The sequence below is a fragment of the Epinephelus fuscoguttatus genome, linkage group LG20 (assembly GCF_011397635.1).
Source record: "Epinephelus fuscoguttatus linkage group LG20, E.fuscoguttatus.final_Chr_v1".
NCBI classification, from domain to species: domain Eukaryota; kingdom Metazoa; phylum Chordata; class Actinopteri; order Perciformes; family Serranidae; genus Epinephelus; species Epinephelus fuscoguttatus.
The window spans coordinates 3773406-3904736 of NC_064771.1; the positions used below are offsets into that span (position 1 = coordinate 3773406).

Genomic DNA, 131331 nt, shown 5'->3' on the forward strand with positions numbered 1-131331 from the left:
AGAGCAAATGAGCAAATTGGTTTCCAGGACAACACTGCTGACCTCTGGCACTTGCTGTCCATGTTTGAGGCACTGAGGTCACCTGACAACGCACAAGTTCACACTTAAAGAAAACAGCGTGTTGCTGGATGGACCAATACACACAGCTGAGAATAAAAAACTTGACAACAAATTAAAGTTAATCAAAACTGGTTTGTATAAGAAATGTGAGAATTCAAATTTGTTTAAACGCTGTAATGTCAGTGTGTGTGCTACGTTACCGCTTTGTGAGTGTGTGCATGTGTGTGTATGAGTGCTGGAGTGGATGTAGATGAGTTTTCTCAGTGCTGTGGGGGAATGGGCTGCGGTTGGCTGGCCTGACTGCAGACCGCTCTGTGGAAAAGAATGACTTTTTAAATTACCCATACATCACTGTCACCACAGCACAGACTAGGGTGACAGTGCTGCGATCACAGGCGCGCAAAAAACACACACACACACACACACACACACACACACAGTCTCCCCCTTCTCGCTCAACAAACTCAATCCATGTTTGCAGACATGCAAACAAACCGCTTTGCAATACAAATCTGAACACTTTTGTGTGTATGTGCAGAAAACCAAAATATGGAAACACGGACACTCTAATACTGAAGCAAATTCTGTGAAAATACAGAACTGATGGATTTCTTAACTAAATACATATAAACACATGCACATCTAAGCCATAAGAATGGAACTGTAGAACCATCAGCAGCTGGGGAGTCTTTCTCCACACCCATCCATTTTCCTTTCTGTTTAGCATTCTCCTCCTCCTCCTCCTCCTCCTCCTCCTCCTTCTCCTCCTCCTCCTCCTCCTCCACTACCTCCTCATCCTCTAACGAGCTGGGTCTTAATTGTAGGTAATTAAACTGCTCATGGCTTACAAAGCAGGAGAAGTGTTAGCATCATATGTGTGTGCAGTAAAACACTGAGACATTACAGTGCTAAAGGCTAGTAGGGGTCACAGACGGTCAGTGCATGGATGGATGTCACTTCGTTATCTCTCTGGTTCTTCCTCTCAACTCAACTTATAATCAGAACCTCGAGAGACGCCGAATGAAACGCCCGTCCTGTGGACATGCAAATACATACAGCCACATGAGCTGCACATGTTGCTATCTGAGCAGATTCTCTAAGTGTTTGAGTGATTGCTACAGTTGATATGCAGCAGAGGGTGAGGACTGGGGAAGCAACGTACCATTGCTACACAGGCACTGGCTGTGATGCTGGAGGGCTGGTTGATACCTTACAAATATTGTTTCTCTAAACACACACTATTAACTGTTCCATAAGATCAATCCTCCAATTCTGATTTACACATGTGGATAGTCCCCTGTGAATTTATCTGATAATACATTTTACTGCAGGTTTGACACCTGCTTGGTCCCACTGCCAGTTTTCTTCTACATCAGAGTCTGATATGACTCCATTTTTAATTTCTGAATCTGTTGGTAAGAAGCTCCTGCTTAAGCAAAACATTAGCAATGCTGCATGCCCTGGCTTAAAGGGGAACTCTGCCTATTTTCAAAATTCATACATGTTATTCCTATACTCAAAGACAAAAAAAAAAGAGTGCTAAACTTAAAAGGTGGAGTCTACTTTTCTGTAGAAAAAACTGTTGATAATTTAACTTAAAACCCAAACAAACACACATTCTCCTTTAGAAGCTCCACCCCAAAAAATCATAGATGCCAACGCAAAAACAGTACCAACAAGGCAAACCAGCTGACCAAAAGAGCAATATGGCTGAATCCACAGCATCTGCTGCCTGAGGCAACCAGGTCTCAGTCATTAATACTGGTGCTTGGGCAGTTACTTTCTGCATCAGACACCAACAAAAAAGCCATTCTTTCACATCAGCATGATACGCCGTTATTCTGTAACAGCACCTCTGGGGGAAACACAGCCAGACAACAGCGCGGGTTGGAGGGGGATGGATGGTTCCAGTAACTTCTTACTTTCACCCAGGAGGCTGGTGTTCGCTTCTAGTGTGGTTGTAAAGCCAACCCCTGTTCTTTTGTCCTAAACCCAACCACGAGCATGTGTTGCCTGAACTCAACCACATATGTTTATTGTTGAAGGAAAAAAAAAGTTAAACCGTGGTGATGTACTGTGGTAATGTGTTTATTTTGAAAGAGACTGTATGCAAATTGTACATTTCCCCTGTAAACAGAGGTGTATTTTGAAAACAGGCAATGCATTTAACTGGCTGAAGTTGACATGGAACCCAGAACATCATCGCAATGTGGAAAGTCCATGACCAATTGTCTATATGTGATGAGGTGGGAGTGAGAATGTGTTGCCTGAGGGTAAGTTAGTCTCAATAGGTTACATTAAACACACGAAAGGTCTGCAGCATTAGTTTCTATTTGTGGTGGTAGTGGAGGGCTTTCAGTTAGCCTTCAATTAGCCTTCAGTTAGCCGCTGGAGCAATTTGAAATCAGCCAAAACTAACCCCAGTTCCGGGGGTCTGACTGGAGCGCCTCAACTCCCCAATGGATGGATCAGCTTGTTCATGTCTCTGGTTAGACCAAGCGCTGCCACTGGCCATCAGCCCACTGAGACCCCCAGCACAGGAGAGTTGCCGTCTGCTCTTGTCCCAGCAAGGTAACAAATAAAGCAATGTATGTGAAACGCTGTACAACATTGCATTGTTTAAAATGTTTTTACAAAACTGCAGTGACCGAAGAGAGGACGGTACGTTTGTTGCTCAGCTAACAAGGAAGGTCTGCATCAATCCAGATAACTCCACTGTGCTAACAAACTTGTATTTTTAGGATTCCGTGGCTACATACAGCATATAGAGAAAAAAGCAACACAGCAAGCTAGTTAGGATGTAGGTTGACGCTAGCGATTGTTCTGTCACTACAGTTGCTGCTATGAAGTTAACAAGCAGAGAGGACAAGACTGTATCCCTGAGCCAGGACACAAGCTTCAGACAGTGATACTCACAGTCACAGCTGACCAACAGGTATTAGTCCCATGAAACAGCAAGACTAATTTTACCCACCACAAAAAAGAAGAAGAAGCTTGTTAAAAAAGCTTGCTTGACCAATGTTGCTAGATAGACAGTGAATTGGAGAAGATACGACAGATGACAGTGAAAGCACCCAGAGGAATGCTCTGAGCATATAGGTACATTTTCTGTTTTGCTAAGAACACAACAATAGAATAAAGATCAATTGGGTATGAAAGGAAAAGATTATGTGGGTCACAAGTTTGAGACTTCCTTCTCTGGTTTCTAGCTTTGAGAACAGACCAGACCAGACCAGACCAGAACAGAACAGAAGCTCATGTTCACAAATACTGACTTCACTTTTTTAGGTCATGGAAGTAACATTGGAATTTTTCATTTAGGTGGTGTTCCCCTGTAACCTCAGCTGACACCCTAAAATGGTATGTAGATAGGCTTGCTTTTATTTTAACTCAGATCTTTAACCAATCTCATTTAGAGCAAAGGGTTTCAGCTAGGGCTGTCAAAATAGCACATCAATCTTGATTAATTAATCACAGAAAAAATAAGGCCTTAAAAAAATGAACTCTGATTAATCACATTCCGTGGTCCCCTTTGACTCCATTGGCTCTAGCTTCCCGGTGCAGCGCAGGGTGGCGCAGAGTGGCGAACCCCGCGCAGAGCTAGTTTCGAGCAGCGCAACCCGAGGCGCGCTCAGTTTGGTAGTTTGGCAGACCGAGGTGCGCTGAGATGGGTGTGGCGGCGCAGCGGAGGGAGGTGTCGACAGATCCAGCGTGGCTCAGTGACAGTTTCGTGCCAAAAGGCTTCGCCGAAGGTGCGCTAAAAGCTCGCCAGCTGAAACCACGTCTACTGTCAGTGCAGGGGGAGCGCAGCCAGTGTAAGCCGAAGTTTGGCTGACCGGCGGACAGTGCGCACACGTCACCAAAACCTCACAGGCAGGTTTCCAGAATACCAGGCACATTAACGATGCAATAAATAAATACCCCAATAAATAAATACCCCCTTTGATCTGACATCTGATGTCAGATCAAAGGGGAGTGGCACTGTTTGGCACACGTAATGGAAACCCAACCTGATTTGATTAACACGGCTGCAAACCACAAAAAGCCACAGCATCAGATAGGGAGTATATATTCAGCATCTGTCATCTTAGAAAAGTTAAAAGAAAAGAAACAGAGTGAGACTGCGAGAGAGAAAGAGAGAGCGTGCGCACGAGAGAACCGCAACATTGATTTACAGTTGTGGTGACCTCCTCCCAGGCTACCTTTACATCATCAGCCCGTGGAGGTCTGCTCGCAGTTCTGTATATTCGGACACTGCGAGCTTGGACCTCCCGGACCAAAACATCAGTTTCCTCCTGGGAGAAGTTTGGCTGCCTGACGCTGCTGCTCTCTTCTGCCATGGCGAATTGAGAAAACTCTCATTACGCCTTCGCGGGGCGCATTTAAGGGCGAGGAGAGGGGCTCATTTGATTGGTGTGATGTGTGTAAAACCCACTCCACGCCTTCTCCCCTCCCTCTTTCCGACTTGCGCAGGTAGGAGGGACGGAGGTGGGAAAGAAGAGTAGCTGTGCCAGGCGCACGGTGTGCCAAACTTGCAAAATCCGCCTGGCCACACCCAGTTGGCGAAGCGCAGGAGCGCTGTGCCTCCGCCTCGCCCGGTCTAGACTAAAGCCCAATGTGTTATTGAAGGCCACAGTGCTTTTGTCAGATGATGGAGACAGACGAGACAACACTGCTTGGCCCAATGAATGGAACATCTACGCAAAGCATATAGCAGTGAACTTGGAGGTCCAAGTTACCACATCCTCTGATGCTAGCACTAGCAGCCAGCCTCATCAAGCCACACTCAACCAGGCATTCAGACTCAAACTGAGTAAGTCTACCTGATTAATGGACTGCAGACCAGTTTCAGTGGTAGAGAACAGGGGACGACAATTATGTCCAAAATCCAGCAGCTTTACTACAACACATCTGCCAAAATTAATTTGAATTGAATTTTTTAAAAATACTTTAACATGTAACATCTTGTAGAAAATCTACCGCATACTGTCCAACTTGGAAAAATAATGACTTTAATGATGAAGGAGATAGATGTGCAAAGTGTTCTCTTGTTCTGAAATTCTTTCACAGCAAAAATTGATGTATGCGATTAATTTAGATCAATTAATCACAGAGCATGTAATTAATTACATTCAGTTTTTTAATCGCTTGACAGCCCTAGTTGTCAAGCAATTATATATACCGAAGGTCTTTGAGATTGAGTTTCAAATATCTTTATTGTGAAACATGTAATTGTAGCCCAGGCTATAAAGTGACATTATTTTGTTGAAACTATTCCTTTAAAATAATTCCTTTTATTTGTGAAAGAAACAATTCAATGAAAAAAGTCATTAAAAATTCTAAAAGCAGTTCATTTTATTCTGGAATAAATAGATGATTCATAAATAGTTCATTTTATTTTTGAAATATCATTGAAATTAATTTATATGCACCAACAACTGTTAAAACCTGAGTTAAAAGTGGTTAAAATGGAGAAAAGGAGAAATAGAGAGAAAAAAGGAAAAAAAGAGAGTTGCTGCAGAGGGCTACGTAGAACGACCCAATCAGTGAACCCCTCTGGGTTCAGGTGATCAACCCTGTAGGGTCACGTCCGGTCTTCTCTTCCGATTCTGCGGTCATGTTTACCTCTGCTGCCTCATATGCTACCTGATCCAAACCGCGAGTAAACCTGTTGCCATCCACGGGGTAAGACATGAAAATAATGTTTCCAAACTGAGTTGTAGTAATTCCTGATGAAGTTAAGCACTGGTTGACCGGTATATTGTTAACATTTAAACTTTGTAGAGCTCCGTGAGACCGGATGATTTCCGACCTGGCGAGGGTAAATGCTGAAACTGTGCTCCTAGCTTGATCACTCGGTGAGTGAAAATACCCTTTAACCTGTTCGGTTAACTTGGAATGCATTTTATATTCATGTGTAACCTGTGTGGTTGTGTGTAAAGCAGTTAAAAGTCACGTTAATCTGCGCAGATAGCCATGAAAAAAGGTGCTAATGGTGCTATAACCACCATAGACTGTGTGTGTGATGCTAATGGCCCATTGACTTGTGTATAGCCATTTAGCTCATTTGGTGTCATATGCAAATGATCGTTTATGGTGTTTTATAGCTGTTTGCTTCAGAATATTTTTCTAAACTGTCGTTCACTACATGTGTTGAAAAAATAAGATGATGGTGAGACTATTGATGTGTGTGTGCTTATGGTAAATGCAGAGGTGAATGTTTGGTGCAGTTTCTCATTGTTACCGGTGCAAGGAGAGACATATAAGCACAGTAGGCCTTAATGCCTCTAAGTTACCATGAGTTTCTCTGAATTTAATGCAGTTTTCTACAAAAATTAAAGGGTACTATGCAATATTTTCTTTGTTTGTTTTTGAAAAATGATATTTTCCTTGTTGTTAATGTAACAAAGACTGGTTAAGGTCTTTAAACAGTTATTAATGTAGTTACAGTACTTGAATTTAATTATTAAATGCACTTTAAATGTATTTATGGTTACACAACTGTAAGTTAATATTTGAACTGAAGATTTTGTTGTACAACTGAACCTTTGAGAGCTTGATTTAACCCAATTAATGTGAAGCATTATTATTGATCGGTGATAATCAACATGCTATTTGGATTTCCTTTGACCTCCTTGTAGGTCAGGTTTTTTTTTCCTGTGACATCATTAGATGACGTCCCAGCCACATCCCACCGTCCAGTGGAGAGCTTCAGCTGGTTTCGTGTGAAGTTTCCAGAGATCCAGAGATTGTTTCCAGATCCCAGATCCATAGATTCCCAGCGTGAGCTGGGTGGCGAGCCGCATCGAAACTACTGATACTGAACTCTGAGAGTGGAGAAGAATTCCTTCATTCCCCCTTTCTCACAGACCGTGTGGTAGGACAGAACAAACATACACTGATCCACTAATACACTTGACACGGATCCGAAGAAACAAGGGCCCCAACGGTAACTTTGGGACACAAAGGGTTTTTCTTTTTGCCGGCTTTATTATTTTAGTTTGTTATTTTTCATTGAATGTCTTGCAACAACTGTTGTATTTTCATTGTGTTATTGGTTAATAATAACAAGTGGCCACAAAAAGCTTAAACCATTGCCTGTGTCTTTTGATTGCTCAACCACCAGGGTTCTCACTAGCTGATAGTCTTCTGTTACTGGTCCATCTCTTAGCATTTACTATTACTTACCTGTACTCATGTTATAACATCGTAATAAGGGTTACATAATACAGACGTCCTTGGAGTGAATAGCCTGCCTCATTTCGGATATTAAACACACAAACACGCAGTACAAGGGAGTAAAAAAGGTTAAACAAGACAAGAAAATAAGCCAACAATGAAAATAATAATAATTCCCAAAAATAAATAAATTAATTAATTAGATTCAGTGTGTTTACAAAGTAGGACTGTTGGGGAGGGTGTAAATCTAAACAAACCAATCACGTCTTGGCTTTTGACAACGGATAATCCCTCTCCTCGCATCACTGACGCTGACAGCTGAGGCGGGCTACCCCAAAGTAGACCCTTGTTTTTCGAATTCGCTGGTCATGTTGCCTTTTTGATTCCCTTTTGCGATTTCTTGGCCACAAGGATTCCATTTCCCGTGATGCTGCATATGCATGATCCTGCATTATGCTCAAAGAGTGGAACTTTGTTATGCTGCAGTGGTGCAGGCTTTCACATTTGCCAGGGTAGTAGCGAAGCGCCTCTTGCTCCTCTCCTTCGTCTTCTCAGTCACGCAGCGCTGGCCTGGCTCTCAACAAAAACGCAGAAGGCCGGGCTGTATGTCCCTTGCTGGCGGATGTATTTCTAAGATGGCGAAACGTTATGGGCCCCCCCAAACGACTCAAGAGTACCCAGCTGCAGAAAAGTTGGCAGACAAGGGCGCCGCCATATATTTAATCCATACTGGAAGTCCATACCGGAAGTTAATCTTCTTCGTGTCTACGATACTGGAAGTCCATACCGGAAGTTGCATACATACCAGAAGTCCATACCGGAAGTCTTTTTTGTTTGTTTGTTTTTTTCCCCAGAAGAAGGTTTTTAAGTCTGTCTTTTTTATATTATTTATTTTAGCAGTACATTTATAAACATATATATATATACAGTACAGGCCAAAAGTTTGGACACACCTTCTCATTCAATGTGTTTTCTTTATTTTCATGACTATTTACATTGTAGATTCTCACTGAAGGCATCAAAACTATGAATGAACACATGTGGAGTTATGTACTTAACAAAAAAGGTGAAATAACTGAAAACATGTTTTATATTCTAGTTTCTTCAAAATAGCCACCCTTTGCTCTGATTACTGCTTTGCACACTCTTGGCATTCTCTCCATGAGCTTCAAGAGGTAGTCACCTGAAATGGTTTTCCAACAGTCTTGAAGGAGTTCCCAGAGGTGTTTAGCACTTGTTGGCCCCTTTGCCTTCACTCTGCGGTCCAGCTCACCCCAAACCATCTCTATTGGGTTCAGGTCCGGTGACTGTGGAGGCCAGGTCATCTGCCGCAGCACTCCATCACTCTCCTTCTTGGTCAAATAGCCCTTACACAGCCTGGAGGTGTGTTTGGGGTCATTGTCCTGTTGAAAAATAAATGATCGTCCAACTAAACGCAAACCGGATGGGATGGCATGTTGCTGCAGGATGCTGTGGTAGCCATGCTGGTTCAGTGTGCCTTCAATTTTGAATAAATCCCCAACAGTGTCACCAGCAAAACACCCCCACACCATCACACCTCCTCCTCCATGCTTCACAGTGGGAACCAGGCATGTGGAATCCATCCGTTCACCTTTTCTGCGTCTCACAAAGACACGGCGGTTGGAACCAAAGATCTCAAATTTGGACTCATCAGACCAAAGCACAGATTTCCACTGGTCTGATGTCCATTCCTTGTGTTTCTTGGCCCAAACAAATCTCTTCTGCTTGTTGCCTCTCCTTAGCAGTGGTTTCCTAGCAGCTATTTGACCATGAAGGCCTGATTCGCGCAGTCTCCTCTTAACAGTTGTTCTAGAGATGGGTCTGCTGCTAGAACTCTGTGTGGCATTCACCTGGTCTCTGATCTGAGCTGCTGTTAACTTGCGATTTCTGAGGCTGGTGACTCGGATGAACTTATCCTCAGAAGCAGAGTGACTCTTGGTCTTCCTTTCCTGGGTCGGTCCTCATGTGTGCCAGTTTCGTTGTAGCGCTTGATGGTTTTTGCGACTCCACTTGGGGACACATTTAAAGTTTTTGCAATTTTCCGGACTGACTGACCTTCATTTCTTAAAGTAATGATGGCCACTCTTTTTGTTAGCTGATTGGTTCTTGCCATAATATGAATTTTAACAGTTGTCCAATAGGGCTGTCGGCTGTGTATTAACCTGACTTCTGCACAACACAACTGATGGTCCCAACCCCATTGATAAAGCAAGAAATTCCACTAATTAACCCTGATAAGGCACACCTGTGAAGTGGAAACCATTTCAGGTGACTACCTCTTGAAGCTCATGGAGAGAATGCCAAGAGTGTGCAAAGCAGTAATCAGAGCAAAGGGTGGCTATTTTGAAGAAACTAGAATATAAAACATGTTTTCAGTTATTTCACCTTTTTTTGTTAAGTACATAACTCCACATGTGTTCATTCATAGTTTTGATGCCTTCAGTGAGAATCTACATTGTAAATAGTCATGAAAATAAAGAAAGCGCATTGAATGAGAAGGTGTGTCCAAACTTTTGGCCTGTACTGTACATATATATATATATATTATAAAATAAATATTATTATTATTATTATTATTATTAATAATAATAATAATAATAATAATAATAATAATAATAATAATCATAATACAATTATTTCAACAATTATTTTAAATACAATCATGTTTTGTTTGGAATAACATTGACCTCAACAAGTTAAACCTACAAAAATTGCAGAAAATCAGCAAACATGAATTTTAGTTGGATTAATTTTTAATGTGTTTTTAAAATACACTTCAGTTTCCACAGGAAATGTACAGTTTGCATACAGTCTATTTCAGAAACAACGTACTACATCAGTACAATAATGCAAATTGGCAATTTTTTTTTCAACATCACCTTCAACATCAATCGCACGTGGTTATGTTTAGTCAACACACAACACTCCCCAGAACAAGGTTTTTAAGTCTGTCTTTTTTATATTATTTATTTTAGCAAAATAATAATAATATTAATTATAATAATAATAATAATAATAATAATACAATTATTTCAACAATTATTTTAAATACAATCATGTTTTGTTTGGAATAACATTGACCTCAACAAGTTAAACCTACAAAAATTGCAGAAAATCAGAAAACTTTTTAGTTGGATTAATTTTTAACAAAGAGTAAATAAGGTGAGCACTTTCATTCATTGGGCTACAGTTGCAACATGCAGATTACTATCAGGTCATCTTAGAGAACATAACACACGTTAAAATATAATGAAGATGACGGCGCGTATAAACGCAGCGGCTTGGTACTCTGTGCTAGTGCTAGCTACTAGCTAGTACTGTTAGTGCTAAGTGCCGAACAGAATTTCATTGTACAATGTACAATGACAATAAAGTTGTCTTCATTCATCTTCTTCTAACCGCTTCATCCTCTTGAGGGTCGCCGGGGGGCTGGAGCCTATCCCAGCTGACATCGGGCGAGAGGCAGGGTACACCCTGGACAGGTCGCCAGACTATTGCAGGGCTGACACATAGAGACAAACAACCATTCACGCTCACATTCACACCAATGGACAATTTAGAGTAACCAATTAACCTAGTCCCCAATCTGCATGTCTTTGGACTGTGGGAGGAAGCCGGAGTGCCTGGAGAGAACCCACGCTGACACGGGGAGAACATGCAAACTCCGCACAGAAGGGCTCCCACGCCCGGGATATAAAGTTGTCTAATTCTAATAATTAAAAGACTCGCTCCCTTACCGCTCTTACTCTTAGTCATGCGTGTATTGTTTGCATTCTTCTCTTCGTCTTCTCCGTTGTCTTCTTCCTCTTCTTCTTAATAATACACACACAGACCAACTTCCGGTATGGACTTCCGGTATGGATTGGATATATGGTGGCGCCCATGTCCGCCATCATGTCTGCAGCTGGGTCCCTCTCAAACGACTTACCCGCACGATGTACAAACAAATTCGAAATTCTCCTTTTACGAGGATAAGTCATATTATTGGTTTAGGTAATAATACACCAATGATGACATATTTAAGAATGCAGACATCAATTGTTGCTAATAAACAAATGAAAATGTTACACAATATCCCTTTAAATGGATAGTGCATCCAAAAATGAAAATTCAGCCATTATCTACTCACCCATATGCTGAGGGGTGTTAAATGTTAGGAACTCCCTTTATTTTGCATCCAAACATATACAGAGATAACCAGATCAGTCACTTGCCATGACTCATCATGTATTTATTTCTATCAATACTTGGTCAGTATTCTGGGATTCCTCTCCATCTGAGTCTCAGTCAGTCCCTGTAGACAGGACCTCACACATTTCATGCATATGGATAGGATTGTTTCCTGTCACATGAACGCCACCTGTGATCTCTTCTCATAGATTAAACATCAGCCTTGAACTGAGGCAGGGGAAAAGTGGAATGTTCCCTCTGTCAAGCTGCATAACAGACAGCCTTGGAGGAAGTGTAATGTAACTACAGGTATACATTTTTACTGACTGATGAAGAACACCTCAGGTGTTTGCATCTTAGACATGTACTGAGATGGGGTGCAGTACTTCAAACTGAGAGTTGAGCTAATATCAGCTTTTATGAAAAATCTGGTGATATTCTATATTTTTCTTGTTGCCAACAAATCCCATAAAACTCAAAAGAACAAGTTTTGGTCACATGTTAATTAATGCTTAATAAGCACCAATTAACAGTTAATGAGCACTTATAAACAGAATAAGGTGTTAATTACCATTAATAAGACTATATAAGTGTTAATTATATATATTGCATCTAGGAGCATTATAAGCACTTAATAGAAACTTGATAACAGTTTATAAAGCTATCCTAAATATTAATAAGATGTCTGTTTACATTAATTATGATTTATAAGGGTTAATTATACAATAATAACCACATTTATTACTGGTTTATAAGACACTATAAGACCCTATCAGATTAAATTAATAAGGTGTTATTAACCGGATCTAAAGTGGGAACAGTGTCGTATAAAGGTTGATAAACTATTAATATGCTCTCAGGGCTCGAAACTAATGGTGTCCTGACATCCCGGGGACTATAAAAATTGCTACTTTGACACAAAGATGATGTGTCTGGGACAATCCCAGGACAGCAAAAAAAAAAAAAAAAAATTTTAAACCAATATCGAAATGGGTGTTATTTACAGCGTCATTACATATGGGTATCTGAATGTCGCTTTTGTCGCTTGAATAATTTCAATAAAAACTTATGAACAGCAAAAATACAGTGGCTTTTGCTGCACGTGATCTGGCTTCACACATGCGCGCATTCACACACACACGGAACCCCTTCTTGGGTCCACCCTCTCCCTCTCTCCGCTGTTGCCTGCAGTAATTTCTGTATCGATCCAGCCCATAATGCATCTAATTGGCTATCTGAAGTGTCACTTCTTCAGAACGAAGCATGTCTATAGAGTGCCAAAGTCACGCCCCTTCCGGTGAAGCTCATGGGACCTTAGATCGGAAAAATGTGAACGGCAGTGAATGAGGAGAGAAATATTATCTTTTGGTCCCGTTTGAGTTGTGACATGAAATCCAAATATGTCATTAATGAATTTAAAACATAAATTTTAAGGTCAAGAAAGTTATACTTTGTGGTAAAACTGTTGAGATATAAGCTTTTGAAAAAAACGTAATTAAAAAAACTACACGGAGGTAGAGGAGGCGGTCGCGTATGTGACGTGATAGCTTTCGCTCACTTCCTGCAGCTTGGAGTGACTGCAACCTGGCACAAAACACACAGACATCTTCAATCATAAATCAATTAATCATTAAACAGTGGAATTTCAGCGGGGAGGCGAAGCTGCAGGAAGCGAGCGAAAGCTATGACGTCACATACGTGACCTCCTCCTGTGAACTCTTGAGTCTTTCTAATTATAAAGCTTATATCTCAACAGTTTTACCACAAAGTATGACTTTCTTGACCTTAAATTTATGTTTTAAATTCATTAACAACATACTTAGATTTCATGTCGCAACACAAACGGGAACAAAAGATAATATTGCTCTGCCCATTCACTGTCATTCATATTTTATCTGATCTAAGGTCCTATGAGCTCTACCGGAAGGGGTGTGACTTCGGCACTCTATTATGTTTTGAAATTCCTGTTATTTGCAAAGTCATCACATCTCTACATAATTTTGACGTTACTTTTAATCCTTTAAACAGAAAGTTAAAGGGAAATTTCGGTTTATTTCAACCCGTCTCCTATCGTCCTACATTTGGTTCAAGTGACTAGTGACATACAGATAATAGTTAGCATGTTAGCCGTTAGCTTAGATACAGCCGCAGCGTCAGACCTGTTAAAACGTAAGTGAACAGGCATACCTTCAAGTGCAAAGTTAGTCCACTAAAAAAGCTTTTTTTCCACAAAGACCGCCTCATATCATTAGGATAAATGTCAGAGAACATATAGAAAATGACATGTAAATGTGTTGTCTTACCTTACCAGTGTGCTGCTGCCATGTTTGTTTACCATCTAGCTCTGCTTTCCAAAGCGCAGCCGAAATATATCTCGCCAGCTATAAAGCACAGCTGGATACTAACATTAGTCCTGGTGGAGGTGTCTCGTCCTCGGTCACATTCAGACCTTGAAAATAAGGCTGCAACCGCTCCCATTCCTTGCAATAGAGGCATTCCTCTTCTGTGGTCACTGGGGCACAGCATTCCCAGGTACACCGCCAATCTCCAGAGCTATGCAGCCTTGTGGCAGCCATTCCTCCTCTCTCGTCCTCTAACGTTACCTGTTGCGCCCATAGGTTGCGCCTCTCTCTCTCCTCCGTTCAGCCAATCTGGTTCTGCCTTCCTGCTGTTGCTGCTTGTTCAGGCACGCTCTGAGATTGCTGCTTGTTCTCGCGATATTTCTGCCGCGCTTTGGAAAGCAGAGCTAAATTGTAAAGAAACATGGCAGCACACCGGTAAGGTAAGACAACACGTTTACATGTCGTTTTCTATATGCTCTCTGACATTTGTCCTAACGATATGAGGCGGTCTTTGTGGAAAAAAAGCTTGTTTAGTGGACTAACTTTGCACTTGAAGGGATGCCCGTTATGACATATGACAATGACATTAACTGTTATATGACACTGTTCCCACTTTAGATCCGGTAGCTGCAAAGGATCATTTTTTACTATTAATAAGTGCATAATTAAGCATTTATTAACCGTAATATGGCATTTATATTAACTTCCTATTAACTTCTTATCTCATTAATGTTAATAAACATCTTGTTTATATTGATAAATTGTCTATAAACTCGTAAGGATGTTCTAGTACCCAATAATATCTTATAAGCCAATAATAAATGTGTTGTATACTATTATTAACACTCATTAGGTCTTATCAATGTTAATAAACACCTTACTAATTTCATCTGATAGGGTCTTATAGTGTCTTATAAACCAGTAATAAATGTGGTTATTATTCTATAATTAACCCTTATTATATTAATTATAATTAATATAAATAAACATCTTAATATTTAGTATAGGTTGATAAACGTTACCAAAGTTTCTATCAAGCGCTTATCGTACTCCTTTAAGCAATAATAACTGTCAGTTATGCTGTAATAAACACTTATATAGTCTTATTAATGTTAATAAGCATCTTATACTGTCTTATAAGGGCTCATTAACTGTTAATATAGGCTTATTAAGCATTAATTAATACTTATTACAGTACCTTAATATAAAGTGATACCGACGTTTTGAGTGTATCCAAAACATCAACACAAAATCATGTATACATAAGAAAAAATAATACCAATGCAACAGAAGTAGGATAAATTAATTTTTAAAAGATGAAGGCTGGGTAAATGCTCCCATTGTTTAGAATGTTAGAAACAAAGTTGGGGCCCAAGCTGTGTCGTCCCACCCTAAAATGTTAGTGGGACTGTCCTGTGAGACAATGAGCCCTCATGAACTTAACAACCAACACAAAAGATTACATTATAGGTAACATATTTGATGGTAAACTATAATGCAATTCATTATTATCACATACATACATCTTCTGGATGTTTGAAGATATAAGTTCATAACATAGTTAGATTTTTATATGTGCATTTATTAAAAATATCTGAATGATTCATTTTTATATGGTGTTATATGTTGTGACCATATATGTTAACCATTTATATTTAATTTGTATATACAAGTTTCTGAAAACAACATATATACAAAAATTCTGTGAGCTTATGTATGTTTTTCTTATTAGTTTTTGACAGACACATCTGTTTATTTATCACATCTACACATTTCATGCAGCAGGGCAATTCAAAGTGCTTTACAGAGTAATAAAATATAAAACATATTAAAGGATACAGATTTGCAAAAAAAAAAGTCAAGAGAAAAATTATATAAAAGGTCAAATTAATTACTAAATTCTTGAAAAAGATGACTTTAAGTCGAGTTTAAAAATATGTTTGCAGTCATTACATTGTGGAGTAGACAATGTAAAAAAGGAATATTTTTAGCTTTGAGTTAAAAGTGGTCAGGTTTGTGCTGCATGAAAAGAAAATGATGCCTCACCATGTTTTGTTCTAACAGACATAGGTTACATATACAAATACAATATAAGCATATATTACATACGCACATTATTATTATTATCATTATTATTATTGAGTCCTCAAAGATGCTGTAGAAGTAGAATAAAAAAACAATGTTTCTACCAATATATTATTAATTTAATGTTTATCATACCTGTATATCGTGTGTGTGTGTGTGTGTGTGTGTGTGTGTGTGTGGGGAGGATGTTTTTCCCATGTGGTCTGACATTTCAAGTTACTAAAGCAAAGATTTTACAATACATGAAAGAAATCAATTTAATCAGTTTAGTGATTACCTGTTAGTAATCAGGTTGTATCAATAAGGCATATGCATTAATTAACTGTACAAGTATTAGTAGTATTAATACCAGCTAATAAAAACCCATATTGGTCTAGTCCAAAATGTTCTTTAGTGCTGGGTACAGGAACAGGATACACCTATTTATTTTGAGTACAAACATAAAGTGAGTATAATAACTACGAAATTCTCTTCACTGCGGCTGGCAGTTATACTGCACCTCATCACACGTGTGACTGTGGAGAGAGATAGCAGAAACCATCTCAGGTTTCAGTAAAGTACGTTTTTAATAAAATGCTCTGAAGACTGTGGGATTGTACCTTATCTGGGGGAGATTAAAAAACATATCTCAGTGATCCACAGTCTGCATTCTCTGCATTTGTTTATTGTCTTACATCCAGAAACAGCATTTAAATACAAACAGATACGTCCACACAAAGATTTGTGCCTACATCTGTATAAAGAGCCTTCGTATACACTGACACAGACACAACCTGCTTTGCATCAATCCTCATATTGACTTTTTTAACATCTGCAGTAAGTGAAGTGGTAAATATTGTCCTTGTCTTAGCATAAAAAAGAGAACCAGAGAGGACTCTGTGGTTGGAGGTTGAAAGGAATAAACTGACAAAGAGTAATACTGTGCTGATGGCCTGAACCTCAGCACTGATTCATAGAGTGGAGTCGCCACCTGCTGGTTTTTTGAAAGTATTGTTTGTCAGAGCTTGTGGCTGACCTTGGTTTGGCACTATGGTTTTTCACAAGTCTTAGGTGAGAGGTTGGGCTTATAATGGAATTTTGAAGTACAGATAAAATGGCTCATACAGTGATGTGGTAACAGGAAGGGTGAGCAGGGTGTCATTCAACTATGATTTTCATTCATCAGATCACTTTACAGTCCACCTAAGAAGTCTTGCAGGTAAATGCTCGGACCAATCCTATTTACTCTATATATGCTTCCTTTAGGTAACATCATTAGAAATCACTTTATAAATTTCCATTGTTATGCGGATGATACTCAGTTGTATTTATCGATGAAGCCAGAAGAAAGTAATCAATTAACTAAATTCCATAATTGCCTTAAGGACATAAAAACTTGGATGAGCACCAATTTCCTGATGTTAAATTCAGACAAAACTGAAGTTATTGTTCTTGGCCCCAAACAACTCAGAGACTCTTTATCTGATGACATAGTTTCTCTTGATGGCATTGCTCTGGCCTCTAGCATTACCGTAAGAAACCTCGGAGTAATATTTGATCAAGATTTGTCTTTTAATTCTCATTTAAAACAAACCTCACGGACTGCATTTTTTCATCTGCGTAATATTGCGAAAATTAGGCCTATCCTGACCCGAAAAGATGCAGAAAAATTGGTCCACGCTTTTGTTAGCTCTAGGCTGGATTACTGTAACTCTCTGTTATCAGGTAGCTCTAGTAAGTCCTTAAAAACTCTCCAGCTAATTCAGAATGCAGCAGCACGTGTACTAACAGGAACTAAGAAACGAGATCATATTTCTCCTGTTTTAGCTTCTCTGCACTGTAAAATCCAGAATTGAATTTAAAATCCTACTGTTAATTTATAAAGCTCTAAATGGTCAGGCTCCGTCATATCTTAGAGAGCTCATAGTGCCTTATTATCCCACCAGAACACTGCGCTCTGAGAACGCAGGCTTACTCGTGGTCCCTAAAGTCTCCAAAAGTAGATCAGGAGCCAGAGCCTTTAGCTATCAGGCTCCTCTCCTGTGGAATCATCTTCCTGTTACGGTCCGGGAGGCAGACACCATCTTCACATTTAAGACTAGACTTAAGACTTTCCTCTTTGATAAAGCTTATAGTTAGGGCTGTCTCAGGCTTGCCCTGTACCAGCCCCTAGTTAGGCTGACTTAGGCCTAGTGTGCCGGAGGACCCCCCTATAATACACCGGGCACCTTCTCTCCTTCTCTCTCTCTCTCTCTCTCTCTCGTATTCTATTACTGCATCTTGCTAACTCGGCCATTCTGGATGTCACTAACTCGGCTTCTTCTCCGAAGCCTTTGTGCTCCAGTGTCTCTCAGATTAACTCATATCGCAGCGGTGCCTGGACAGCGTGACGTGTGTGGTTGTGCTGCTGTCGTGGTCCTGCCAGATGCCTCCTGCTGCTGCTGCTGCCATCATTGGTCATTAGTCATACTTCTACTGTTATTATACACGACTATTGTCACACATGTATACTGCCAGATATTAATACATACTTTCAACATATTGTACCACAGTAGCCAGAACTATAACAATAATATTATTACTTTCAATAATGTTGTTGTAAGCTACTGTCATTACCTGCATCTCTCTCTCTCTCTCTCTCTCTCTCTCTCTCTCTCTCTCTCTCTCTGTCTCATTGTGTCATGTGGATTACTGTTAATTTGTTATGCTGATCTGTTCTGTACGACATCTATTGCACGTCTGTCCGTCCTGGAAGAGGGATCCCTCCTCAGTTGCTCTTCCTGAGGTTTCTACCGTTTTTTTCCCCCCGTTAAAGGGTTTTTTTTGGGGAGTTTTTCCTTATCCGCTGCGAGGGTCATAAGGACAGAGGGATGTCGTATGCTGTAAAGCTCTGTGAGGCAAATTGTGATTTGTGATATTGGGCTTTATAAATAAAACTGAACTGAACTGAACTGAAATAAGGACACACAAGATTAGCCATTGCTATTGAGATTCTGCAAATTTTAGGAAAAGGTGCCAGGCCATAGACGTAACAGACAGTAACAATAATAGCTTACAACAACATTAATATAAGTAATAATATTATAATAATAATTACACCTATTGTGGTACAATATGTTGTAAGTATATGTTAATATATGATAGTATATGTATGTGATAATAATAATCATATGTGTATATTAACAGTAGAAGTATGACTAATAATAACAGCAGCAGCAGGAGGCATCTGGCAGGACCACGGCAGCAGCGTAACCACAACACACGATCCAGGCACCGCTGCGATATGAGGTAACCTGCCAGACAGTGGAGCACAAAGGCTCTAGAGAAGAAGCCGAGTTAGTGACATGCAGTAGAGCTGAGTTAGCGAGATGCAGTAGGACATGTATCAATCAATCAATCAGTTTTATTTATAAAGCCCAATATCACAAATCACAATTTGCCTCACAGGGCTTGACAGCATACAACATCCCTCTGTCCTTTGTAGCCTGATCAAAAAGGAAAGTCTTAAGTCATAATTCTTGTCTTAAATGTGGAGATGGTGTCTGCCTCCCGGACCGTAACAGGAAGATAATTCCACAGGAGAGGAGCCTGATAGCTGAATTCTCTGGCTCCTGTTCTACTTTTGGAGACTTTAAGAACCACGAGTAACACTGCATTCTCAGAGCGCAGTGTTCTGGTGGGATAATATGGCACTATGAGCTCTCTAAGATATGACGGAGCCTGACCATTTAGAGCTTTGTAAGTTAGGAGAAGGATTTTAAATTCAATTCTGGATTTTACAGGGAGCCAGTGCAGAGAAGCTAAAACAGGAGAAATGTGATCTCGTTTCTTAGTTCCTGTTAGTACACGTGCCGCTGCATTCTGGATTAGTGAGGGTAGCTATTAATTCCAAACCCAAAAAACAAAACGTCTTGGAGGAAAATAAAGAATTTCATGGTGAGTGGACTGATTTATTTGCTTTCACCACTAACATTGCAAAATTTAATTACCAAGTAGTCATAAGTAGCCCACTGCAGAGTAGCAGTAAACATATTAATGAATACTCATTTAGACCTGTAAGAATATTTATCGGCTAATTTAGATTAATAGGCTGTGTAGCTATGAGACCCAAATATGTATTTTGGCTCCAGACAGATTTTTTTTTAAAAACTTTTGGCCAAAAATGGCTCTTTTGATAGTAAAGGTTGCTAACCCCTGGCCCTTGAGGAATAATTACAAAGCTGCAAGTTATCTCTTAAGGCTCATTTTGACCAAAAATGTCCAAGCCTGACTAAAAGTCAATCTAAATCTTACTTGAAATGGGTAACTTTATGGATGGATGCATGCGCTGTATTGTTCCATAGCCATAGTTCTAAAAGCAACATGAAAAACATTGTGTTATTTAGAAAACCACATACATCAATATGAGACCATTTCAAATTGTATTTACCAAAAGCCTTTGTTATATTGAGTTAGAGCTACAGGCTACAATGCGGCAAAAAACAGAGTTCAAATGACGTTTTTCAAAACAACTTTTTATGTCGGGGCTTCAGGACACTTGGATCACTATGGACGAGCAGTATGGAGATATTTTGTGGTTTCAATTATGTGTTTTTGGACGTTTGAATCTGGGGTGCTGTAAGCCTCCATTAGGTGGAGTTGTGTTGCTACCCCCTCTCCCCTTGGATCTCCGCAAGTGATGTGAGAACTCTAAAACTTCACCTGAGCCTCCATCAGCATATGGGTGAGTAGATAATGGCTGAATTTTTATTTTTGGGTGCACTATCCCTTTAAGAGTTAGTGATGACGGGCTTCAGGGTGTTGCCAACAGGTCGTCTCCGTGTCCAGCAGCTGTTGTGCCGTATGGAGTGCCAAAGTCACGCCCCTTCTGGTGAAGCTCATGGGACCTTAGATTGGAAAAAATATGAATGGCAGTGAATGAGGAGAGAAATATTATCTTTTGGTCCCGTTTGAGTTGTGACATGAAATCCAAATATGTCGTTAATGAATTTAAAACATACATTTTAAGGTCAAGAAAGTAATACTTTGTGGTAAAACTGATGAGATATAAGCTTTTTAATTAGAAAGACTCACGAGTACACAGGAGGAGGTTGCACCCCCAACACTGGTTATATCTAAAAGTTATTACCGGCTGTTGTAGAGCACTGCTGACTTCATCCTTACAATGTTTTATACCAATTGTACTCATAAACCATAAAAAGTAAATCACTGTATATCCTGAAAAAGGAAATATTTTTTTTGGTTACTATTATGACCTGGGATTACAGTTAAAGGATAACTTTTCCAACCTGGACCCCATTTGGTCAAAGAGACTGATGTAAATAACAATTTTTGAACTGGTCCAGTATTGAGTGAGTATTGAGGGCAGCGGCCAGCAGATGTAATGGAAACATATGGGGCAATTGAACACCATCACTATCCTTTAAAAGTAGTTATTTTGACCACAGAGCAGCTCAGATTGTTATTCTAAGTATATGAAGTGTCTCTTTACCATTCACTTGATATGGTCTGTTTTTTATTGCCGCCGTAAGCAGAAGTCTTGTTCTGAAATATCACGAGATGTCACAAGATGTCACTTGTGTCAGTCAGACAACAGGAGAAACATGAGTGAGATCTGGAGAGAGCATAATAACCAAAGTAGTTTACAGAAAACAGAATTTACTGTTTTTTAATAGATTTTCAATATCATGAATGATTATTTACCTGATTTTAAATGTCTTCAGGCCTTTGAATTCTATCGCTACCTGTATTTTGTGAGGGAGTATATGCATGAAAAGTGGACAAGGAGAGAGTGAAAGAAAAGGCAGCAGAGGTTTTTATTTTGTCATTTACATATTTGTTACATCTTGCTGATGCTATCCCTTTTGCTGTTGTAACACCAGAAATTTCCCTGCTGTCGTAACAAATGATTATGTTATTAGAAAAGACCATGTGTAGGGGCTCGTATAATAACTAACATTCCCGTTGTCATTCATAGCCAGTAGGTATCTCCTGCATGATGATTCATAGGAAGGACAAATGTAGGCATGAAATATAATAGAAATGTATTATAGATTGTATAATACAGAAGCATAAATACATTTTTCCAGCACACACACACATGCATAGGTAGTGTCAGCTTGTTGATGTCAATTATTGTTATATTATGAATGTCAACTGATGAAAATGGATAATGAATCTATATAATTTGTTATAATCAGTGCTGAATCAGTTGATATTTTGCACCTCCTAATCATGTATTGAATGATTGTTTTTGCCATTATCCTGCCATACTTTATGCAATGCAATGCAATGTAAACATAATAATTTTAGCTACTAGCATTAACCTACCTGCACTCGTCTGCATCAGGTAAATCCACCTATTGGAACAGTAGTGTTTTTTTTTTTTTTGGGGATTTCTTCTATTCTCAAAGATAGTAGTCATGCCAGTGGGTCACTGCAAACCTGTAGGTCTGCATGCGCAGTGTATGGACAGGGGTGTTAGGATCCATTTGTAGCATAAACTAGCCAAAACTTTACTGTGTCCGAATCCGACAAAGATGACAGCTGCTTAAAGTGTAGCTCCTCAATTTGTTGGCACAGGCTGGTAATGCACAGACATGAACCACTCTCTTTACAACATCAACATTTTTCCTCTGTGGACAGAAGGTCACGCTCAGCCTCCATCCGCTCTTCATCCGTATAGGCTACTCCAGTTCACATACAGACAGCAGTCAAATTCAAAAGCCTCATTCACATGATTGAAATCAGGTAAATAATCATCCATGACATTGAATATCTTTTAGATAACACTTAACCGTGTTTACTGTAGACTATTCTGATTATTATACTTTCTCCAGATCTTACACGTTTCTACTGTTGTTTTCTTCCAACAAGTGACATCTTGTGATATTTCAGAAAGAGACTTCTGCTTAATAAGGCAATAACAAACAGACCTGGTCAAGTGAAAGATAGAGAAATCTGAGCTGCTCGGTGGCAGAAATAAGCACTTTTAATGGCCATACAGTGGTGATGTCCAGTTGCCCCATGAACACCCTCAGTACTGACTCATCCTACAAAACTGTTGTTCACATCAGTCTCTTTGATCGATTTACATGGAGAAATAGTGTCCAGGTGGAAAATGCCAAAGTTATCCTTTAATGGGTTAAGTAGAGAACAGTATCTGATAGTGACGTCATACATAAGCACATTTTGCCATGTTTAAGAAGTTACTGAAACACAACTTTGTAAAACTGTTTTGAAAGAGGAACAGAACCTCAATTAAGAATTCCAATACATAATTTCAAAGGGTTAGGAATGTTCAGGTAATATTTGTGAATATGAACTACTCTCTGTTAAAGCCAGAAACCTCAGTTTACACAGTAATCTCTAACCTGCAATGTCAATCCATTGTACTCAGATTTGAAAAAAAAAATTCCTATGAAAAATTGAAAAGGCGTTTAACATCCATTTAAGTTGAATTCCAAGTTAGAAACTCAAGCAAGATCCATCTAGCCCAAGTTCACCAACATAAACACACCTAATATCACAGTAACATGGGGGCACATGCAGTGAACCGAGCAGAATGACTCATCAATTATTTTACGTAATGTAATTTTTTATGTAGTGCTTGTGTTGTGAAATGTGCTGTAATAATGTTGCTGCTGCCATTTCTGTCTCCCGTCCACACGAAATGAATGCACACAACAACTTTATGCTATTGGCTGTGGTGGTTCACACTAATACACTCAGCCCCCATTTGCACAATTTTGAGCTGCTGTATGACATTTTCATGGACAAAGACTTACTTACGGTGCTGTGGTTATTGATGAAGGTCCTTTCTGTACATGCTTGTGGGGCTCAAAGACTTGCCATACAAACAGCAGTGATGTCACTACGACCCTCAGACAGGCATAAATTAAATTAATTAATTAAAGGGAAAGATGGGTGGGGGGGTAAGGGGTAAGGGGTAAGGTGAGTCAGTGGTGTAGTGAGGATGAGGAGGGCTAGGAGTGGCATTGGGATGTGTGCTTTGTCAAAAGAGTCATCCAAGTGACTATGCCTCACTCTTTTTCTCTCCCGCGCATGGTAGACTGTGTGGACTAGCTTGGCTCTGCTAAACTAGTCAGTAAGTTTGACTTGCTTAAGGGTAACTGGCAGGTTCCTAGAGTCCTACAGCTATGGAGATTGCTGCTTTCATTACATCTAGTAGTTTGTACTCCTACACAGTTATGCCATTTGGGTTGTCTAATGCCCCACCCAGTTGTGATATACAGTGACTCTTGGGAATAACGTCTCCAGCGCATCCAGGCCCTCTTTAACCGTCTGGCCTGGGCTTGTCTGACCATTAATCTGGCAAAAGGTGAGTTTGCTTAGGCATCTGTCAGGTCTTTGTTGTGTTCTGCCCCTGCGCTAGCAGCTCAACAGATGGACAAGCCTTTCTTGCTGTATGTAGATGTCAGTAAGGGGGAAGCTGGTGCTGTACGCAGGCTTGTTATGCAGGCTAACAAAAATGTTGTCTACTGCCCGATGAGTTTCTTTTCTAAAAAGTTAAACTCACATCAGTTGAATTATTCAGACACTGAAAAAGAGGCACTGGCACATCTCTGGGCATTGCAACACTTTCAGGTTTATTTGGGGGGTGGAGTAAGACCTAGTGGTGTACATCGATCATAATCCCCTAACCTTTCTCCACTCACTCCAAAACCTAAATCAGCGGCTTATGCTTTGGTGTCTTTTTCTCCAACCATTTCATCTTGACATATGACGTGAAGGGAGTTAAATAAATAATTTTTTGACTAATATATCGATGTGTGGCCTCCCTTGTTACCAGCCTTGAGCCAGGTGGTAAAAGAGGGTTGTTGGTAGGCGACCAACAGCCAATTCTGGTTAATGTGGCCATTGTACTATCTTCTACTTATAGGGCGCAGGAAGAGGAATATAAAAGGCTGTATACTGGAGTAATAAACCTAAAAAACACAGAGTTGTATAAATGTAGATTTGATGTCTTTATGAGTTGATAAGATAAGATGATGCATCTTCTCTGGGTGTGGGTACAGATAAAGTCTGGGGTTATCAGCCTCTGCCTTAGTCAGATTTGCTTCAGATCAGGTCATGTTCGGTACTCAGGTGATAGAGAAGCAATCATATAGATTCCAAGGCTCAGAACAGTTTGTTGCAATACTGAGAGAAAACAGTTCATAGGAGAAAGGGGCAAGGAAACAGGCACTTTGAACCTGCACACATAGAAGTTTGTTGTCCAGTCTCAGTGTAATTCCTCTGTAATGCTGCTGCTCTGCCTTACTGTCCTCTGCCTCATTGGCAGCTCTTTCTGTGCTGTTGTCCCACCACACGACACTTCAGGATCTGGGTCCACCAGGAACAAGCTGCTCCTCATCTCCTTCGACGGTTTCCGCTGGGACTACGACCGAGATGTGGACACCCCTAACCTGGATAAGATGGCCCAGGACGGGGCAAAAGCAGAATACGTCACACCACCCTTCCTCACCATCACCAGCCCCACACACTTTACCTTGCTTACAGGTATTGTGAAGAATTTCCAGCTATTAACCTTGTTAATAGTATTTCATTTAAATCAACTTTTTCAACTGTTGTTTTTAATCAAAACAACAGAAAAGGTTATGAAAGGGTTATAGATACACAACATCAGTGGTACAAACATAAAAGTGGTCACTTAAATATGTTAAAACAGCTTGTTTCTCCATAGAAATTTACAAAGGAGGTAGTGTTGTAACTCACCTGTGAATCTCAAAGACAATTTATATTCATGTCATTGTGAAACTGCATGCATGTAGCCGCTGTTTGCAAATAATTAAATCAGACATGGAGAGAAGATGGAAATAAGATAGAGGTAAGTTAAAGAAGAACTCTTGGTTACATGCAGCTTGCACTTCATGAAGAGAAAATTAAAGTAAAACAGTTGTTACATGGAAGAGCATTTTTTAGAAACACACAAAGGATCACTTCCCACCAAAAACATGAGGCTAAATTAAAGAATGACCACTTTAAATCCAAGATTTTATGTTGTGGCAGACCATATTCTAGTATCAGGAATATTTTAATTCATAAGACTATTGATGAGAGATTTTTTCTTATTGACCAGCATTGTTTATTGGACCAATAATGAAGTATTCATTGATAAACATCCACTGTGTTCAATATTTTATTAGATATATCTGAACAAATGAAATGACATTTTGAAAATACTACTCCAAACTGAAGAACAATTGGAGGTCTGTATGACAGCAAATACAGAAACAACACGTTAAACGTAGATAATTGACTGGCCTCAGGCCTGTAAAAACACTGCATGTTTTCAGTAACCAACCACATTCACTCTTCTGAAAGTATATTAATAAGACTAGAGAGTCTAAAGCTACACTGGTAGCTCTGTGAGCCTGAGTTAGATTCTAATGCTAACATGCTTACAATACCAATGCCAGCATGCTGAGGTTTAGCAGGTAATGTTACAACGGTCACCATCTTAGCATGTTTATTCCTGTTCTCTTCTCAATATGTGGCTCAGAGGTAAAGTGGGTCGTCTACCATCTGGAAGATCAGGGGTTCGATCCCCAGCTCCTCCAGTCATGTAGAATTATTATTATTTTTTTTTTATTAAGTCTTTATTTAGGACAGGTAAAATCACGTTGAGACCAGATGTCTCATTTTCAAGTGCGACCTGTATCACATAAGCAGAGGTGGGAAAAAGTACTGAAAAATTTTACTCAAGTAAAAGTACCTTTACTTTGATGAAATTCTACTTAAGTACAAATAAAGCTACCCATCTAAAAATCTACTCAAGTAAAAGTAAAAAGTAGTTTGTTTAAAATGTACTTAAAGTAGAAGTTACTTTGTTACTTCCAACAACTTGATGGGGGTCACTCCTATGCAGTGCAAAAATGGTCCAGAGGTCATAAATCCAATCCAAAAACTAATTATTTTTCTATGATGAACCATAGAATTCAATTCAATTTAGGGCTGCACAATATCATTTTAGAACATCACCACTGCAATGTGTTCTTGTGCAATAGTCACATTGTGAGACTCGCAGTATAAGTTCATCCTATTAATATAATATTAGTCAAAGGCAATATGCCATACTTATTTTGCTGGTTAATACTTTAGGTTGTGAAGTTCTCAATTTCCATGACAGTTTGATTGTAAAATGTATATTTCACGCAAATACAGCCTTTCCAAAGCCCAAATGATGACTTCTTTCCAAATAGAGCTATTCAAGTTATTGCAATACACTGTATATTGCAATACATATCGCAGTACACAAAATCGTCGTCGCATTGTCAGTTTTGTCTAATATTGCACAGCCCTCATTCATTTTGACTCACCAGCACAACTGTTGGACTGATGATACACAGAGCAACTTTTTGAGCAATGTTTTTGGGCATTATTCTCAGGGATGCAAACAGCTGTATGGTCAAAAAAGAGAGAGCTTGTTGAAGCAAAATTCTGAATATTAAAATACACTAACTTGGAAGAATACTGTGTATTCCAAACCAGAACAAATCCATTGAGCAACAGAGTTTCCCCTATATGCAACTAGCAGCGGTGGTGCTCCGCTGCTGAAATATGACCTTTGCTGCTAATTTATTTGAAGGGTTTTTTTGCTCTTTAGAAATTACCATTTTATTATTTGGTGCTACGGACGCTTCATATCCAGGTCAATTAACACACTTGTGAGTGAAGCATGTAAGAGGAGAGGAGAGGGCTCTGTCTGATCTCTTCATAAACTAAAGTTGTATTATTTTGTGCAACAGACGCTTCATATAATAACATAACAATACACTATTTATAGCGTTATACGGTGAAACGTTTCACTTTATAACGTGATGACTTATATTGTTTACACGACGGCATGTCATTTCTGTCTACATGGTTGCACCTTTACAGTCCTCCTCTGCTCTCTGTATCGCGCATGGCGGGGTTCGGCCCTGATGCGCACACACACACACACACAGGTGAGCACACAAGAGCGCGGCTCGGGCCGCATTTTTCTGACCGACAAGTATAAACGGCACTCTGCACACAGGGTTTTTTTTTTTTCGTTTCGTTCATTTCTGCTGCGTCTGCTTGTGCTTCTGCCGAAGCACTCCCACCCTCCTCCATCTCTCTCTCTAGTAACTCGCCAGCACCGGCCGCTTGTTCTGGGTCATTTCCGAGATTCGCCCTTTTGGTTTCCATTTAGCCGAACACTTTTTTATTTTTTTACTTAGTAACGGATGTGATTTCAAATGTAGTAAAGTACAATACTTAAGTCAAAATTTACTGAAATAAAAGTAAAATTACGGATTTCAAAAACTACTGAAAAAATTACAAATTACACAAAAAAACTACTCAATTACAGTAATGTGAGTAAATGTAATTAGTTACTTTCCACCTCTACACAGCAGCAACATCCACATCAACTTACAGAGCAACATACAATACAATACAAACATTTACATTAGATATAAGGATATCAGGATAAAAGTGCTAAGAACAAGAAGAGGGTCAACTTGGATTACAGGAGCAAATCATAGATGCACTCTCAATATTCATCAACAACAGTTTAAAACTCATAAGAGGGATCAAATCAGACAGCTTCAGACTAAGCTGTAGAGCGTTCCAGGCGGAAGGGGCCACGTAGGAAAACGCCTTCTTGCCTTTCTCAGTACAGACTAAAGGGGTGGAGTAGGTAATAAAGTCCTGCATACGAAGGCTGTAGCTGGATTGTTTTCGAGATAAATAGATAGTTTTGTTTTGTTTTTTTGGGTTTTTTTTTTTAAAGATTATTTTTGTGGGCTTTTGCCTTTAATGAATAGGACAGTGTGGGAAATAGGGAGACAGAGAGAGAGAGAGAGAGAGAGTGGGGACTGACACTCAGCAAAAGGTCGCAGGCTGGACTCCAACCCGCGACCACTACAGCGAGGCGATGCCTCTGTACATGGGGCGCCGGCACTATCCACTATGCTACCAACGCCCCAAGATAAATACATATTTAAATAGGAGGGCAGTAACCCAAGGATGGATATGTAAATAAAAATATACCAGTGAAGGGTTTGGCACATGGAGAGAGATGACCAGTTGACTAATGAATACAGAGCACAGTGATGAGTGAGGGGTTTGCAACCTGTAACAAATTGCAGAGCGCCATGATAGGCAGCATCCAGGAGTTAGAGAGAGCTAGCAGGGGCATACATATACAGGACATCACCGTAATCTAAGAGAGGCAAGAATGTGGCAGTACCCAAGCATTTCCTTGCAGCAAATGAGAAGCAGGATATATTCCTGAAGAAAAAAACTTAGTTTCACTTTCAGTTTCTTTAAAAGATTATCCACAGGGACTTTAAAAGAAAGGCCATCATCAATATGGATGCCCAGATATTTGTAGTCGGACACAAGTTCAATTGGTGTATCCTGAAGAGAAACAATACTGGGAAGAGAAGCTGGCACCCGCTTGCTATTAGAGAAAAGCATGGCCTTAGTTTTATCTACATTTAATACTAATTTAAGATGGTGCAATTGAGACTGGAGGGCATCAAAAGCAGATTGCAAAGATTGAAAGGCATTAATTACAGAGGATGCACAGCAATATAAAATTGTGTCATCGGCATATAAATGAACAGATGCATTTGAAATAGACCCAATATCGTTAATATAAATTGTAAAAAGAGTTGGTCTTAAGACTGAGCCTTGCGGTACCCCATTTCAGACATCTAGCATGCTGGAAGAGAGGTCGCCAAAGTGCACAGACTGTTTACGGTTCGACAGGTACTTAGTAAACCAACCAACCGCATGAGAAGAAAACCCAATGTCAGACAGGCGCTGGTACAAGATACTGTGGTCAACGGTATCAAATGCTTTAGACAGGTCGACAAAAAGTGCAGCACAGTGGTTCTTTTTGTCTAGGTCCTCCATTATGTCATTAACCACTTTGACTGCAGCAGACACTGTGCTGTGCTGTTTCCTAAAACCAACCAAATATTGCGGGAACCCAGGAAATCCTTAATCTGGTCATTAATTAAGCATTCAAGGACCTTAGCTAAAAAAGAAAGCTTAGATATCTATAGTTATCAGGTTTTTGAGGTCACCACCTTTCAGGAGCAGGAGCACAGAAGCAGTTTTCCAGACCTCTGGGATTACATTATTTAACCCTATGGGCCCGAACGATGCATAGTGCATCCAAACTCGCACCTGTTTTTCTCTATGGATTTTCTCTGCGACCGTGCGTCATAGCGAGAAGCCACACATATCACGTGAAATAGCGAACTGTAGTTTTCCGACAAGACCAAGCACTTGTTGGTAGTCCAATGTTTTCACAGCGAAAAAAAATGATAAAGTTGCACTAAAATTATGAATAACAAAGCTTTCATACAGCTTTGCACACACATTACTCTTGGATGGATTACTTGCGAATGCAGGCTCGCACAGAAATGCCACACATATCACATGAAAGTGCAGGACCAGAGCTTTCCAGTGATACCACACACATCATTGTGCTGCCATGCCATCATGCTATAAATCCAGATCAATTGTCTACAAAATAAAAACCTGACGAATTTCTTTACAATCCATTATACAGGTCTTGTTTTCAGTCACTTCATATACTGAGGAATATCGTATCTTACCAAGTGTTAGACTTGCATGTGTTTCTTCCTGTCTATCCACATTTGTAGTCCAGCTTCCAGCTTTGACACTCCATCAAACTTTGTATGACAAGACCAGCGCAATTCACCTTTGTGCACCCAGACAACTGAGGCCTAATTATGCATGCGTGACAGGGCAGTAGTCACCACATACATTGAGGGGGAATACTGGCAATCATGTCAGCCTGGCACAAACCACATGTTTTGGACAACTGTGAAGTGACAGAATGTCCCAGCATCATGGTTCTTATATTGCCAGATTCCAGAGTGTCTCCCCTCTTCATATATAGTAGAATATGTCTACTTCCAACTTGCTATGGTGAGATACATGTAAAAATGTAAGAATTTAGTAACACAGATTTGTTTTTTTCATTGATATAAAAATGTAATGATGGATAACAAAATCTGGATAGCCCAGATTGTCCTGAAAAAAACAAGATATAGCATGTGTATGTAGACTTTATAATGACTGTGCTATGAGCTTAAAAGTAAAGGCAGTAAAAATACCCCAAAAAAGGCCTAGGGCCCATAGGGTTAATTTAATTTTATATTTATTATTATTTATTTTTTTTATCCCCAAGGGGAAATTCAAATTTTTTTGACTCTGTTGTCAATTACACACAGGTCCGAACACACACATGCATAAACAGGACCTATACATGCACTAAGTGGAGAGATGTCAGAGTGACAGGCGACAGGCGACAGGCAACAGGCAACAGGCGCTCCGGGCGGTTGGGGGGTTCAGTGCCTTGTTCAAGGGCACCTCAGGGGTGCCCAGGAGGTGAACTGGCACCTCTCCAGCTACAAGTCCACGCTCCATATTTTGGTCTGGACGGGGACTTGAACAGGCGACCCTCCGGTTCCCAACCCAAGTCCCTATGGGCTGAGCTCTTCGTCCTTGTCCTCAAGCACCTCCACTGCAGGCTGCACGCACGTCCTCCTAGCAGCTCTGAAGCTCTGCTTTGATCTCTGCCTTGTTTACATTTTAGAGAATGTAATTTATATTTTCCTCATTAATAATGTATTATTTCACCCACCCAAAAATCATCTGCAAATCTCTGTGTGTGTAAGAGTAGCAGACAAGCAGAGTGTGTACGCAACCAGGTCTCACCTCCAACTTGTCAAATACTGACACTTGATCAGTGGCCCATCAGCATCAGGCACCAATGCACAGAGGCACCCTTTAGCATTGATATGAGATGCACCATGAGCGGCAGCATTTTGATGCTCTGGGTAACTACTGTCATGTATAGAGTAAAAAAGTCCTCATAGGAAGAGTAAGAAGAGAGATGGATGGGTCAAACATACTGTAGACTTTAACCCAGGAGACTGCTGTTTGTGTACCATGTGAAACCAAAAGTCAGTTATTTTAATAACAATGTAGTGCGCTAGTATGTGTAGCATAATATGCTAGTGACATAATATGTCACATGTTGTAATGTTAGTAACAAACGTACTTATTGTAGGCCAGGCAATTATGATTTTTTCTAAACCTAACCGCTTACTTTTTTGCGAAAACCTAAGGAAATAATCCTAAAAACAACGTTTTTCTACCTATGTTCTAAGTTTATTTTGAAAAGGAACAATGCATGTAACAAATCTAAATCGATATGTCCCTAAATCGGATGTCCTTAAACGTTGTGAACCCATCTATGTGGGCACATCTTATGAACTGAATAATGGACCCTTTAAATAGCAGGAAAATACTGCTCCATTCTGAGTTTAGACCAGGTCTTTGTAGGGCAACAGCGGAATTGCTTCCTGCTGTCATTTTGTATCTCTTTGTGGTTGTTTTGCCCCTTTTGTAGTAATTTTGCATCTATTTGCAGTTTCTTGCATCTTTTTGTGTCTTTGTGGTAATTGTGAGTCACTTCCTGATCAGTTCCCTTTTAATTTGAGGGACATTTTGCAGGGCCAGGGGGCCCCTGACACTTTGGGTTCCTGGGCCTGTGCCCGGTTTTCCAGTTCAGTAATCCATTACTCTGTAAGAGCATATTTGGAAGGAGCCTGAGATCTAATATTTACATTGCGAACAACTGCTCACTGTTATTGTTGTGCACATGACAATAAACAACTTGTTAAAATGTGTGTATTAGTTCTAAACACAAAGTAAAGCTGAGGCTGATGGGAATTCATTAATTTTGTAGGTATTTACTCCAAAAAACAAAATACTGGACGTGAAACTGGAAGTGAAATTCTGACCCAAGACAATGCTTAATGAAAATTCTAACCCCTTTTACAATTCCCTCTGAGGGCAACATGAATGTCTGAGCCAAATGTCATTGTAACCCATCCAATAGCTGTCAGGACATTTAACTCTATTTACCCAGCTACCTGCTGGTGATGCTAGATTATATTTCGGATGTGTCCTATTTGCAAAGGATTCATCGTCTTGTAAACCTGAATGTCCATACAAATGTTTAAGACAGTCCATCCAGTGGATTTGTACTTCTCTGAATAATTGAAACACGTCTACTTCCTTGTGGTTCTAGAGGCAAGTGATTACCAAAGTCATAAAGATTCATCCTCTAAGGACCACAAAAGTGGAAAACAAAACAAAAAAAATGGTATTGATAATCCATCCAACTGTCGAGATTTTTCTGTCTGGATCAAGAAGGTGGCTTGATTTACTGACATTGCCACCCTGTAAGCCACTTCACAGTGGCTAAAAGTATTGTAGGTCTGAACATATGCACATTTACAAATTCAAATGTGTACAACAAAAAGAGTGTTTTGAAAGTTTAATAGCCTACCATAAATTAAATTATATTCTGAAACCCAATATTACGCAGTGCCATATAAACTGTAATCTAATCCTTTGTCCTTCAATGTGCAATCTGTTCTCTGCTAACAGACTTGTTCTTCTCTTTCATCTGTTTTTTCTCTTTTCATCAGGACGTTACATCGAGAATCACGGAGTAATCCACAACATGTGGTTCAACACTACCACTCAGGAGAAGAAGCAGTACTACATGACTCAGTTTGTTGATTCCTACTGGGACAATGGCAGCTTACCCATCTGGATAACAGCACAAAGACAGGTTCATTACATGTATCTACACTGGAAATTATTCCTAGAAGTTACAATATGAAACTAATATTTTACAATAAATTACATTATTTTCACCTCACAGGCTTGTATTGTGATATTTAACCAAATTCAGAATTTTATTGTGAAAATCATACAGGTAAATATAGTAATTTTACAGAAGCATATGTGGTCTGGTGCCACTTTACAGGCTACAGATTAGCCCTTTAAAATACCAGTGAAACAAATATAAATTGAGAGCATTTTAAAAATAGCAAAGAGTTGTTTAAAAGTGTTAAAGTAGTAATTCAAAAGACAGACAATGCCACCTAGGGATTTACAGAGCCCTAGGACTTGCCCTGATTGTTGTACAGTAAAAATTACACAGTAATTTACTGTGAAAGTAATGCAACTAGTAGCCAGTAATGTACAGTATATGTACACTCAAATATTTTACAGTGTATCTTTTTTTTATACATGATTTTCTATATTTCTAGTTGTTGTAACCATGTTTCTATGAAAAATTCTTTAAGGAACTGTTTTCAAGGAGCTCTTTTCTCTAAGTGTTTGTGTTTTATATCCTCTCAGGGTCTAAAAGCAGGGTCTCTGCATTTCCCTGGCACAGCAGCCACCTACAAAGGAGAGACTGTTAGAGTTAAGCAAGTGGAACCTCGTTTCTATGATCATTCTAATGAGACAGAATGGAGGCTGAACATCGACAAGGTGATTGGGGAGTGGTTCCACCAACAGGACCTGGACTTTGTCTCCTTGTACTTCGGGGAACCAGACAAGACTGGGCACAAATATGGGCCAGATTCCCCAGAACGCCGTGCAATGGTCCAGCAAGTGGACCGTACTGTGGGCTACATCCGGGACAAGATCCAAGACCATGGCCTTACTGACCAGCTCAACATTATCATCACTGCCGACCACGGGATGACTACAGTTCTACGGGATGGACTGGTTGAGGAGATCATCCTCTCTAAGATTCCTGGCTTCGACTTCAGGGATATCAAGTTTCATCTGGTAGATTATGGTCCCACTGGGATGCTGCTTCCTAAAGAGGGGAAGCTGGAGAAGGTCTACCAGGCTCTGAAAGGAAGCCATCCTCACCTTCATGTGTATAAAAAGGAGGAGATGCCAGCTAGACTGCACTACAGTAGCCACCCTCGACTTCTGCCCATCATCCTCTTTGCTGATCCTGGATATGTAATCAATGGGGTAAGAGAATGGGTACATCACTCTTGTACTACTCAGGCCTCTCGAGGCCAACTGCCAGTATTTCAGGAAATCCAGTGTAGCCAGTAGTTATCTGGGCAAAGACTTCATACAGTTATTGTTCGCAGTTCAATTAGCAACTTGAGATAACAACATAACAACTAATCTGTATAAACATATATCAGCATATGAATGTAGATGAATTTGAAAAGAGCCAATAAAAATAATGATTAGAAGATGGCTAATGGGTTCCAGATTGCATTTGCGTTCTGCCTCTTTTGCTCTCCATACGGACTGTTTACCTGCATGCAACCAAGGCCTGCTAAAATGTGATAGGTCAATACTACCCTGACAACAGAGGGAAACCAGAACACTTCCAATGCCAAAACTTTGTACCATTGCCTACAGATCATGCATACATACCATAAAACTTCAGTAAGTAGCCTGTGCTATTACTTGCTTAAATCACTGAAATCAACAAGGCTTAAAATAATACATAAATTATGAATCATTCATTTGATCTAGCTCCAACAGACAGTTCATCAGAGAGAGAGTGAGTTATGGCACTCGAGGATTACGGCACCTGGCACACGACACAACACCACTTTTTCTTGTTAATACTCACATCTTGGATTAATTTTTATGAAAAACCTTTTTGATTCTTTTGATCTGAGGGGACCTTTACAGACTAAAGGAATATGAATAATTTACAGGGTAGTGGAGGAATGGACACAAAGTTTGAGGTAGCCAACAACCTGGTTTTTAACATGCAAAGAACTTCTACAAAAAAATGACCTGCCTGGCAACCAGACCAGGCATCTAACTGAGACAGGTTTTTATTTGTCAAAATGTGTTGCCACACTGGGCTAGTAAAAAGGACTAGGCATTTAATCATGACGAGGCTTTTAATTGAAGTTTCACAGTATGTAGATATTTGTTTATAAAAGTTAGGGCATAATAACTGAAGCTGAGACCCATATTTTCTTCATCGGGGGAGTCTTGGTGGTGCATCACCACCAGGGTGAAAAAGCTTTGTAGGAGCTTCTTTGTAGGGCAAAAATAATGGTAGAATGTAATGATAAACTTGTAACTCATTTAAGGTTAATTGTTCATTTCAGACAGTAACACTGTCTGAAATATCCATCACACATAATTTGCATGTTTTCTCTCCATACATAGTTCTTCCCTGTGCAGTTCAACAAAGGAGAGCATGGCTTTGACAATCATGTGATGGACATGAAGCCATTCTTCAGGGTGGTGGGGCCCGATTTCCAGAAGAACCTGGTGTTCAGGCCCTTTGAGACAGTCAACGTGTACCCACTGATGTGCCATCTTCTAGGGATAAACCCAGAGATGAACGATGGACACTTGGATAATACCAAAGGCATGCTGGTCCCCAAGAAAAACACAGACGGAAACAACAATAGTAAGAATTATTGTACTGTACTGTGACATTTCAGATGTAATTTACACGAAATAACTGACAAAGATAATCCATCGGCCTGACAGGTGTGGCATATCAAGATGCTGATTAAACTGCATCATTACTACACAGGTGTGTCTTAGGATGGTCACAATAAAAGGACACTCTAAAATGTGCAGTTTGATCACACAATACAATGAAACAGATGTTGCAAATGCTGCAGGAATTTCCCCCAGTGCTGTTGCTTGTGAACCAAATGTTCATTTCACTACCACAAGCTGTCTCCACTGTTGTTTCTTGAGAATGAACTTGCCCTACAACTGCAAACCACATGTAACCACACCACAAGCCTGTACTATGAAACCAGTTAATCTTACCCAGGATATCTTTTGGTTGTCTCTCTCTCTCTCTTTCTGTCTCTCTCTGTCTCATTGTGTCATACAGATTACTGTTAATTTATTATGCTGATCTGTTCTGTACGACATCTATTGCACGTCTGTCCGTCCTGGAAGAGGGATCCCTCCTCAGTTGCTCTTCCTGAGGTTTCTACCGTTTTTTTCCCCGTTAAAGGGTTTTTTTGGGGAGTTTTTCCTTATCTGCTGTGAGGGTCATAAGGACAGAGGGATGTCATATGCTGTAAAGCCCTGTGAGGCAAATTGTGATTTGTGATATTGGGCTTTATAAATAAAATTGATTGATTGATTGATTGATTGACTGACTAACCTTAACATTGACCATCTGGATAACCAGTACTACAAAGCTGGTTATCAACTAGTTCAGTCAACTCTGGGTATTCCTGTCCAGCCCCAAGCATGTTCATGTGGAAGAGGCAGTTGTGTTAATACTGTACAAGCAACATCATCAGAACCATGAGTCACTGTCGGCCGAGTTGTAAATTGCATGTAGGTATCACTTCTTCTAAAGTAGCTGTAAATATTGTTTAAGAATCCCACAAACCAGAAAAGAGCAGCCCCGCACTCCTCTCCTCCTCTGCGCCCTTTACATAGTGTAGCCCGAAACTGCATGTCATTTTTTAATTATCAGAGACTCAACATGGGAGGCAAAAACTTTATTTGAAGTTGAGTTTTGGTTTAAAAAGACACATGTAAGTTGGAGGGCGGCACGGTGGTGTGGTGGCTATCACTGTCACCTCACAGCAAGAGGGTTCCCGGTTCGATCCCGGGTGTGGGAGCCCTTCTGTGTGGAGTTTGCACGTTCTCCTCGTGTCAGCGTGGGTTCTCTCTGGGCGCTCCAGCTTCCTCCCACAGTCCAAAGACATGCAGATTGGGGACTAGGTTAAGTGATAACTCTAAATTGTCCATAGGTGTGAACGTGAGCGTGAATGGTTGTTTGTCTCTATGTGTCAGCCCTGCGATAGTCTGGCGACCTGTCCAGGGTGTACTCTCGCCCAGTGTTAGCTGGGATAGGCTCCAGCCCCCCCTCAAGAGGATGAAGCGGTTAGAAGACGAATGGATGTAAGTTGGAAAAACTGAAAACTCCAGCCGCCTTCCCTCTTCCCTCTTCCCCGTGTGACACGGTTATGGGCGGTTTTCCAAGCCACTGTCGGCACAATGAATTTAAGTCCCACTGTCGGCAGCGTGGAAATAAGTCAAAGGGCTTTAGTTTCCCGGCGCAGCGCAGGGTGGCGAACCCCGCGCAGAGCTAGTTTCGAGCAGCGCAACCCGAGGCGCGCTCAGTTTGGTAGTTTGGCAGACCGAGGTGCGCTGAGATGGGTGTGGTGGCGCAGCAGGGGGAGGTGTCGACAGATCCAGCTTGGCGCAGTGACAGTTTCGTGCCAAAAGGCTTCGCCGAAGGTGCGCTAAAAGCTCGCCAGCTGAAACCAGGTCTACTGTCAGCGCAGGGGGAGCACAGCCGGTGTAAGCCGAAGTTTGGCTGACCGGCGGACAGTGCGCGCACGTCACCAAAACCTTACAGGCAGGTTTCCAGAATATCAGGCACAATAACGATGCAATAAATACCCACAAAACCACTATTCATCGCAACTATCTTCAATCAGCACATAAATGTATCTCTATACCGACTGTCCCGTCACATCTGATGTCAGATCAAAGGGGATTGGCACCGTTTGGCACGTTTGGCACGCGTAATGGAAACCCAACCTGTTTTGATTAAACAGCTGCAAACTAATGAGTTCACATCCCTCTCAGCCAACCACAAACAGTAACAGCATCAGATAGGGAGTATATATTCAGCATCTGTCATCTTAGAAAAGGCAAAAGAAAAGAAACAGAGTGAGACTGCGAGAGAGAAAGAGAGAGAGCGCGCGCACAAGAGAAACGCATCATTGATTTACAATTGTGGTGACCTCCTCCCAGGCTACCTTTCCATCATCAGCTCATGGAAGTCTGCTCGCAGTTCTGTATATTCGGACACTGCGAGCATGGACCTCCCGGACCAAAACATCAGTTTCCTCCTGGGAGAAGTTTGGCTGTCTGACGCTTGCTGCTCTCTTCAGCCATGACGAATTGAGTAAACTCTCATTATGCCTTCGCGCGGCGAGGAGAGGGGCTCATTTGATTGGTGTGATGTGTGTAAAACCCACTCCACGCCTTCTCTCCTCCCTCTTTCCAACTTGCGCAGGTAGGAGGGACTGAGGTGGGACAGACGAGTAGCTGCGCCAGCGCGCATGGTGTGCCAAACTTGCGAAATGGCCTGGCCACACCCAGTTGGCGAAGCGCAGGTGCGCTGCGCCCCCGCCTCGCCCGGTCTGCGAAACTAGGGCCCAACGTGTGGAGAAGAGGGACCCGGAAAAGCAGCGGACCTCCGAGGAAGCCTGCTCTGTTCTCCCCGCAGTTAGGGACCATTTGCCACGGTACTGCTGCTGGGCAGGGTTGAAATAAGTCCTGCAGAGTTTCAGAGGACCTGGAGAATGTTTTAGGATAGTAATAACATTATATACGATAATCATATTACAAAGTTAATATAAGATAATAACATTAAAGACAAAATTAAATTGCAATACTTTTTCAAAAGTTGATGATTTTACCTTTCTCTACATTTTGTATACAAATTCATTTCAATTTACAATGAACCCCCCCCCCAATAGTTTCCCAAAATCCTGTGGGAAACACTGAATACAGAGAGTGTTGTACCCACACTGCGTGTTTATTTTGAAAAGACTGTATGCAAAATGTACATTTCCTGTGAAAACAGAAGTGTACTTTGAAAATAGACAGAGTGTCGACAACCAACACACCCTAGGTAACTTGGACATCATAAGTCGACTCGGAAAGTCCATGACCAAATGTCAGTACTTGACGAGGTTGAAGTGAGAATGTGTTGGTTTAAATTGTTGGGTCTGTTTGTTTCGGAGAGGAGGAGAACTCTGCACATAATGTGACTGAGGGTAAAAACTTACTGAACCTCTGGATCAGAAATAAGGTGAGCACACATTAAGTTATTAGAGAAAAATTTGAGCACACATTACCAGGTGCTTGGCCAGGTGCTGGGTCTCACATGCCACACAGTGTAAGAGTAACACTGATTTGTGATGTAAAACTGCTTTATTTTATTTTTACTGACTTTAATCACCTGGGGCCTCATGTACAAAGACATGCATGGATTTCCTACTGAAACATGGCGTACGCTTAAATCCAGAAAACGATGTACGCACAAAAACATCCAGATGTATGAATTTGTGCATAGGCATGAATCCAAGTACATTTCCTTTGTACATCCCAATCAACATGGAATTGAGCACACATGTTGGAGTATCCGGCCCCTCCCTGTCCACGTCCCAATTTAAATATGCAAATCATATTTAAATGGCCCTGCACCTGAGATTCCCCACTGTGCACGATTAGAAAACTAAAACAAAAGAATGAAAAAGACATGAAAAAAGAAAAACTTCGCAGAATGCGAGTTGGAGAGGACAGGAGAGGAGGAGCTTACCCTGTTTGAATATTGAGTCGCCTGGGGTCAATTGAAAGCAGACAATTAATTATGTGAACTGGATTTACAGTTTATATTTGTTAATTTTATACATCACTTACATGGATCACTCACTATTGTAAATGAATGCAGAAGTGCACCAGGGGAAAGGTGAGGCTGATTAAGAAATGTCACACTTTACGCACAGGTTTATTGACATGAGTACTTTACGCACTGAGACGATCAGGGGCTTGTTCGAAAGCTCTGAAGCTGTAGTTTAAACTGCAAAAACCAGCAAGTCACTAACTTGTATCACTGACTGGTACTGATGCTGTGAATAAAGGATAATATTTGGGGGCGCACATGCTCAGTGCGTATCAGGGGGATTAATATTAGGGCAATTAAATGAATCAATTATTTACTCACCAAGAAGCCACCCATCACGCACAGTGCCAGCTTGTAGTCTGTTCCCAACCAAGCTGTTACTCAGAATGTAGGCTATGAATCATGTGTTGAAGCAGGCCACCTGGCCACAATGTTGGTTAATTGCATTTGCGCATCACATATGATCTGTGGATTGGTCGAATGAAAATGCTTCCTGTAGACAAAAACAAATTCATCCTGCGATGGCGCTTTGTGTGTGCAGTCGATAGCTCTGATTACATTAGGAAAACCGACTCTCGCTCATTGGCCTGTTCAGCTGCATATGAGAATTTGATATACCTGGCTGACATGCGGATAATTCCGTCCCACACAGCTGGCATGGCTCGGCTCAGGGTCGACTGGCACAGTCACGATCGGTCGGCCAGCTCCCTCTGGAATGCCCCTGTTGCTAGGAGGTCAGCACCTGTATGGATACAGGCAGCGCATGGCTCCTCGCCATATCGCGCACCAAGGCCAGCCGCAGCTCTGCGCACAGTTCCAGGAGGATTGCCCTCGGGAACCAATGCGGCAAATATTGCTAAAGCAGCCATTGTTATGAACTGTATTTCGGCACCACTTTGCGCATGCTTTTATATCCACTCATCTAATTGCAGACACATGGGTGTGTTAGTTGTTCATCAGTGTTGATTGTTCATGTGTCTCTGATATGCACATCGCTCTGAGGACTAATTGTTTTCACATTTATTTATTATAACAGTTTCCCAGCACCTCTAAGTGTCGCCAAAGGATGAACAGCTGAAGAAATGTGCGTACGCCAGCCATGAAGTTGGCGTGAGGCACCGCACATTTCCACGGTCATTTCACTCTTGATACATCTGAACTTTACCGTGGAAAAGGACGTACACCATGTTTTTGTGCATACTGCACCTTTTGTACATGAGGCCCCTGGTCAGTTTGTTTTGGAGAGACCTCTGCGGATAATTTGGCTCCCGGTAAAAAATTTTCCAACAGTGAACACTGAAGGAATCAGGAGAAGTTTCAGCTGGTTGCAATCTGCAGTCCTCACCACTAGTGGTACTAAAAACTCCTAAATCTTACACACTGGACCTATAATACTGAGCACTTTATGCAGGGGTGTGTTCAGTGCCTGGTTTTGGGGCTATAGACATTTTTACTGCCAAAATGTGAATATGAATTTTAAGCTCATACAGCCACTGAATCTTCTATGGCAAATGTAGCTATCCCTGCCCCCTGACTAACAAGTTGGCTCCTGAGCCACACACACACACACACACACACAAGTCAGGTTTAACTTTATTGTCATTTCCACATATAGAGTACGTGGTAACAAAATTACGCTTTCTCCCAACCCCAAGGGGCCACCATACAGGTACAAATATTTTTTAAAGCCTCTGGAAACCCAAATCCACAATAGCCTTCTAACTATGTAATTTAGGGTCTTATGTACATAATATTAAACATGTAAAACAATTAGAAATCTGTTTCCATCCAAATTCGAAATATCTGTCTTTTAAGTTTTTGTACATTCTTGAAATTGGGTTTGATTTGGCCATGGTTATCTCTGAGATTTATTACGCAGTAGATTCCAAACCAATCATAAATCATCAGTCAGTTGTCTCATCCCGCCCCACAGTGGCAGCGCAACAAAACCTTTCTGCTCCAGCTAAATCTGCCTCTTTGAGTCTGAGCCAATTCCTCTTTCTAGTCTGATGTTTAGAAAATACATATCATAAACTGGCTGAACCGCTCGGCTGTGACCCAGCGGAGGCTCTGCCTCCGGTAGGTTCCCAGCAGCACTCGAATCAAGTTGACCGGTTCCAGAGCCCGGACAATCCGAGCCTTTGCAGCTCGTGGAACTGCAGGAAGAGGCGGCTTGTGAACGGCCGGGGTTGCCCCCCGGGCCCGGTGCCCATGTCAGCTCGCGGACGTAATGTGCACCCTTCCTCACCCCTAACCCCAAGCAGTTAGCTTTGCTACGCATAAACATATCCCCAATCGTGGAGGTGATACTGCGGGAAACAACACAATCTTAGCCAGAGGGGAACATTATTCGAGGCGGGCAAATACTTCTACACAACGCCAGAGAGACGGCCGGCCGGCACCGGTCTCTCCCACTTTGACGGTCGGTGTGTGTGTCAGAGTAAAGACATATTTAATCTATTAAGACTGGATGTGTTTGAATGAAAAAGGCTATTATCAGAAAAACGGAGCAGATTTATGTTTTCAGTGAAAACGTATCTCAATGAAGAAAGGCAAAGCAATAGCCTCCCGTTGTCATTCATCTCAGCTAACAGCCGGGCTCAACCGGGCACGTCTGCAGCGCGAGTCCCGTAGCAGCTCACACCCCTGTTAATCAATTACAGCGACTCCACCGGCAACAAGAGCGGCGCGACAACTCTATTTTACGCGGCTTCTCTATTGTTTATCCGTGACACTGTGTCCGTGGCGGACATTTGAAAGCGAGTAGATGACAAACAGTACAGTAAACTTGTAGATAACTCAAATATATGTAATAACTTAGGTGGAAAATGCTTTAACATTTCATGCAGCCTACATGCAGCCTCTCGGCTCAGCAAACGGTAAACAACCCCGCTGGTTTCTCTACGTGTCGCTTCCGTACGCAGTCACTGAAGCCCAAATGAATACGCCGCGACGCTACGCTGTACGTTTGCAGCCGGTGGAGCCTGGCCGTAACATTGCATGTAAAAGTTATACTAACTATTCTACGAAGTAACATTAATATGAATCACAAAACATTTTGAAACTTACCATTCAGTGACCACCTGAAAGGAATCATTTTCAGCTTCTGCTTCATCCTCTGAATCATCAGAGGGCTCAAACATGTACGGCTGGATTAAATTTGTGGCAGCCATTGCTGAGCCAGGGAGCTGTCAATCAGAGCGTTGTCTGCCACGCCCACTCTGTCCTGGCAAGTGGTCTAAACTGCAAAATGATCTGTTTTTAAACCAGGTTTTCTAATAGTTATTAATGGTTATTTTCACTCAGACTTTTGTGGATGATTAATGAGACACTCAACTTTGATATAATATATGCATTTTTACTATTTCAAGCTGTGTTTCCAAAGGCTTTAAGAAAAGGTTGAAAAGATAAAAAATAAATGAATATCAAACATACAATTATAAAAATAGAAAGTTAAAAAGTTAAAGAATATATATATATATACATATATACATATATATGCATTTATACATACATGCATACATATAAACATATACAGATAAATAAAAGCGCACATGTAGATTGTAAGGACAGTTCCAACAGAGCCCTGGACTAAGAGACATCTGGTATTTAAAGTGCATATTGGGATGAATGACATGAATGGAGGTGACAGTGTCCAGTGTAAAATGTAGTAGTGCAGGGTTTCCATAGAATTGGATGAGGGGATGGGGGTGTACCTATATGATATGTGGACGCAGGGTGCTCAGGAGTCGAACAGCTTGGGGGAAGAAAGCTGTTGCAGAACCTTGCAGACCTTGTCTTGATGCTGCAAAGCCTTCTACCTGATGGAAGGGCAAACAGACCTTGGGAGGGGTGGAAGTCCTGCACAATGGAGGAGGCTCTGCGTGCGCAGCGTCTCTGTAAAATTTCCTGAATGAAGGAGAGGAGGATTCCAGTGGATCTCTCCACTGTTATCACTATGCTTTGCAGGGCCTTGTGAACTGCTGTTCTGCAGTTCCCATACCACACAGTGATGCAACCAGTCAGGATGCTCTCAACAGTGCCTCTGTAGAAGGTGGTTAAATTGGGTGGTGGCTCTCTAAAATCTCCGCAGGAAGACTTAATGGCTTTCTGCTCTGAGTAAACTCAGTCTGAGGCTCTTCTGCTAGCAGCACAATGTCTCTCCTTTAATGGTCAGTCTGTCATTCATTTTCATTTATTCTTCCTAACCACCAACAACCTGTTAGGGGTTGCTGGGGGGCTAGAGCCTATCCCAGCTGACACTGGGAGAGACATGGGTTAGGGTTAGGGTTACACATAGGGCTGACACATAGAGACAGACAACCATTCACACTAACATTTATACCTGCGGCCAATTTAGAATCACCAATCACCCTGCATGTTTTTGAACTGTTGGAGGAAGCACAACATGCAAACTCCCCACAGAAGTCCCCCCCCCAGAGGACCCAGAGGAAACATATAAATAGATAAACAGAAGAGGACCCAGAATTTACCCCTGGGGAACACCACCAGAGAGGGAGGATGGGGATGATAAATATTCTGCCATTACAACAGAGAGATAGAAGGGAAACAAGGCAAGAGCACTGGTTTCACATGATATCACACGCTGAGGGGCATGAGAAAGCTTCAGTATTTGAAGCCATGAGAAACACATGAAGCTCTAATTAATGTAAACTGATAAAGAACAGATGATGGTGATGTGATGGACTTTTGACTTGACCTGACATGGCTTTCTGTTATCACCATTCATAGACTGAGATAGCAGTTAGTGTCCATAAACTGTACAACACAAGATAACAACACTGCATAAAGTTGGATTAGATAACTTTATGACTAGATAAGATCCCAATCTGCACAATGATAGCAATTAGCTGACTGTGACCACCTCATACTGTATGATATTATCATTCAGGTGAAATATCGTGTCTTATCAGTACATAAAATTGTTTTTTTCTACATACAATATGGATGATCTTGCGCCATGAAACAAATCCATAAGTCCAACCTACCCATCATCCTTTTGGTTTGTGTCTGTTCCGTGAGTGTCTGGGTCTGGGTTTTTGTCTCTAACTATCTCTTCTCTAATATTTTTTTGTCTGTCTGCAGATCCAGAGATGAATACCCAGCTCAAAGTGGTTATCGGCTTATCAGCAGTGACTGGGTTTCTGGTACTGGTGTTCATAGTGACCACCTCCTATGCTTGGTGTAAGAGGAGCAGAGCAGAAATCAGGTAAAATGCTGTAATCAGTGGTGTAGTGGAGGGTATATGCAGGTATACCGGGTATACCCAATTCTTCTTCTGGCCATTTACAGTATACCCACCTATCAGTCAAAAAGCCATTGGAATATATAGGGGAGTATTTGTACTACTTCCTTGGTAACCTACCTAGCTACCTTGGACCACTAGGTGTAATCATTATGAACATTAATTATAATTGTTTCTTGCACTCTCCTGGCCAAGTCACCCTTATCTCTTTTTACTCTGCAAATTGACAGTGTATATTCTACATTTCAGTGTGATTTATACATATATGGGATATAGAATTGTCAATAGACCCTTTCACTGTTAGTAAACAGTGTAATGTTTTTTGGTGGCTGGGGCTTTACTGGAGGCAAAACAATTCTCCACAGACATTATCTAGTCATTATCAAGTCTCTCTGAGTAGGGTGTGTTCAGAACTATTCATTCTGAGTGCTGGTGTGCAGTAGCCTGAGTGTCAGACTGAAGCTCCCAGAACCTTCAGTCTGACATGGCTTCCATTGAAGGCGATTTACAAGGGGGAGGGAATTTGATTTTTTCCCTAACCAATCAGTAGAGATCAACGACTCACCCAGAATCTGACATCATTAGTATCCATGCCTCAGGGGTGCCGAAAACAAGCGAGCATTGCCCGTTTAAAATGTCTCCGTCGTCGTGCACGCCCAGCTGCATCGCCGTTAAATCCAGTTTAGCAGCTTCCTTAATTTGGTCCTACATTAACGCGAGTAGTGGCGCAATACCTCGATAGCATCGTTAATGTGGTCTGTAGGATCTGTAGCAGTCGCCATTGTTGCTATCCTCACCAGTTACCCACCGGCGTACAGCTTGACATCAGCGTGGCGCTGATTGGCTAATTGCTAGACCCCCGGCGTTCATTGGTCGGTCCATCGTTTGGACGAGATAAATTGCAAATTCATTGAAGTATGCCAGACCACCAGTAATGCAAGCCTACTCAGTTGAGTGGGCGGGGTCTATGGTCTGGAACCAGGCTAGGTGTGCACTTTTGCAGAAACTGGACCGTTTGTAAATTTGGGGTGCTGCTGGAATATATGTCTCGTCGCATTTAACCTTAGTTTTCTTGTTCTTGTTGACAGGCAGCGGCGGCTGGTGTGCAATAAAATTTAAGTTTGGAACTATGACTCCTCCTATTCTGGCTCCTAATAACAAAACAGGACAACATTTTGAGACTCCTGTGTAGCCTACAGCCCTGTGGTGGAGAGTTGTGTTTTGCCTCTGGCTAATAAAACTACATCATTTTGATGTTGACCCTAAAAGGGTATATAAATGAATAACTTTTGGTACAGATCAACACTTTTGTGCCTTCATCCTAACAAAAGGTGGGGACAATACACATAGCTGAACAGACATTCGCCCTTCTGTTACCTCTCTCACTGTGCATCTCTGTGCTCTTTTCTCTCTTTCCTCAGTTACAAACCTGAACAAGCTGCTGATGAAGACAGGACAGACATGAAGCAAAGCAGATTTTGAAAATTCAGATTTATGTTTGTGTTCTTTCCTCAGTCTTCTCCTATTTCAAGGCATAATTTTCCATTAAACATTAAATTATAGTATCAAAGGATACTGTGACTAATTATTACCAAGTCCATGGATGTAATGCCATGGTTTGTTTGTTGGCTGGAAGGATATCTGAATTAGGCATTGGCCATGAAACAAATAGTTGATTTGTGGTGTGGACCAAGGAATTTCAGGCATTCAACTATTTTCTCAGGAATGAATAAGTGTTGCGAATGTATTCCAAGACTGTCACTGTGTACTCTTTCATCAAGATCACAATACAGATGCAGATTAAAAATGTCCCAACATTTTTGAAGTGTTTAAAATTGTGCAGTTGTTGTTGGCTTTAATTCAGTTTGAATTCATCGTGATGACACCTTCCACTCATGAGGAACGTCATGAACACTATGGGCCCAAAGGCTGTAAAAGGATCACCTGGAGACTTAACATTCTAAAATCCTAACATTTTAGAACTGACAAAACTTCATGACTTAATTTTATACAATTGTACCTCAACATTATATAACCATAACATTCTAGAACCATAATATTCTAGAATCTGTGACATTTTAGAAACATTCCAGAACTCTAACATTCTAGAAGTCATAACATTGCAAGAGTGTGCCGTATGGAGTGGCTGCACCAGTGAGTTAGCAGCAGCTTTTTACTGCAACATTCTAGAACCCTAACACATTCAACAAGTCATAACTTAACATTCTACAGTTGTAAATAAACATTCTACAACTATATCAGTTCTAGAACCATAACTTCTAAAGCCCATAAAACTCTAGAACCCAAGAATCCATGACACTTTAGAGCCTGTAACACACCAGAACATTCAACTTAACATTCTAGAACCCTAAACTTCTACATTACAAAACATTTATAATGTAACATTCTACAATTGTACCTCACCATTCTACAACCTACAATTCTAGAACCTTAATATTCTAGAATCTGTGACATTTTAGAAACATTCCAGAACCCTAACATTCTAGAATGTATAACTATGTCTGAGTGTACCATAAGAAGCAGTGGCCCCTCCCTGCCCCCCAGCCTTTATACAGTCTATGCCCCCAGCCTGTAATAAGGTCGGCAGTCCTTATAGCACACCTATGATCACGCCTCAGCAAGACTTCATGAGCATCCCCTTGCCCCAGGGCTATACTAGGTCCAGCAATCAAAAGCTTCACTCTAACATTCTAACACTTATAATTATGCATGAGTGTGCCATATGGAGAAGCTGAGAATCTTGCCATTTCTCTCCTATCTTCAACTGTTAATTTCCAGGCCTTAATAGATGGTGACTTAACATTCATCCAATTATGTGTAATTTGTTTTAATGCAGCCATACGTATTATTGTATACAAATATTTATCTCCTCCACTCTCTATTTCTGCTGGAATGATTCCTAATATAATGTTGGATGGCTGTAACATATATTTATTACAGACTGGCATGTTGACGATGGGTTGCTAGCCTTGCACCTGCTAATGTGTGCTCACCTTTTTTTCTGAAGATCTAGCAGTTCAGAAGCTTTTTACCAGGAGCCAAATTATCCACAGAGGTCTCTTCCTCTCTTAAATAAATGGACCACATGATTTAAACCTGTAAAACAGTGAATTAAGCAATTTCACGTGAAAAAAAGATGATTTTCCAATGCTGCTTGTTGCAGATTGGCTCCTAATTACCGTTGCCAAAAAGAAAACCCCAAATCACAAATAGCCTTGTCTAGAGCCAGTGTTTGGATTGTCCACTCTGGGCTACTGTAGAAATATGGCAGTGAACATGGCAATCCCCATAAACAAAGGCCCACTCCCAATGCAGATATAAATATCTCATTGTACAGTAATGAAAACAGGATTCTTATTTTCAGGCACATTAAAAGGCTTATACACTGAAGAAAATATACTTTTCATATATATTCCATTTCTGCCAATATATCCCCCTAACTCCTACACACTGGACCTTTAAAGAAACAACTTCTTGGTTTGTGTTCAGTATCTTGTCATGTTATACCCCATCTTACCTGTGTGTTAAAGTGTTGACAGTTATCCTCTGCAATGTCTCTTGTTCACACGTGCGCTCTCCCTGTCATATTACTGTATTGCACTTGTAAAAAATATAGTGGGACTTAAGTTTATGGCCAGGTAGATAAGTGCTGACAATATCCCTCATTAAGTACAAAGACTGATTAGGGGTGTATCCACTAACATTGTGCTATACGGTCTCATATTTGCTTCAGGGTGATATCATTCATACTATTGCAGTAAGAAGAGAGGAACAATAAGGTCTTCTTTAAGACATTGATAGTTGTAGTGGCCAGGAATAAATTATAAAATTGAGACCAAGCTGGCCAACTGCAAAAAGTTTAAATAAAGTGTAGACCAGAAGAATTTCTGTTACAACAAGGTGTAAATCCTCAGGCATGCTGCGGCTCTGTCTTGTTGTCCTCGGCCTCAGTGCCTGCTCTCCTTGTACTGCAGCCCCGCCACAGGACCCTGAGCTGTGGTCAGTATTCACAGGGTCCACCAGAAACAAGCTGCTGCTCGTCTCCTTCGATGGCTTCCGCTGGGACTATGACAGAGATGTTGAAACCCCTCACCTGGATAAGATGGCCCAGGATGGAGTGAAGGCAGCCTATGTTACTCCACCTTTCCTCACCATTACCAGCCCTGCTCACTTCACACTGCTGACAGGTAAAAGCAACAGTTTTGTGCATTTTATTTTTAACAGCGACCAATCTGCCAAGCAACAAACAGCTCAAGAAATGTCGGTGTCTGCTCGTATTTATTTGACAACTGCAAAAGATGGTGTCTACTAAGGTTGTTTTCTGTTTTTTTTTTCACAGGCCATTATAAGTATGATCACCTTTTGGCCACAGCTGGCCTACTTGTAGCAATTACTATAATACACTTTTTAAAAAGTTTGATTGCATCTTTGTGTTCCAAAACTTTGCTTATGTACAGAAAAAAACCCACATATGAATTAAGAGTTTCTGTGATTGTTTCTGACTCCAAGGTCAGTGCCCCAGCTCCAGCTGCTCCCAATTGCTCTGTATTTCATGTTCAGTCTCCTATAAGTTGGTGTTTCAGGAAATTTTCTAAAATTTCTACTGAGGACAGAATTTCACTTAGTTGTAAGGTGCATTGAGAGATGAAGCCATTATGAGGTACTAAAGTTTGAGCAACACTTGTATGCATAATAATAATAATAATAATACATTTATACAGCACATCAAACATATGTTACAAAGTGCATCACAAGGCAATAAAAACAGTTAAATGAAGTAAGAGGATGTAAGTGAAGTAAGTGGATGTGTTTGAATGAAAAAAGCTATTATCAGAAAAACGGAGCAGATTTATGTTTTCAATGAAAACGTATCTCAATGAAGAAAGGCAAAGTGCTAGCCTCCCGTTGTCATTCATCTCAGCTAACAGCCGGGCTCAACCGGGCACGTCTGCAGCGCGAGTCCCGTAGCAGCTCACACCCCTGTTAATCAATTACAGCGGCTCCACCGGCAATGGGAGCGGCGCGACAACTCTATTTTACGCGGCTCTTCTATTGTTTATCTGCGACACTGTGTCCGTGGCGGACATTTGAAAGCGAGTAGATGACAAACAGTACAGTAAACTTGTAGATAACTCAAATATATGTAATAACTTAGGTGGAAAATGCTTTAACATTTCATGCAGCCTACATGCAGCCTCTCGGCTCAGCAAACGGTAAACAACCCTGCTGGTTTCTCTACGTGTCGCTTCTGTACGCAGTCACTGAAGCCCAAATGAATACGCCGCGACGCTACGCTGTACGTTTGCAGCCGGTGGAGCCTGGCCGTAACATTGCATGTAAAAGTTATGCTAACTATTCTACGAAGTAACATTAATATGAATCACAAAACATTTTGAAACTTACCATTCAGTGACCACCTGAAAGGAATCATTTTCAGCTTCTGCTTCGTCCTCTGAATCATCAGAGGGCTCAAACATATACAGCTGGATTAAATTTGTGGCGGCCATTGCTGAGCCAGAGAGCTGTCAATCAAAACGAGGGAGCTGTCAATCAGAGCGTTATCTGCCACGCCCACTCTGTCCTGGCAAGTGGTCTAAACAGCAAAATGATCTGTTTTTAAACCAGGTTTTCTAATAGTTATTAATGGTTATTTTCACTCAGACTTTTGTGGATAATTAATGAGACACTCGACTTTGATATAATATATGCATTTTTACTATTTCAAGCTGTGTTTCCAAAGGCTTTAATGCCCATTATAAGTCTTGCAGCAGTATTCTAAACCAGTTGGAGCCCTGAGAGTTGCTTCTGATGGCAGAAATATAAGGAGCTGCAATAGTGAAGTCTAGAAAATATAAAAGCTTTTATGATCTTCTCCATATCACAGATGGACATAAAATATTTTACTTTAGAGATGGTTCTTACTTGTAAAAAAACAAGCTTGACCTACTGTCTTGACCTGTTTTTCAAAGCTGAGGTATGAATTAAATATGATTCCTAAGTTGCTGGCAGAGTGTGTGAGACATAGGGAGCTCAGCTGGTGTTATAGCACTTCAGTCGCACAGTGTGGACTGACTAGTGAAACTTCTGTTTTGTTATTGACAAGCTGCAGAAGGTTTTGATGCATCCACTCTCTGATATCATTAAGGCAATTGTGGAGGGGAGTGAGGTGATTGAAGCTATTAGGAATGATGGGTATGTACAGTTTGGTGTCGTCGGCATAACAGTAATAAGACGCATTATGTTTATGCAGTATGTGACCCAATGGAAGCATGTAGAATGAAAAGAGAACCGGACCCAAAATAGAACTCTGGAACTCCACAGGCACCGTTGGGCAAGTTACTCAACAAACTATCTGTGAAATGGCCCAAAGCTGTTGACAAGAAAGAGTGGGAAACAGTCAACAGGGACCTAACACAAATCCTGGAGGAACAAGGGGGCACAACACAGGAAAAGCTTGAAAGGATGGGCGACATAATCTACAGCTATGGCGAAGAGCACTTTGGGGCGAATAAAGGGAGAGGTTAAAAGAAACTACCAGCACCAGTGAAGTCCAGGACCCAACAAGAGATCAAGAGGCTAATCAGAGAAAGGAGACAGCTTAGAAAGCAATGGAAAAAAGCCTCAGACACCGAGAAGGAAGGTCTCATACTCCTCCAAGCAGATATCAAGAGCCGGCTGTCAACTTTGCGAAGAGCAGAGAACTTGAGGAAACTTCGCAAGAAGAAGGAACACACAAGAACTTATTTCTACAAAGATCCTTTCAAGTTTGTCAAAGACCTCTTCACAAAGGAAAATAGCGGAACCCTGAAAACATCACAGCAGGATCTGGAGGACCTACTGAAAAAGGTCTACCATGACACGAAAAGGCATGAGCAGATAGTCATTCCACCTGACAGCCGCTAATTCAACCTGTTGTCAACCTGGACACTAGTCCTCCGAAATGGAAAGAAGTAGAGAACACAGTGAGGCGAGCAAGAGCAGCATTGGCCGCAGGGCCTAATGGAGTACCATACAAGCTCTACAAGAATGTGCCCGATGTACTATGCTTTCTTTGGAGGCTCATGAGAACAATGTGGCAGAAGCAACCAATACCCAAGGCTTGGCAAAGAGCTGGCAATGTGCTCACAACAAAAGAAAAGGAGGCATCAAACATCAGCCCATTCCAGCCAATCAGCCTCCTTAACGTTGAGGGGAAAATCTTTCTCTGTATAGTGGCACAGAGGCTGTCCACTTACCTGGAAAGAAACAAGTACATCGATACTTCTCTACAGAAATCTGGGATTCCAGGATTCTCTGGTTGCTTGAAGCACACTAGCATGATCTGGCACTAGATCCAAGCAGCCAAGAAGGACAAGAGAGACCTGCATGTGACCTTCCTTGACCTGGCCAATGCATTTGGCTCAGTTCCCCACGAACTTCTCTGGGAATCATTCAACCAGATCTTCTACCAATTGTTCTACCAGAGCTCATCACCACACTGGTCAAGACCTATTCCCAAGACCTGCAACTGTGCTTCACAACAGCGGACTTCACTACGGCATGGCAGCACATGGATGTAGGCATAATGGCAGGCTGCACAGTCTCACCCTCGGCTTTCACAATGGCCATGGAAGTCATCATCAGGGCCTCAAAATGGGTGGTGGGTGGTGAACGAACCAGGGATGGGCTCCGTCTTCCACCTATCAGGGCATACATGGACGACATGACAACCCTGACCACCACTGCAGCATGCACCAAGCGGCTGCTTGGAAAGTTGCAGAAGAACATCAATTGGGCCCAAATAAAAATCAAGCCAAGCAAATCTCAAAGCATCTCCATAGTCAAGGGGGTGCTGACAGGTGCAAAGTTCTGCATCGGTGAGGAGCCAATACCAACAGTGTCTGAGTAGCCTGTCAAAAGCTTGGGCAGTTGGTACAATGCAAGCCTCAAGGGCAGAGAACAAGTGCAACAGCTAAGGCAAGATATCGTCGATGGCCTGAAGAACATCGATAAGACTCTACTGCCTGGGAATCTGAAGCGCTGGTGCCTACAGTTTGGTCTCCTTCCCCGGACACTGTGGCCACTCACCATTTACGATGTCCCAATAACAACCTTGGAGAAAATGGAGTGAACCATCACGTCATATGCAAAGAAGTGGCTTGGCGTCCCACGAAGCCCGAATAACATCAGCATCTATGGCAAAGGAGTCCTGGAGCTACCTCTCACTGGTCTCACTGAAGAATGCAAGTGTTCAAAAGTAAGACTCCAGATGACACTGAAGGACTCCAGAGACCAGACCATCAGGACTGTTGCAGTGCTTAAATATCCTTCCACCGTGTCAGGAGCAAGGCAGCTGCGCAGAGCTCATGACTGGAAGATGCTGGCAGACATCGGCCAACAACTAGTCTTTCCACCAGAGATGGCCTCCACCAACCTTCGGCCAGACCTGGTACTCTGGTCCCCTTCACTGAAGACTGCTTACATCATCGAGCTCACAGTCCCATGGGAGAACTCTATTGAGGAGGCCTATGAGCACAAGAAGCTGCACTATGCAGCGCTAGCAGCAGAAGTGAAGCAGCGTGGCTGGAACACCAAAGTCTATCCAGTTGAAGTAGGATGCAGAGGATTTGTGGCATCGTCTACCATTAGACTGTGGGAAGGACTCAGATGCCATGGTCAGGCCTTGCGGAAGACCATGGAAAGAAGCAGCCAGTGGATTTGGCTGGGCAAGTACATCAGCATAAACCACCAGAGAACCCCCTGCCTGTCCACCGGTTAGACAGCTGAAGACTGGAACAACAGGGTGAATTTCAGGAACGGTTAGGCATGGGACACAAGCTGCGGGCTGATCACCCGGCAGCGGGCCTACCTTGTGGAGGGTGTATAGTGTTGAAAGTCGAAACACCCAGTGATGTAAGGCCACACTGCTGATGATGTGTCCCATGCCCAATTGTCCTGAAATGTCACCCTGGCCAAGACTAACCTGCCCCACAACTCAGAGCACCCCCACCTGTTGATTCTCTACCACTTTCAACGTCAAGGAAAATCTCGAGTAAGTGCTCACCACCTGTTGGCACAAAGGGTAGTATCTAACATCTCGTCCTATGTATTTTGATACTACTCTCAAAATGTAATGTATTACATATTACTAGTTGCCATCATTTAAAAGTAATAAATTACATTACAATATTACTCTGTGTAGAGTAATAAGTTAGTTATTACATTACTATTGCGTTACGTCCCCAAAATGAGTTCAGAAGAATGACAAGGCATTTTAAATTGGTTGAGGGTCATGTTGTTTCACATCAGGTAATGAAAGCACAGAAGCTCCAGTTTATTACAATTCATTTCAAATTCAGTGCTGCGCAGGTCTGACCCATTCATGCATTCACATACAGTGGTTTCCACTTTGTATTAAAAACCCCTGCTGATGTTATTATAGTGTGATGATATAGAACAATTAAATGGCCTTTTAAATAGCGAGGATCAGGCAGAGGATCAAAGTCTAATAATCATGAGATATGGATAAATATTTATGGGCCTATAATATAAAACACAATAAACAATTATTGAGGTTAGTACAACAAATGGAATGGCATGTGGGTAAATGTCTATGACAAGCGCAAATCAATACACCAGAGCTGGAGGACCCACTTGCCAATTCACGGTGTGCCAGTCAACTACAGCAGTGTGCTGGCGTTGCTCTGCAGTTATAGGGGATGTGAATGGAAACATCCAATATGTACTTACATCACCCAGATGTGCCAATCACTGCAGACACAGGAAAAAACAAACCAGAGGCTAGCTCCTTCTCCCCACTGCTTTCAAGCAGCCTCAGGACACAAAAGCAGAATGGGTTACAATGTAGATATATGAATGGAAACACACTGGGCATGATAACGCACACATCAAGCTAGCAAACAATGTTATTTCTTCATAATGGAGACGGACATGAAGTAATAACATTAAAAAATAGTAGCGGGGCTTTTACTCACCACAACTGCAGAGACTACCAGCTTGATTCATATAATGAATGGCATGACATACACAAGGAGCCTTCAGGGGATGTTTTTTTCTGGTGGTGCACTAGTGGAAGTGAAGCAGTGTGGATTAGTGTGGTTAAATGAAAAGTGAAAGCAATAAACAGTTTATTTTGGATGGTAACGTGTTACATGCAAATATAATAATATTACCCGAAATCCTGTTGGTAACACATTGGCCTCTAGTTTCGCAGACCGGGCGAGGCGGAGGCACCTGCGCTTCCGCCGCGCTTCGCATGCCAAACGTGCCAAACGGTGCCAATCCCCTTTGATCTGACATCAGATGTGACGGGACAGTCGGTATAGAGATACATTTATGTGCTGATTGCAGATAGTTGCATTGAATAGTGGTTTTGTGGCTATTTATTGCATTGTTAATGTGCCTGACATTCTGGAAACCTGCCTGTGAGGTTTTGGTGACATGTGCGCACTGTCCACCAGTCAGCCAAACTTCCACTTACACCGGCTGCGCTCCCCCTGCGCTGACAGTAGACCTGGTTTCAACTGGCGAGCTTTTAGCGCACCTTCGGCGAAGCCTTTTGGCATGAAACTGTCACTGCGCCAAGCTGGATTTGTCGACACCTCCCCCTGCTGCACCGCCACACCCATCTCAGCGCACCTCGGTCTGCCAAACTACCAAACTGAGCGCGCCTTGGGGAGCGCTGCTTGAAACTAGCTCTGCATTAGCAACTTGCAGGTGGAATTTTCTTTTGACTAAATTTATACTTAATATTTATGGAAAATGACCATTTGAAAAGTTAAAGCAAGATTTTGTTTTGTAAGACATAAAACTTGTCAAAAACTAAAAAACAAACAAACAAAAATAGCTGTTTTTAACCCCTCTGAGAATTACTCATAAAAAAAATTGTTTTGCAATGTCCTGCAGGTGGCTCCAAACGTTGTTTCCCTTGCACTGCAGAGAGTCTTTGGGTTTGGCACAAGAACCCCGGTGATGAGTGGCTGGCAGCCGCTGGTTCCGATGAATCTGGGGCGAAGAGGTCGGTCAGCAATTGCTGGTCTACTTCGTTATGATTACTCGCTTATAATAATGGTGAAAACAATACCGCTGGCCGTTCGATATTGTTGTCAAAGTTATTATTAACACGCAAAAATGTTGAACACTGCAGATAAAAGAAAATTGGATAAGCAAAATTTAAAAGTTTGAAATAACTTTGATAGTGAGCACAAAAGAGTTACGCAGGAACCAAACTTTGATATGTTATGCGCAATGGACACACACTCTTCCCATTATGGTCAAAATTGATTTTTAACATCCAATTAAAAATACAAATTAACATTAAATCAAAATAAAATTATTATGCCACGTATATAAGCGGAGTACCATATAAACTAGGCTACTTCAAATACACACACTCTAGACTAACCTATAGTCAGAGTTGGATAAGGGTTACTTTAAAAGTAATCAAATTACTTTACTGCGTTACTTTTTTGAAAAGTAACCAGTTACTTTACAAAGTTACTCCCTAAGAAAAGTAACTCAAGTACTTTTAAAGTTCTTTTGAGTATTCTACATTTCCTATTGGGCAATGAACCACAGGGCGCTTAGCCTACATTTTTTGTCTCCAAAATTAAAGTTATGGACCACTTGCCCTTCACTGAGATCCAATTCTCCCATCAGAGCCGTCACTTTGACCAGTAGAAACACAGAACAGTCTGCTGCCATAGACAACTGTAGGGCAACAACACCCCAGCATTTTTAATATTTCCTCTAGGGATGTTACCACACAGAGTAAAAGGGGGAAATGATGGTGTGAAACAGCAGAGGCACTTTGTCAACCCAGTGAGTACTGCCATTAGCATCAAGCTAGCAAACAATGTTATTTCTTCATAATGGAGACAGACATAAAGTAATAACATTAAAAAATAGTGGCAGGGCTTTTACTCACCACAGCTGCAGAGACTAACAGCTTAATTTGAAACAGACTACATTATAGATGGTCTGTTATTTATTAATCCCCCTGTATCTTTATATTTTCACTTTTTATCTGCTCCCGTTGTCTTCATAAAGTTAATGCATTGCACCGTCATTTCAAACTCAACACTTCCTGGATTTGTTTCACATTAAAAGCCACTTATAACTTCAGCTGAGAGAATCCCTTCATTTTCTAAATAGGCTTTTATTGTGAAACATTTGTAGGAACTTGGTTGTGGAGGATGTGATAGGTTTAACGTTATCTCCGTTATTAGAACCAAAAGACAGTCTTTACTGTTTCGGAGCTGAAGGACCAGTGTTCTAAAAGTAACGGAAGTAACTGATGGCTTGTTTGAAAATGTACTCAAGTATTTAATTACTCAAACAGCAAACTAACGCGTTAGGTTACTCGTTATTGCAAAAAAGTAATCAAAGTACTCTATACCCAACTCTGGTAGCAATATATAATGAAAAACAAAATAAAGAAGCACATATTCATGCAAACAAGTTGATTAATGAACCCCAATTATATCTTAATTCTAACTATGTGGACTTCCTTACGGGAACTCTTCTTAACTCCGCCACAAGATGTCAGTACGGCTCCATGTTAGATGAGGGGTTAACGGTTGAAATTGAAATTGAATTTTGCAACTAATCAATCTTTTGTTTTACAGGGTTAAAACAAAGTATCATTCAGATAGAAAACATGGATTATACACATGTACAAGTTTAGAACATAGGAAAGCAACCAACAAAAAGGAAACAAATGTATAATCTCACTTCTAACAAACATTTCAATTTTGTCACACAGAAATATTTGGTAAGAGAGGGGAGGGCGTGATCCCCGGGGTGACAGGAAGGGACAGGATGTGGTTGAAAAAAGAAGCTTTGTCTTAAGATCCTAGCAGGGCTGTTAATCAAGGCGTACCTCAAATGAACCCTTTACCCCCCCTTTTGGCACCTGGTTGTCTGGAGGACGCATCCCTCCTAATCGGAGTAAGCTCGGGGGCAGGGTAATAAACATCTGACCCTCGCTTGTGGCCTTCTCATTGTCTATTTACTTGTAGTCCAGAATCTGGAGAGTTTACGAAGGCTGTATGCTCCTACAGTTGTGACTTAATGAGTTGGTCTTTCTTGGTAGTTTTACATTACATTTCACCGTTTGTCATCATGGTGAATTATTGTGTTTGTGCGCGCCTCATGCCTGTCACGAAGTCCAGCTGCAGTGTTTCTAACAAGGAAAAAGACGAATGCTAGCTTTTGTACCTGGATGCGTTTTGTGCAGGTGAAGACTTCATTAGTTTATCTATAACATCACAGACAGCTGTGTTCAGCATTCATTTTCGACAGGAGGTCTATGTTCAATGCAATACGATGAAGTTCACAATGGGATGTTGAAGCCAGGATTGTATGAGGCTGATAGCTGCTGCGGTTCCTTCAATACACATGGCTGCCTCATCAGCTCCTTCAGCAGCAGTTTCCGGTGGTGCCACCAGCAGAATTAATGGTCCTGGATCCATCAGAGATTCTGCTCCAAAAAAATGTGATGTGATCACCTGTCCTGAAAAATACCTGTTTTGTTATTTGTTGGTCTGGAACAGTTAAATGGACTGCACTTGCACTGCACTGGAAAAAGATAATCTTGGTAATTTCTTGAATGCACTGATCAAAACAGAGGGAATGATTGAATGTAACACCAAGGTTCTGGGCTGTCAAACACTGAGAAATCACACAGTTCTTGAGAGTTACTTGGTTAAACTAATGTCTATGTCCAGCAAGGCCAATGACCAGCATTCCAGTTTTATCCGAATTTAAGATGAAGTTAAAAAGTTATATTTATTATACAAGGTTCTTCCTGGTTTTTCCCCTTTCCGCAGGACGTTATGTTGAGAATCATGGAGTAATCCACAACATCTGGTTCAACACTACCACTCAGGAGAAGAAGCAGTACTACATGACTCAGTTTGTTGATTCCTATTGGGACAATGGCAGCTTACCCATCTGGATAACAGCACAAAGACAGGTTCTTTATATCCATCTTTTTGTTTCCTGGTTGCCGACCTAGAATGTCTGTATTATCTATCTATATCATCCAATCCTTTGTGGGATCACGATTACAGGAGTACTTTTGTTTTTAATTAATGAATGATTGTCTTATCTCCTTTCAGGGTCTAAAAGCAGGCTCTCTGCATTTCCCTGGCACAGCAGCCACCTACAAAGAAGAGACTGTGAAGGTTAGGCAAGTGGAACCTCGTTTCTATGATCATTCTAATGAGACAGAATGGAGGCTGAACATTGATAAGGTCATTGGGGAGTGGTTCCACCAACAGGACCTAGACTTTGTGTCCTTGTATTTCGGAGAACCAGATTTGGCTGGTCATGAATTTGGACCAGATTCCCCAGAACGCTGTGCAATGGTTCAGCAAGTGGACCGTACTGTGGGCTACATCCGGGACAAGATCCAAGACCATGGCCTTACTGACCGGCTCAACATTATCATCACTGCCGACCACGGGATGACTAGAATTCTACGGGATGGACTAGTTGAGGAGATCATCCTCTCTAAGATTCCTGGCTTCAGCTTCAAAGATATCCAGTTCCAACTGTTGGATTATGGTCCTGCTGGCATGCTGCTTCCGAAAGAAGGGAAACTGGAGAAGGTCTACCAGGCTCTGAAAGGAAGCCACCCTCATCTTCATGTGTATAAAAAGGAGGAGCTGCCAACTAGACTGCACTACAGTAACCATCCTCGACTCCTGCCCATCATCCTCATTGCTGACCCTGGATACATTGTCAATGGGGTGAGAGAATCTTTGTATGTTAGAAAGTTGAAGTGTTTGATTTGCTTTGATTGGGGTATAAAAGTGCAACCACCACTGAGTACTCTTCAACTTCCAGCTTGCCAGCCCTTGTGCACAGTCCCATCTTGTTTAAATGTCATCTTCAAACACTACAAACATAAAAGACAAGTCATACACATTTAATATGGATGCCTTGTCCTTTACGACTGCATCTTATTCAAAAGGTACTGTATGATCATGGGGTGTCATTAATCTTCTAAGACACGCACCACTAGGGATGGGAATTGAGAACCGGTTCCTGTTAAGAACCGGTGCCAACTGGTTCAATTCACTGACATCATTAGCCTTTATGCTCAACGATTCCCTTATCCCTTATGGGCCAGGGAGAAGTAAAAGAAGACATCTACGTCAAGCTGGAATGACCGTCGTTAAACAGAGGGGGTGGCTTAGGACACTACTTATCCCCACTTACAATGCAGTCTTCAGACGACTTCAGACCTGTTCATCCCTGGTCCCACCTGACCCTAACAACTCACATGGTGGCCAGGTGGGTCAACGACTCACTGTGACCTTAACGACTCTGAAACTAAGAGCTCACGTGACCCCTACGACTTTGTACCAGTCATTTAGAACTGAAGAAGCTTCTTGGAAACGCAAGCAAGTCCAGTTGCCTACGCTATTAGTACTTAGGATTACCATGACCTGGATGACTGAGAATCTTCACTGAGATGATTCCCTCATTGATTCTTTGCATTACGCTGAATCTTTACATCGATGACGCATGTCATGCCTGTCAGTCAGCACGTTCAACAACACAGAAGATGTAATGGCGGAGAGACAGAAGCGGTCGAAGCAAGGCTTCACTTCACCAAAAAAGACTAACAGCGCGACGTGCAATTTATGCAGCACCGTAATTACATGCAAGGGCGGAAACACCACCAACTAGGCCTGAACGATTTATCTTTTAAGCATCACCGTCACGATGCCCACGTGTGCAATATTTACATCGCGGGGCTTGCGACATGTGGCTTGCCCTAATTAAATTAAGCATGCACTTTTAAATTGCCAAGTGATGCGCGTAAAAGATGTCTAATTTACTGGAATAAAGAATAAACGGTCTATTCAAGTGCTGGAATTTGTTATTTATGTGACAACGCCTGAACGCAACACAGGCTCCACTCCACTGACTGTGTGTACAGTGCCATGCTGCGGGTTCGGGCCGGGCATGGTTATAGATGTCTCAGACTCGGGAAAATGCGGTCCGAGCTGTGCTCTAGTGTGCTCACCTGTGTCTGTGTGTGTGATTGCGTACGTGTCTGTGTGTGTGTGTGTGTGTGTGTGTGTGCGCATCGGGGCCTAACTCTGCCGTGCACGATACAGAGAGCAGAGGAGGATTGTAAGGCAAGACCCTGTAGAGACAGAAATGACATGCCGTTGTGTAAACAATATAAGTCTTCACATTATAAGGTGAAACGTTTCGCCATATAACACGATAAATAGTATATTGTTATGTTATTATTAGGGATGTCCCGATCCAGCTTTTTCACTTCTGATCTGATACCGATATTACAGCCTTGAGTTTTGCCCGATACCGATACCAATCCGATCCAAGCACGTATTATACATATTCACTTATTTTGATGTCAGTCATGTTAGAAAAGGTTTGATCAAGCAATATTACTCTAACAAGAACAACTACTTAATCCGGTTAATTAGAATGATCCACAACAGTTGGTATGAGAAACTGACCCGTTTATTGTTAACAGGGTTAAATAAACAAACTTTAAACTTGAACATTAACATTAAATAAAAAATATAGCTGGTTTCCTTTGGCTGCTTTGGCCCGTTAATAAATAGAAAATAAATCAACACAAGAAATCTTTAAAATGTCTAACATTGAAATTAAAATAGCAGCAAGACTCCACTGCTGCTGCTGCCATCATTAGTCATTAGTCATACTTCTTCTGTTATTATACACATATGATTATTGTCACACATGTATCCTGCCAGGTATTAATACATACTTTCAACATATTGTACCGCAGTAACCAGAACTATAACTTTAATATTATTACTTTCATTAATGTTGTTGTAAGATACTGTCATTACCTGCATCTCTCTCTCTCTCTCTCTCTCTCTCTCTCTCTCTCTGTGTCATATGGATTACTGTTAATTTATCATGTTGATCTGTTCTGTACGACAAATATTGCACGTCTGTCCGTCCTGGAAGAGGGATCCCTCCTCAGTTGCTCTTCCTGAGGTTTCTACCGTTTTTTCCCCCCCGTTAAAGGGGTTTTTTGGGGGAGTTTTTCCTTATCCGCTGTGAGGGTCTTAAGGACAGAGGGATGTCGTATGCTGTAAAGCACTGTGAGGCAAATTGTGATTTGTGATATTGGTCTTTATAAATAAAATTGATTGATTGATTGATTGATTGTGCTTTGGCCCCCTAATAAATAAAAAATAGATTAACAAACCCTAATCCCCTAACCCCTAACCCTAACCACAAAACATTGTTGACATTTAACAAACAATGCAGCCTTTCCTTTTCAGTTATTTTAGTAGAGTCAGTGCCAGCCTGGTGCTGCTGTTTCCTGGGACCAACAGAGGGGACAAAAAACCACACACAATATTGTACAACTGTTTAAACAAGCAATAGTCCATCCATGGTTCCAATTTCACTAATTGTGCCCAAAACAATGCCATCAGTGCTCTTTACTTAAACAGTAAGAGTGTAAACCAAATAAAAATATCACTCTCAAAAAACCAGAGCAGAAAACAAATAGTCAGTTAACTAAATTGACCGCTATTCTTCCTACCCTTCCCTCCATGTGTGTCTGCATGCTGCCTGGTGGATTGATAGTAAGTGCTGGAGCAGATTACTGGAATGGACTGCTTGAATCGCGGAGCGCTGGGCTGGCTGGAAAACCTGGATCGAATTCCATGAAAAACTGGATCGGAGTTCTGGGATCGGCATTTTTCCATGCAGTCCGATCCGATGCTGATGCAAGTTTTTTGCTAATATCGGCGGCCGATATCGATCCGAATATCGGATCAGGACATCCCTAGTTATTATATGAAGCGTCCGTTGCGCAAAATAATATAACTTTAGTTTATGAAGAGATAAGACGGAGCCCTCTCCTCTCCTCTTACATGCTTTGCTCACAAGTGTGTGAATTGACCTGGATATGAAGCACCTGTAGCCCCAAATAATATAAAGGTAGTTTCTAAAGAGTGAAGACGGAAAAAAAAAAGAAAAAATAGTTGTATATAGGGGAAACACTGAAAGAGATGGTGGTTTCAAATGCCTATTTTCAGCATATTTTATGCTGTTGCATTCAAAGCAATATCAGTCTAATAATTCCAGAATGATTAATTCTAACCAAGTAGAGCTACTGAAGTCATCTGGTGGAAAATAATGCATCCTTAAAAAAATAAAAAAAAATAGAAATCGCAATATATATCTCTGGGGGCAATTTTTTTCCAATATCGTGCAGCCCTACCACCAACATGCTGAAGCGTTTGTCATTGAATGGCATTAAATGCAGCTGCAGCAAAGTCTCAGCAGACCAGTGCCAGTGACAGTACATATGTCCTGTCCCATGTTATTGATAGCACAACGCATTCAGTGACAGATTCTGTAACGTTATTTGACGTACATGAAAACAAATGCTGTAAAAATATTCTTTCATTTGTTCCATTTTAGATGATAGCAGTCAACCAATTTCATATTTGTTTACTTACACAAGCACTTGACTCTTGTTTAGAATAGAAACTCAATAAAATTTGTGTTGTAGACACCGAAAACCTGTAAGATTGTAGGTCTTTTTCCTACACAGAAAATTCACAGGAGGAATCGATAAGGGGCTTGATAAAGAATCAGATCGATAAGCAGAATTGATAATTGCACTGATATCAATAAAATCCTATCAATTCCCATCCCTGCGTACCACTTAATCAAATTATCCTGGTTCGACCTCAGATTTTTGGTCTCTTGAATATATTCTATCAAATAAAGGTAATAAGGCTCCAGTTTTTTTTTCATGACCATATTTCTCATGGAACCTCTGATTTCTGTCCATATAGTTCTTACCTGTGCACTACGTAAAAGGAGACCATGGCTTTGATAATGAAATCATGGACATGAAAGCTTTCTTCAGGGCAGTGGGGCCTGACTTCCAGAAAAACATGTTGGTAGGCCCCTTTGACCTGGTTGACGTGTACCCTCTGATGTGCCATCTACTGGAGATTAACCCAGAGGTCAGCGATGGACACTTGAACAATACCAAACACATGCTGGTTCCTAGGAAAAATACAGGAGCAAACAACAACAGTAAGTGTTTAACTATATTCCAACAAGTCCTCCAACCCATATGACAACAGCTCTATGCAGAGCCTACGCTGTAGCCCGTGCACATGGCTTACGCTGTTCTGAGAATTTATACTCGTGCTGTGGTATGTCTGTCACTCTGCAGTTGCACCTCCAAAACACTAGCAGGCGCTGGGGGTTCTGTGAAGTACTTTAAAGTTTACTTGATTCAAAACACACACTAAACATTGCTTAATAGCAACAATTTCAAACACAAGTATACAAAATGACTTCATTATAACTTGCAGGATTCACAGACATAGCACTTTTCTTTTGCTGGACGCATTTTCCCCACAAATACAACATGCTAATATTATTAGCAGAAGTCCATGGCATTTTACATGTATAAATTAGCCTAGCGGCTGGCAGAGATTTCCTCTACTCCTGAAGCCAGCAGGGTTGCCAACTTTGGTCAGAGGGCCGGAGTAAGATTCTACCTTGTGACGTAATCAATCAATCAGTCAATCCATTTTATTTATAAAGCCCAATATCACAACTCACAATTTGCTATTGTGGTACTATATGTTGAAGGTATATATTAATATCTGATAGTATACATATGTGACAATAATCATATGTGTATAATAACAGTAGAAGTATGACTAATGATAACAGCAGCAGCAGGAGGCATCTGGCAGGACCACGGCAGCAGCACAACCACACATGACACACTATCCAGGCACCGCTGCGATATGAGTTAGCCTGCGAGACACTGGAGCACAAAGGCTCCGGAGAAGAAGCCGAGTTAGTGACATGCAGTTCGGCTGAGTTAGCAAGATGCAGTAACAGGACATGAGACAGAGAGAGAGAGAGAAGGTGCCCGGTGTATTAAAGGAGGTCCCCCGGCAGACTAGGCCTAAGTCAGCCTAACTAGGGGCTGGTATAAGGCAAGCCTGAGCCGGCCCTAACTATAAGCTTTATCAAAAAGGAAAGTCTTAAGTCTAGTCTTAAATGTGGAGACGGTGTCTGCCTCCCGGACCGCAACAGGAAGATGATTCCACAGCAGAGTAGCCTGATAGCTGAAGGCTCTGGCTCCTGATCTACTTTTGGAGACTTTAGGGACCATGAGTAACCCTGCGTTCTCAGAGCGCAGTGTTCTGGTGTGATAATATGGCACTATGAGCTCTCTAAGATATGACGGAGCTTGACCATTTAGAACTTTATAAGTTAACAGTAGGATTTTAAATTCAATTCTGGATTTTACAGGGAGCCAGTGCAGAGAAGCTAAAACAGGACAGATATGATCTCGTTTCTTAGTTCCTGTTAGTACGTGTGCCGCTACATTCTGAATTAGCTGGAGAGTTTTTAAAGACTTACTACAGCTACCTGATAATAGAGAGTTACAGTAATCCAGCCTTGAGGTAACAAAAGCGTGGACCAATTTTTCTGCATCTTTTTGGGTCAGGATAGGCCAAATTTTCGCAATATTACGCAGATGAAAAAATGCAGTCTGTGAGATTTGTTTTAAATGAGAATTAAAAGACAAATCTTGATCAAATATTACTCTGAGGTTTCTTACGGTAGTGCTAGAGGCCAGAGCAATGCCATCTAGAGAAACTATGTCATCAGATAAAGAGTCTCTGAGTTGTTTGGGGCCAAGAACAATAATTTCAGTTTTGTCTGAATTTAACATAAGGAAATTGGTGCTCATCCAGGTTTTTATGTCTTTAAGGCAATTATGAAGTCTACTTTCTTCTGGCTTCATCGATAAATACAACTGTGTATCATCCGCATAACAATGGAAATTTACAGAGTGATTTCTAATGATGTTGCCTAAAGGAAGCATATATAGAGTAAGTAGGATTGGTCCAAGCACAGAATATCCACTTTTGCGTGCGTGGTCATGAACATATGTGGACACAGCGGCACATTTTATTTTTTACCTTAAAAGAGTTAATATGCACATGTGGCAAACAGAAGAAATGGGTGTACGTTTAAATATTCATATCTATAGGCCTAAGCTCCACATACATCCATGGACGCTCAATATTTGTTTTACGGTGCAGATCAAGGTCAGTTTCATCAATCTGATGGTAGCATTGATCATCTGCTTAAAAAATCCAGTAATATGTCCTGTTGTGACAAAAAGAAAGAATTGAAAGGGGGGGATCAGGGGTTCTCCCTCGAGAAAACTTTGAAAATTCACGCAGCGAAATCCTATTTTCATGCAATTTCATACAGAAATAGATCAATTCAAGGACTTTCAATGACCTGTGTACATTTATGAATATTTTCAAAAACTTTCCAGGGCCTTGAAATGTTTTTTTTTTTAATTCACAAACTTTCAAGGATTTCAAGGACCCGTGGGAACCCTGTTGATTTATCATGTTTTATATGGCCTTTTGAGACTCAGTCATAAAACATGGTAAATGTTTTGCATCTGTGAGCCCCAGGAGAAAAATGTAGGCCTTAAGCCTACAGTTACGTTTAAGTAAGAAAACCCAATGTAAACTGCCATTTATTTCTTCTGCTAAAGAATGCAATTTAAGGCCAGGAATGATCATGGCATGTAACTAGACATGAGCAGTTAATTACCTGGAGTTTTCATTTGAAACAACCCAGTGTATGCATTGTAATAAGGTCATGGCATAACTCAGCATTAACCAATTAATTAGTATATGCTGTTCCCATGTTTGTCCACTAGATAGCTGTAGAAGGCAATGAGTGAACTTAAAGCAATACTCCGGCGTTATTCAATCCATAGCTCTGTTGTCTTAGTTCTCAGAATGCTGTCCATTGGAAAAACGAGAAAATTTGTAGGAGACTAGGGGAAGGACGAAGTAGCATGAAGTTCAGGGTAGCCCCACGAGACCTAAACTTGCTTTCTGAGAATAGTATGGAGTCCGGTCAAGCTACGCTGGACATAACAAAAAAAAAAAAAAAAAGGAACGGCGGAGTGAGATTTCTTAAACGGTCGTGAGAGAGTGACACTGATGGTGAAAGAGTGACAGTGACGCCAGATGTGTGAGAGTTGGCAACCCTGAGCCAGTGACAACAGCAACATTTAACAAAGGTACAAAATCCAGCTCCATTACAACTCATTATAACCCCTCTAATCTATCCTATCTTCTGCAGGATAAATCAAACATAAAACTTAAAATATTGGGACGCCTAAAAGCTCAGCGGGTAGAGCGAGCATTCCATGTACAAAAGCAATCTCCTTGTTGCAGCAGCCATAGGCTCAATTCCAGCCCATGGCCCTCTGATGCACATCACCCCTCCTCCATCCCTCCCCCTCCCTCCTTCACGCCCAACACTTTCCTGCCTAATAAAGACAAAATAGCCATAAATACAATCTTTATAGACTTAAAATATTATGTTGTGGGGGCTTTATTGTCTTCACAATTTATTGTTTCTCATCCGTGAAATAAAAGTAAATAAAAGCTTCTCTTCCACTGAGGGGAATGGTTTCAGCAGGAAGTTTGCATCACCGCAATGTGTAGTTAAAGTTCTGGTGAGGTGCAGGTTGCAGGTCTGGTCAGGCTACGGCGTAGGTTACAGCATAGGCTCTGTGACGATGCAGAGCCTATGCTGTAGGTGTGGCATCAATTTGATGCAGAAGTATAAATCCTGCTTAATATGACTCATGGAGCCTTCCTTAAAGTAGCCCTTCGAATAACAGAATAGCTCATATTTGACCATTCACAGTCACAGTTTAAAACAGTGGTTAACATTGTGACACCATCACAACTGCACCACAATTACATGGTTAGGTTTAGCCAACACAACTCCTTGGTTAGGTTTAGAAAAATATAATGGTTTGGCTTAAAATTGGTACATTTATTACTTGCCTAACTTGAGGCATCTTATGTGAGATGTCACATGACATACGACTATGTTACATAACCAACTCAAAGCTGACTTTTGCTTTCACATGCAACGCAAACACCAGTCTCCTAGATGAAAGTCCTTCATTTGATTTTCCCATTTACCATCCTTCTCTCCAACCTATAAGCGGACTTTGTAATACACCACCTGACTTCATCCTTTACTCCATTCATAGTAACTACAGCCATATGAGGTCACTGTGAATATGGGTTGCAATTAAGATGTGTCCTTAAGGGCTGAAAAATAAAGCCAGCGTGGAAGTACCAAAAAGTGCAGTTCCGTGAATAACCGCTTGAGGCTGGCTCCAGAAGCTGGTCAGTCCCCATTGACCCCCATGTTGAAATGCCCAACTTTACAGCAGAAATAAACATGTTTACAGCCTGGTACAAAAAAAACCACAACGGTTTTAGTTTCTTTAGTTAATTTCAACATTCATGACAGCTGCTGACAGCTGGGAGGTCGTGGGTTTGATCCCCGGCCGGGTCATACCAAAGACTATAAAAATGGGACCCACTGCCTCCTTGCTTGCCACTCAGCATCAGGGGTTGGAATTGGGGGGTTAGATCACCACATGATTCCCGAGCGCGGCACCGCTGCTGCTCACCGCTCCCTCAGGGGATGGGTCAAATGTGGAGAACAAATTTCCCACACTCAGGTGTGTAACAAACAGTGGGACTTTACCTTACTTTACCTGAGTGATAGGCCGTCTGCAGGGCATTGGGTCAGTTCTGGTGAATGCCAAAATGCGGAACTCAAGGCTTCAAAAGCCACAAACCAATGGGTGACAACATGGTTATTAAGTCCACTATTCAGTGCAGCCTATAGTTTTAATTCCTCCTCATACAAACATTATGGCGTCATACTCTGGAGGATAGTCTCATATATTCACTTAAATAAATATATTACCATTAATTCAGTGCTAGTTACTAATACATAGAATACTGTATAATATATGTATTTCAAAGTGTATGATGAAACACAACTTGAAATATTAATTGTGTAATTGTGAGGTGAGTCAAAGTTCATTCTGAACCTTGTGACAATCAGTACACTTACATGACATTAGAGAAAATTGATTTATTCTGTTAGTCTGACTTAAACCAGACTTTTAATATACATTTAGAAATCGTACCAAATCAAATTTCTCAGACTAACACACCCAGATATTGTGATTGGGAGCTGAATTACTCCTGCATGTATACAGTCATGCACTCTGCGCATGCTCCACAGTTTCCACCCCGGGCTTTGACCCAAAAGTGGAATAGCATTGAATGCATAACAGAAGAAGAAGCCGGTTTCAACATGGAAAAATCCAGAGCTGTGCATTTTTGGACTGGTGACAAGACACAGCTCATGCTGTGTCGGCTGAAATAGTTAAATATTTTAAAATACATGGATAGGAGGAAAACACGAAATGGTGACTGGTCTGTGACATAATAGGTTAACTGGAAATATACTAACAAGCTTATAGGTGACATATCGCCACCTATCGTGGTGGAGTCGGATATTCTTTGGTCAATGAATGTATTCCCCTTCCATGCTTGTATACTAGGACAAGGACAGAAGTCCAATTAAATGGCCTAGTCAGCTATAACTGTGGCTCGACTTAACTGTGCATGTAAACGTACTGACTGACTTTGACCAAAGCATCTCAACAACAGGTCCACTTATTGGCTTCTTCTGGAGCTTTAACTCTATCTCATAGTTGTCAGCAAAAGGGGTTTGCTCAGTTGTCACTGAGTGTGCTCAGCTGTTTTGCCCAGAAATCAAAGGCCTTAAAAGTTCTCCCCACACAGGGACTGTCAGGGTTCTCTTTACCAGCATCCGCACAGAGAAATGGTGAGGGCTAACACAGGACCTCAGCTGGCAAGATAGAACCAACCAGAACACGGGATTGAAAATCCAGCTCCTAGAATTGTGTCTGACAACACTTATTTCATTTGCAAAGGGATGTTTTACGACCATACCAAAAGAAAAGTGTAGCTAACTTAAACATGAAACATTTCAGCACACAGATTGCTGCAACACACCTCTATGCAACCTGACATCTGGTACTGGTACATGCATGATATTTTTACTCCAGTCAATAATATCAACCAGAGCATCAAGTTCATGTTCATAAAATGCTGACAGAAAGAACACATTGTACAGGAGACCTGCTCACACAGACCAATATCTTAATTTGAACTTTGATCAAAGATCAGTGGTGAGGACCTGCTTACAAAGAGCACAGGAAGAAAATGATAGGGAGAGGGAATTGTAGTGGGACTAGTGACCAGTTGCACAAAACACCTTCATTTTTCTCCTTAACTACGACACTTAAGGCTCAATTTCTTCTAAACTGAGGGACAGTACAGAATCTCTTAAAAGCATTAGAAAAGATTTTACAGTGGTAAAAGTTTTCATGGAGACTGTCTGTTTGCTTGCTCCCACACTTGTGATGCCTGTTCCAATCTCACAAAGTTGACTTATAGTTAGATAGGGAAAAATGGCAAAGGAAAAGAGGACAAGAAAACCATATTGGTCAGAGGACAAAAGATCATTCCTCTGGAGGAATTCAATCATAGAAATCACATACTACAAAGCAAATTTGATCCCCAAGTTCCAGAAAACAGAAAATGGTTGTGGGAAGAAATTGCAACCAAAATTAGTGCAGCCAAATCTATAGTATTAAATCAAAAGCGTATCCATTGCTTTCTCCTGGTCACAGAACACTCTTCTCAGGGTATGTTATTTTTTTTCATTTATCACTATAAACTCTGTCATGTTGCAGTTAAGATAGAGTCAGAAAAAGATAGAGTTTTCCTTGCTTTGGTTGCAAAGGTCTTTTGTGCATCGGTCTAGGAATGCCTAGACCAAGACAAGGAGAAAACCATGAATATGTAAGTAAACATTTTAAGAAAACCTTAAGGAGAAGACTTAAGGGTGTTATGTGCGACCAGAAGATCGGAAGTTGTTGAGGTTGTCAGAGCTCACACATGACCTCAGTGACTCTGTAAGAGTTTATACCCACATACAGTTTAAAGCCTGTGACTCCCCACTAGTCCGTTAGAATTGAAGAAGCTTCTTGTGAATCAGTCAATACATTTTTTGGGCATCACAACCCCAGTGAAATGATTTGTTTCACTGTCAAGTTTTGATTAATTCGGTGCGATGGTCCAACATTTGGAAAGTCTAAAAGAGCTACATGATTAATTCAAGTTAGTGGAAACCAGAAATAGCTACTATGTCCCTGGTCTATGGTCCCAAGGTGTGAATGGTCTGGATAATTTTATACATGGCAGTTGAACATTTTTGGCTTCATGCCCCAATGAGCAGCTTTCATAGGAATGGTGATGGGCTCTGCTGTATCCAGTTCTCTTCATACATCCATGATTAGAAGCTGTTGGAAGCTCCAGAAAAAGCAAGTAGTTGGGCAATTCGTTAACATAATTTGAAAAACTTGTCTAGTATAATTTGAGGTGAAAGTACTGTTACTTGTACTTTTTCCCTACATGTTTCCAGCAGCAGTCATATTTCACTAAAGAGACAACAACACTTTGACCAAGTGTCAATAAAAACATTCTAATCCTCACAAGGGTTACATTTATTGCAGGACTTCAACCCAGACATCACAGGCTGTATTACACTATCTAACAGCTGTAAATTCATATCTTATCAGTAAATAAGACGTACTGTCTTTCTTGGCTGATTTGCTGTCTCATCTGCATGTTTTCTGTCTGTTTTCAGTTCCAGAGAAGAATTATTACAAGGAGGTGGTGATTGGCCTGTCAGCAGTGAATGGGGTTCTCGGGCTTGTTTTCATCATTACCACATCCTACAACATGTGGAAAAGAACCAGAGCATGAGGAACTTTGACATTTATCTAAAAAAATATTGAGAAAAGGAAGTAAGAACAAAAAAGGAGAAAAGTTAAGTAAAATAACTTGTCTGATTCTTTTGCATTTCCTACTCATTGTACAAGAGTGTGCTTCCTGTAGGTGAAGGATAAGACATTCTTTATTTATGAGTTTATGTGTTTAAATGATGGAGAATTCAGCCACTCAGGGCTTTTTCATAACCAAACATGTATCAAACAGTAAGATACATTTGTTTATGTAAAACAATCTGGTAAACTCAAACCAGCTGATAATTGTTCATTCATATTTGCTGTAGCTCATGCAGATTTTGTTTTAGAACAATACCCACAAATAATTATCCATGTATTCTACACTGCAAATACATGCAACTAACTGAGGGGGGAAGGGGGGACATTGTGATTTACTTGGTTCACATTGAGGTTTTTAGCTGGACACTGTTTAAGTGTCAAGCAGCTTCCATTACTCAAGATGAAAAATGAGGCCCCCCGACAGGGTGCCAGGTGGCCCCTCAACCATTTTCTAATTCACTGAAATGAAAGTGATTCACACAAGGAATGTTTTTTGAGCTTTTAATATACAGTAAGCTGCTGTTACACAGCCGCGTGGCAGCCACCCCGACAACTGCCAATTCACAAGAGCATTCCCTAAAAAAGCAAAGTGTTTTTAGAAGCGCTGTCACTACAGTCCACACTGTAAACCCCAATTTGTTCAAACAAATCAAAATGTATTGGAATCAGCTTGCACTTTTTGAATGAGTTTTTGTTTTTGTTTGAGCATTTAATTCTATGTCATATTAACATAAAATTAAAATTAATTATGTTGAATGTCTATTTTTCTGTTTCTTAAACACTAACAAAATGATATGTCATAACGTACTAACTTTATGTACAAACAGCATTATATATTGTAATCTTAAAGTCATTGTTCAGCTAAATCCCAGTTTGTGCACTCAACTCAAAAATTTACTGGAAACAGTAAGTTCTGAGTACACCTGATACACATGACTCTTGTCTGGTTGCATACTTCTCTTGGTTTATTTTCAATCAAATGATAAAATAATTTGTGTTTTAATAACAGAATTCTATGTCATATTATGTGAGAATATCTAGTATACATAACACAAACTTATTGAGTTGTTAAATGAGAGCTAAATGAGCTTTACAAATTTTAGTCAAATGAACTCAAAATTAAAAAAAAATGTTGACTTGACATAAAAAAAATATATATGTCAAGCAAGTTAGGTTTTTGTGTCAAGTGACCATAAAGTTATTTATGTCATTTTGACAGCCCGGGACATTTTTGTGGAGTTTACCTTAAAAATAAAATAAATAAATAAATAAATACAACACAGTGAAAGGACCATGCTGCATATGTTTGCTTTAAATAATTTTAGTATGTTTTACCACAACGTATAAATACTCTATTGCATTGTCACCAATATATTCAAAGTTTGAAAAGTAAATAGAAATTTTCCAACCAAGTGCTGCCTGTTAATGTATTAGTACTGACACATTACTTTGCATTGCATCATTTTGCATCATTAGATTTTGATGTGGCTGGATGAGGTGAAGCTGATTATTACAAAATATTTTATTTATTTATCATTCATATTTTGTTCAGTTGTAGTACATCCATAACAATGCATCATGTTGTATATGCTTATCATGTGTTTTGTGAAAACGCACTACTAATAATAATAACAGGTTACTAATAGCTTTTTTAAGTAGCACTTTTAAAAACATTAAAATAAAAAAGTTCTTCAAAGGTATAAAATAAGAGAACACAAATGTTGTTGGCCTGTATGTCAAGTACAGAAAATCAGTGGGCCGACAGAAATAAAAGAATGATTAAAATGGTGAACAGAAGTGAAATGAGGAAAGTAAAAGGTGGAATTATAGCCGTTAGGTACTGTTGGTGATAGTCTGCCAACTCCAGCTGTCAGATAAATGGTGTGGTGGGGATTTCAAACTAAAATAGTTGAAGTATAATGTAATGCATCTTAAAGTTTTACTCAAGTGCACTACTTAAGTAACCTAGAAGTATGAAGTATACCACTACTTTGACTTAAGGGACTGTTCTTTATTCATGAGGGGGGAGGATTGGTATTAAAAGGGGGAGGCATGTCAAATAATTTTTTAAAGGGATAGTGCACCCAAAAATGAAAATTCAGCCATTATCTATTCAAGGTATCGAATAACTAAGATATGGGGGGGGGCTATATTTTCCACCAGTCACTCAGGGAGGCTGGAGGAAAAATATTTGTAGCTTCAGGAAGGGTAATGAATAAAAAGAAAAAGAAAAACAACCCAGCTACCCCCATCCTCCCCCCAACATGTAAAGAACAGTCCCTGAGTAAAGAGCTGACGATGTCTTCCATTTTATCACAGGACAGTCACTCTGACTCTGAGAAGACAAACAGCGCCCTCCTGTGATCCCACGGGTGTAGTACTGTTTAACAAAAACAAAGCAGCTCAGTCAGTCCGGAAGGAAATGTTCCTCATGCTAGATGCTTTTAAACTGGACAAGTTAAACAGGCGCCAGAACGGTACAGATACAATAATATCATTGGTTGCAGACTTTTAACATTTGCACCGAACTCTATGTTTTTCTGCAACCAGCATCGGGACACTCCGCTGGCAGTTAAGAGGTGTCAAAAACGAACTCTTATTTGTACGCAGCCTGCAGGACGGATACTGTACACTGCAGCGAGGTAGAATGTAACTACCAACAACCGCTAATAACCAGCAGCTTTCCGATTTATTAAAATGGAAACATTTGTATCCTCGTGAGCGTTTTTTTGCAGTTTGGCGCAGTCTGTCTGGATATCGCGGGTGCTAACAAAATGGAGGGTAATAAGTGCTTGTTAAGTTGGCTAGTGTAACGTTATATGGAGCCGTGCTTTTAGACTGCGTGTTGGGGATATTATTGTTGGACGGGGAGAAAGACTAACATAAATATGTCAGGAATACAGTAAACACATTCAGTTAAGACGGCTTTTACCGGAAGTGGAACGCTGTTACCAAACTATAACGTGGGTGATTGACTGCACAACAACAACAGAATGTGTTGTGATGTGACACGCCTTTACCGACAGCCACTTATAAAATAGAGTATTAAAGGAGGAGCAGGTAGCACAAAATGACAGACTCCGGGGATAGAGCAGATGTTCCCGGCCCCTCTGGCCTCAGCAGCGGGACCGGGCTAGGCTTCAGCGTGGGCAGAGGACTCCCAGGCCGGGTCAGGAGTCTGTCCTCTCCCACCCCACCTGGAAGACTGACGTCTCTCAGAACCAGGGACCTGACACTGGGGGGAGTGCTTAAAAAACCAAAGGTAATGAATGACACACCAAAGAAACATGGATATGATCTTTGCTTTATGATACTAAATCATCAGTGGACAACAAAACCATCAGCTTTAAGTAATAAACTACTGTAAGAAACAGCCATCAGAGCAATGTTAACATTTCTTCTCAAAACTTTATGAGTTATGTAATTAATGTTATCTGACAAAAAAAAAACACATTGGAATTATTAATTAGTGAAGTTACAGTTAGGCTATCTCATTTGACCGATACCAATATCGATTCATATTTTCTCCTATCTAATAGCTCATTTTAAAACTGATATTGGTGGATACGGATGACATACCGATATTATCAGCATGTTGGCCGATTCCTATAGCTCATTTTAAAGCCAGTATCTGCGGATACTGATGGTGTGCCAATATCATCTTGCATCCCAAATACTTTTCTTAAATACAGATTGCAGCTTTTATCCCAAGCACAATTAGCATTAGTACAATTTTATGCTTGTACAATCCTTTACTTAACAGTACGGAAAACTAAAAGACACCAGAATCAAACATGATAATATTTATATGATGAAACCAACCTACGTCATTTTGACCCTAATATAGAATAACTGAAATCCAGACTTCTTTTTCTCTCAATGCAACAGAGGCTAGTTAGAGACCTTAATCTCAGTATAACCCCCTGTCAAAATAAAGGTGGAATAAATGCAGACCTAATTCAAATTTACATTTTTCAATTTGTACATAATGTAAAATGAGCTGGGTTTACTATGAACTATGAACACCACACACTACAGGCATTTATAACAGATAAAATCAGAACAGGTACTGGATTATGATGATTTGATGATTTGTGTTTTTGTAGCACTTGATGTTATTTATTTATTAAACTTTTTGTTTGTTTGTTTTTTGTTTTGATATTGTTACATTTGGTATATAATGTTGATTTCTTTACTTACTATGTTATGTTGTAGTTATGTGGCTGCAGTATGGGTGAAGAGCCAAAGACAAAAGTCCCACTTTGTGGGACAATAAAGTTAATTTTGATCTTGATCTCGATCTTAATAACACAAAATTTAGCCCATGCTATGTTCAGGGCATATTGGTATGGGATAGTAGGAGCAAACATTTGCGACCTTCCTGTCTGTGTTTGGGAACAAAGGCAGCACCTTTTTCCAGCTGAGCACCGGACATCCACAGCAGCAGGTGGAGTTTTCCTTGAATTGATCAATTGAATTTGATAGTCATAAAACATTTTATTATGTAATGATGTGATGTATTTCTGACTTTTTATCTTAAATACTGCTCTTCAGAGCTATATGTAGTGTTGTCAACAGGGCACTAGGAAATCTGTGTCAGCTGCATCTATGTCTGTCTCCCTCTGAATGTGTGGCTTGAACTGACTGATGAGTGCAACTACCTCTAGTGTGTGGTACTTTAAATAAGGGGCCATGGCGAACATGGACACAAGAAATAGTTCCACGTTTTTAAAACCGCATGGGCGGAATTGGGTGCTTTTGACAGGGGTCCCCCAGGACCCCAGTACATATAGAATTTATAGCATCTAGAATATACCATGTCGCACCTTTGTCATAAATCCCAATAGAGAAATACTCAGTATTATCAAAGTCTTATATTTCTCTCTGTTCTCCTTTTCACCTGAAGAAAACCTTTGAGCCAAATGTGCATGCCGTGAGGAAAAGCAGAGATGAGTAAGTGGCGATCAATCAGATAATTCAAGTCTCCTGATATAATGAACGTTTTTAGAATTTATTTGTGCTGTTAGTATGTAGTGTATAGCCTAATGATAATAAATATCATGTCTGATATTTCCCCAGGTTAAAGGAGGAGATCCATGTGGCTCCAAAAAAGGAGAGAAGAGAGAGGGATGAGAGGAGAAGAGAAAACAGAGGGAGGAGGAGAGAGAGGCCTCAGACCATTCAGTCTCACTCCATCTTTGAACAGGGTCCCGCCGACACCATACGCAAAACAGGTGCACAACTTCTTATGCTCCTTTCTTATTTTATGTATCCTTTCTTTTCAGCAGTATGCACAGCAGAGGTTTGTTACAGATGCAGTACAGGTGCACTTCTACCCTCAGAGTCAACCTGTCTCTCTGTTCAGGCTGGCGCGGTACCACAGACCTGCACGACTCCGCCACCTCTCCTGTGTGTAAACTGGTGAAGAAAGAGAGGAAAGACTCAGAAGAGGATGAAGATGAGATTCTCAGTAAACTACAGAGGGATGATGTAAGTACTTTGTGCTCCAGTTTCTCAAGTCTGTCTTAACAGACAGACAGTCAGGTGCCCATATGAACATTTCACTTGCAGCAATTGTTCATCCTTAAGACACACATATTGAATTTGGTACTAAAAATCAATCAATAAATCAGTCCATTTGTCTGTTACATGTGATAAGGGTTTAGCCGGTGTAAAAAAATTTAAAACCAGGTTATAATTAAGCCAGTATACTGAATTTTACCATGGGGGGCTGCACTTGACTTAGCAGAAACTTATGACATGGTGTCCTAACAGCAAACGAGCATCCAACTGCCGCCACCACCGCCTGTCACATCACCTAACATAGCAGCTCTCCGTCCACGTTAAATCCATTAAATATGCACTTCTGTCGTGTAATGTAAACAAACCACGAACCTACCAGCAGTGCGCTTCAGATCAGACTGGAGATAGGTGAGTAGCCTACTTGCTGTCTTCCTATGTTTGTACATTTTAAACAGAAAATACATGTTTTATGTAATGATATTTACTGGAAATGACCTTCAACATAGCCAACAGCAAGCAAGTTGTTATTAGTGATGGTCATTTACCAGACACTTAAAGCTCTCTGGTGATCTCCCACCAGCCAGTTGCTTCCTTACTTAGGTTTTTGTGATGAAATAATAAGGTATCATATAGATAACTCTTTATTTCAACTTCACGAATCAGCTGTTCCTTGTCCATTGCAGCACTTTTAAAGCAAGCAAAAGGAATAAATATAAACAGTTTGCACTAGACCAAATTGGTTAAACTTGTACACTGGATTGGCAAAACTGTAAATGGTCTTGTAGTAGTGGTCTTGGATGGCATGGACAAGAGGAACAATTACAGCAATCAAAAACTGCTCCAATATTCATCAGTGGTCATAACTAATGCTATATGTTGCACCCACAGTTCATAGATGATCCAGGCCTGAGGAATGATGCCAAGCTGAAACCCATCCAGCTACCCCTGTGTCAGTCCAGTAGCTTCAGTAAGAGTCAAACACGGATGACCACCACAGCATGTGAGAAAACTCCCTCTGACTTTTCCTGTACTACTGTAACTGTCCCACCACAACAGTGTCACATTATATGTTAACAAGGAGCTCTGTTCAGTCAGGACACTCAAGTGGAGTGATTTATTGTAGCAATATGCTTTATTTATTTATTTATTTATTTTTTGAGAGTGTGTCTCTACTCATAGATACAGTCTGTGTATCCAGTCGCCCTTACCGTGAGGGCGGAGTCTGCGAGGAGGAAAAGTCCTTTCCCCCAGCCTGTAAATGCTGGGAAAGCACAGTTTTTCAACTCACATAAGAAACACTGTTACTGTAAAACTTAAATTAAAAGCCTGGTCCCAGTTAAACACCCAGTCTATTTTACTAGCCCAGTGTGGCTGCACATTTTGACAAATAAATCCCTGTCTCAATTAGATGCCTGGTCTGGTTGCCAAGCAGTTCATTTTTATAGAAGTTCTTTGGATGTATAAACCAGATTGTTGACTACCCACTTGAGCTCATGTTAGTTAGCTGTTATGATTGTGCATATAAATATATACAGTATGTCTAAACTTTTGCCAATATCCATCTTACTGAAATTACGAGCACCAAAGAAGACTAATTCATTCAGAATTAGTGGCATGAAAAAAAAAAAAAAAAACAAGTGGTGACTCCCTTCCTCTGAAATTGTCATAATATCAAAATGTGTCCTTTCCGCCATCACCCAGTAAGTTATATATATTCGTTGGTCTGTAAGGGTTCACCGATCAAAAGAATAAAAAGTGTTTTTATAAAAATTAATCCAAGTTATGAATATTGTTTTAACAGGATAAAGTAATGTTAACTCAGTTTACCAGGTGCCATTAGCCTCGGGTGCCGTAAAACAAGTGTCAGAACATAACACATAATTGATATGTTATTTTAAGCCTAATTTTTATACAAGTAATATTCATGCTGGTTCAAAAAAAAACCCAATTTGATTGTGTTTCCCATCTTTGCTGAGCAACACTTTTGTTTAAAATGAATAAAAGACCTGTCTTAAATATAAGAGTGTTGAGTTTGGTGATTTGAGCACATAATTGTATGGGCTACAAATTGAAATTTTACAGTACATTTTTAAGAGATGAGATTAATTAAACTTGTCGTAATATCAGTGGTCTTCAGCCATTAACTCTATGATGTAATAGACCAGCATGTTTTAGTGAATTCCATGCACGTTTCTGGACAATATGGCAGCACTAACATTTCTCAATGCCATTAGCCTATGCTGTGATGTTATCATGCAATGAGTTTCAGCCTCAATAGCTATAGGTCCTTGGAGACTCACAAGTTTTTTTTACCAGTGGCCAAACAATCAAACACTGTTTGGATAAAACTTAAGATACTTTTTGTTTGACGAGAAACATCCTCGAAATCACCAGCCAGCATATATTTATGCTGGGTGAATTAAGAGGGTTTTTTTTTTTGGCCTAACTAGAGTTGGTGATCAATGGAACAGTGGAAAGACGACCCAAGACAGTTTTCTGTGAGTTTGATTTGATTCCATGAGCTGAATGAAGTTTGTTTCACTCCATAATTGCCTTAAAGACATAAAAACTTGGATGAGCACCAATTTCCTGATGTTAAATTCAGACAAAACTGAAGTTATTGTTCTTGGCCCCAAACAACTCAGAGACTCTTTATCTGATGACATAGTTTCTCTAGATGGCATTGCTCTGGCCCCTGCCACTACCGTAAGAAACCTCGGAGTAACATTTGATCAAGATTTGTCTTTTAATTCTCATTTAAAGCAAACCTCACGGACTGCATTTTTTCATCTGCGTAATATTGCGAAAATTAGGCCTATCCTGACCCGAAAAGATGCAGAAAAATTGGTCCACGCTTTTGTTACCTCAAGGCTGGATTATTGTAACTCTCTATTATCAGGTAGCTCTAGTAAGTCCTTAAAAACTCTCCAGCTAATTCAGAATGCAGCAGCACGTGTACTAACAGGAACTAAGAAACGCGATCATATCTCTCCTGTTTTAGCTTCTCTGCACTGGCTCCCTGTAAAATCCAGAATTGAATTTAAAATCCTACTGTTAACTTATAAAGCTCTAAATGGTCAAGCTCCATCATATCTTAGAGAGCTCATAGTGCCATATTATCCCACCAGAACACTGCGCTCTGAGAACGCAGGGTTACTCGTGGTCCCTAAAGTCTCCACAAGTAGATCAGGAGCCAGAGCCTTTAGCTATCAGGCTCCTCTCCTGTGGAATCATCTTCCTGTTACGGTCCGGGAGGCAGACACCGTCTCCACATTTAAGACTAGACTTAAGACTTTCCTCTTTGATAAAGCTTATAGTTAGGGCTGGCTCAGGCTTGTCCTGTACCAGCCCTTAGTTAGGCTGACTTAGGCCTAGTCTGCCGGAGCACCCCACTATAATACACCGGGCCCCTCTCTCTCTCTCTCTCTCTCTCTCTTATCCTATTACTGCATCTAGCTAACCCGGCCATTCTGGATGTCACTAACTCGGCTTCTTCTCCGGAGCCTTTGTGCTCCACTGTCTCTCAGATTAACTCATATCACAGCGGTGCCTGGACAGCGTGACGTGTGTGGTTGTGCTGCTGCCGTGGTCCCGCCAGATGCCTCCTGCTGCTGCTGCCATCATTAGTCATTAGTCATACTTCTTCTGTTATTATACACATATGATTATTGTCACACATGTATACTGCCAGGTATTAATACATACTTTCAACATATTGTACCGCAGTAACCAGAACTATAACTATAATATTATTACTTCCATTAATGTTGTAAGATACTGTCATTACCTGCATATCTCTCTCTCTCTCTCTCTCTCTCTCTCTCTCTCTCTCTCTCTCTCTCTCTCCCTGTGTCATATGGATTACTGTTAATTTATCATGTTGATCTGTTCTGTACGACATCTATTGCACGTCTGTCCGTCCTGGAAGAGGGATCCCTCCTCAGTTGCTCTTCCTGAGGTTTCTACCGTTTTTTTTCCCCCGTTAAAGGGGTTTTTTTGGGGAGTTTTTCCTTATCCGCTGTGAGGGTCTTAAGGACAGAGGGATGTCGTATGCTGTAAAGCCCTGTGAGGCAAATTGTGATTTGTGATATTGGGCTTTATAAATAAAATTGATTGATTGATTGATTGATGATAAAATTACTGTGTATTTAAATTTAGTCTGGTGAGCTTGACAATAGCAATTTCAGGGCTATTCCTGGTTAAACAAAAAGGATCTTACTCTTAAAAAAAAGGTCTTCCTCTGTAGGGATCCATTCAACAATCTTGTCAGACACTTAGAATAACAATCTGAGCCTGTCGAAACTGGAAAACCGGTTCCAAATTAAGCACTGGCCCCGAACCAGCACTGAAACTGCTTTGGTGGAAAAGGGGTATCAGTGGCAAAAAAAACAAGCACTGTTCATGGATCTAAACTGACAATGTGAACATGCCCTGAGTGTTTACATCGCAGCCTGGCCGCTCCTTTCAATACTGGACTTATTTTTTTTTTTAAAATGAGCTTCCTATAAATCACAAAAACATTGGAAAGTAGTGTTCAGGTTAAAAATTACCCTCTAACTCTGGATTTTAAGTGTATTTGACATGTAGAAAGCCATACAACACACAGCATGGTAGCGACTGCTTTGTTTTTCCCCTCTGAGTAGAAGGATTTGACATTTCTGAAAGCATGCAGCAGTGTAGCAGCATGGATGCAGAACTCAGTGTTGTTGCATGCAGACTGAATGAGCACCAAATGTTTATATGGACATTAAATGAGCATGTGACTATAAAATGACTTCCGTACGTGCCTGAACTACCTCAAGGCTCCATGTCAGTGCATGATCAATGAGTGTTTGTGGTTGTCATGTTGGCAGCTCCAGAGACCCCTCCTCTGTTCAGACCTCCATCCTGCAGAGCTCAGAGCAGAGCAGGCCACGGAAGAACAGAGCTGCCCAAACCAGAGCAGCCATCTATGGTGGAGCTGCTGCAGGATCTCAGCCTGTCTGGCAGAGAGGAGCTCTTTTTCATGCAGTTACCTGACAGCATGCCGGGCACAGTGTCTGGACAGAAGGCTGACGCCCCTCTAGGATCTACAGCAGAGAAACCTGCCAAGAAGGAAGGCAAGCCTGAAGACAAGAGGCCTTCACATCTAGAAGCACAAGTGAGTTAACAGGGTGAACACTGACACTGTGATGCTGTCATGGCAACATGCAACATATTGGAAGATGCTTTAGAGCACAATATGTGGCGTGATCTGTATATAACATACATGGAATCACGTGTTTTTATTGTGCACATAAATAAGCACATAAGATGGTGCATTCAATGGCTCCCCTCTTTTCTTCTTTGTGTTGTTACTGAGTCTGTTGGAAAGCCTTTTCCACTGTGATTTGTGAAGTCCTGAATTATGCAGGTTTTAAGGTTTTAAGAGATTTGTGTGAGTTTTCTGCTTAATGCTAAGGAGGATGGGATTTTGTTTGTGGTACTTCCCAGCTCTACTCCCTTCACTACACATTTCCTCTCACTAAAGCCCAGTTTCCACCAAACACTTTCGGTATAGTACCTTTGGAACAAAGGTAACCCTTCAGACATGGTACCTAGACCCTAGGTCTGTTAAGCACTTCCACCGCAAACAGTACTCTTAAATGTGGGCAGAGTTGTTGCCACTCACTGCTCCCTTCATCACTTGCTGTATTTCATCTTCACCGGTGACACCGAGGAGAGTCTGAACTTCATTTATCGTTCACAGAACAGGCTGCAGTGAGAGTCTCTCTTAATGGGATATTCAAAAATAGCAGGTTGTGTGAAACATATCAGCTGTTGGCCAGTGTAAGACAGTTATTAACAGGTTGTGTATCTGCACCTGTCGTTAGCAGGCTGCGGTGAAGGAGGGCTGTCCTGTGCTGTCACAGCTCCCAGAAGGATTTTTGGGTAAACTGCAGATCAGAAAGTCAGGAAAGGTGGAGCTGAAGCTGGGTAACATCACCATGGACGTCTCTGAGGGAGCTGCATTCTCCTTCCTGCAGGTACTGTGACTGGACTGTGTGTGTCAGTGTGTGTGCCAGTGACATATTATACATGCATTATAAGAGGTACAGGGAATTGTTACTATGAGAAGATGTGTCAGTCTCAGGGTGTTCTTTAAATGTATTTCTCTTAGCATCCATGACTTTGCTCAAACATGTCACTTTGCCTGTGCAAAATAGTAAACATTAGGCATTCACACATAAAGCAGGAGTGTGGAGATTTTATAAACAGACTTTATTAGTGACATGGCTTGTTCATGAAACAGCTTTTGTAAATGACGAGTTTTGACCTTGGCACATTTCATCAGGGTCCAGACATTGACTGGGTTCAGATGAAGAGACAGTACCTGAGCCTGGTTTTTTATGCCCTTATTCAGGGGTGTGTCCTTATTGGGTGATTAGGACAACATATGGGAGATAATGAGCATCATATAGAGATTACTTTCACAAAATTTCGCAAAAAAAGGGTAATTGAAACAAATCAAGCACCTTTTTCTGTGTTAAATAAATAGGAAAAATCTATTCTGAAACCAATTCCTTTATTTAGCATCAAGTTGATGCAACAGTTTATCAACTTGATGCACTGTTGCATCAAGTTGAAAATCAATAGATGGTTTTAAAGCACTTTAAACCAATGGCGCACAACTGGGTATGGACAGTAGAGACATGTCTATACTGAATCTTCCCTTAATATCTGTCATTGTCTACTCAATGGCACACAAAAGGTTAACAGACAAAGTTTTCTACAAGTCCCACCTCTCTAACCCAACATGCCTATTGGGATTGGCTTTGCTGTTTCTTGCTAATGTGAGAGAGGCTGTAGCTGCACCTGTATTGGGCTTTTTTAAATTCCTCTTCAAAACGGAACATTTAACTATTACAATACCAGATGAGCTCTGCCAATAATCATAGAACCGGGCAATATATAACTAATATATCTATCATAATATAAGAATAGATATAATGTTTACATTTGAAAGGCTGCATTTCAGTAAAGTGATGTAATTTTCTGAACTGACCTGTCTGTTCTAGTTTCTATTATTTGCCTTTACCCACACGCCATTATATTCAGTTCAGTTCAGTTTTCTTTATAAAGCTTAATATTGTAATTTGCCTCAGAGGGCTTTACAGACATCCCTCTGTCCTTTGACACTCACAGCAGATAAGGAAAAAGTCCCCCTAAAAAACTTAAACAGGGAAAATCTAAAAAAATCTCACAGTGTAATTTTTTTGTGAAAGCACCAATATTGAGACCTGCAATATCATTGTTATATCAATATTGACATACTTGGTCAAAAATATTGTGTTATTTGATTTTCTCCATATCACCCAGCCCTTATGTTAAGTCAAGATGTGACCAGAAAAACAGAGCCTCTCTGTCTGTATTCATAAAGAAGCCATTTCGTCTTTTTCCTTCTGCAGCAACTGGTGTCTGTGCATCTGTCTGATGGTCGAACTGGAGACATGATGGTGTTGGGAAACATCCATCACAAACTGGTCTTATCTCCTGACTTCCAGGCTTTACTGAGAGAGGCTTCAACACAGCAGCAACAGGAACCCTGATTATCTGTCATATATTACACAGACACCCAACAGAGCTGAGACCACACAGCACAGATTCTATGACACATGAAAAGATAAGTTTGAATTGTGTGGGATTCCTGACCTGTTACCACACCAACAGATCACTGTGGAGGAAAGGTCTATTGTCCATACCTCTGCTCACCAACAGATCACTGTGGAGGAAAGGTCTATTGTCCATACCTCTGCTTTGAGGTTTTTAAGGCAGCTATGTACCGTAGAGTTATCCCGTTTGTGCTATGATTTTGTTTTGTTTTTTTAACATACTGTGATAGCAAAACAATCTGCCAGAATCTGAATGATTGTTTTTCTCTGATGTGAAGACACTGCCAGGGGGACATGTTTTTTAGAAAGATACAGATAATCATGAGATAAATACATGGTATCAGATTCAACCTACTGACCCATGAGGACTGTTGTGGATGTTACCTGAGCGCAGGCCATTCGTTTACACTCGATCAGTTCTATAAACACCAGCAGAGCAGGCAACATGATTGCCAGCTTGAGACCGACTGAAGACCAGCAAACGTTGTTCCCAGCTACAGGCTGAGTTAGTCGATGCCCAAAGGAAGATCACTGAGGACGCCCATCATCAGAGGCTATCTTTAAACAAAGACAGATGATGTTATCATTTGGCCGAAGTTCTTGACTTTGGTCCATCAGAACCACTGAGTGAATGTCAGTTCAATTCAGGGCTTTACAGCATACGACATCCCTCTGTCCTTAGGACCCTCGCAGTGGATAAGGAAAAACTCCCCCCAAAAAACCTTTATAATTACAGGTGCTTTGATAAAGTGATCTTTCATGTGTGCACTGAGCTCCTTTATTAACTCCTATAGATCTGTCTCTGAAAAATGGGAAAATGGTGCAAAGCAAATTCCTCAACTGCTCAACCAGTTACAGCATTGATGCACAGTCACTGCACTGATGTACAGTTACTGGACTGATGTACAGCTGCAATTTGTAACTTATGTTGTATTAAGCAAAATCATATATATTAGTTTTTCCAGTTTTATTATTGGATGTTTGTGTTGTGTTTTTGAACCAGCATGTTTGTTTGTTTTTGTTAGATTTTTTGTATTTTTGTTTTTTGCTACCTCAGTATCATTTACTGTTTCACTTCTCCTCATCAGACTCTTACGCGTCAGCTTCATAGAGCAACTTAACAGCAGCTGTAAATCCAGGTGTTGCTCACCTCCAGCGAAGTTGGTGAAGTAAAACTGTTATGTATGTAAGACTTTATTTTAAAGCTCAAGTGTGTAGGATTTAGGGTATGAATATTGTCAGAAATGGAATATAATATTCATAACTATGTTGTCATTAGTTTATAATCACATGGAAGTAAGTAAAGTTGTGTTTTCTGTACCTTAGAATGAGCCATTTATATCTACATATGGAGCGGTCCTCTTGCTCAGAGTCCATCATGTTGTTTCTGCAGTAGCCCAGAAAGGACAAACCAAACACCGGCTCTTGATTGGGCCACCGTAGTTCTTCTACACACTTCGCACACAGGAGAAGTGTCAGTTCTGCAATTGCTAGATTGCTAGATGCTACTTAATCCTACAAACTCTCAAAAACCCTTCATTACAGTTTCTGGAAGTCCTTTCAGATGATCTTTTTTTAAAAATATTAAGTCAAGCTGTCAGAACAATAACAGTACCTAAATCTCAGCATCTTGAATGACCTCTTAATAAAATCAAATGCAGAAGACTGCAGCTTCTGATACAGTAGATGGTGTCATTCTGATAAACAGGCAGTGGGTTACTTATAAGGTTATTCATGGCTCCAGAGATCAGATTTCCATGATGTGTGCAGCCTCAGGTCTTCAGCCAGGACACCCTGACTCTGGAATGACCTGCTTTGAGAAGCTCAGGCTCACACAATCATTTAATTTTAATGTGTTTTATACTGATATGTTATTATGTTTTATAAGCTGTACATTGTAGATTTTTATATTTGTTTGACTGGGGTTTTGGGGTGGGTGGGTTTTTTCATTGTTTATGCGTAAAGCACTTTTTAACATTGTTTTTTAGAGATGCTATAAAAATAAACTTTATTATTATTATACAGAAATACGTTCAGGACTTGAAATTCATCAAGTATAGAACTTGGGATTTGACTTGAGACTTGCCTGTCTTGACTTGGGACTTGATTTGAGATTTACTCACAAACAATGACTTGTTCCCACCTGTCAATAATAAAACAACACATAAAAAGTTTCACCCAGAAAAGGTCAGTGAAAGCTTGCTGTTAATAACTCATTAGTAAAAATGCTGCAATAATGGCGCAATATGAAGGTTTAATTGGGATGACCAGAGTAAAAAAAAAAGTAACACTTGAATTTCACTTTCAGTATTTAACATTTTAGAGCAGTATAGACATAAATAAATGGCTTATAACTCAGTATACAGTGATGTAGCTGTAAGCAGATATAATGACCGTTTGTCAACAATTAGAATTTCTCTTATGAAGACATTTTATATTAATGCAACTGTCTTTTACTGTATTTTTACTCATTATCTGTTCATAAGCAGCCTCTACTTCTTGGTGCTCACAGGAGGAGTTCTAGCTGTTAACAAATACATTAATCATCACTTAGATCTGCTTACATTTACATGACAGTGCATTAAAAGCCATTTATCAAATATCTTACAGCAGTTTATATACTGCTTATAAATGATAAATATAGGAGCCCAAAGTGTTCACACCTAACAGTAAAGTGCCTGTTTCATTCTAAATCTGGAATTACAGCCCCGCGGTTGTAGCCTCCACAAACCTGTCAAGTTGCTTACAGTTTACATCCATGTCTGTGAAAACATGGATGCTTCACACCCATCGTCCTCCCAGCAGCACAGAAGATCTATACAATCAGCACAGTTTCAAGATGGGCGTCCTAGATTAGTGTCACCAGTTCAGTATCTGACCAAATATTTCCCCTTTTGTTCCTGAGATATGACGTTGAGTACTAGTCATAAGTGTTTTATCCAGATCATTGTGATGTCACAGTGAAGTTGACCTCTGACATTTTGGATATTCATGATTTTATCCTAGTAGACATTTGTATGAAATTTTGTCATAATTAGGCCAAAAATATGTTTTGAGAGGTCACAGTAACCTTGACCTTTGACCACCAAATTCTTATAGGTTCATCCCTCAGTCCAAGTGGATGTTTGCACCAAATTTGAAGAAATTCTCTCCAGATGTTCTGGAGATATCGTGTTCACAAGAATGAGATGGGTGCAAGGTCACACTGACCTTGACCTTTGACCACCAAAATCCAATTAGTTCATCACTGAGTCCAAGTGAACATCTGTGCCAAAAAAGAAATCCCTAAAGGCATTCTTGAGGTATCACCTTCACAAGAATGAAACAGACAAGGTCACAGTGACCTTAGCTCTCGACTATCAAAATCTCATCAGTTCATCACATTGAGAGTGGGATTAACGGATGGACAACCTGAGAACATAATGCCTCTGGCTACCGCTGGCGCTGAGGCACAAAATTTACAGGCCTCCAGAGTAAAGAGACATTTAACTTTGTGGCTTTCATGTGTTATGTTTTAGGTACCATTAAAGGTCATTTTTGTAGAACAATTTATGTACGTTTTTATTCAGTGGATACACATTACAAAGAAAACATGCTGTCTGAATGATGGGACTAAAAACATTCTACAAGCAAAATAAACTGTAAAAACTGAAAATATGTTCTTCATAGTTAACAAGTGTGTGAATTTAAAAACATGATGACCAGAAAGAATCTGCATTTTAGGACCAAGGGAGGAATGACACTTTACACCACCATACATAAACATTAGGATGAAGGTGCTGTGGGGGAAAAGCTCATTTTATTAGGAAGCCTAACAGCTTTTTACAGCAGTTATCAGAACAAAAAATGTCTCATATAAAGCTCATCTGGAACAATACATAATGTGAAGCTTTTGTGTTTAAAACACAAAATGTCAGTCAGTAATGTTATACTAGAAATGACAAATGGCAGGATTTCACAGTTTGAAGTTGCAACTGTACAAAGGTGTGCTACAACAATAACAATGGTGAGACCAAGACTTCAGTCAGGTTGCATCATGGGTACCATGGTAGTCTGATCTACAGAGGTGTGTCTGTACATTTGCAACCAATGGCACTTGTCTCAGAGTAGAAACTTACTGAGAGCTTGCCAACAAGTTGCACCGAGGAGTGCACACATCCACAGCTGACATACGCTCTGTTCAAGAAAGTCAGCTGTCACTCCTTTTCTTTTCATCAATAAATCCCACAAAAATACCAAAAACCGACAATATAGTCATTTGTCTTTTAGTTCTGTTTAGCTGAAAATAGTTCCTTACTAATGCATCATTTCCTCCTGTTTGCTAAAGACAACAGTATTTTGGAAACCTTCTGAGGGTTTTTAAAAATATATGTATTTGTGCAGTGCTTTTAAAGATATATACCTTCAATATGAGCCAGCGGGCTTGGGGAGGACAGCCACAAACAGTGTAGGTATATAGAGACCAGCTAACATATTGTTGGTTTTGGGATTTTCATGGATTTCCTGACAAGACAAATGCAGAATAACTGTAGACCTTTTTATTTTCCTCAGTATATTGTGGTTACAGTCAGGGCAATGGAACCTTTTGAACACTGCAGACAGAGAAGTATAAACAATATGTGTGCCTCCTATGATGGCTTTTACACTTCACTCACATGTCTAACCTTCTGAAATCATTGCATTTCATTTAATAACTCACTTTCTAAGCCTGAAACAATCCCACACTACATCATATGGATGGATTCAACTGACCAATCACAACTGACCAATATTTGTCTGCATTCAGGGTTTATTTTTTGATTTTTTTTTACTGAAGAGATGATGCTTGGTTATTGCAAAATGATCTTGCAGTGTCTGAATGCGGGCTTTGCCCTGTTCAACCTTAAAAGCATTCATGACAACTGGGAACTTTGTGATTTTTAAGTTAGAGGAAAACCAAGCAGAGCAGTCCTAGGTCATCAGAGCTTCAGTCTTCAGTTCTCATTAACATGTTTTTTCCCTCTAAACTCTGTAGAAAAACACATCTTATGTCTTCTTTGTAGTCCTGGCAGTTTTCGTAGAGGTGCTTGTCGTTGTCTTCCTGATTGTTTTGGCCTTTCCTTTGGCAGTGACCTTCTTCACTGCTTTAGCCTTCTTTGTTCCTTTCTTCGCTGCTGATGTTCTAGCAGCAGGTTTTTTCTTCTTGGTAGACAGGGTCTGCTCTCGGACCAGGTCTTCTCGTCCGATCTCCATCATGTGGTCCTCCCACGACTTTATCTCATTCTTGTAGCGAATTTTGTCATCCTCGGCCAGCTGGGTGTAGACCTGAGATGAGGAATTAACGGATATCTGAATACAGTACAACAGTGAATTTACTGTTTCATTTGTGCAGCAGCATGAAGGTCTAAAAATAAATGATGTGTTATTATCTGGCAAACCTTTTTCTGATGACTAAACAGATTCCTCCAGTCCTCCAACAGTGACTTCATCTTTGCCTAAATGAACAACATTGATGGAAACGTATCAGTAACTGTTGTGCAGAGCCATGGCAATTCTTTTTAATTAAAACTAGTCCATACCCATTGGTAGCTTTGTCACCTTCTACCTATGCCAATCCTCAATGCCTATGTGCAGTTTCACATAGACTGACCACGTCAGTGAGTAGAAAAACGTGGGACAGACAGAATGACACACTGACAGTTTCTGTGATTATGTACAGCATACCATACCATGACTTAGTCATCCCAAAAATTAGAAAAAAAACAACAACATTCGGCGACAGGGGGAGCCACAGCGATCGGTCGCATTTTAGCCATTTTTAAGCATTTTTCTGTTGTTATAGCGCCACCCAGTTGCCAATTAGATTTAAATTTCTCCAGTCACCTTGAGGCGTCCTGTTCTACATATCTACCAAGTTTAGTAAAAATCGATATGGCAGGGGCGTCGGTGGCTTAGTGGTAGAGCCCCATGTACAAGGCTGTTGCCGCAGCGGCTTGGGTTCGACTCCAGCCTGTGGCCCTTTGCTACATGTCTCTGCCTCTCTCTCTCCCCCTTTCACACTTCACTATCCTATCAATTAAAGGCAAAAAATGCCCACAAAAATATCTTAAAAAAATAAAAATAAAAAATAAAAATTGATATGGTGGTTAGGCCTAGATAAGAAATTAGCTCTCTAGCGCCCCCATTTTGTTTGCTCGGGTCAATAATGGAGGGGTCCCCTCAGATTATGTGTGGTCATATGCCTACAAAGTTGTGTGGTGATTGGTGAAACCCCTGAGATGTTACACACCTTTACGTGATGAGCCACGCCCTCCGCAATATTTATTGCCTTAAAGAAGCTCAGTTTTAGTAAGTTTTCCAACTTTTGCCAAGAGGGAACTTTAGATATTGGTCCCTAGATTATGTTCACCGAGTTTCATGCAGATCGTTCAAACTTCCTAGGAAGAGATCGATTTTAAGTGTTTTTCAAAAAATTCAAAATGGCAGAAAATCTATATAATCGGAAGTCATGGGTTCTTGGGGAAAATGTGTTCCTCATGAGGAGAGGCATCTCTGTGCAAAGTTTCTTGTGTCTACGATATACGGGACATGAGATATGCCCATTCAAAGCTTGCGATTTCAGTCGGTTGCTATCGCACCCCCCTTTGGCCAATTGATGTAATATTGCTTCATTCGCATCCTCCCATTACCCTCTACCACTGTGCCAAATTTCACATGGATTGACCAAGTCAGTGAGAAGAAAAACGTGGAACAGACACACCCACAGACAGTTTTCGTCATTATATAGTAAGAAAACAAGACGAAAACAGAAAAACATTTAGTGTGATAAAATTATGACTACAACTGTCAACACCATATCATTACAGAGCCATACTCTGACTGATAAAAAGTAGGAAAAGCATGATTTAGGGGGAAGGGACAGTCACAAAGATGGATAAAAGAATACATTCTTTTATAGGTGATGTTATACTTTCGAGTAAAGTATATGTTCCTCTAGACAGTGATCTGCTGTAAGACCCTAAGGCAACTGTTGAAGTATTTTCCCCAAAACGACTTAACTGTTAAGCCCCGTTTCAACCAAGCACTCCGGTTCAGTACACATTTTTTCTGTTTCCACTGTGAAAAGTTGTGGATGGTATCAATGGAACCGTTCCTTCCTGTCCCCATTTTTGGTCACCCCTCTGTTGAGGTACCCAGCACACAGATCTGGTCCTAAAAGGTGGAGCTAGAAACTCTGCAGTCTGTTGACTGGTCAATAAAGGATGGTCACTCTTGCTCAGGGCTGAGCTGAGGCTAGTTTATGTAACCTCTGTTCATACTGTGGCAAGTTTTACATACATTAGTAAACTGTAACTGTAAAATGAAATTATGTTTTGATGCCTCTCGCAACAGCTGTAGTCTAAGAAAAAAATAACTTAAAGCCAGCGGTTCACTTACCATTAGGCAAAACTAGGCGGTTGCCTGGGGCCCCAGGTTTCTGATGGCCCCATAAAACTCCTCATACATTTCTGGTTAATAGAGTTTTTTCTTATTTGCACGCATTATTTATGTTTTTGATTAAAATCCTTTCGCTAAAATGCCAGCAGAATGCTTCTTGTATTATGTGTGTCTCAGGCCCCCCCCATCAAGTGTTATATATACTTTGTACACTTTTTTAACAGTTGAAACAGTACAAATTGGACAAACAGAAAAAAGTAAGACAATTAAAAATAGAGGTAAAGTAAAATAAATAAATAAAGGGGGGCGTGTAGCATAGAAAAAAAAAAACATGGGGGTAACATTACAAATGATGTTCCATTATAACCTGAAGTCTGATCTATGTGGACTACTGAAATCAATCCATCCTTTCCAGCATTTTTCGAATTGGTCCATCTTGAGTCTTAGAGCGAATGTTAGTTTTTCCATGACGTAAATTTCATGCATCACATTGAACCAGTCTACTAGTGTGGGTGCTCTTTGATTTAGCCATTTTTTGTGATTGCTTTTTTACTGGCGACCAGCATTATGTTGAACATATATAATTTTGAGAAACCTAAAAGTTGGTGTGGCTTTTTACCCAAATACATAACTTGAAAACAAAAATCAATGTCACATCTTAATACATTTTTCATACTGTCTCTAATTTCAATCCAATATTGATGAATCACAGTGCATTCCCAAAACACATGAAAGTGATTTGCTCTGTCTGTCCCACAGCCTCTCCAGCATGTTGTCTGCCTCCCTCCAGGGTGCTTGAGTGCAGGTGTTAAAAATTATCTGACCCTGTTTTTCCAATTAAACTCTCTCCATGACAAAGAGTTAGTTGATTTCCATTGCATGCCATTTAAATTTTCCCATTCCTCTAGTGATAGAACAAAGTTTCCTTCGTTTTCCCATCTTTCTTTTATGTAAGATGTATTGGTCCCACCTAATTCCAAAAGGCCTTTATATAATTTGGAGACAGTCCCTGCACCTAGGTCTGCTCTGTATGCAGCAATAAAGATTCTTAACACTCCTGCTCCAGATGTAGTTTTTCCCAGATCATCTTTGTTAATTATTCTTTCTCTGTGGTGTCTTAACTGCAAATATCTAAAGAGGTCCTGGTTGATTATTCCATATTGATCCTTCAAGTTTTGAAAACTTTTAAGAGAGGTTTTTTCAAAGAGGTCCAAATAAATATTGATCCCTCGCTGCTGCTGCCACAACTTAAAGGTTGCATCCAGTCTGTTCGGAGTTAAGCCTAGGTCATAAGCCACCCACCTTATCAGTGAAAAAGGCTCCGTCTGCCCGTATAACTTCACCATTTTAAACCAGGTTTTAAGTGATACCTCTAGCCATGGGTTAGGCTTTGCCTCAAGATGGTGTTTTAATTCACTGTCCCCAATGATGGCCTGTAATGGGATCTTGCCCAAGCAATGGCATTCAATGGTTTTCCATATAGCTGAATAGCTTGGGTCACAAATATGGATCAAGGGTTTAATCTGGGCAGCTTGACAATAAGTTTTTAGGCAGGGGAGAGCAAGGCCTCCTTTACACCTTGGAACCTGGAGTGTCTTGAATCTAACTCTAGGTTTCTTTCCCTGCCACAGAAATCTCAAAATCCACTTATCCCACTCAGCAAATTTCTTTTCAGGAATCTCCACTGGAAGTGACTGAAACAAATAAAGCAGCCTCGGGAGCATGTTCCACCTGTCCAAATCCTTTCTGATGTTGGAGAGCAGAGGGTCATAGTTTTCAGAGGTTAGACTTGTAAGGTCCTTTGGTATTTTCACACCCAGGTAATTCAATTTGTTCACTTCACTAATGGCATACTTATCTCTGAACTGTTGACACGTTGTGTATTTGAATGTTAGCATCTGACATTTATGTGAGTTTAATTTGCAGCCTGATATTGCTCCAAAATCTGAAAGTGTTTGCATTATGCAGGGAGAGATGAGGCCAGGCGCGACAAGAACACCAGGACGTCATCCGCAAAAAGCGCTATTTTATGTTCACCAGGCAATGAGATACCATGTATATTATCATTTTGTCTGATCATTTGACTTAAAGGCTCTATGAAGAGGGCAAACTAGAGAGGACTAATAGGACATCCTTGTCGACAGCCATGCTCCAACTCAAAGGATGCTGAAAGGGAACCGTTTATTTTAATTCTTGCTGTTGGCTTGTTATAGAGACTCTGGATTGTCCGAATAAACGTTCTATGAAATTGAAATATATGCAGACCATTGTATAAAAAAGACCAACTTACAGAGTCAAACGCTTTTTTGCCATCCAAGCCCAATATGATTGCTTCAATTTGTTCCTGGTTTATCTGATGGATCACATGTAATGTACATCTAAAGTTATCTTGAGTTTGCCGCTGTTTAATAAAGCCTGTGTGATCCAGGTGTACGATTTCAGGCAGAATTCGTTCCAGTCGTTTAGCTAATATAGATGCAAAAATTTTGTAGTCCTGATTTAAAAGGCTCACAGGTCTATAATTTGAACAGTCCAGCCTATCTTTTCCCTGTTTGGGGATAACTGTAATAACTGCCTCTCCCCAGGAGGGGGGAGGGTCTCCCCCCTGCAGCACCCAATTGAATGTCCCAAGCAGCAGGGGTGTCAAAGGTTCCCGCAGTACCTTATACCACCCAGATGTGTATCCATCCAGTCCTGGACTTTTGTTAGATTTAAGGTTGGAAATTGCCCTGTTCAGTTCCTCTGCCATTATTGGTGCACACAGAGATTCGTTTTGAGCCTCAGACACTGTTGGGAGGTTTAGCCCCTCAAGCAAGAAGTCTCTTAGATTCTTGTTTTCCAATCTTGGTTGAGTATATTAATTTTTGTAATACATTTCAAAACACTGACTGATATCATTTAAGTCATATTTTATACTGCCATCACTTGAATCTCTAATCTTATAAACAGTCCTCCCTGTTTGCTGCTTCTTTATTTTATATGCCAATAATTTAGTTGATTTGCTACCCACTTCGTAGTACTTTTGCTTAACAAACATTAAGTTTTTAAGTATGTCTCTTGATTGGTTGTTATTTATTTTAGTTTTTATCTGATGCATCTCCTTTTCCAGGTTTGCATCCAATGTTGTTTTCTGTTTCCTTTGTAAATCTTTTAATTCTGCTTCCAAATCAATAAGTTCCTGTTGTTTGCTTTTTTTTAATGCAGTTGTCTTAGCAATTATTTTTCCCCGTAACACTGCTTTGCAAGCATCCCGTAGGATGGAGGGAGAGACCTCTCCATTGTCATTTTCTTCCACATATTTTTCTATTTCAGCCCTCAACTCCTCCTTCATTTTCCCATTTAGAATAGAGTTATTTAATCTCCAAGATGTAATCCTTTTTTTTTTTTTTTTTTTACATCTGAGTAGTACTTCCATCTGAACTGGGCAATGATCTGATACATCCATTACTCCTATACTACCACTTTTAACCAAATGCACATCCTTGTAAAACATCAAAAAATAATCAATTCGGGAGTAGGCAGAGTGGGGATTTGAATAAAACGTGTAGTCTTTAGTTTTGGGGTGGAATTCCCTCCAAACATCAATTATACTGTACCTGATTCAAGCATTATGCTGTTGATTTTTTTGCTAAGTGAACTGTTTTGGGAGGAGGTCCAACATGAAGAGTCTAAACTGGGGTTTAGTCTAACGTTTAAGTCTCCTCCACATATCACGAGGCCCTGGGCTTTAGAAAGCATTAAGTCAAAAATGTGTTTATAGAAGAACCAGTTTGCCCCAGGAGGTGCATAGACGTTCAAAAAAGTGACTTCTTTTCCTTCCATTAATCCACCCACCATAATGTATCTTCCTATCTTTAATTTCAAAATTTACTTCAAAAATAAATCTTTCTGATATCAGTACTGAAACCCCCCTTCTTGCTCCCAATTTGTAAGAAGCTGAAAAGACCTTATTAAATCCCCTTCTTTTCAGTTTTGCGTGGTATGGTTCAGAGAAATGTGTCTCCTGTAGGAACACAATTCCCACCTTGTCCCTTTTCAGTTTATTAAAAATTTTACTCCTCTTGATAGGATTGAGAATGCCATTCACGTTATATGACACTACTTTAATTAGGTCTGTATTCATTTTACTTTTTTGGTATTGTCACCCAGCCTGTCTCTAAAGTAACCTTACCCCAAATGCTACACAAACAAAATACATAGCTCCAACACAGGGGTCGCGTTAACCAGATATTCTCAGTCATTGACCGTTTTTTTACAACAATGAAGTGCACAGTACTGCAGAGAAAACGTCATTCATCTGCCTCATGTAGCGTTGTTGACATAACGCCCTGACACACCGGACGCGGAACCGAAGCACGGCGCCCAGCAGCGGAGGCAGTTTTCACTCAGCACCCATGTTATCCTATCTGACTGTCCACACAGGCCACTGAGCAGAGCGGAGCACCCGTGGAGTAGAGGCAGCGCTTCAGTTCGGCGTCTGGTCTATTTTTCACGGGAGCCGCGAGCACTTCTGTCAAGCCGGATCGAGCGGATCATATCAAACAGGAAGTCGGACACAGAAAAGACGAGAGAATCCGGCCAATTTTCAAAATAAGATAACAACAGCATGCACTGAGGAACGTGAGGAGAAAATACCGTGTTTATAATTTAAAATAACACAACAGTGCATAACCGAACACATTTTTCAATACCATAATCACTTCATTACAATTTTAATCTTGTGTCACCGAGCCTACAGGCATAACTACATAACGCCCTGGACACACCGGACGCGTTAGTGCCGTCCGGTGTGTCCAGGGCGAAGCCTAATGGCACGGGTGTGTGGATGTCTGTTCATCTTTTCGTTCATGTCCTTATTAATGCACACTTTATAACTTGCTTGTTGGATTTATTAAAAACGAACAAATGAAAACTAAATGTCTTTGAATATCTTTATTATCATTTAAGAACGACCGGTAAAAATAGATTATGACCGGATTTTTATGACCCTGTCGGTCAAAATGACCGGCGACGAAATAGTCTAGCGTAACGTCTGCTCCAACATGAACTGAAACTTTGGAGCTTCAAACATACTGCTGAAAATAAAAACATATACAACACTGAAATGACTCCCTAAGATGGGGTCTTTTTTGTGACCCTGCTGTGGCCGTGATGTCCCGACGGCTCTGAGGGATTTCCTTCCTCTCCTATAAGAGGCAGAGGGCCCTCAAAAAGAGAGAATGAGTGGTACTGCATAATAACTATTGCCCTCATAATAGATTATTTAATACAGTATGCATACCTAGGAGACAGAGTCCAATATTCAGAGGAAACGTAAGCAAATTATAACCCGACTTTCTCAGATACATTTGGAAAAAAACAATCAATTAACAAAATAATGTTTTGACAATCAAAATCGTTAACCTGTTCGGACCCAGTCTCTTTCATCGACAAGGATTTACTCTAGATGGCAAAGTCACTTTCTTCTGCTCCTGCTGCAGAGACAGAGTCAGTTACTTTCTCCTGAAAGCGTCCAGCTTCTCCTTATAACCCGTGCGCGCTGTGGCTGTCTCAACGTCTTTTCCCCGGAGAGACGTGTGCCACCTCAGGCGCTTGATTTTCTCCTCCCAGCTCTCTGGCGGCTTGAACACTTTCACAGGTAGTCCCTTTGCTGCCATATCCACAGTTGCCTCCTCGGCCGAGTTGTAGAGTTTAGTTTCATCTTAAAAAAAATACTCTCAGTCTGGCTGGGAATGGCGTCTGGAATCTTACTTTTTTCTCCTTCAACACCCGTTTTGCCTCTGTGTAATCCTTGCGTTTTTTCAAAACCTAATCGTGATCTATATTCACTCTTTTCTCTTTGTAAACAAAGCCACGTTTCTGCCAGGCTGTCTTCACAATGTCCTCTTTGGAGCGGTGGCTAGCAAACTTGACCACAATCAATCTCGGCAGTGCGTCATGTGGAGGTCGGGGACCCAGAGCGCAGTGTGCCCTTTCGATGTGCAGGTCTGTGGAGGGCGGAAGGCCCAGGTTTTCTTTCAGTAGCGTTTCAACAAAGGAAATCACAGAGGCTGTGCTATCTTCAGCCCCTTTGCAGACACCATGGATCCTAATATTGTCCCTTCTGGCTCGGCCCTCCTGATCTTGCCTCCAGGTGAGTCTGTCGTTTAAGCATCTCCAGTATCGCTCCCTCCACTCCTTGTACTCTCTCTTCCGCCTCGGCGATTCGCACTTCTGGCTCATTAATCCTGTTGTTAATCTTGTTAATCTCTTCCTTAATGTCCTTCAACGTGTCTCCGTTCGCTCTGCGAAACTCTCAATTCTTGGAGAAATCATGTCCAAGTTTGCCATGTTTTCTTCCTCGCTTAGTCCCTCTGTAGCAAGCTGGCTAGTGCTAATGCTAGCGCTAGTTTCTTCTTCGAGATACTTGTCGGTCGCTGGGTATTGTCTCGAGTCTCTACCTTGTCCCAGCTTTTTCTGCTGTATCCTAGGCATGTTATATGCCCCTACAACTAATTATACCAATTTACAGTGTTATCTGACCGGGGCTAACTGGGGCTTTAAAAATTAGCTTGGGGGGGGGGGGAGTAGCGTGTTGCCTCCATGGCCGCTCAACCGGAAGTCCGGGGGAAAATTTCTTCTACATTGATAAGTATTCCTTTACGTTATGCATTCAAAACATTACAAAGTATGTAAGTAAATTAATAACAACTACTTACTCTGCATTAAAATGATCCCTGCCAGTGTTTTAGCTTTGTATTAATATCGCTTTAATGTGTGTTATAATTTACTGCTGTAGATGTTTATGGTTGAGGAAAAAGGAAAAAAAAACGAGAGAAAAGGAGAGGAAGACAACGAAAAAAGGGACAGAAGAAAGGGAGAGGGAGACAACGAGTAAATGGGACAGAAGAAGAAAGAAAAAAGGGAGAGGAAGACTGAGTAAAAGGACAAAAGAACAAAGAAAAAAAGGAGAGGAAGACAACGTGAAAAAGGACATAAGTATGAAAAAAGGGAGAAAGACTGACAGAAAGGGACAGGAAGAGAAAAAGAAAAAAGGGAAAAGAAGACAACAAAAAAGTGACAGGAAGAGAGAAGGTACAAAAGGTACAAAATAATACATGTGTATTCTGTTAAAATGTATGTATCTGTATAATTGACCTGTTGTTGTTTTGTGTGTTATCTTCTCATTTCAGCACCACAGCATAGAGGACAGCATCTACTGGCTGAACCTGCTTGCTGCTGCTGCCCATATTTGAGCTGTGTAAAGGTAAATCATCTTTGTCACATATATAGTCATGAAAGTACAACTTATCTAGTGAAATCAATTCTCTGTATTTGACCCATCCTAAATATTCTATCAGAGAGCATGCTGGTAAAAAAATAATATGTGAATAGTCTGTTAAAATGTATGTATCTGTATAATTAACCTGTTGTTGTTTTGTGTGTTATCTTCTCATTTCAGCACCACAGCAATAAAAGGATCAATAAAAGGATGTGGAGGATGTCTGGAAATTTTCTTTGTTTAGGTTAAAATGCTATTAATAAGCAGATGGCACACTAAAATGTAAGTGAATTCCACCAGAAATAAAAACTCATAATTGTACCATTCTCATATGGTTCTAAGAAACGTCAAGGAGTTGGGTCAAATCAAACATCATAATGGACTATCCCAGTATTTCAGATACTCCAAAAGAAGAAACTATGTTGAAAGCAAAGGTACAAAAGGGATTAATATCAAGATTGTATAATACTAATACTAATAATAATAATAATATAAACTATGGAATGAACCATAATTCAGCACGACATAAATACAAGTGGGAAAAAGATGTGGGACACGAATACACGCTGAAGGAATGGGAAGATCTATTGGAGACGTCACAAAAAAATTTGGTTAACACCAAACATAGACTTATGCAGTTTAACATATTTCACCGGGTGTATTATACTCCCCAAAGGCTACAGCAGTTGAGTCCTAATACACCATCTAAATGCCCAAGATGTAATGCAGATAATGGTGATATGATACACATGTTTTGGAGGTGCACACACTTCGAAGGATTTTGGAATAAAGTTTATAAATATACATCCGAAATATTACAGACAAGAATTATCCTGGACCCCAGAATATCAATTTTGGGTGATGTAGAAATGTGTAAAGAAGTTAATAATGATGAAAAAAAAATATTATTAATAATGACAGCAGCAAAAAAATGCATATTAGTTAATTGGAACATGGATGAATGGTAACATATCAGACTCCGGTGTTGAGCTAACAGGGCTAACACTACATAGAGCAGACAGGGAGGCTGCATCATCTGGTAAGCTCCGGCAATATACACAAACAATTCATGGTGCTGTAATGTGAAGAGGATCTCCCAGTTCTGCTCTCAGGATGTGGAGTTTTTGACTGTGAAATGTCGACCCTTTTCATCTTACTATTGCACCATATGTTCTTTCTTATATGTTGCACAAATTGTTTTTAAATGTTTTGTTTCTTTTTGCTTGGGGTATGTGAAATGTCATTTAGTTTTTGTACTGCGCATAAAAATGACAAATAAAGAAGTTCAGTTCAGTTTATAATGTTATATATGACAGCACAGCATCCAGTTGCTAATGGCTAACGTTAGCCTACTGTAGCGTAACCTCGGAAACATTAAAGGCGCTGTATGTAAGAATGTGGCCAAAACGGTCACGGCACTCAAACTGGACCGTTCGAGCAAGTCCGGCTTCTCTGCTGCTAACACTGCTGCCAGGATAAGGCTGAGGAGGAGCCGGCTGCTAAAGCTGTGTACTGGGACACTGCTAATGCTGCTTGCCGTGCTGCTGTAGCTCAGTCGTAACTGTAACTGATGCTGAGACTCTACTGACTGTGTGACTGGTAGACGGCGGTCGGTGGCGCAACAGGCCAAAACACAAATTCAAAACATAAACATGATTTGTGGACTGTAAATTTTTTTTTTAAATGCGAATATTCTGGCTGTACTATTGTTTTCCATAAGATCAGTATGTTATATGAACATTATTCCTTAGTCTCTGTGACATATTAGGAGGATTTTACGACTATTTGCTTTAGATTTCTTACATATAGCTCCTTTAACGTTATCTTCCTTGTGTGTTTCCACTTACCAGTAACGTTAATGCTACTATCTAACGTTAGCACTGTAACCTTATTCTAAAACACATCAGTCATCACTGACTCCGGTTGAGTTTTAAAACTCCAGGATCGATTGACTGTCTTGGTTGTAATGTTACACTCGCTCTTCTCTTCTGTGTATCTAACGTTACCTTGCCAACGCCTATCATAGACATAATGAAGACGTAATGGAGGAGGGGGGAGTGGGCCGTTGGAGGTAGGTGGAGTTCCGGGGGGAGAGGGTTGGGACTTTGGAGGAAGGCGAGAGTTGTGGATGTTCAAATTTTTCCTAAGTGCTGCGTGAAATGCAAGAAAGGTAAGAGTTGCTTTAATTCACTGAGTCAACTTCCAGCAATTTTTAAGGTTGTACATTTACCTGTCATGCTACTCAATGCATTAGTTGATGACATGAATCCATCAGCGCACCTTAAATTCAAATATGTCAACTTTAACAGTTCCATTAGTTTTTACTGTCTCTCTTGGATGACATACACTAATCCTCACTTGGAGAAAAAACACGCGATGCGGAATGTTGTTCCTGTGGGCTACAGCAACTCTAAACCCCTGCGCTTGCCTGAGAAGGACTACATGCACAAACCTGCTATTTCTAAATATCCCATGGAGAGAGACTCTCACTGCAGCCTGTTCTATTTTGTTCTGAAAATATCGGTGTGCAACCCTGTTCTGTGGATGATACATGAGGTGCAGACTTCCCTCTGTGTCACTGGTGATGAGGAAATACAGTGACCGCTGGATGGAGCAGTGAGTAACAACAACCCTGTCCGCATATAAGAGTACTTTTTGCGGTGAAAACGCTAAATGGAACTAGGGTCTAGGTACCATATCTGAAGGATTACCAAAGGTACCATAGCAGAAGTGTTTGGTGGAAACGGAACTTATGACAAATACTAATGCCAATAAAATCAAACCTCTCTTTATATTGACAGCCATGATTAGGCCCGTCATGATAATACATATAAACTTATATTACGATATATGGACATGACCCTTGATACTGCCTGTTGTGTTAACGTGTATTTGTTAACATAAAAAATATTTATTACCTTTTTTTTTTAAAAGATGCTCTTTAAAAGGGTGCGCTTCTATTTTTATGCTATTACATAATCATAGCAGTGGCAAATGGTCTCAAAATGACAATATCATTCATCACAACTATAAAGGCCACTTTTGATTTTTTTTTTTTTTTGGTATAAAACAAACTCGAAAATTGATGAATTCAAGAAATTCTCTAACTACAGAACAAACTAATCTGTTTATACAAGTCATTTTTGAGTTCTTTTTGATGTTGCATCACAGATTTAAATGTTTTTGTTCTATGGCAACTTGTGCAACTCATTTTGGTCTGACCAGTACTATGATAATTCTACCACAATAACAACCACTAAGTATCTCACACAACCTTATGTCAAAAAATCTGAACTGTTCCTTTAAATGTCACATCATGATGCTGTGGTTACTGACCGGTGAAGTGGTTCCTCTGGCCTCCTCATAGTGCTCCGACATGAAAATATTGAACGGAGAGCGAGGACGCTTGGGCTTCCCCATGCTGTTTAACTCCTGGACCACACACACAGAGAGGGCATAGGTATATGTATCAATACATATGTTTAACAACGGGACAACAGTTGATGTAACAGGGTTTCAGTTTGCTGACTGGGGCTATTTCAGATTCACATTTAACTCCCACAGTCAGCCCTAAACTCAAACCTGTTGTTGAGTGCACCCTGCAGTGCTCTGTCCTGACACACTGCTTGTTTCAGTGCGGGGGCTGATGTGACAGAGGACAAAATACTGTCAGCAAAGTCACACCTCTAGATAGTTTAAATATCAAGTCTATGATGTGTTTCTAAAACCACATAAATGAAAATCTATCTTGAAACTTTTGACAAAAGATCACTCCAGCCTTCCCTTCTTGCCTGTCTACTACTCCTCTCCTGTGGAATCATCTTCCTGTTGGGGTCCGGGAGGCAGACACCGTCTCCACATTTAAGACTAGACTTAAGACTTTCCTCTTTGATAAAGCTTATAGTTAGGGCCGGCTCAGGATTGCCTTGTACCAGCCCCTAGTTAGGCTGACATAGGCCTAGTCTGCCGGGGGACCTTCTATAATACACCTGGCACCTTCTCTTTCTCTCTCTCGTCCTGTTACTGCATTTTGCTAAATCAGCCATTCTGGATGTCACTAACTCGGCTTCTTCTCCGGAGCCTTTGTGCTCCACTGTCTCTCAGGTTAACTCGTATTGCAGTGGTGCTTGGATAGTGTGACGTGTGTGGTTGTGCTGCTGCCGTGGTCCTACCAGATGCCTCCTGCTGCTGCTGTTATCATTGGTCATACTTCTGATGTTATTATACACATATGATTATTGTCACATATGTATACTATCAGATATATTAATATATACCAACAACATATTGTACCACAAAAGCCGTAATTATTATTATTATTATAATATTATTACTTAAATTAATGTTGTTGTAAGCTACTGTCATTACCGTCTGTCCTGCATCTCTCTCTCTCTCTCTCTCTCTCTCTCTCTTTCTGTCTCATTGTGTCATACAGATTATTGTTAATTTATTATGCTGATCTGTTCTGCACGTCTGTCCATCCTGGAAGAGGAATCCCTCCTCAGTTGTTCTTCCTGAGGTTTCTATCGTTTTTTTCCCCAGTTAGGTTTTTTTGGGGGAGTTTTTCCTTATCCGCTGTGAGGGTCCTAAGGACAGAGGGATGTTGTATGCTGTAAAGCCCTGTGAGGCAAATTGTGATTTGTGATATTGGGCTTTATAAATAAAATTGATTGATTGATTGATTGATTGATTGACTGATTGCTCGCTCTTACCCTTTTTTTGCGGATGGCCTTCCTCTTGGCCATCCTCTGTCTCTTTTCTAACGTTTGTTGCTGGACCTGTGCTGGGGTCAGCTGGGCCTGGTAGCGCTGGAGGTCCATCTTAAACTGCTCCCTGGCCTGCAGAGAGGCTTCCTCAAAAGGCTTCAAGGGTAAGAGATACCAAAAAGAAAACAATTTGGTCATAACAACAGAAAAGAACATATAAAGAGATGTCATGACAACAGGAGTTGTGTTTTACACTTAGGCCCCGTTCAGATGTAGCGTCTAAAAGCGCGTGGAAAACGCCAGCTGTGCTGTTTCCATCCTTTTATCCGAGGCGCTTCGGAGGTTGCGCTACTGTTGCGCCTGCCGTTACTAAGCAACCAAAACCACCTGTCACTCACAAGGGCAGTAAAAAGTGACACAGAAATAGCGTATCATCATGCTCACCAGTTATCCCAAGCTCCGAGCTGATAATTCTCCAGGCATTGTTCCTTCTGTTGGTTAATTCTTATCACATGACATGCAGTGCGCTTGCTGCATTCGAAAAAGTTGAGATTTTTCGATCTCTGTGCGCCACGGACGCACACGAAAAAACAGGCGCGTCACACCGAATGCGTGCTGCTACGGTGTCGCTTTGGACTGTGAGCGCGCTTGACGCACGTCTACATTGAAACTAATGGATATGTGCGCGCAAAAGACACTACATCTGAACGGCCCCTTAATCAGCATCAAAAGCCCATTTTAAATAGGAATTGTACAAATTTGCAGGAAAGCCCAATCAGTCTTCATTCACCATTGGTAGTATAAAAAACAAAATCGGAGAGTGCAACCAAATGCTGCCTGCTTACTTTTGTTCATACAGAATGTGCCTTTTTCAAGGCAATGGGGGGCATGAGCAAGTAACAAAACGTGTAGCTCAGTGTTGGATGTAAACAGTGTCGTACTCCGAGGGAAGTTGTGACCAAAAAGGTCCTGCCAATATGTTTACCCCTACGTGGAAAATTAGGCACCTCGGAACAACTCACCAATCCGCCTCTGTGTGTCTAAACGCTGGCAGCTTGCCTGCAAAACTGCCCAACATTCGCTGAAAATCTGGCAGTGCAAAAGGGGCTAAAGAGTTGATTTGCCCCATGCAACCACTGTCTTACCCTACATTGTCTGGACTCATGGCAGGATAAAATACTTGAATAAAAGGCATACACTTTATACTACTCAACAAGTAGAGGAGTAAAATACCCGTTTCTGGTCTGGGCTCATCGTTCTCCACTGCTGGGCGATCATCCTGATGATATCCACTGCTTTGATTTCTGAGGGCAACAATTTTAAGATGATTATAAACAACAGAACGTAGGGCTGGGCGATAAATTGATTTTATTGATTAAATCGAATTTGTACTTTAGGTCGATTTGTTTTTAAGAAAATCGATTTTCTCTTTAACATCCGCCACTGACTCTCCCCGCTGGGCTCCCGTAGTTCAGAGTGGGCTCACGCTCACTTGATTTTAAGTTTGGGGTGATATCGGAGATATTTTTTTAGGCCATATCACCCAGCCCTAACAGAACTGGAGCATTTGAGTCATTGACTCAGGACAGAGAAATCTCAGACTGATCTAGCTTAGCCATGTGCTCTGATATTACATTTCATTGTGATTTAATGAGTTTTAATTAAATCACAAGTAGGGCTGCTATTTTCATTGTCGACTAATCTGTCGATTATTTCTTCAATTAGTCGACTTATCATTTCATCGAAAAATGTGTTAAAATGTTGAAAAATGTCGGTCTGTCTCGCCCAAACCCCAAAATTACATCATCTAATGTCTTGTTTCATACTAACGCCAAAGGGTTTTAGTTCACTGTCACGGGAGAGTGTGTAAAGCTGCCAATATCTGAACGTAAGAAGCTGCAGTAAGAGTATTTTGGGGTACTTTTATAGTACTTTTCTATGAAAAATGACTCAAACCGATTAGTCGACTACTAAAATAGTCACCGATTATTTTAATAGTCGATTAGTCATCGATTAGTCGACTAATCGTGGCAGCCCTAATAACAAGTCTATTAGGGCTGTCACTTTTGATTCGAGTTTCGAACATTCGTTAGGACATGAGGTGAAAAGTTCATGTTCGAGCTGTAATTACCTGTTTGAAATGTTGGCTGCAGTCTCTATAGGTGCATCAGACAATTTGATGTAGTTTGCCTTGTGATCCAACAGAGGGCGCTCTAAGAATTCACTCTCATGTTGACCTATTGCATGACCTACTGACCTATCACTAAACGAAGCCAATGTTAATGTGTTGTTTTGCTACGTAAATGGAGGACAACAGCAACAAAGCCGTCCTGAGCAGACAATCACGACACCAAAACATCTGAGAAGCAGCGTGTGGAAGTACTTTGGGTTCTACACCGTAGATGGCGAGAGGGCAAGAGGGAGAATAGGCAGCTGCTGCCCTGGGTGCGATGGGGAGCCTGTCTGGGGACTTGTATAAATCGAGTGACTTTGGTAGAGGTGGCAGACAACAACCCTGCTTTGGTGGAGAGACACAGGGTGCAACAGGTAACCACAACTCTCAAAGCTGGCCTGTAAATACCTGTGTGTGCCAGGAACGTCTGTGCATTCTGAGCGGGTGTTCTTGTCGGCAGGTAATATTGTAAATAAAGAGAGCCGCACTTGGGGGGGGCTCATTTTAGATTCATTTGACCTTGATTTTTTGAAAAAGTGACAGCCCTAGTTTCTGTCACACTGCATACTGTACACAGTACAAGCACTTACTGTCACTTCAGTGCAGCAAGTTTATGGAATCAATAACTTAAGCTACCTCTGAGATATAAGGTGTTGCAGATTTACCTGGGTTGTTCCTGATCATGAGTGGCTTCTGCTGCACTACATATCTCATGTACCCGTTCAGAGGCCTCTTTGGAGGACCGCTTGCCTGAGAGCTCAGACATTTCACTTGGTTGATGTATGTAGCTGGGAGAACACTGGTACACCTGCACCTGCAGTACACATGTGCAAACACACACACACACACACACACACACAAATATGATGGAATGCAAAGAACATCTTACCATCCATTCTTTCTACTGGAGAGAACTTTACACAAAACCCCATGCACATAGCTAGCAGGCTACCTATTCCAGAGTAACAGAACACACAGGTTGAAGATCTCTAGGGTTGAAATGATTGGTCAAACAGTTGATAGATTAGTTGATATTAACAAAGAAAAAATGCAACTATTGTGATAGAAATAAGTATGATTTCCAGGGTTCCCACACATTTTCATGGACAAAAGTTCCAAGCTTTTTCATGACTTTTCAAGGACCCTTAAATCTTTTTTCCCCCCACTTGCCCGACTTTACTAGACCATATCAGATTCAAACTCTTTTCAGACATAATTTCAGCTAGCTGGCACACAGAAAGAGAGAGGCAAACCCAGGGAGAAAACCCTGTCACACATCAACGCATATAGTATCAAAGCTATGTTAAGTCAACAGTTATGTTGCATTATACAAAACAAAACAAAATTCCCAGGGATGCCCGATATTGGATTTTTTGCCTAAAACTGATATGCCAATAATAAACTTAAACTTATTCGGAAGGTAACCGATACCAATATCGCCATTGATATAACCATTTTTCCCCCCACTTAATTTAGTGAACATCAAGTCTCCTCTGTAGTTGATTTAACATATTATGCATGCATACTCTTATCCTGATGGTAGATGAATACATGAAATACAATATTTTTCAAAGTAATATTCAGTCATTGTGCAAAATAAGAAAAAGCATGTTGGCCGATTCTGATAGTTAATTTTAAAGCCAATATTGGCTGATACCTAACCAATATTAGTGTGCATTCCTAAAAATTCCATGTCCCTTCCAGGCCTGTAAAATGTGACTGTGAAATTCCAAGACTTTTCCAGGTTTTCCATGACAGTGGGAACTTTGTATTTCTGACTTTTTCAAGCAAAAGCAGTAAAAAAAAAATCACCAAACATTCTCAAACAATGTTATTTTTTTAATGTAAACTATCTTTGAGTTTTTCACCTTAACTTCATTTTCATATTTGTATTACCTCTTCTATTCTCTTTGACTTTCTTATTTACACTTTTTGCACTGTCTGCACTGTGGGTCAATTCTCTGTATGTTTGTTACATGACTGTAAAATTGCAAAAGCCTCTTGTATCTTGAAACCCCCTGGGAAGTTGTGCTGGATTTTTTTTTTTTTTTTTTTTTTACTGTTTCTTGACATTTCAGTGGCTATACAACCAATTACTCATAGAAATTACTCAAAGAAATAATCTGCAATCAATTGCAATCAAAATAAACATTAGTTGCGGCCTTAAACACATTTTTTAGTACCAGGTTCCAACACATTTTCATGGACAAACTCTCAAAACCTTTTCATGACTTTTTTTTCTCAATGATTTTAACTAATTTCATGTATTATCCAGGCCTGGAAAATGTGATTGTGAAATTCCAATACTTTTACAGGTTTTCCAGGAGAGGCTTAAACTGCTGCACCTGAAGACAGTTATTCCACTTCGAGCCCTAACCCAACCACACGCGCACTACTTTTAATGTAATGTAAAGTCCATTTAAGATTTGGCTTAACAAGCCGTCTTTCCTATTACCACACAAACGCCCTATATGTCTTGTTAGTTAATACTCCTCACATCCAAAGTCTTACTACTCTTTTTAATATGAATTGTTATCTAAATCAACGCGTCAAAGAGGGGCTCTGACAGTCACTGACAGTTGTTAAATAACAATGTAAGCTGTAACATAGTTTACTGGGGGTCACAGAGCAAATAACTTATCCTAATACTAGCTATTGCTACTCTTTCCACATCACATTTTTTCCATTACAGTATCTCATTTTGATGATGAAAAAGCGTGCTTACAGTAACGTTATGCGGACTGCCAAGAGAGCAAGCTAAAGCTAGCCTGCTAACTTAGCTCAGCCACAACTTGAGCAAGCTAACACAGTAGAGTAACTTTAGGTTAGCCAAGTTACCTTGCCAGAGTGCTTGTACAGGAGAAGACACTGAAGGACTTAGCCAACCAGCTAACACCTGCTGTCATTAAGTTGAACGGAGCCATGTCGGTGAGAACAGACGTTAAAAATCTCTAAGCAGAGGGATGAAAGACTAACGTATTGTCAAACGCAAACCAGCGTGTTGTTCAATTTACGCATTAGACGGTTTAACTGAAGTTGAGCCTCTCCCCCTCCTCCTTGTTGATATGTGTAAGCTGCAAACTTGATGCAAAAGGCGCCCTCAGACTCTCCCGGTGCATTGTGGGAAAAAGTCAAGACGGTTTACTTCCGTTTCCGCTAAAATCCTGATTTAAAGCCAGCCCTGCGTTCCAAATCGCATACTTCTACTATATATTTTTAGTATGTACTGCAGCTGCCCTTAAAAAGTATGTAGTGTAGTATGCAGCATGCATACTATTGGGACACACTACATCCGCCATCACATCGCTCCCTGAACTCCGACCCTCTTGCTCACTTCCGCCGCCGTCCGTTGCGCCACATTTGAATATTTTGTGTTGTTGTACTTCGGAGATGTAGCAAATCTCCTCTCGTCGAGCTCGCCAGAGTCGTGCATACCGTCGGAGGTGCCGGAGAGCTCTGTTGCTGTTATGTCGTAATCTATGTTGTTGTTTCTAATAAACTGACGTGTACACGTCAACAGTCCCAAGCCTATTATTAGTGACCTGTCTATTGAACTAGTCACCAGTAGGCATATTAACCCCCTTCACACACAGCTCTCTGTTGCTGGCAGATATTTGATGTTAAATATATTTACAGCTATGCAGCTGCTGGCACTATATTCTGTCTGCACGTGAAGCAGCCTTACAATCACATTACTTTTATTTGTAGTGTAACATACTTGCACATTCTTACTACATTACTTAATATGTGTTTGACTTTTACTATTTATATATTTACTAGTCTATACTGCTCATACCTGGCCCATAGTGTATTCATATTTAGTCATATTCATTCATTATTTATACCACACTTACACCACTGCCTATACTGGTAGAATCTTTTCTATATTGTAGTCATAGTTGAACCCTAACACAGTGCGACGTAACTTCCGCTGCGCAAAGGATTGTGGGTCAGAATGGCCAAAGAAGCATGCTGACATGCATACTGCGAAATATGACCGGATGTAGTAGAACATCCTGGTACTTTTGGCATACTGCATCTGACATACTATGTACTGGGACACACTAATTCTTTTTCTGGCATACTAAATAGTATGATAGTATGGGTATTGGAACGCAGGGCAGGTTTATTTAATTTGAGATTCTAAGACACTACATATTAGGACTGCAATGATCTGATTATATACTGTCACATATTATACAGTTTTGTATCAAATTAGCTTAGTTTTGCCATCAATCATGGCAGCACACCAGTAAGGTAAGACAACATGTTTACATGCCGTTTTCTATATGTTCTCACATTTATCCTAACAATATGAGGCGGTCTTTGTGGAAAAAAAGCTTGTTTAGTGGACTAACTTTGCACTTGAAGGTATGCCCTTTCACTTATGTTTTAACAGGTCTGACACTACTATGCGCCCCAGCTGTATCTAGGCTAACGGCTAACTTGCTCACTATTATTTTTATGTTACTAGTCACTTGAAACAAATTTAGGACAATAGGAGACAGGTTGAAATAAACCGAAATTTCCCTTTAAATAGCATACTGTTTAATCTTTTGGCTTGATGGAAGCCAAAGTCGATTCTTAAGTCATCAAATTTGTGATTCCAGTCTGACTTTAGTCCAAGTCATGTGACTCGAGTCCACACCTCTGCATGTGGCAATCCCAGTCTAAATAAACATCTGCACTAATGCCTCCTCAGGCTTGTGTCAACTAATCTTACCAAATTGACAAAGATTAAACCAAAAGACATTTCCTGTATATTTTTTGTTTTATTTTAGTTCGTTTTCTAAGTACAAAATATTGCTTGTTATTTTTCGTTTTCTTCTAAAGTTTGTTTTTTACTTTTGTTTCAGTTGACTTAAATGTTTTATCACACCTAGTTTTAGTTTTTACTTTTAATTAACTATATCCTTGCAACTGACTTAACCACATTAATACCAAACAATCTGATCACTAAATTAGACCATGTTAACAGAATAAGTCTAGAAAATACAGGCTGCCTTCCACACATCAACATTAAGTTCTGTGATAAAAACCAAAGTCATGATAAAAACTGTACCATTCTTTAATTCAGTACAAAAGGTGCCACTCAGGCTTCAAAGACACAAGTGAGAGACTGTTTACACAGGAACAGAAAATGGGAAAAAAAATTTTTTTATCATTTCTATAGCATAGATAGATATACAGACAGACTGGAGGTCAAATAGAAGAACACATTTAACCCAGGTACGGCTTTCACTGGGTTAAAAATCAGATCTTTATGCCTGTGTAAATCTAACCATAAAGCCAACATCACTGCTATTCTCAGGGGAAAGGAGTACATCATTTGAAGACAGATTTACATTGTGATAACTCTAATTTAAAAGAAATGTTCCAGAGCATTTAATACTATATAATTATTATTAATAACAATAGTCATAATAATAATAATAATAATAATAATAATAATAATAATAGGAGGAGAGGAGGAAGAAGACAGTAATATGTGACTTGACTTGTAATTGCATCCATTTTCAGGAAACTGCAAGATTGTAACAGTACATAGTTTTATTCCACTTCATCTGCTACAAGATGCAATAGAACTCAACAAAACGCTCCATCACCCACGGAATGACATGTCATTATGTGGGGCTTCCATATTTGGCATTCACCCTTCCACATCTCCATGGTTGAGTGGGTTTCTTGCAGGGACTGGAGCTGGGCTTTTCCAGTTATGGAGCAGCTTGTCTAACATATATGCTATCCTGCTGCACTATTACTCAGCTCCTTGGAAAAAAAAAAGGCTTGTTGCTGAATGGCATATGGTGGGACTCATGTCTTTCGATCCACTAGTTTTACTTGAATGGTAAAGAATGCCGCAAAGCAATTTGTAATAAACTTCTGTTGAAATAAAGTTTCACTGATGCAAAAACAACAAGCCAAACGTGACTTGAAATGTCACGGTATCCATCAAATGACCAGAGCCAATCTCTCTCATCTGCTCAAAGTAAAACTCTTTACTTCTTTTCAAAAACAAATAGAATGTATACAAGTCATGGTCTCAGATTAATAATAATGTTAATAACAGTTCAGTCTGATGAAAGTTACCTAAGATTACTTCATGATTCCATACTCATTTACAGTGTGCTGTGACTTAAAAAAAGGAAGGAAAAAGAAAATTCTCAGCATGTTTTCTTCTCTTTACATGGCATACTTTTGGGTCCAATCTTTTGCTACTTTGTTGTATCTAAGGAGAGAAAAAAAGAGTGAAGTAAGTGGTTGATAATCACTGATAACACCAGGTACACACACACGTTAATACTGACAATAAAGTACTACCCGAGCCTGTGTGGATACTCACTTGTCTTTGTCGTTCTTGTACATGTGTGCTATGTCTGGAACTAAGGGGTCGTCTGGGTTTGGATCACAAAGCAATGAACATATGGACAATAAAACTGGAATAAAGAGGAATTTAAAAGATCACATCAGTGCATATGTTGACAACATATGTTTAAATTGAGCTTCTCCCACATAGATCCCTACTTGTGGTCACAGGGGGCCAGATGCATCTGTGTACGCACAAAGGCAGAGATGTGCATACAGGTATGCATTCTTTCTGTGAGATTTATTAAGTTGCGCTTAAGCCTGATTCTGTTTTAAAAATCTCAATCATTATGGAGCTAAGTGCATGTACACAAGCCTCGTTTCCACACCCGTAGTTTGCCATAAATGGATGTAGAAACACCCTTAAGGCCCGAACATACTTGGGCGGAACATACGCGGAACGGACTCCACGGAGGTCCGCAAGTCCTGTGCACGCAAAGCTCAGATTTTACGACCGCACGGACTCCACTCCTCACACCCGTGACTGCTCGGCATTTATTTTTCACATCGCGGGGATTTTTCACGGACATTTTTACAGGAAACTACAATGCAGAAGTGTGCTCGACTGTGGAAGCCCAAATGACTGCGGACGTTCCTCGCAGAGTCTGTTCCGCGTACGTTCCGCCCGAGTATGTTCAGGCCTTTAGGCCCCGAGCGTTTTGCAGGTGGCAAAACCAGTTGGACCAGGACCATTACAAGAATATAATGGGTTGCCATCCAAAGAACTGCTTGGCAACCAAACCAGGCGTCTATTTGAAATAGGCCTTTGTTTGTCAAAATGTGTAGCCACACTGGGCTAGTAATAACACTAATTAATTTAATAACAATCATTTACCGTTCTAAACTCGTCCTCTGCTCTGAGAGTAAGGAGCTCTCAAATCTCATTGTTTTCCCAATTTGTGGACATTTTCACTCACTGTTCTTTGAGTTAGCTGCCCACTGCCATCAGCTGCTCTTTTAAGCTCCCACAGTGGGTCCCAATCATAACACGTTGTCATAACATCACACCCCTGGCACCCATGATCCTGTCCTTCTGGCTATCCTGTTCATATGGACATTGTTTCAGCGCTGTTACTACCTTTGATGCTGGCTCATTATACCATCGTACCTTTCATACAGAACAACAAGGCGGCATAACAGCCTGACATTCCTGCCTTGAAGAGGCAGTGTAAAAGGGGTTGGGGAGGGAGAGAAAACAGAGGCATAGAAAGAGAGAGAGAGATTTTGAAAGTGTGGTATTTTGGAATGAAACTCTAAACATGAAGGTGAGATGGATTCTAGTGTATTACTGATTTAATTTTACTGTACACTGCTGCAAAGCACCACATCAGTTTCTTCAAATGCATTTAGAAATAGGGCTTCTTAAAACACAGATAAAACGAAAAACAGACATAAGATCACAGGAATGATGGGCCGTCAGAGGCTCAGTGGATAGAGCAGGCGCCCCTGTGCCCCCCCCCACCCCCCACCCCCAACTTGTCTATCCTGTTGATTAAAGGCTAAAATGCCCCCACAAAGAATCTTTAAAAAAAGAAAAAAAGATCACACTAGTGATATAGTGGAGCTGCTGTTGCAGTTGACACAGTGAGAGTAACAGGACACTGTACTTACCTTTTGACACTGTTAATGCTGGAGACCACTGTGACCGTAGAATGTCCAAACAGATACTCCCATTGCTGTTTATATTTGGGTGATAAATCTTAGTTGTAAATGCTACCTGTAAAAAGAGTAACACAGGTCTGTATGAGCAGAGAAGATGCACTTCACAGTTACTCTACGAGTGTTTGCCTTGTAGAGGGAGGCTCAGTCCAACATGTGGCTCTCATGCTGTTTCCAGTACTGACCCTGTTCTTAATGAAGCCTTTCTTACGAACATGTCAAATTGAAAAAAAAATCCTCTTGTTATTGAAAGTAAACTGTTTATTTCTTTTTCACTTTTTCTGGTGGGTTATGGTGTCACTGCTGAACAAAGAGAGGAGAGTTGGGTGTTGTGAACACAAACTAAAAGTAAGTGTGGGAGACTAGTGCATACTCCAAACCTGCTAAGAATAGTGTTTGTCAAAAAGTGTGTTTACATGGACATGAATAACCCTTTTATGATCAGGATTTTGAGTATTCCGTTTATTGGTTTGAGCATGTAAATGCCACATCCTCTTGTAAGAAATGGGGATGTTTATGACCTGTTTATGAGAAACCTGTATATGCTAGCTGGAGAAAATGAGGATACTGTTGCATGTATACACCTTATCCCATTTATTAAGCGCTGCCGAGGACCTACCCAGGCACAGCTTTAGCCAAGAGATGTAACAGAAATATGAACTAGAATTACTAACTCAGGGTTGTATGCCTCTGCAAACCAGTCAAGTTGCAGTTACAGTTTACATCCATATCTGTAAAAACATGGATGCTTCATTTGTGCCAAATTTGAAGAAATTCCCTGTGTTGTTGATTTATCATGTTTCTAAGAATAAGACAAATAGTGTTGCAGTAACCTTGATCTTTGACCACCAAAATCTTATTAGTTGAGTCCAAGTGGACATTTATGCCAAATCTGAAGAAAGTCTCTTAGGGAGTTCTTGAGATATTCTGTTCACAAGAATGGGACAGACAGACAACCTGAAAACACAATGAGTCCGGCCTTGGCTATCATCTGTGCAGAGGCATAAATATGGTGGCAGCGAAAGTGTCTCACTTTTTTTATTCCTGCAATGAAAGAGGCTGTGTTAAACATTGCGTACTGACCTATCTGCCGTCTCTATTGTGCTTATTTTATGTACTGTACTGCTTTGCTATCATCTTTGATAAATCAAATCTACTGGCACAGAAGCTAAGCAATTTACTGCTGTGGACAGGGCTGTAGCAAAACATAAGTGGTGAAAATACTCTAAATATAGCATAGACTTAAACTGATAGATATTTTTTTGGTTGACCTTTTTAGGTGGCTAAAACCTAACTAAATGAGGCAGTGTTTGGTCAGTGCCATTTGATTTTATGTGTGTGAAGCGAGGATTTTCTACTTGAAAGTTATTGTAAATAACCTCTGTGATTCACTCTCTACTTTATGTTTCAAACAGAAAAGCCGTGAAAGATAAAAAATCATTGTATTTGAACAAATGATATTTTTAATTTGATGGCATGGCATTTTATTAGCAAGCGGCCACAGTATAAGCTTGATAATATCCTCCAAGTTTATATGTTTAATGACTGTAATGAATTCTGAATTCTGAATGAATTCACTGCTTGTTCTTAGCTGAAGAACAAGCACCCATTACAATCATGGAATGTACAACTTGTCAGGTAATATCCCATAGATTATAAATGAGATAGGGGAGGTTTCCAGGACCAGAGGGTTGGCTGCTGTACATCCACCGCAATAAATTCAACAGTATGGCAGGACAAAGCTTTGAGGAACCAAACAAGCTCTTACCTTTGGTGGCTTGAATGGGTAGTCAGTGGGGAAGTGGATTGTAAGAAAGAAAACTCCTCCTTGGTAAGGACTGTCACCCTGACATTAAGACAAGTGAAACACTGCTGTCATTTCACACTGAAAAGCATTCAGCTGGAACCAAATAACTGACAGTCAGCAAATTTCAGCCCCCTACAGTGAGAACAGGGGCCTGTGTACGCAAGTTGAGCTTAGTCAGGCTCTCTCTGATGTATCTGGATTTAAAAGCCTTAGGCCCCGATCACACAGAAAGCGTTTTGCAGGTTGCAGGTTTTATTTAATTGAATGCCACTAGTAATTAAACACTTGCTACGCCTTTTTATTGTTGCAAGGCAACCATCCAATCACCTCCATACCCCAACTTCCCTATGTAATCAATCTACAATATTCAATTTTTATTTTATTTAATTCACAGTAATTAGTATCTAATTCCCAAAATGGAGAGGCAGAGGGAATTTGCTCTAGTTCCGGTTGAGGGTGAGTCTGTCAGCAAATAGTTTGTTTGGCACAGAGAAACCGAGATCTGTGTGGGTACATGAGACCCTAAAAAAAAAAAAAAAAAAAAAGACGGTGTATCACAGGGAATACCTGCAGTTGGTCCAGGAGCTTCACCTCCATGATGGCCGTTTCAAGTACTGCATTTATATGTTTCCACGCCTGCTGTTTTCTATGGAGATCATGCACCAGGTTCGCCTCCATTTTTTACCAACTGTAAACTTGTTGTCATGAACAAGACAGAAGGCCCGCCTCTCAAAGCTTCCAATTGGACAATGTGATAAAAGCGGAGATGACTTGGGGCTCTTTTCCGTCCTGAGGTGGACCTTTTTTCAACTCGAGCAATTCAGAGTGCTCCACCAAAATCGCAGATGCCTAGAGCATAGCAACGCAAAAACAGCAGGCAAAAAGGTTCATTCTCATTAAAAGCAATTACAAAAAGCCGCCTCCAGCTGCTAAAACGCGTTATCAGGACCTAAGGCCATTGCACACTAATGCTGTGTTCACACTGGGTGCAATACAACAATTTGCCTGAATAAATTAAATGTTAAGTCAATGTAAAGACGCAATTAGATGCGAATTCCCACCAGGAGGTGCAATGGATGCCATGCAAATGATGCGAATTAAGCGCCATGAATGAAGTGAGTAGCGCGATTTCACGTCATACCCGTATTTGCAAGAGCTGAAATATCTGAACTTTGGCGACCAATTCACGCTGCAATAGCCATTAAGGTCTGAGGTTCTCCAGAGATATATGATGCCAAGGATGTACCGGCAGAAGTTCAGTCATCAATTCAGCAATTTCAAGCGCGTATGACACAAGTTATTCACGTGTATGAAGTGAGTCAACACAAAATATTCTAGTGTTCAAACTATTAACGGGACACAAAAATTCACATCCCATCTGGTGTGAACACAACATAAGTCCATATTTTACGCATGTGTATTTTTAATCTGTCATTCATTAAAATTGTTATGCGCACAAACCTTGCACACTGAGTCCAACAGCATTTTATTGTTCTACTCATTGCAAAAATTTGCAACATGAGACAAATGGAAGGGCACATTTGGTCCCTTGCTTCTGTCCGATGGAGTTACCTCCCTGGCTGTAGCCATCCTCTCACCACAGTTATCCAAAGAGCCTGAGCCATCCTCCCTCTCCATCTCCACACTGTTGTGCTCTCTGTCTGTGTGCAGTCCACAACCTCTTCCTTGTCATCATCATCCATCTGAATATTACCATCTGACCTGTTGAAAGTAGCCTATCTCACTTATGAAATGATACTGTGTGCTCCGTTCTTCTCTCTTGTTGCAGATGTATGCGTCCAGCAGGTTACGCCACATTTTCTTAACTGCCTCTAGGTCAAACAACTCTCTAAAGGCTTTTGACGGATGCTAAAAACAAATGCTGAAAATCTGTCCCAAAACCTTTAATGACAGACAAAAGTTCTGGAGTCAGTGTGCAAATCTGACTGATACAAGGTGAGGTCATATTTATTTTTAAACGTGTGTGACAATTTCCAGCATAAAATACAGAATTGGTGTGCAGTGGCCTTAATCTCCCTCGCCAGCATTATTTCAGAAGATGATGTCTCGATTAAAGAATCAAGCCACTCTTTAAAAGGAAGGCCTTTCAGAGCTCGTCACTACTTGAAAACCAATCTAAGATAAGAGCCCATTTCCAATTAAGCACAAGCACATGAGTGTGTATGAGGGGACTGAAAGCCTTACATGATGATGTGATACTCACCGGACCCATTATGGTTGCCTGCCAATGAAACACTAAAAGCAATTAAGGGAGAAAGAGAGAGACACAGAAAAATGCAAGCTGTACAGGTCACAGACACAATGTTCATCAGTCATCATGCATCAGTTACAATGAAGTGTGTCTACAAAAGCCCATGCCCCAACCCAGCTTTCTTGATGTTAGGTACAGGTTACACTAGTCTTATGGCTCTAACCTGTGCCTGGGTCATTTCAATGGTAAACAATCCAACTGCAGGGTTTTCCCTACTAAACTATTTGAAAAGGAGACAGATAGATTTCTATCAGGAATAGAGTGTATTCCCAGTTCTAGTCCCAAATTTTGCTTCCGAAATAAGTTGTGATGTAAGAATGGCTCATAATTAATTGTAAACCCTTCACCCAAATCTGGATTGTCCAATCATAGCTCTGCAACTGTAACTTGACAGAGCAGTTGTGTTAAGCTTTTGAGTTGCTGTGCTGAAATGTGGTGTTGTGGTGGACTTGTCAATGATCACTTTCCTTCACAGTCACTGACTCGCTTTTTTCCTTTCCTTCACTGTTGAAATCTACTTCAGTACGTTTACATGCACGGTTAAGTTGAGCTACAGTAATAGCTTGACAAGGCCATTTAACTGTCCTTTTCCCAGTATACAAGCACGGGAGGGGAATCGATTTACTGACCGAAGTATGTTCGACTCTGCTACAATAGCTGGTGATATGTCCCCTTTCAGCTTGTTAGTATTGGACATTTCTCCAGTTGACATCTTTCGTCACAGACCAAACAACTGACAAACAAGTTAGCTATGGTTAGCTAGCGGCAAATTGGTATGGTGGACAACTTTATAGCTCTGTACACTTCATACGTGCTGAACACTTTACTTCTTCTTTTTCTTCTCTTCTTCTGTTACACATTTAATGCTATTCGACTTCCAGGTCAACGCCTGGAGTGGAAACTGTGGAACATGCGCAGAGTGCCTAGGCCAGTTTGGGTTCGATTGACTGTATACGTGCAGGAGTAATTTGACTCCCCATCACATTATCTGGGTGTGTTTGTCCAACTTCGAGAAATTCGATTTAGTACGATTTCAGTTGGACTAATATGTTCCATGTATTTTAGAATTCCGGTTTCAGACAGAGACATTTTACTATGTAAAACAGTAGGTGAATGCTTCACAGTTCAAAGCTAATTCAGTAAATACCACAATAAAGCCCCTTTCCACTAGGGATGGGCAAACGATCAAAATTCATTATTCGATCATCAAAAAAATTAACGATCAATTATCGATTAATTAATAAGCGAGTATTTCAAAAGAGAGAAAACAAAAGAGCGCAGTGCAGACTGTCGCCGCAAGAGAGCGTAGCTGCCCCAGTTCTGAGCTTCAACCCCCCCAGGCCAAAGAGGAAGAATGGCGCGCATGCGCAATTCACCCCTGGGTGTTTCCAACCATTGCCACCCAGAGTTACAGGCTTCAGTTTTCAGCAAAACCTCTGTCTTTCAATGGCGTAATGTTTTCAGAGGCCTCAAGGGAAGCCGCCGAGGCTTTGGAGAGCGATGAGAGCCTCTGTCTGTTTCTGATTTTTTGCCTGGCATAGGTCCGGTGGGGGTCTCGTAGGCCCGTTGAGCCGCCGTGCTCACTGGGCGGAAGGGTCTCGTTGGCATGGCAACTCGCCGGGCGGGGGGTCTCGTGGCATGGCGGCTCGCCGGACCTATGCCAGGCATTGTAGGTGAAACACTGCGACTATCGATCAAAACACACGTCCCCCCTCCGTTTCCAGCCTGTTGAGTTTACCCTAAGTCCAAATGCCGAAAAATTGCTGTGTGGTGGGCTGCACGGCCAATAAGGCTAAAAATCCAGAGCTTAGCTTTTATCAGCTGCTGAGCAGAAACACGTAACCTTGTAAAGGACAAAAGTGGATACAGGCAATAAAACTGGAGGCTTCAACAGGGAAGAAATTGTGGGATCCTGACACTCGGTATGCCTATGTGTGCAGCAAACACTTTGTCAAACCCTCCAAATGTATTTTTTAGAGTAACATTTAACTGTATGTTAAGCTAAAACATTGACAGTATGAATGCAACTTCTGTTATGCCCAGCGCGCCGCGATTCAAGCAGTCCATTCCAGCTGTCCGCTCGAGCACTTCTACTCAATCTACCAGCATGTAGAGGCATGTCTCAAAACAGCAACGTGTGCCGGTAGTAGGAGCAGGATGACGGCTGAGCATGCCGAAATGCTCATCTTCTTTAAAAAGAATCCCCACATCATGCTCGGATTGCAGTAAGGGGAAAATGTGGAGATGGGGGAGTAGCGGACCGATTTCTGCTCATGTTTTTTCAAAGACAAGCAAGGTAAGGAGAAGGGACACTGAGGTAGACTGAGGTGAAGAAGCTTATCAATATACCGTTGCCTCTCTGGTAGGCATAGCGTGCCAAAATAATCCTTGTCATCTTATTATTGGCTAATTATTAGCTAGCTATAGCTAATATTTTTAGCTAGCTAGCTAGCAATTAAGTCGTGGAAACTTAAAGGCGCGGCTGCTGAGGCAGAATGACAGCAAACGAGCAAAGAAGTGGGGGGGGGCCTCGTTTCCCCTTCGGGGGCGTGGTTTTAAGATTATGATGTGTTGCGCTCTGTCTCTATAGTACATTTGGAAACAAAAGTTACCCTTCAGACATGGTACCTAGACCCAAAGCATTGAAACTGAAATTTATTAAAGGATAGCCACTTGAGATGTAGACTCACAAGTCAGTCTTTAGACGCTTTGCTTAACTAAAGACTGATGACTTTCTCCCTGATTTTGTGTTTAGATGGGCGGATACAATTTCAGAGTTTTAAAAAACTCCCTATGTTGCAGAAGCAATAGTAAATCTGCAGGGCGGTCCTTTGGTGGCTCGCTGAACTCTTGTGCTTGTAAACATAGTCCGACTGCGTTAAAAGTTTTAAACAAAGTCGCTGTAAGTCCTTCATTTCCACAATCTTGTGGACTGAGCACACGTTTGATAAAACAGAGTTTAATCTCTCGCATTCCATTTTCAAGCTCTCTGTGTGTTTGTTTCCTTGCGGACGAGAAAAGGGGGAGCGCACATTTCCGAGAAGGCGCGTCTTTTTCAAAAATGCAAGAGGCGTTGCTTTGTTGCCAGCCGTTTTCGCCGGTGTGTTAAACACACTTTAGAAAGGAGTGTCCCCAGACTATCAGAAGGCGGAGATCTCTGATTGTCTGGTAGCGAGACTACTTGAGAGATGTAGCATCTCCTTTTCAAGGGGGTCCCTGGGACCCTAGGTCTTTTTTGCATTTCCACTACATACAGCACTTTTAATGTGAGTGGGGTTGCTGTCACTCACTGCTCTGTCTAGCAGTGACTGTATTTCCTCATCACCGGTGGCACAGAGGGAAGACTGCACCTCATTTATTGTCCACAGAACGGGGTTGCATGCCAATATTTTCAGAACAAAATATAACAGGCTGCAGTGAGAGTCTCTCTAAGTGGGATATTTAAAAATAGTGGGTTTGTGCATAAATTGCTTCTCAGGCAAGTGTGGGTAATGCCGGAGCCCATAGAAACGACGTTACTCACTGCCTTTTTTTTCTCCAAGTGATGATTAGAATATATGCACTTCACATAATCCTGTCAAAATTAATATATATATTTTAAACTCATGAAGATCCACTTATTACTAAAAGTGTTTGTCATCCAAGAGAGACAATAAAAGACTAAGGGAATGGTCAAAGTTGTTATATTGAAATTTAAGGTGCTGGAGCTGATTGAGTAACATTACAAGTAAATGTTCCACCTTAAAAGTAGCCAGCAGTCAGCCAATTAAGTTATTTTTTTCTCAGTCTACAACTGCTGCCAGAGGCAGCAAAACATCCTTTCATTTTATAGTTATAGTTTACTAATGTATGTAAAACTCACCTTGGTATGAACAGTGGTTACATAAGCTTCAAAACCAGCCACAACTCACCCCTGGGCAAGAGTGACTGTCCTCTATTTCAAACAACTATCTATAGTTCAGTATGTTAAGTCTGTTGGTGGTCAAAGCTGTAAAACTCAGTTTAGTAAAAAACTAGCCTATGGAAGCACTGTACATGAATCAGCAATAATCAGCAACTGATTATTTACCATCAGATTACCAGATAAAAGGCAGATAAAACAGTCGATACGGCCTAACAATCAAAAGCTAGTCTGTACAGGTGAGTCTTTAACTGACCCTTGAAGCTATCAATCGACACATCAACACAAAACTTCACCCTCAGCATTGACAATACCACACTCTCTCCCTCCCCATTCATCCGCAACCTTGGTATCATCTTCGACAATAACCTCTCATTTGAACATCACATCAGCCGCTTCGCCCAAACTGCCTTCTTTCACCTCAGAAATATTGCCCATCTCTGTCCATTACTCTCCTTCTCTGCCGCTGAAACTCTCATCAATGCTTTCATCACCTCAAGACTGGACTACTGCAACAGCATCCTCTACGGCTCATCATCCAAAGTCCTCAACAAACTTCAGTACATCCAGAACTCTGCTGCCCGCCTCCTCACCCACACCCGCTCCAGTGAACATATAACCCCTGCCCTGCAAAACCTACACTGGCTCCCTGTCCCGTACAGAATCAGTTTCAAGATCCTCCTCCTCACCCACAAAGCCCTCCACAGCCAGGTCCCCTCCTACCTCACGGACATGCTCCACCACCACACTCCCTCCCACAACCTTTGATCATCCGACAAAAACCTCCTCTCGCCTCCACACAAGACCAAGCACCGAACCTGGGGCGACAGAGCGTTCTCCATAGCCGCCCCCTCCCTCTGGAACACCCTCCCTATACACATCCGTGACTTTCCAAATCCATCCACCTTCAAATCACTCCTCAAAATCCACCTATTCAAATCTGCTCCAAATGTTATACTCAAACCCAATAAAGTCTTTACATGCCGCAAAGTTCACAAGATTAAAAAATAAATAAATAAAAGATTCACAGGTGGCACACAGCAGTGTTGTCCAAAATACTGACTTATCGATACATATCGATTCTCAGTATATAAAACGGTTTCAATACTCTTTTTCTCCAGTATCAATACACCAGTAGCAGCTGCATTCGCTTGCTCTTTCTTGTTTTATGTTTACTACATTTATTTTGCTGTTCTCCAATACTTACCCACAAAAAAATGTCGTTTTTATGTCATAGCCTTGTTACATTTATCTTTTCAGAGAAAATTTAAATTTTATGCCTTCAAAGTCAGTCCCTTGGGCAAAGTGCGATTCTTCAGTTGCCTTATCTATTGGCTTTATGTAAGTTGGTGAAACACTTTCTTTTCAGAAAAGCATTTTTGGCAAGATTCTGTGCTGTTACAACATATTAACAACAAAACTGCAAACAGGCAGCAGCAATACACTAAGTTGAGAAATTCTAACATGAAATGCATGCACATGTACTCACAGTCTTCCCCCACTGGTCCAGCGGAGCACTGTGCAGGAGGGTCTCTCTGCAAGTCATTCAGCTCCTACTCAACACAGCAGAAACACCCTGTTAGTTATTCACCTCAATGGGCACTTATCAAACGTAAAACTGCTTTTTTTTTTTTTTTTTTTTCTTTAACTTCAGCAGGAACTTGAGATCACATTTGACTCCAACTACTGTGATGTACTCCCGTGGTTTTCCTGTTGATGACTGAAGGTTGAGTTTCTGTAAGTGATGCTGCTCTCTTAATGATTAATGCTGATAATATCTACACATTTTTCTTTTTCTATTTCACACAAGCCATAAAACTAAAGCCTAAAGTTTTATCAGATAACAGCAAAAAGGGGAAATGGGAAAATTCTAAGTAAGTGGACCCTGAGTTAAGACTTATGCTGATAATATCTACACATTTTTCTTTTTCTATTTCACACAAGCCATAAAACTAAAGCCTAAAGTTTTATCAGATAACAGCAAAAAGGGGAAATGGGAAAATTCTAAGTAAGTGGACCCTGAGTTAAGACTTCTTTTTTTACGCAATCTCACACCAATAAATTTGCCGCCTTTTTCCCCTTCCACAATGTTCTCCTTTCTTCCAACAGATGTTAGCTCAGCTTACTTCTATATTAAAAAAAATGTAACAATAACAATTTGTCATATTTCCTGAAACTGTCACTGTCACTGACAGATAATCTGTGAAGAAACCAACATGGTTCCTCTGGCTCTGCTTCTGATGGCATTTGCAAGAATCCACCGTGCCTGAATAAAAACAACCAATCAGAGCCAGGAGTATCACAGCACTACAGAATTTATATTATCAGTCAGAATGACCCTTAAAGAAATGAAAATGGCGGGGTTACTGTTGGTTGAACAAACATTTTATTACTATAAGTGAAACTTGACACCATTTTGTTAATATGAGTATGTGTAAAAAGTCTCCCCTTTAAAAATAGCTAACATAAAGGGGAGATTCAACATCCAGTTGCATTTTTTTCAGTATCATAGATAAGCAAATGTACAGGGTATGATAAGCGACAACTTTTATGTCACGGTATACCTTGAAACTAACATATTGCAACCCTTGTTCTATATAAAAGGTAGGATATAATAGTGGAATAGGGGAAGAGTTGTCTCGCCTTCAAGTTGGCAAAGTAGCAACAGCGCTGCAACAGTGTGTACATGACAGCCAGCGGGAAGGGATCATGGGCAACACAGGTGTGATGTTTTGAAAACATTTTATGTGGACAACCCACCAACAACAGATTTAAAAAGTAGCTGATAGCAATCAGCAGCTAACTCAAAGAAGAACAGCAGATGAAAACATCTGCAAATTGGGAAAAAGATGAGGCCCAAGCATGAGTTCCTTACCCTCAGAGCAGAGGACGAGATCAGTTGCCATATAACAAAGACGGTAAATGATTGTTATTGTCATGTTATGCCATTCTTCCTGTTTAGAAAAATGCTTCCAAGGGGAATGTTATATGTCACACTAGAGTCTGAGGCTGTTTTGTTCCATGACCCGCCTCTTTTGCCTCCATGATACCAGCATGCTGTCTAAAATTATACACTGGAGCAGAACGATGTCACCGTTGTTTGGTTCTGTGTAAAAATGCACAGCTGCCATAAAGAAGGGAATACCACCACCTCTGTGTAAAAAGGGCTCTTGCCTGATAAATGTCAATATCTTTCCAAAACCCCAGTTTTTCAGACAGGCTTGCTGTTATTAATTACCAAGCCCAAACAGAGGTATTCCTGACATCATTTGACAAAAACTTTACACAAACTTCCTGCTAATATTTTGTTCACTATTTGAGATACTGTACAATTTATCAGTTGTTTTACACTGACTTTGTCAGGGGTCATGAGTTTACTCAATGACAGAAAAGAGGTCCCTTAAGGAAAAAGGTTGGCAACCACTGCACTGGGCAATCACAAAGCATTTACAGCAAGAAAAATATGGCAGGGTAATGTGAGATCGCAAATGTAAGTAATAAAAAGTTAAGATAACAGTTCATAATTAACAAATATCTGCAGTATCAGCAGAGTACAGGGTACACAATGACTTTGGGTGTGGTGTTTAAAAGAATGATTAGTTCCATAGGGATATTGACCTGTAATAGTTTTTACAGTGCCACTTCACCAAATACCACACATGCCTTATTGATGTTTCAGTGAGAAATAACTATCCCAAGAGGCCTACACCTTCCCTCAGCCATCCTTCCCTAAGGTTACCTCCTGGTTGGAAAGGAATTTTATGAGGGAGTAGGAGAGCCTTCAAGATCTTCCCTAGGAGCTCTATCTATGTTAAAGCTTTCATCAAGAGCACACAATTAGCTGAATCATTGGGTTTTATCGCATCATTGTTATTTCCTACTTTCCAATGCAAATCTTGGCCTTCATTAGGATTTGAGGTTGTCTGGTGATAGCTGATGCATCCCTGGTGTCTATCACCCTCTAAAATTCTACTGAGGCAGTTCCCCCTGACAACACTACTCAAATAGCAGAGATAACTTAAGATGCACAAACGAACAAGCAGATAGAAATTAATGGTATATTGAACTGAGAAGTAACTTCACTGGTCACTGCAGTGCTCTTATACCGCAAAGAGGACAGGTACAACAGGACTGCTGTCCAATTACTACTTAGACAAGTTACAGGACAGAGTGACAGCTTCAAAAACAGTGACAGCTTGACATGGAGGCAGCCTAAACAGTTACTAAGCTCGCTAAATTGTTAGCACGAAAACATGGAACTTTGAAGTTGTCATTAGCTGCTATATATGTTTTGGGAGTTGACAACAAACAGATTATTTCAAAAAACGTTACGAAGTTAGCCAGAAGTTGCTTTAATGCAGAGATAGCGTGAAAAACGTTGTTAAAGAACCTTTCTGTGGAAATAAACTCTCAGCTGGGCCAGTTAGCTACCGTTAGCTGGCAACCATAGCTAGTCAGTCAAATTTACCTTCTGTATTCTTTTCAGTGCCATATTGACTGATGCAGTTTGCTCCTCAACCTACGACGACTGGCTCTTTCTTTCAATTAAAATATTATTGCCGGCGAAGTCAATGGCTGTAGTTTATTCCCTGAGTACTTCGACAGCCGGGGATGTGTTTGTGTTTTTATAAAAACCTCTTTTGTTTCCGCTTTCTCCTTTTTACGGCCGCTTCTCCCAAAGTGGATTATGGGAAACGTAGTTCTGAATGTTGCAATTTGTTGTGACGGGATTTATATCTATGAGAATGCCATTAGAAGTCATTGAAGTCACAGGTTCTGTTTTATTTTTTGGAAATTATCACCTTTTATCATGTTTAAGACACAGTTAATAAGTAGTTTTGCTTTCAAAATACTCTAAGTAAGTAGTTTTAAGTAGTTAGGTTAATTTTGATTTTTTTTTAAATATACGTTTATATACTAAAAGTTACGTTATACATACACACACACACACACACACACATATATATATGTGTGTGTGTATATATATATATATATATATATATATATATATATAGCCTAGGCTATATGTATATGTATGTGTGTATATATAAGCATATATAGACCTGCGTCGGCCTGGCCTTAAAATTACCCAGATCCCAATCTAATCTAGCAGCAGTGGAACATGCCGGTAACTCATACCCCTGATTTACAGTGGGGCTTCCTTGAATCAGACATGCCTCTGACCTGTCAAGGCATGGACAAAGGACCTCTGATGCCCTTTTCCACCAACATGGACCCCAGTTCCCTCACATAATTTTTAACCACTCAGAGCATTTCAACTAAAAAACTGATTCTGGACCTGAAAAGTTGGTTCTCATCTGGATCAAAACATAACAAGTTTTTAGTGACCTGAAGTGTAAATCATGACATCAGTGGGCATATGACATTTTACAGGTTAGAAAGAGAGGATAGAGAAGGCAACAATAGAGAAGTCAAGTGAGAAATTGTCAAAGAGCTTGCATTGGTTTTATCGATAGTTGGTCCATGTTTGTTTTTTTGGTAAAAACAAATATCTGTGCTGAAAGTGTGCAGGTTATCAATTTTATTTTGCAATTTTATACATAAAATGTATATACATACATACATACATACATGCATATATATGTATATATATATATATGTATATGTATGTATGTGTTTATATCTATATATATATATAGGTATATACACACACAAACACACCTTGTATTAATGTATTCAAGGTGATGATGTTAACAGATCAAACTTGGTGTGGATGGTAGACTACACCAGCATTGCTTACTTTTTATGTATTTCCTACTTAGTATCACAGCAAACTTTGTGCAATTTTGTTGCACTCTACAATTTTTAAGCATTTTTCGAGGCATTCATGGGTTTTCATTCATCTCCTTGCAGTATGCTATATTAACATACTCTTAAACGTGCCTGAGTTTTGAAAATCCATAGCTGACACAAAATCTGCATTAATTTCTGCCAATGTTAGATAATCACTACTGCAGTTTAGTTGCACATTGATTTGAAAAGTCTGCACTGATTTACTTTGCAAACAGAATGCACTTGCAGAAATTAATAGCCAGGAAAAAAAACATCTGAAAATCTCAAACATACATTTAGCATATTTTCTTAAGTATACATGATGAATTGTATTTAAGGAGCTAAAGCTTAAAAAAAAAACACTAGTCTGAGTGTAATTTGTCAGTTATCCAACAGGTGGTGCTGTTTATGAAGATTCGAGTTGGTGCCTGACACTAAAAATTGAGTCAAAGTTGACGATTTTCAGGAGTGCCTAAAAGAGTGCATCACTCCATTGCTTCATCTCTGTCTACAACATAGCCAGCATGAAGTGATGATTGTATCCACAAGCCTATAAACCATACAAGAGTTTTCAGATAGCCACGCTAAAAAGGGATGAAAAAACATTCATCCATCCACCCTGCACAGATCACCAATCTATCAAATTCAAATATGTCCTGAGGACATGAAACACAGTGAGGATGTCAAAATACAGAAATTACTCAGTAAATAGGTTTGGACCCATAAGCACAATCCAGACACCAAGCAGAATAAACTGAAAGTTAGACTTTACTTATTCATCAAAAAAAACAGGCAGAAGTCAGGACCAGACAGGCAGGCAAATACAGGCTGACTTCCCAAGACAGACAGTCAGGCAGGCCAAATTGCTTGAACACTTAATGAGAAAGATATAAAACAAATATGTATACTGCAGGGCTGATGAGGGATGTGGGAACAGGTGAGCAGGTGGGTGGGGCAATCAGGTGCTGGGGAACAGGGTTTACTGCAGGTCAGCAGGAAGTGGCAGGGCCAAAACAAGTTAGTGTTGCAGGGAAACAAGATTGGGAGAAACTAATGACATGAATCATGCCGGTGTTGTGATAAAATAAACAAAATACCAGGACTAAAAGTCAAACCTAAGTCCATTGGACAGCAGGGCAACTAATCCTCATACATACTCTGTGTACACCTATTGACATTATAAGCAAAAATGTACAACATACTTCATGATGAAAGTGAAAACGGTTCATTCTTTACCTCAGAAATAGTAGATTTTGGCACAACTGGCTAACTGATATATCCAGCCAAAGCTACAACCAAAGTTTTTATACTTCCATGATAGACCGGGGGATCATAGTTTGGGGAAAAGTGGGAATGATTCCCCAGAGCCCCAATGGAAGGGTGGGCCTACAAAAAGCCTGGAATGAAAAGTTTGGTTTTGTTTGCATTTTTTTATTTCTAAGTAATGAGTGCCTTAACTAAATTAAAGTTGGCTGTGTGTGTGTGTGTGTGTGTGTGTGTGTGTGTGTGTGTGTGTGATACCATCTTGTGTCAGCTTCCCAAAGTATTTTTGTATTGTTTTTCTGCTTTAATCATTCAGTATTTTTATCTGTTCTTAGTTCTCATTCTCCAGTACCCTTTAGACACCTGTCTCTATCTTGAGTAAAGTTGGGTGGACTGTGAAAATGCAGGGACCATTATAGATAACACAGATAACGTCAAGACTACAGCCCACTGAGATCTGGGTCTCTACATTCAACTTATATAATATAAACAGGTATCCTTTGCCAAATGAGAGAAGTAATGCTGGCATTCGTACATTCTGTGAGACAGATGTGGGCCCACAGCATAAACACTCTCATTATGTTGTTATGAGCAAAAGCACAGACTGGACAGCACTTCATTTCACTGTAAACAGAGCTGCAATCTGTTTACTGATCGCACTATGTGTTTATGGGACTTTAGGCCAATAAAAGTGATAGCATGAACTTTCAAGAGATAAGTGTAATTGTCAGTGCAATTAGGGACACGGCCCGTCTGGAATTATGGAAGGGGGGGGTAATTTCATATCAGGTCCTCAGATAATTAGTTCTATATGCATGAAGCTGAATTTTTTTGACTGAACTGCTGATAAAACAGCAGTTCAGTCAATTTGTCATTAATTTATTTATTTATACATAAATATATATAATATAAATTTGGGAGAACCCAAGAAATAATCCGGTATCCTACTGATACCAATTAACTATCATAACACTGAGGATTTTTTTGTAAGAAAAGGTTGTCTTTGATACTAACAGACTTATTATTGAAGAGTCATAAAGCATGCCACACTTCAGTGGAACATCAACATTTATATTACCCAGCACTCATTGTACAAAGAGTAAGAAATGAATAATTGAATTGAATAGTTTTTATTTGGAGGGCACAATAATATCAGCATGTCATCAATATAGGCCGATACTGACCTTAAAATGATCTATCAAAATATGCTTTTTCTTATTTTGCACAATGAATGAATATTACATACACTGAAAAGCAT

General features: G+C 40.5%; 5 protein-coding genes across 9 annotated transcripts; 3 read left to right on the forward strand and 2 right to left on the reverse strand.

Annotated features, from left to right (window-relative positions):
• Positions 1 to 5876: 5876 nt before the first annotated feature.
• On the forward strand, positions 5877 to 47334 carry LOC125881000 (ectonucleotide pyrophosphatase/phosphodiesterase family member 7-like). Of its 4 annotated transcripts, XM_049563901.1 has the most exons (8): positions 5877 to 5918; positions 6702 to 7009; positions 25141 to 25358; positions 33371 to 33516; positions 34092 to 34724; positions 35901 to 36147; positions 45247 to 45370; positions 46828 to 47334. In XM_049563901.1, exons 3-8 carry the CDS (start codon positions 25274 to 25276, stop codon positions 46886 to 46888), a joined length of 1296 nt encoding a protein of 431 aa, XP_049419858.1. In that variant the 5' UTR covers positions 5877 to 5918; positions 6702 to 7009; positions 25141 to 25273; the 3' UTR covers positions 46889 to 47334. The 4 variants fall into 4 exon arrangements, with proteins under 4 accessions (XP_049419858.1, XP_049419859.1, XP_049419857.1 ...); XM_049563902.1 differs by lacking the exon at positions 5877 to 5918 and having other exon boundaries at positions 6642 to 7009; XM_049563900.1 differs by lacking the exons at positions 5877 to 5918; positions 6702 to 7009 and adding an exon at positions 20503 to 20559 and having other exon boundaries at positions 25179 to 25358.
• Positions 47335 to 49343: 2009 nt separating this feature from the next.
• LOC125881242 (ectonucleotide pyrophosphatase/phosphodiesterase family member 7-like) lies at positions 49344 to 72847 on the forward strand. Its single transcript, XM_049564321.1, has 4 exons — positions 49344 to 49614; positions 59257 to 59402; positions 59548 to 60180; positions 72104 to 72847. Exons 1-4 carry the CDS (start codon positions 49344 to 49346, stop codon positions 72134 to 72136), a joined length of 1083 nt encoding a protein of 360 aa, XP_049420278.1. The 3' UTR covers positions 72137 to 72847.
• A 1817-nt stretch (positions 72848 to 74664) lies between these two features.
• On the forward strand, positions 74665 to 87341 carry zgc:171971 (uncharacterized protein LOC569690 homolog). 2 transcript variants are annotated; one of them, XM_049563923.1, is made up of 8 exons: positions 74665 to 75564; positions 77209 to 77255; positions 77382 to 77536; positions 77668 to 77792; positions 78714 to 78825; positions 82679 to 82965; positions 83678 to 83830; positions 85253 to 87341. In XM_049563923.1, exons 1-8 carry the CDS (start codon positions 75373 to 75375, stop codon positions 85391 to 85393), a joined length of 1212 nt encoding a protein of 403 aa, XP_049419880.1. In that variant the 5' UTR covers positions 74665 to 75372; the 3' UTR covers positions 85394 to 87341. The 2 variants fall into 2 exon arrangements, with proteins under 2 accessions (XP_049419880.1, XP_049419881.1); XM_049563924.1 differs by having other exon boundaries at positions 83681 to 83830.
• A 1755-nt stretch (positions 87342 to 89096) lies between these two features.
• On the reverse strand, positions 89097 to 110229 carry tfam (transcription factor A, mitochondrial). The gene is made up of 7 exons (XM_049563933.1): positions 109851 to 110229; positions 107678 to 107826; positions 106073 to 106143; positions 104846 to 104995; positions 103470 to 103565; positions 90874 to 90930; positions 89097 to 90760 (listed from the first exon to the last, which is right to left on the reverse strand). The coding sequence occupies exons 1-7, from the start codon at positions 109934 to 109936 to the stop codon at positions 90482 to 90484; spliced, it is 888 nt and encodes a 295-aa protein (XP_049419890.1). The 5' UTR covers positions 109937 to 110229; the 3' UTR covers positions 89097 to 90481.
• A 1833-nt stretch (positions 110230 to 112062) lies between these two features.
• Positions 112063 to 127668, reverse strand: ube2d1b (ubiquitin-conjugating enzyme E2D 1b). Its single transcript, XM_049563943.1, has 7 exons — positions 127486 to 127668; positions 124507 to 124570; positions 119069 to 119100; positions 116806 to 116883; positions 114990 to 115095; positions 113356 to 113449; positions 112063 to 113241 (listed from the first exon to the last, which is right to left on the reverse strand). The coding sequence occupies exons 1-7, from the start codon at positions 127507 to 127509 to the stop codon at positions 113196 to 113198; spliced, it is 444 nt and encodes a 147-aa protein (XP_049419900.1). The 5' UTR covers positions 127510 to 127668; the 3' UTR covers positions 112063 to 113195.
• Between the last annotated feature and the right edge of the window lie 3663 nt (positions 127669 to 131331).

Excerpts from the sequence above, each read along its gene's own strand:
- LOC125881242 (XM_049564321.1), top strand. The coding sequence starts at position 49,344 with ATGCTGCGGCTCTGTCTTGTTGTCCTCGGCCTCAGTGCCTGCTCTCCT. Across the intron at positions 49,615-59,256 it reads TCACTTCACACTGCTGACAG|GACGTTATGTTGAGAATCAT; the intron begins GTAAAAGCAACA and ends CCCTTTCCGCAG. Across the intron at positions 59,403-59,547 it reads GGATAACAGCACAAAGACAG|GGTCTAAAAGCAGGCTCTCT; the intron begins GTTCTTTATATC and ends ATCTCCTTTCAG.
- zgc:171971 (XM_049563923.1), top strand. The coding sequence starts at position 75,373 with ATGACAGACTCCGGGGATAGAGCAGATGTTCCCGGCCCCTCTGGCCTC. Across the intron at positions 77,537-77,667 it reads CGACACCATACGCAAAACAG|GCTGGCGCGGTACCACAGAC; the intron begins GTGCACAACTTC and ends CTCTCTGTTCAG. Across the intron at positions 83,831-85,252 it reads CTGCATTCTCCTTCCTGCAG|CAACTGGTGTCTGTGCATCT; the intron begins GTACTGTGACTG and ends TTCCTTCTGCAG.
- LOC125881000 (XM_049563899.1), top strand. The coding sequence starts at position 25,100 with ATGCTGCTGCTCTGCCTTACTGTCCTCTGCCTCATTGGCAGCTCTTTC. Across the intron at positions 34,725-35,900 it reads CTGGATATGTAATCAATGGG|TTCTTCCCTGTGCAGTTCAA; the intron begins GTAAGAGAATGG and ends CTCCATACATAG. Across the intron at positions 45,371-46,827 it reads AGGAGCAGAGCAGAAATCAG|TTACAAACCTGAACAAGCTG; the intron begins GTAAAATGCTGT and ends CTCTTTCCTCAG.
- tfam (XM_049563933.1), bottom strand. The coding sequence starts at position 109,936 with ATGGCTCCGTTCAACTTAATGACAGCAGGTGTTAGCTGGTTGGCTAAG. Across the intron at positions 106,144-107,677 it reads CATGATCAGGAACAACCCAG|AAATCAAAGCAGTGGATATC; the intron begins GTAAATCTGCAA and ends TGTTGCCCTCAG. Across the intron at positions 90,931-103,469 it reads CCAGAGGAACCACTTCACCG|GCAAAGATGAAGTCACTGTT; the intron begins GTCAGTAACCAC and ends TTGTTCATTTAG.
- ube2d1b (XM_049563943.1), bottom strand. The coding sequence starts at position 127,509 with ATGGCACTGAAAAGAATACAGAAG. Across the intron at positions 124,571-127,485 it reads CACTGAAAAGAATACAGAAG|GAGCTGAATGACTTGCAGAG; the intron begins GTAAATTTGACT and ends TGTGTTGAGTAG. Across the intron at positions 113,242-113,355 it reads TACAAGAACGACAAAGACAA|ATACAACAAAGTAGCAAAAG; the intron begins GTGAGTATCCAC and ends TTCTCTCCTTAG.